At 42.3% G+C, this 144,179-nt stretch overlaps 2 protein-coding genes, 1 non-coding gene and 1 pseudogene across 3 annotated transcripts; 3 read left to right on the forward strand and 1 right to left on the reverse strand.

Annotated features, from left to right (window-relative positions):
* Positions 1-8,778: 8,778 nt before the first annotated feature.
* On the reverse strand, positions 8,779-95,931 carry LOC148015711 (keratin-associated protein, putative (DUF819)). The gene is made up of 6 exons (XM_087665355.1): positions 95,533-95,931; positions 94,864-95,090; positions 31,374-31,484; positions 12,929-13,087; positions 9,306-9,556; positions 8,779-9,137 (listed from the first exon to the last, which is right to left on the reverse strand). Exons 1-6 carry the CDS (start codon positions 95,838-95,840, stop codon positions 8,814-8,816), a joined length of 1,380 nt encoding a protein of 459 aa, XP_087521481.1. The 5' UTR covers positions 95,841-95,931; the 3' UTR covers positions 8,779-8,813.
* On the forward strand, positions 11,412-11,514 carry LOC148015712 (U6 spliceosomal RNA). The gene has a single exon (XR_015688550.1). It is a non-coding gene; the product is annotated as a U6 spliceosomal RNA (small nuclear RNA).
* Positions 68,941-69,838, forward strand: LOC148015713 (uncharacterized; annotated as a pseudogene).
* A 44,014-nt stretch (positions 95,932-139,945) lies between the features above and the next one.
* LOC148015714 (uncharacterized) lies at positions 139,946-142,790 on the forward strand. The gene is made up of 3 exons (XM_087665235.1): positions 139,946-141,553; positions 142,356-142,529; positions 142,647-142,790. The coding sequence occupies exons 1-3, from the start codon at positions 139,946-139,948 to the stop codon at positions 142,788-142,790; spliced, it is 1,926 nt and encodes a 641-aa protein (XP_087521361.1).
* The last annotated feature ends 1,389 nt before the right edge of the window (positions 142,791-144,179 follow it).

Below are 144,179 nucleotides of genomic sequence, written 5' to 3' on the forward strand. Positions count from 1 at the left end.
TGAATATCACAATGAAGCTTGAATTCTCGATCTTGCAAGAAACCTTGACTCCTTGCTCCAAGCATGAGCTCCTAGTAGCAGATGCTACTTTGATATAGTTAAGAGGAAGTGATGGTGGAATGTGGAGTCAATGGAGAGAGAGAGAGAGAGAGAGAGAGAGAGAGAGAGAGAGAGAGAGAGAGAGAGAGAGAGAGAGCACAAGAAGTTTTGGTGGGTACTCAGATGCCCTTATTCTTCACTTATATATAATTGTACCATGTGTATTAGTACAAGGGGTATCCACTTGGCCTTTGGCCATTTTCCTTTACCCTAACATCACTCACACATGGCTTCTCCTCATAATGAGAGCCACAAAGCTTGAGTTCCACAAATTACCAATGGTGCACTTATGAGGGTGTGACATTGAGCTATCACACTTCCTCCAACTAAAATTCGATTAGCTATCCACATATCCCTTTTCCCCAACCTATTTTCATACCCTACCCACCCAATTAAGAATTCGTCAAAGCCTAACAAACATAATAGCACAAACACTTTCTCCTCAAATAAACCAGTAGCCTCCATGCTCAATTCACCCTTGAACTATAAAGAAACCAATCTACAACACCCCAAAACTTAAAAAAATACTCATGAGGTAGTAGTACCAATATGAGAAGGTGTTATACAAGCTGATGCTCAAGCATTCAAAGTTGATTGGCAATAATCTAACCCTTGCCATACAAATCTAACTAGTTATGTGCAATGTCACCAACAAGTCCACCAACAATGTCACCAACTAGTTATGTGCAATGTCACCAACAAGTCCATCAATAAGCACAATGTATTTTTAGTGAAAAACATATCCAAGAAGCTTCAACTTGCATAACATTAAACTTTTCCCTTCTCTTCACTTATCTATATGTACATCTCTCAAAAGTAGTACATAAATAGAGATTGATTTGAACCAAGGTTAGATATATAACATGAACATACACTAACTATAATCAACTAGCTCGCTAGTATTTGCATATTTAGGCACTACATGGCATCATTTAAATATATCATTCAACCATTTATTTGCATTCCATATTGCATATAAGTTTCTTTTCCATATTAACCTCTTCACCAACAACCACTTCATTCCCACCAAATTCTATTATACCACAAGCATTGTCATAGCAAGAGGGTTAATGTTACCAAGTACCAAGGATCAATTAAAAATATATTATCCCAAATATAATAGCCAGAGTCCACAAATAAGATTGTCATTACAAAAATTGTCCCACCTCAAGGGTTGATTTTGGAGAAAAAACCATTGGTACAACATTGTAGGTTTACTGAATCCTATAAGCCACTCAAGGAAAATTCCATTTGTAATTATCTATGGCGTAAAGGCCATAATGCCTAGGGTGGATGCTACCCATTCCACACATGAATTGGTATTTTTTTAATGTCTTTCATACTAATTAAACTAGAAGAGTCATTCACCTCTATTGAATTCTCAATTTAGGTCACATAGTAGTAATGCAAGAGAGATGAGACTAAAATTCACTAGTAGACTCATTGAATCAAAAAAGTTATTTGAAATAACACTACTTAAAACTCATGCCCTACTTGTGAACAAGATACCAAAAAGCATAGGTATGGCATACATATCAAGGAGTGCAAGTTTGAGGAGCAACATTTAATCCCTCTCTAACCACTAAAAGGCCACAAATAGAAACTCAAAACTAATTGATTTGCACCTCAATAAAGTAGACAATATCTCCAAAATAGAAAATGTCAAAACTCTTAGAAGAGAGCTCATGGGATACTTCAATGCAAGCAAGCTAAAGTCGTACCACATACATAATCATCAAAAATAGCAAGGAAAATCTTCCCAATACTCAATGATTGTGGAAAAAATATGGGTAATAGTTTGCAATTGATTTGATGATGATAAACCACAAATTCCTCTACCTTATATCAAAGTTAAGATAAAGGAATCTTGACAAGAAACCACACATGCACTCATACATGAGGGAGCTAATATTGATCTTATGTCATACACAATTTGGAAACACATGGGTAAATCATAAATAAGGAGAGGGGTCCTCCCTTTCAACACTTCATCATTACATCCATTAGATGTTCATATGGGAGGAAAGAATACCAAAGAGACTAGTGAACCCTTTTTAAAGAATAAGGAACAAAACCCTAACCCTTTGCTTAAAACTAGGTGGGTGATTGCTCTCATATTGAGGTTTTTCATATACACATTTAGTTTTTTTTTTTAAATGTCAAATGTAACCTTGAAATAACATAGAGATCAATTACGAGAGCAATGTCATACAACCCATACCATTGAATTGGGCTATGAATGGGTGGTTGTACCCAAGGGATCACCACCAATTATATGCATAGTTTCAATGTACTCACCAAAACCTATTTATACAAAAATATGCTAAGTTAAGGGAGATCCATTTTTAGAAATGAAAGATTAGATTCTGAGGTCATGACAACTTTCCAAAGCCATGCCTTTTTGAATCCATTGTGAGAAAACCACAATAAAAGAGTCTTAGTTGAGAGGTTGCATAATGGGCATTGGTATTGGAGTATAGGATTGGTCCAATTAAACATCTAAGAGGATGCTGTGCAAGATAATGCTCAAGCATTCAAGGTTGATTGGTAGTAATCTAAACCTTGCCATACAAATATAACTACTTATATGCAATATCAACAGCGAGTCCATCAATAAGGACAAGATATTGTTAGTGCAAAATATGCCCAAATCTAACCCTTTTCTTAGAAGCAGATGGGTGATTGCTCTTGTATTGAGGTTGTCCATATGCATAGTTAGTTTCAAACAAGCAAAGTACTATTAGTTTGGTCCCATGAAAGTAAACTGGACGCATGTCAAATATAACCTTAAAATAATAGAGAGATCAATTATGAGAGTAACGCCATACTATTGATTGGGTTATGAATGGGTGGTGGTACCTAGGGAATCACCACCCATCATACATGTGGCCCCAAGGTACTCACCAAAAACCAATTTTTACAACAATGCATTAAGATAAGGGAGATCCAATTGTAGCAATGGAAGTTCAGATCCCAAGGAGGTCATGACAAGTTTCCAAAGGCATGCCTTCTTTAACCCATTGTTAGCAAACCACTATAGGAGTCTTATTTGAGAGGCTTCATAATGGGCATTGCTATTGGTGTATAAGATTGCCCCAATTAAACATGCGAAGTATGAGGAGATGTTATGCAAGCTAATGCTCAAGCATTCAAAGTTGATTGGCTATAATCTAAACCTTGCCATACAAATCTAACTACTTATATGCAATATTAATAGTGAGTCTATCAATGAGCACAAGATATTATTAGTGCAAGAAGACATATCCAAGAAGTGTCATCTTGCACCAACATCCTAATTATCCCATACAAATCTAACTGTGTATATGCAATATCAACAATGAGTCTATCAATAAGCACGAAATACTATTAGTGCAAAACATACACAATAAGCTTCAAAATTCCACCAACATTAAACATATCCCTTCTCTTTCACTTATCTATACATATGTCAATTGTAGTACATACCTAGGGACTCTTGATTTGCACTAGTGTTAGATATATAACATGAATATACACTAACTATAATCAACTAGCTCACTCGCATTCGCATATTTAGACACTACATGACATCAATTATATTATATCATTCAACCACATATTTTCATTCCATCTTGTATAAGCTAATTTTCCATAGTAACATCTTCATCGTCGACAACCACTTCATTCCTACCAAATTGTGTTATACCACAAGCATTGTAATACCAAAAGGGTTAATATTATCAAGTATCAAGGATCAACAAAATATCTCTTATCCCAAAGATAATAGCCAACTTCAATCGACAAATAAGGTCTTGTCATTAAAAAATTTGTCCCACCTCAAGGATTGATTTAGAGAAAAAAAAACACCTATTATGTGTTGTAGGCTAATTGAACTACCTATAAGCCTACCCATGCAAAATCTAGTCATAATCATCTATGGCATAAAGGTTAGAATGCCTATTGACTTTCTAAGTTTAGGTCACATGGTAGCCATGCAAGAGAGATGGGAAGAAAATTCACTGCTAGACTCATTGAATCAAAAAAGCTATTTGAAATGAGACAAGTTAAAAAGCATGCCCTGATTGCAAACAAGATAGCAAAAGGCATAGGTATGACATGCATATCAAGGAGTGGTAGTTTGAGGAGGGCTGTTCATTGCAACCCACAACATTGACTGAATCATGAATGGATGGTGGTACCCCAGGGATCACCACCCATCGTACATGTGTTCCCAAGAAGGTACTCAACAAACACCTATTTATACAACAATAATGTTACAATACAAGAATTGAATGATAAGGTTATGAAATGCATTTTTTTACAACTATTGATAGAAAAGGTTATAAATTTATACCATTTACAAAATAAGCATATGTTGGTTAAACTTGGTGGAAGATGTTATTTAATCTTTACTTTCATGTACCAAAGAGATAGTTATATACTCACAAGATGTCTATGGCACTTTGTTGTCTCTTTTGAGCAGTATAAAACCAAATGTAGCACCAAAAAATTTAGCTTTTTAGCTTACGCAAGTTTATCATGAATCCACATATCATTGTATTTTTTATGTAGATGCGAATGATACGTTTCTGGATGAGAGAGTAGAGGTTGGGCAATCCGAAACTATATCAAATGGCTTGTGCAGACATTACGAGCCAGTAAATTGGATGCACCTTTGTCTAGTTATACTTATTCTAGCTCTCACTGTGCCTCTTATGCATCAATTTGTGCATTGGTTATTTCTAGTTTGTGTGGTGAGGATGAGCTTGAAAAAGCACAAGTTCAAAAAATTAGGTAGCTTCTATAAGCAATCTGAATATGATGTTATTGTCAAAAAAAGAACTTGGTTCTTATGTGACTTGCCCCTTAGAAAAAAGGTCTTTGGTACTAAGTAGCCTTACAAGTTGAAGCATAATCCAAATGGTAGTGTTGATTGTTGTAAGGCTTGACTCATGGCAAAGGGCTATGCTAAGTAAAGGGGCATTGATTTTGATGAGACCTTTGCTCCCACTTGCCATATGACGACAATCAATCGCAATTTATGCATTAGAACCTCATAATGTTTGGATTGTACACCAGTTGGACATAAAACTGCATTTCCAAATGGTGATTTGCATGAGAAAGTATATATTTTTTAGCTTCATGATTTTGTTTAGAAGGGGCAAGAAAACAAAGTGTGTAGATTGAAGTCGGCATTGTACGGTCTAAAGCAAGCAACAAGAAGAAAACAAAGTGTACAGATGAAATTGGCATTGTATGGTCTAAAGCAAACAATTACAAGATACATTCATGCTTGATTGCACATGATTTTCAGAATAATCAAACTGATAGCACCTTATATGTCTGACATGAGGGTGATATGCCTCTAATCATTGTGATTTATGTCGATGGCATGCTACTTGTTACTAGTCCAAATGAGAAAAGGTTGAGTTGAATTCAACTTTTGACATGTCAAATGTGGGCCTATTGTATTTTTTGGGCCTAATGAGATCCAAGTTGTTGATTTTAAGACTAAGTTGACTTCAACTTTTGACATGTCAAAGATGGGCCTATTGCATCATTATTTGGGCATTCAATACAAGCAATGCGATAGAGAAATTTCTTTTTATCAAACAAAGTAATTTGAGATATTATTACAAATAATTGATCTTGAGGACTGCAAGTCTATTACTACTCTTATGGAGACACGTTTGAAGCTAAATCTTCATGATACTGGAGATTACTTTGATGTCATCTCTATCAACATGTTATTGGATGCTTATTTTATGTATACATTAGGAGGGCTGAAATTCAACCTATAGGCTCACAAATGAGCATGTTTATGCACAACCCATCCATCGAGCATTGGTAGGAGGTGAATCATATATTTCACTACTTGAGTGATACTTTGCACTTCGGTTGTTTTATCACTGCTGCCAAATTTACATGCTTTGAATTCTAACTACATTGTTGTTATGACACACATATTCACAAGTGATTTTTGCCTTATGTTTGGCGACTCATGCATATTGTGGTTGATCATGAAGTAGCCCATTATGGCCACTTCTAGTTGTGAAGCTAAATATAGGGTAGCTTTCACAGGTATGGTTGAGTGTGTTTTCTTGAACCCCTCTTGGATGATATGGCCTTGGATATCCATTCTCACACATGAGGAGGTTTATGCATAGTCCATCCATCAAGAATTGTTAGATAGCAAATCATATATTTCACTACTTGAGTGGTATCTTACACCTTGGGCCGTTTTCTCACAAGAGCACATCACTACCACAAAATTTACATGCTTTTTTGGTTTTTGGCAAGTTGTTATGGCACTGTGTATTCACAAGTGATTTTTACTTTATGCTTGGCAACTCATGCATATCGTAGTTGAGCATAAAGCAACCCACTATGGCCACTTCTAGTTGTGAAGCCGAGTGTAGGGTAGCTTTCATGGCTATGGTTGAGTACACCTTTTGGATAATATGGTATTGGACATCCATCAATCATCACCATCTTCATTGATGTCAAATCACATTGGTAGTTTCATGGAATCCAATGTTCCATGCTCTTACTAAGCACATCAAGGTTCATTGTCATTATGTTAAGGATAGGCACTCTACAAGAGAGATTAGCTTGGCTTGTGCACCAACATAGGATAACCTTGCATATATTTTCACAAAGGCTTTGCCTACTAAGAAATTCAAAGCTTATCGCAAAGCTTTGGGCTTACCCTCCTTTGTGGATTAATCGTAATTCATTGAGCTTGGCACTTTCCTATACATGAATGCCACCTCTTGTTCACTTTATCAAAGTATAGGGGAATTTATTACCATACTTCGATAGTGATGTGTGTGAATAGCCAGGACACTTTTTTCAATCTCTAAGAGGTTTTTCTCCTTGGATCTTATATAAATGCCTACTCATTTTGAGACATTACTTAGTCTTGTAAATCTTCTCTATTAATATCACTCAATAAACTTCGTGTTGTGCTCTCTCAAGCTTCTTCTTCTCTGAGTTGTGTGCACATTCCTACATCCTAAATTCAACAACCAATTCTCTTGATTTAAACATAGTAATTTTAAATATTAAATAATTAACTACATATAGGAGACCCTTCAAAGTTTACACTATCAAAAACTAGAGCCTAAAGGTAAATATTACAAATTCTTATGATCATTTTGCAATTTCTATCAACCATACTTTTAGCATAGCCTTGCCATACATTATCTTGTCTTGTATTTTAGAAAATGTGGGTAAAGTTCACCTTAATCTTTTTGCTTACCTTATTTAATTTATCTTCTTCATCTTTCAAAAAATAGATAAAGAGTGTCCTTTGTTTGCTTCAAAAAAGATCATGCTATTTTTGTAAGTTGAATTCTATTTAGTATACTTTGTTTTGTTTAACACACTTCTTTCAAGAATTCACTTTGATGGAAAAATGAATTATTGAGTATGTTTATGTACACTTCTTTATAAGAATAAAAATGAGTCTCCTTTCTCCTATGTGCATACATATGATCAACATACATCTACTTACACAAAAGAAAGTACTCTTGTAATTTTCTTTCCTTCTATCTTTTTGGCATAATCTATGAAGGTAACAAAAATTAATTATAAAAGAAAATAATGAAAAATTAAAATAACATATCAATTTTTTTTCATTGAGTGGCTTGCAAGCAAATATGCCATTTAGTTTTCTTAAACCATTTCTTCTTAATCTTTCTCATTGAGGAAAAATTGAATCATTTTTAGTGTCCAAATTACCACAAAAGCTACTTTTTTGCAATAAGACTAGTGCTAACTTGGTTTAAAGACCCAATTAAAAAAACTAAAAGATTACTATGAGATTCATAACCTTGATAGCTGGATAGCATGTTACATTATTATACTAAGTGAACTTATCTTAAAGATAAGTAAATAGTATGTTGCACTATTACAAGAGACTATACTTGAGTTTGAAAGAGTCTCTTGTTGAACTAAGGATTTTTTAGATTTGGACTAATTCTTTCTCAATGCTTTTTGTTAATTGTAACTAATGCAAGTGATTTTTGAATATGTATTTTGGCCTTCTCGAATAAATTGGAGTATTTTCTGAAACTTGAATCAGCTCTATTGTGAGGTCACCTCCTTTTATATATATTTAAAGAACCAATACTCTACCTCCCATGCGTAGGGTTGATTGGGTACTAGGATAAAGGGGCCAATAGAGTCATCTAGCTTTGTCCCGTTGACTTTTTTCAAGTCACATAAATAAATTTTTTTAATAGTCCGAGTACATACATCATAGGACACTCAAATATTTTAACATGGTTTATCAAGTAAACTCAATAATAATTAAAGGGTTCATAAAAGAGTGATAATGAGAGGCAAATAGAGTGACAAATTCCAAAATATTTATGTAAAAATTACACGCTCAATTGTTTGACTCAAATTAAGCTTACAATACATAAAGATTTGTGTTATAGCTTGAGTGGCTAAAAAGAATGCATTTTGTATGCAAAAAATTGTCACTAAATTGGGGTGGGATGCAATAAATTCTTTTCAAGTCAACTACAAGTATAAACGTACTAGGCTAGCACCTTCAGTGCTTGTTTTCACAAGCTCTTTGCAAACCAAAATAAAGACCATAACAGCATACAATCCTAGAAAATATAACATGATAGATTGCTTCAGATTCAAAGTCTAGAGAAACCCATACATGTGCACACGCAATTTCCACTGGCAACAAGTTGACTTCACATTAATCTCATCATTGTTCACCAGTGCTTCAAAACAGTGATGCCCAAGAAGATTGAAATGAATGTGGCAATGGCAACTCCAAATATACCAACAAGAATGCCAGGTATAATCAAAGACTTCCAACCCTTGGCAGTGGCCAGGCTAGCAGCGGTGGTAGGACCACCCACATTCGCATTCGACGCTAGCAATAGTTGCTTCTGGTCAAAACCCAAAAAGTTGCCAATGCTTAAAATCATGGCCAGATGAACTGCAATCTGCACCAAGCTAAATAGAAACAGATAGGGCGCTGTTCGAAAGACGGTCGATACACTTGCACTTGCACCTATCACTGCAAAAAAGATCTGAAACACAATCCAGGAATGATTAGCATTAGTGCAAGATTTTGCCCGACTTTGCTTATGTACTAACATAATTGCAAGGGTTTCTCCAGCAGGTGCTAGAGATCCTGCCCATGAAGGGCACAATGTTGCCAAAAAAACATACCACGTAAGGTCGAGGATTAGGATTACCTGTACTAACATAATTGCAAGGGTTTCTCCAGCAGGTGCTAGAGATCCTGCCCATGAAGGGCACAATGTTGCCAATAAAACAACCAAGACAGTGATGCAAGGAATATTTCCTCCAGGAATACCCAAGGACTCTGCAATATAGACCCCAACCGTACATATCGCAGCAGATAAGGCCAACGCACTTGCCATTTCATAAAGATAGGCACGTGGTCCTGGTTGACTCTCTGAATCTCCTTCGGTCAAAGCATCAACTGGAAGCAGAAGCTCTATTAGTCTCAGTAGTATCATATGAAGAGAAGAGACAGACAACAGAGAACACAAATAAAAAATGAAACAGCAAAGACAAAGAGATTGCAAGAATACAATTCACCAAGGGATTACAAAAGTGTCTATTTTAGATAATCAACTAGAGGAAATTATAGCAAGCTGATAATTTTTTTTGTTGTTGAAAAAAACACTTATTAGTGAACATGGCCAATGGTCTACAAAGTTCCATCACACTAACCTATCTTGAATAGTCTCTCAAGGTATGGATGATGCCAAGCCATATAAATTTGCTAGGGAACTCCTCTACTACCTCTCAGAGACTATTTGACCAAACCATGTTTCCACTATGCCAGTAATTACTAATGTTGCCAATTGTAATCTATCATCAGCAGCATTCTACCTTTAAAATCCTCCCAATATGCTAAATAGAATTCAAATGTTAGACCATCCCAGCTTGGAGATTTCAATTTTCCCAAAGCTTTTAAAGGACCATCTGATTTTATATCCATGCAAAGTTCCTCTGACTTGCTAGCTTTTGTAGAATCAATAATCCAGAAACTGTATTTCAACATTGACCCCAGCATCAAAAATGTTAGATATTGGAGTCCCTTGGTCTACTGGACCATCCATAGACTTTGGTCCAAAAGCCCATCTTGCATCCTTTGCGAGCCAATAGGATGAGAGCTTGGTCCATTTCTATGAGATGACTCCTGACAAGTCTCAGCAAGTTGAGACCCACCCCACCCTTCCACGTGGCCATGCAGCCAAGCGGATTATCAATAGTGGAGCTACCCATCATACAACACCAATTCAAGATGTCTTCATCTCGCAATAGCCTACAACTGGAGATGACCACTGCGTTAACAACTTCCAATGAGTCTCAGCAAGTTGAGACCCACCCCGCCCTTGCATTAACAACATCTTGCCAAGGTTTAAGGTGTTGGGACAATTCCATTTGACATTGAACAAGGCCAGAATCTCCCCAAAGTAGACAATGTTTTCCTTGTTCCCCTATTGGGCACGAGTCTTTTGTCTGTCCCCTAGCTTTGCCTCTTGGGGAGAGTTGTCTTTCTCACCAAGACCAAAGTTGAGCAATTGATGAGACTACAGATCTAGTGGCAGGCCTCTATTTTATGTCATAGCTCCTGTTTCAACCAACAGCTAAAGGCTCTAAGTTCCATAGGATTCATGGCTTAGCTCTGCCAAAGCTCCTTGCAATGAAGCACGTCTTTGGCATTATCAGTCAAGGCAAACTATAACTCTATGAGTTGTCGAGGCACCAATTGGCTGATGGCCTGCCATGCGCAAAACTAGTTCTTGATGTGTGTCACCTCGGTCCTCAATCTCAGTGGCAAATCTTCCATAATGTCTTCTTATTATGGATAATTACTCTTGCTATATGCAGGCCTATTTCTTAAAAGAAAAATCTAATGCTTTCTCATCTTTTGCTACGTGGGCTAGGCTAGGTTAGCTACGAATTAGATAGATGCCATACAAGGATAAGGAGTGACAATGGTGGTAAGTTTATGTCATAGGAATGTGAAACTTTTGAGATGCTTTAATCTTGTTAGTAACATTTGATTAATTTAATAATGAAATATGCAAGGTTATAAGGCACATGTGATGCACATGGCTGAAATTAGTTTTCAGAATTAATTTATTCTGAAATCTAATTTTATGGCTGGAAATTTCTGGAAATGGGAATTCGAAGGCTGCCACTTGGCAAACATACCCATACAACTTAGAAAAACGTTTTTGGGGCTGGTGGAGAGCCATTCAACATTGGCAAGCTGTGAGAGAGAGAGAGAGAGAAAGAGAGAGAGAGAGAGAGAGAGGGCAGTCTCTTCGGAGACATCTGATAAAATTGGAACGATACAGAGAAGATTAGCATGGCCCCTGCGCAAGGATGACATGCACAAATCGAGAGAGAGAGAGGGCAGCTTGTCCATTTCTCTGCACAGAAATTAGCATTTGCTACAAGGGACAACGTTTATGAGGCTCGGGACTGCAAGTAACTACATTTAATGCAGTCAGATCAGGGCAACAATCAGATTGAAGGCATTTCTCGCAAAGAATCTCTAATTTCTCTCTCATTTCAACATTTTCTCACCTCCTCCACCTTGTGCTCAATCATTTTCAACATTTCTCAGCAGATCTCAACCAAATTTGATGGCTAACAGGGAGAATTCTATTGTAAACCCTAAATCTCTGCAGAAATTAGGGTTTCGCGGCCAGCTTGAGACCTCTGCCATCAGTCACAAGCATCATACACCGAAATCAACACCTGAAATTCAAGGAATTGTCCACGATTTCAAATGTTAGCTCATCCATTGTGAATTGGGGTAACATTTTGGCCAATTGTGGATCCCATTTGTACAAGTCATGGGTGAAAATCAAGGGGCGATTGGCCCAAAGTGCTTGCTGATTATTTGTACAGCAAGGGGCTTTTGGATCAGCAAAGGAGATTGTGAAATCTCAGCTTGTACTCAATCCATTGGGAATTCAAATTAAAGAAATACCAAAAGGGGTGCCAATTTTGGGGCCAACAAGATATCCAATGTCCAAGATTGCTAAGGTAAAGTGTGCATTTCAATGTATGCTCTTTTATTAATTGTTGTAATTAAGTGCTTGATCAAGTTTTACCACCCTCTCTAAGAAGGAAGGCTAGTTTCAGCTTCTCTCCCAAGAATCTTCTGAGTTCTTCTATGAGCATGGTATCCAATGCTAGCTTACTCAACCAACTTTCCATTCCAAAACAGAGTAGTTCAGCATAGGAATCACACTCCACACCATGATGAAGATGGCATGACCCATATTTGTTGTAGCCGAGTTGCCAGAGCACTTGTGATAATTAGCAATAAACACCTTGGTGTACGTTTTGAAGCAACTCGACCCTTCAAGGCATTTTATGGCAATCGTCCCCTTCAATTTCCAACCTCAATGTGTTTGGCAATTGTGCATACATGCACTCAACATATCACAAACAAGGTAAGCTCGAGCCCCAATCTAGGATTCTAATTGTTGTAGGGTACTCCTTTGAAGTAAGGCTTCTTGTTTTACAAGATTTCATTTCATTCTCCCTTCGTCCACCCCCCCTCCCCCCCCCCCCCTCTCTCTCTCTCTCTCTCTCTCTCTCTCTCTCTCTCATTACTTCATTCATTACTTAAACCACCAGTGGAACCACCTAAGGAGATACTTTTGCTGAATAATCTAATATTTTAATGTGGTTGAAGTGGTTGTCAAATCACAAAAGTTTGTGCCTTTAATGGATGTAGACCTCCAAAAAGCTAGATTGGATGATCTTACACTCACAATTTTCACTATCACATACACACTTACAAGCTCCTATGCATTACCTTCACTATCATCTGAAGTTGTGTCCTTTGGCACTCGAGATGCAAGAGCAAAAACTGTTGTGAAATAGAGCGCACATATGAGATTATCTGCAGCCAAGCCTGCTGCTAATGCAGAGGAAGAAACTTTGAAAGCCTCTGATACTGCCACATAATTGACAGCTGCAGAGAGGGGAATCAAAAAATTAGACAAATAAGAAAGTAAGAGGATCCAAAAACATTTTTAAAACATATTCGTATTCATTTACACAGCTCCCATGAAGTAAACAATATGAAAAGATAATCAACAAAGATGTTCAAGCAGATATAAATCAGTTCAATGCAAGAAGTAAAGACAATAATGGGCATACAATGCAGTAGATTTTGTTGTCATGAGATTATGCAAAAGCATTTCATGGTCCACATGTCCCTTTAATCCTGTTATTCCATTAGCTGCCTATTTGTATTGCTTTTCAGACTATTTTGTAGTTTGATTCCTCAAAGGCTGCTATAAATGGATGTGTATACACTTGTTCTTATCACTGTAACCTTATAACATAATCAATCTTGCCAATGACATGGCATCTAGTCCCAATGCACTGTATTAAAAGCTTTTGCAATATCAACTTGCATCATCATGCATCCCGTTTTGTATATTTAGGCATAAGAATTTGCAATAGCATCTTCAATGCACCCCCTTACTAGAAACCCACGGATGCAGGCCACTATTTAACATGTTTTAATTTCATCACCAACATCTTAGCATAAGCTTATGTGAGTGTGCAAATAGAAACAATAAACACGTGTCAATGAATGCAAAAAAGAGGAATGAACCAAAATGATCTGAACAATCACAGCATACAAGGAGAAGCCTCTGCACGTGTGGAAGGATGTTCACAATAGTGAAGGTGTTGGACTGCTGCAGCAGGAGTGAGGAAGATGCAGTGATGAGGAGAAGAATGATGATGAAATAAGAGGGTGAATGCTGGACTGGTTGTGAGAGCAAGCAAAAGGCTGCTATATAAAGCAGATCCTCCTCCAAACCGGCTGCTGCCTAACAGGGCCAACATGCCTGAATAATGGGCCCACCTGCCATTGTCAAGTCACCCAGAAAATGGAGACTAAAATGCTGCACAAAATGCATTGCAGTACAACATAAACGCAGGCATGACAATGCTAGGCAAGGAATGCATGGATGTCAAAGCTCCAAATGTCCCCATCAGACTTTGACTAGGGTTCACGAAGCACACCAAATTGGCCCTCAACGTGAGCGCCCCTTACGATGGACCTAACCACTATGTCCTCAGTTTCTCTCACCAACCTTGACCAATGATCTTTGAATTTGTCTCAATCATACACTCAAACTAGTGTGTTTCAAGCATACAAAGCTGCAATCACTCCAATGTTAACCAACATGACATTGAGAAATGCATCCATGGTGTCTCACTACTACCACACCGCAATCAATGAGTGAGGATTCGTAGAAGACTATCAAATTTAAGTATTTCAAACACATGTAAACTTACTGTCCATAAACTCCAATCTCTGACATGCATTTACCCTAAGATTGGATGCTAAATTTAATGATGTTAGACCTATCCCTAACTTAACTCTGAAGGAATCGATTAGGCACGGAGATCGAGGTAGACAGTCATTACGCGCAGTGAGAGAGACAGGGAGAGTGCGAGAGAGCAAAGTATAGAGTGAACACGTTTTTCGGTACAATGACGAGTGTACCACTTTAGGTTTTAGATAGATATATGTATGAAAGTACAATGTGCTAAGGGTGTGTTCACACCCATGCACATATAAAAGGCACGATGGCCCTTTATTCCCAACAACCTCCCACCTAAAGACAATGTGCCTTAAGAGGAGAAAAGAATCAGCTAAGTCTAAGTATGTACAAAGCTGAAATAAATATATCTATCCAACTCCCATCATCTGTCAGCAATAAGCAAACCGCTCTGCTGGAAGACCCTTCGTGAGAAGGTCTGTAGGATTATCATCTGTATGCACTTTGACAAGCTCAATGCTCTTGCTGTCAAGTACATCTCTAATGAAGTGATACTTCACCTGTATGTGCTTTGTCTTCGCATGAAAGATAAGATTCTGTGCTAACATGATGGCACTCTGACTATCACAATGGAGAACAGGTAACTCTGTGATGCCAAGCTCTCCCACCATACGTGAAAGCCATAAAGCCTCCTTGCATACCTCAGTGGCAGCTACATACTCTGCCTCTGTAGTAGACAATGCAACACACTTTTGTAGCCTAGAGATCCAAGAGACCGCTCCTCCTATGAAAGCAAACACATACCCAGAAGTGGACTTCCTGCAGTCCACATGACCAGCATAGTCTGCATCCATAAAGCCAACAACAGATGCTTTCTGCTTTCCAAAGCAGATGCACAACTCCTTTGTGCCTTTGAGGTATCTCATGATACCTTTCACTGCATCCCAATGCTTCTTGCCAAGGGTTGCCATATATCTGCTAACCACTCCCACTGCAAAAGCAATGCGCTTTCAGGACGTGTAGCAACCATAGCATACATCAAACTGCCAACAGCTGAAGCATATGGTATCTTGGCCATTTCAGCCTTCTCATCATTAGATGTAGGGCTGCCCTCTACACTAAGTTTCACATATGGAGACAATGGAACCCCAATTTTTTTTTCCCCCTCCATATTGAAACACTACAAAACTTTGAAGATATACTCTTGCTGAGATAGATAGAGTAAGCCTTTAGATCTATCTCTGAGTATTTGCATGCCAAGAATGTGATTTGCATCACCCAGATCCTTCATATCAAAGCTGCCATGAAGACTTTGCTTCAATGAATCCAAGGCATGAGTATCCCTGCCAGCAATCAGCATGTCATCAGCATACAAAACCAAGATAATTAGGCTGTCATCTGCTACCTTCTTCGTGTACAAGCAATGATCCACTTGACTTCTATGAAAGCCTTGGGACTGCATGAATGTATCAAACTTATGATAGCATTCTCTTGGTACTTGTTTCAGCCCATACAAACTCCTTTTGAGTTTACATACCATTTGTTCTTTCCCTTGTTCAACAAACCCTTCAGGCTGCTGCATATATATGTCTTCATGCAGATCACCATGTAAAAACGCAGTCTTTACATCCATCTGTATGAACTCCATATCCTCAACTACAACCAAGCCCAAAATGGTTCTCAATGTAGTCATCTTGACTACAGGAGAGAAAATCTTACCAAAGTCAATTCCATGCTCCTGCTTGTATCTCTTTGCAACCAATCTTGCTTTGTACTTCAGTGAGGAACCAGAAGTGACCTTCATTTTGTAAACCCATTTACATGGAAGGGTTTTCTGCCCTTTAGGCAACTGCACCAAGTCCCAAGTGCCATTTTTTTCAAGAGATTCCATCTCTAACAGCATGGCTTTATACCATTTCTTGTTGTCCTGTCTGTCCATTGCTTCCTTGAAGCAAGACGGTTCACCACAGTCTATCAACATGACATACTCAGCCACATTAATTGCACCAGGAACAAATCTGTCAGGTTGTCTAGTAGCCCTAGACGATCTCCTAACCCAATGGTCATTGTTTGCCGGCTGTTCCTATAAATTTCCATTTTCAACATGCTGTCCTGGCATTTCAGCCTACAAATCAGCATTAACAACTTGTTGTCCTGGTTGTTTCTGCACATGTAATGGCTCATTTTCATGGGCAATAGCTGGCTGATCATTTCCTGCATTTACAGGTTCATTTACAGCAGGTATTTGTTGCTGTACAACAAGTATATTTTATTGTCCAAAATGTATTTCTTCCCGAAATACAACCCTACGGACCTCCTCAGTCTTTTCGGGTTGTTTGTGCATGCAATCTTCCCGGAAGATAACGTCATTGATGCGTACTATTTTCCTTTTCTCGGGATCCCACAATTTATACCCCATTTCACCCTCGTCACCATATCCTAGGAAAATGCATTTACAGGACTTTGGCTCAAGTTTGCTGCATTTCTTGGGGAACTCCCCCTCCCAAAGACATGTTTGGTGACCGATTAATCAAGTGAACGGCTGTCATAACAGCCTCTGCCCAAAAGCCATGGGGTAATGCAACATGAGACAGCATCGTACGGACCTTATCCTGTATGGTCCGATTCATATGCTCTACAACTCCATTTTGGGGTGGATTATGAGGGACAATGAGCTCCCTCTTTATCCCTTTGTTGTCACAAAATGCCTGAAAGGCTTTAGACACATATTCCCCACCATTGTCAAAGCAAACTTAAGTGTCTTATCTGTTTGATTTTCAACCAATGCTAAGAATTTTTTAAACTTGTCAAGCACTTCATCCTTGCTATGAATAGAGTAAACACATACTTTCCGTGTAGCATCATTGACAAAGGTGACAAAATATTTCTTTCCCTCTAAAGATAATCCTGGCATTTAACATACATCTGAATGTACTAACTCTAGAGGAGAAGATTTCAAAAAAAGAGACATTTTGTGAGAAGTTTGTGCATATTTGCCATAAATACAATGATCACAATGCTCAAAATCAGCATAACGAAGACAAGGCAAGTAACCCAAACGGGAAAGCACTTTCATTCCTATTTGACTCATGTGTCCCAACCAGCCATGCCACAAAGAAACACTTGGCTGCTCGGTCACGGCAACAACATGGTCACGCACACTAGATACATGAAGTGGATACAACATATCACTCTTGCAACCTCTGGCAATAAACCTAGATCCCTTATAAATCTTCCATTTTCCATCACCAAAGGTGGTATGAAAACCATCATCATCTAGCTGCCCTGTGCTGATCTAGCTCTTCTTGAGCTGAGGTACATGCCGTACATGCAGAAGTGTAAAGACGGAGCCATGCTGAAACTGTAACTGCATACTGCCAATACCTGCAATCTCACATACATAGTTGTCCCCAAGATGGACAGCACCATGTCGACCCCCTGTATATGCGAAAAACCACTCACGATGAGGGGTGACATGAAAAGAAACACCTGAATCAAGAATCCAGGTATGCATGTCATCATCTGTATCTGCAAGTAGAGCATGTGCACCAAAATGTGAAGAGACAGAGTACATCACTCCCACTGTCACTATCATGAGTGATTACATTCACCTCTTCAATTTTTACACTGCTCTTCTTAGGTTGACTGTCCTTCTTCTCTTCCTTGCAATCATCTGTCTTCTTGCCTTTTCCTTTCTCTTTCTTTCATTTGTAGCAGTCACGTTTAAAGTGACCCTTCTTGCCATAATGATGGCATTCGACATCTTTGCCACGTGATTTACTGCGTTCCTTGCCATCATATTTGCCCTTTTGTTGTGATCTGCCCCTAGTATGCAAAGCACTGGAAGACTTGCTGGATATATTGTTCTGCCGATTCATCTCTTCCATAAGTAGAGCACTCTCTACATCAGCATACAAAAGGATCACATTAGAATTGCTCGTGGCAGTCCTGAATGTATCCCAACTCTCTGGTAGAGTGCAAAGCAAGAAAGTAGCCTTAAATTCCTCATCAATCATGAACTTCAAGGCAACCAGCTAGCTGAAAATGGAGTTAAACTCACTCAAGTGAGTAGACATTGCTGTACCTTCTTTCATACACAAATCCATAAGCTTTTTCAGCCAATACACTTTACTTGCAGCACTCTTCTGTGCATACAGTTCTTCCAGTCTAGTCCATATAGCATATGTAGAATCCAAACCTTCAATGTTGAAGAGCAAGGCATCAGAAATCGATAGCTCTATGGTTGAGCGTGCAAGCTCATTCAACTCATTCCAATCATCCTGATCCATGTCCACAGACTTTGCCCCTTTAGTTTTGTTCGGCTTTGCCTGCTTCTTTTGTAACAGGATATTGTAGCATTGTTTTTGCCACACTGCAAAATTATGTGCGCCTTCAAACTTCTTTATATGCATCAAATTACTGCTGTCATTGCTGCTAGCCATGGTTTTCAGCTCAAAAGTGACCCAAAAACCAGTAAATGCAGGCCCAAATTGTCACCCAAGTGACCAAGATACAAACAAGTACCAATCAGCAATAAATGACCACGCAGAAGTACAAATTTCAGATCTGTAATTCAGTTTTCAGAAGCACCAAACCAAGTGCTACAGCATTATCCAACTGATTACAGCTGTTCCAAAGGGCATGTACATCACTTTACATGAGAAATCCCAAAATTTCAGCTGCAATTTCTATTGTACGTGTACCCACGGGCATAAAATTTGACAGGAACGATCAAAAGCCCCAAAATTTTGTGCTCAAAAGCGTCAAACACACATCTGCATTTCCTCTATCATGCATAGGGCTGTCCAATTTTGCCAAAATGAAGCAATTTCAGCAAAACCCCCAAATTTCACCAAGTGTTGATGTCCAAATTGCGCGGAATTCAACCTGCATATACATAAAATGACCAAATGCTGCATAAATTTTGCCCAAATCACAAAAGCCCCAAATTGCACGGGGTCCAATGTGCCTCAATGTCGAGAAATTGGGTTAATTTCAGCCCAATTTGTGCATATACATGAAAAGCCCCAAATGTCGGGGACAAAATGTCACAAATTCCTGCAATTTCTGAGACAAATATCACTGTTGCAAAATTTAACCACATGGCACGTTTGGGCTTGACTTCAGTCGCAAATGCCACCCTTGCCAATCGCAATGTGTTGATATCGTTTCGTACAGCCAGGAGGCTTTTCAAGATCCCTCGTGGATACAGGGATTTATGGGGACAGCTTTTGATGGTGCTCCAAAGCAGACAACCCTTTCCTACCCTTGCTTCGGATCGTCCCTGGCACGACTGGGACTTTGCAGGCCAGCTGAATTTAGAAAAGGCTTCAGCTAACCAGGTGTATCATCTTCTAATTAAAGATCATCAATGGCTGGTTACTAAAGCTAATACTCTATGGGGATTGTGTAAATCCCGGTCATGGTGGAGGGTAACTGTGATGGAGGGCTGGTTAAACAAGACACCCTTCAAATATAAGGTCTTTCTTTGGAGGGTGATGATTGGTGGTCTTCTGCTTGCTTCAGCTCTTTCCAAGCGTCGAATCTCCAACCGCAACTGTTTCTTTTGCACCACCAGTGTGGAATCGACCTGTCATCGATTTATTTCTTGCCCCCTCGCTAAGAAAATCTGGTCATTCTTGTCAGCCGTTTGGCGAGCGGTGGTCGGTTTCTCGCTACGCCCGTTTGATTGGGTTTTTGTGCAGCCCAAATACCCCACACCGACAAAGCCACATATGAAGATCTTGTTTCACTTTCTTAGATATTGGGGCTGTTGGCATAACTAGACCATTCGGAATACTTTTCTTTTTGATTCCACCTATAATGTTCAGCGCCATATTGCTAGGCTTAAAGGTCTCTTGCATTGGCAGATAGATCTTCTCCAACACTCTGACATGCTTCCTCGGGAGGACTTACGTCCCTGGCATATGGCAATTTCCTCTGCGTCTTTGCCATGACTTTGTAACTCTTTAGTCGTTTAGTTCTTGTAGAGAGACAAAGTATTTTTACACACGATGGGGTAGAGCCATCGTGTATCTTGTAATCATGTAAACTTGTACCTTTTTCGTAATTAATACAATTACCTTTTACGGAAAAAAAAATATCATTGTTGCATCTTGCGCGCATAAAATCTGGACAAATCCCCAATTTTTCCAAGTCATGCGTGCACTAATTTCAATTAAATTGAAAAAATTTCACTAAAAATGTGAAAAGCCCCAAAATTTCTACACAAATGTGCACCGACTTTGCAATTTCTGAGTCAGATTGTCCAATTCTATGTTGAGATCCCCACATTCGAGAAAAGCCCCAAATTTCTGAGCCGATTTTGCAAAGATCTAAAGTCCCATGCTTACGCGTGTGAAACCCCATCAGTGGGTGAAACAATTATCAGAAAAAAAAAGTTTGAATTTTAGAAAAGAAAAAAAATATGACGGGTCAACGGACCCGTCAGCCATGTGATGTGACGCCCGCTAGACACGGCACCTCTTCATTGTCCCGTGACCTCCGTCCCGTGACGCCTCGTCATTGGCGTGCCTGTTTGGTACCCGCGTGCCCTCCCGCCTGGTCGCTGTTCCCTGTCGCCTGTCGCGCAGCTCGACTGGTCACGCAGTAGCAGCCTCCTCGTTCGTCATCGCTACAGCCCATCGCACGCTTGGTCCACGCCTGCTGCAAAGTCACTGCTTGCAGCTTACACCTGTGACTCTCCTGCTCGCCTTTGAGCTCTCGTCACCATACTGGTCTTCTGCCTCAGCCTGACGACCGTCTGTAACACCTTACGCTCTGATACCAGTTTGAAGAAATCGATTAGGCACGGAGATCGAGGCAGACAGTCATTATGCGCAGTGAGAGAGACAGGGAGAGTGCGAGAGAGCAAAATATAGAGTGAACACGTTTTTCGATACAATGACGAGTGCACCACTTTAGGTTTTAGATAGATATATGTATAAAAGTACAATGTGCTAAGGGTGTATTCACACCCATGCACATATAAAAGGCACGATGGCCCTTTATTCCCAACAAACTCAAAAAAGTGCACTTTGGCAAACTACAACCAGATCTTTTTATACTTGTTCACCTAATTGCTTTTACTCTTTCACAATCTCAAATATATGTGGTTTGATTCTTTTGGGGAGCTCTTTCTCATACTAAGAAATCTATGATAGGTCTAAAGTAAGTTAGACCTATACCTAACTTGACTAAAACTAACTCTAAAAGTAGTGACATAACTTACAAACTTAGTTGTATCCACACCACAAACTAAAAAATTGGATACTACCCAAAATTGACCAATTCTAACACTTTATGCACCAATGTTCAAGGGAATACTAATGGTTCCCTATGTCGTAACTTCCAAATGAGCACTATAGCCTGCAGATCAAAGCCTTGTAAAGTGAGCAATCGACTGATTTGTTAGCCTATGCCCAAAAAGTTGTAACTAAATGAAGGTAGATAAATGTGGCCTAGATGCTAAAAAGTTGAGCTTTGGTTATGGAGATAAAGAGAATGCATTAGGCTTGAAAACAATGTCCAAAATGCTAGTGCTGATTAGGATCATTGACAAAGAGAGATGCTGCCTTGTGAGAAAGGAACCGTGAGAAAGAGATTGCAAATGTAGATACACATGTTATCTTGCATTGATGAGGATGCCTTTAAATAGGCACAAAGTACAATTTTCATGTTTGAGCTAGAACTCATAATGAATTACATCACTACTTTCATAATTGGCTTAGCATGCTACCATGCTTTGGGACTAAGGTTCTAGTGAAATGCAAATAAATGTAAAAAACTCTAACCTACCCTTGCATACTTAACATGTAGGAGCTTGAGTCTTGTGCGGCCCTATCTATAGGATAATGAAACTAACCTTCCTTTCATGGATAGGTGATAATTCCCTAATTACAACTTAGTTACAGCAATAACATTTATTATAAAACTGAGAAATGCAAAATAACTTACAATCTTGGACAATAGACACCATGTTGGCCCCAAAACCGGCGCCCCTTTCAGTATTTCTTTAACTTAATTGAAGAAAAAGTTGATATACAATGGGGTTCTCCCAATCCCTTTCGGTATTCCAACTCCCCTTGCTGTCCAAAATGACCAGCAAGTCTTAATCTAATTTGCCCTTGGATTTGGGCAATCAATTGGTCTTCACCCACTTTGATGGAAATGAAAAATCCTCCAAATTCATTGATTTACCGGTCCCTCCACTTGAATTTGACTAAAAACAACTTCAGCCCTCTTGAATCCAAGTCTTCAAGCTTTCAATTTCAGGCACGCTTCCCGAGGCTGCTACTAAACCTTAATTTCTGCCTGTAGATTAGGATTTACAATAAAGAAATATGACATTCCTCAACCTCGGATGATCTCAATGCTTTAATCTTCGGAGCAAGGTTATATAAAGACTAGGAGATAAGAGAGAATGCTGAGGAGAGAGCAAGTTCACACTTCCTTTGCAAAGAACTAAAGAAAATCTTTCATTTACTATTAATACCCTATCTCAACAGCCTGTAGATGTTGTCACCTACTGTTGATTGGTCTTGTCCTGCCCCTAGCTACCTCAAAAGATCTTCCAATGGTTGCAAATCAAACCGGCAACATCTCCTCCCTCTCTTGCAGACTGGATATACTAAAATGTCTCTCTCCAACCTCTAAAGACGTTTTTCAATCTTACATGGGCATTTTTGACAAGTGACAATCTTTCCAAATGGTTTTTTTAGCATTATCCATAATTAAATATTAATTTTCTGTCTTTAAATATTGAAAATTAATCTAATAATTATTTTGGTGCCCTGAAAAATAATGTGATTAGCCAATAATTTAATTGGCTAGACAACTTTCATTCCCAAGTGTCTGTGTCATCTTTGACCATCAAATTGATATTAGGTACCATTAAACACCACTTCTCTAATGTCACCAACTGACACTTATGGCCAAATGAATGACCTAAGCCAAAAATTGGTACCAGATACCACCAAGTACCTGTGAGACATAACTTATAGTAACTTTTGCCTTTGATATCTCGTGATTTCCTCAAGTCCCGAGCTCGTAAATTCACTCTAACCCCAGTTGCATCTACATGTGCAACATTTACTTAACCATGTGGTTAAAAATTAATCCACATGTTAAGTGAGGTTTCAAATATGCATGTCCTTATGACAGCCCTCCCCCTTAAAATCCTTGCAATCGTCCTCGATCGCAATGCCAAATGCATCAAAAGAAAAATAGTGGATTGGAATTTCCATAAGGCATCATGATTAACACAACATTGCGCACTGTCGCTTAACCATTCCATATACCCAACACATGCTGAAAATTACCATCCAATCATAACGTAGCATAAGACTCACAAAGAATCTTAAAAACATTGCCAGATTATCATGTGACATGTCTATTTCTCATGAGCTCAACTCATCTGGCAAAACCAAACCATAGCATAGCATAACCAGGCATAAACCACGGCTAAAACATCAATGGCATCATAACATATGGTGTTGTCCATGGAACCAGATATAAACCATTAAAAACTGAGCATAATCTGATCACTTGTTTATCTGAGAACTAATCACAAATGTAACCCCAAACTGACAACAAACTCATTGCAAAAAGTGACAACAATCAATGCAAAAACTAATACAAAACTTATCCCCAAAGTGACCATAAATGGTTCTCAAGCTAATCAAAAACTAAGCTGAAACTGATCAAAATATTTGTCTCAAAATTGAGGCAAAATTCATGCCAATTTGATCGTAAGCTGATGCAAAAGTATAGTTTTAGTGGCCAGGTGAGACTCATACTCATCTGCATATATCTCACACTGACTAGTACACTAAGTAGTGACCTCATGACAAACATGCTGTCATTGTAGTACCTTGAATCCACTACATACAAGAGCTATCCATAACTGGAGAAGTGAAAGTGCTACCTTCCCCTTGAGCATCAAGCAATACTTCAAACCCTTGCTTTGCTAAACCTAACGAAGCCTGTAACTAAAAGGTATCTAGGTAAAGTTGCAACAACTGAGGATGGTCTGTCAAGTCATCCTCTTCTATCCATTTGTGAATAATTCTGAAATTTCATCAAGTATCTCATGGAAACTTTACTTTTGATCTTTCTTTCCTTATGTGTCAAAATCTGCTTGGGTACTAAAATCTCATCCAACTTCTCAACCTCACGCTAAATTTTAGCAAACATCCTCAGGCACATCACCATGGAAAGACCTTAACAAATTGACATGAAAGACATTGTGTATCCATCAATGTGAAGGTAATTTCAGCCGATATACTACATCACTGATCTTCTCCAATACCTAGAAGGGCCCACGGTATCTCATACTCAACTTCAGATACAATCTTTCTTTTCCTTTCATCTTTTTCACCCTTGCCTTTTCAAAACGCAGCAATACATATTCGCTCCTACAAACTACAAAGTGTGGCTGTGGCAATCAGCTGTCCTTTTTTACTTTTTTTGTGATCTCTGAAGTGCATATTTTATATTTGCATAGACTACATCCAAGTTTTCCACATAACGATCAACCTTAAAAATCTTATCCTTAGTTTGCAAAATAGGTGGTATATTCTTGCCACCCTCAATCACCTCAAATGGAGCTTTGCTCATAAAACTATGCATTGTGTTGTTGTAAACAAACTCAACCAAGGGCAAATACTGCTCCCACTGTGTCTTGTGGTCTGAAACATAGCACCTCAAGAGATCTAACACACTGGAATTTGTTTCCTCAAATTGACTATCTGTCTGCAAATGGAAGGATGATGAGAATTTCAACGTGGTATCAATATTCTCAAACAACCCCTTCTAAAATAAACTGCTCATCCAAGGGTCTCGATCACTAATGATCGACACTGACATACCATGATACTTAAAGATGTGCTGCAAAAACAATCGTGCTATATGATCAGCCTTTATTTTCTTCCTCACCGGAATGAAATGGGCTTGTTTGCTAAACCTGCAAATGATAGTCAATATCGCATCATTCCCTGTACGTATCTTAGGAAGCTCAAAAATAAAGTCCATTGCAATGTTCTGCCAAGGCCTATCTGGAATAGGCAAGGGCTACAACAAACTCGACATCTTTTACATGTCATGCTTTATCTTCTAGCATACAATGCATGTCTTACAAACTGTTCTACATCATGCCTCAAAGCTCGCCAATAAAAAAAATGCTTCACTACCTTGATCATGGCATCAATACCTCTGTATCCTGCATACGGAGGAGCATTACTTTCATTGATAACTCTAGGTCTTAAACTACTTTGTGACACAGTCATCCATGCATCATCAAAAATCCATCTCTTAGCACAAAGTGTTCATGCCTTTGGCCATTGCAAAGCTGATTATAAACATTAGCAAAGTCCGAATCAGCAACATATTGCTCTTTCATTGCATCCAACTCAATGTGATAAACCATACTTACGGCTGAAATTTGTGGCTTACATGACCGTGTATCAGCCATAACATTCTTTTTACCATCAATATGTGCAATCTGAAAATGAAACACAGAGAAAATTTACCCATCTCATATGTTTCTCTGACAACTTTGTCTGCATTAGAAAATACCCCAAGTTTAATGGTCTGTCTACACTATAAAATCAGTCCCCCAACAAATAATGTTTCCACGTAGACAGTGCATGAATTAAGCCAAGTGCTCTTTCTCATAGACCTGCAAATTGGAGAATTCGGCTCTCATAAGCCACAGCTCGGCCATCCTGCATAAGAACAGTGCCATAAGCATTCGGGGATGCAGATGCAATACCAAACATGCTACATTGTGTCCCCGGCATCAAGCCAATGCTACCATACATATGGTTTTGCATATTTTCAGCCATACCCGAATACATTGGGTCTTGCACACCATCCATTGGTTGTTGCATACCATAGGGATTTGTGCCATACATTCCCATATGCGGTCCTTGTCCAACCATAGCATGAAAAATCATACTTCCACCAAAATATCTTGGTTGTTCCATCATAGCATGCATGCCCGGCTGTCCAAAATCCATTGGATTGGCACTTCCATGATGGCCTTGCATTTGCATTCCTTGCCCTATAGGTACCAACTATTTTATTTCATTAGTATCTTTGGGAGCTTCAAATGAAAGATTTGGCATTATCTTCGATGCATCTTGCTATCCCAAAAGGGGTAGAAGACGTCTTCTTCTTCTTGTCTTTTTTGTCCTTTGGCACATTCAAAAATTGGGTAAATTGAGGATCCTTTGCCAATTAAGCAAAGAGATTTGCTATTGTTCTCATCCGATTCTTAAACTAGTCATCAAATTCCTCTTCACTTTACTGGTCATCAGCCTCCTTAAGCCTTGAAAGCCGTGCATCTTGCACAACAACAGCATTTTCAGTTTGTTGTCCATATCTAAGCCTTGTCCAAGGTCAAGCATTGCATTTCCTTTAGTCCCATGTGAATGTTCATACTGAGAGGCATCATCACTGCTTGAATCCATTTCACTGTATAAAGACATATTGCTACGATTTCTCAGATAAGAGTACAAATCAGCACTAGCACAAAGCTTTGGCTTGCAATCAGATGCCTTGAGTCCACCAAATCAAGGGATTGAGTGGTAATCCCGGCAAGGAAACCATGAAACCAGTCTTCCTTTCATGGATGGGCAATAATTCCCTTATTACAACTTAGTTACAGCAATAACATTTATTATAAAACTGAGAAATGCAAAATAACTTACAATCTTGGACAATGGACACCATGTTGGCCCCAAAACTTGCGCCCCTTTTGGTATTTCTTTAACTTAATTGAAAAAAAAGTTGATGTACAATGGGATTCTCCCAATCTCTTTCGGTATTCCAACTCCCCTTGCTGTCCAAAATGACCAACAAGTCTTCAATCTAATTTGCCCCTTTGATTCAAGCAATCAATTGGCCTTCACCCGCTTTGATGGAGATGGAAAATTCCCCAAATTCATTGACTTGCTGGTCCCTCCACTTGAATTTGACTAAAAACAACTTCAGCCCTCTTGAATCCAAGACTTCGAGCTTCTAATTTCTAGCACGCTTCCCAAGGCTGCTACTAAACCTTAATTTCTACTGCAGATTAGGGTTTATAGCAAAGAAATATGACATTTCTCAACCTCTGGTAATCTCAATGTTGTAATCTTCGGAGCAAGGTTATATAAAGGCTGGAAGATGAGAGAGAATGCTGAGAAAAGAAAAAGTTCACACTTTCTTCGTAAAGAACTAAAGAAAATCTGTCATTTACTATTAATGCTCTATCTTAATAACATATAGATGTTGTCGCCTACTGTTGATTGGTCTTGTCCTGCCTCTGGCTACCTCAAAAGATCCTCCAATGGCTGCAAATCTGACCAACAGCACCTCCTCCCTCTCTCTTGCAAGTTGAATACACTAAAATGTCTCTCTCCAACATCTAAAGACATTTTTCTATCTTGCATGGGCATTTTTGACAAGTGGCAACTTTCCCAAATGGTTTTTCCAACGTTATCCATAATTAAAAATTAATTTTCAATCTTTAAATATTGAAAATTAATCTAATAATTATTTCGATACCTTGAAAAATAAATTGACTGACCAATAATTAATTTGGCTAGACAACTTCCATTCTCGAGAGTCTTTGCACCATCTTTAACCGTCAAATTGGCGTCAGGTGCCATTAAACGCCACTTCTCTAGTGTTACCAATTGGTACTTATGGCCAAATGAATGGCCTAGGTCAACAACTAGCATTAGATACCACCAAGTACATGTAAAGCATAACTTATAGCAACTTTTGCCTTTGACATCTCGTGATTTCCTGGAGTCCCAAGCTCATAAATATACTCTAACCCCAATTACACCTCACATGTGCAACATTTACTTAACCATGTGGTTAAGAAATAAATCCACATTTTAAGTGAGGTTTCAAAAATGTATGTCCTCATGACAGGTAATATGTACGATCTTCAAAGGCATGTTGAGAATGTTTCTCAAGGTATTCGTCAATGACTTCATGTGTCAATTCCAGTTGGACCGAGCAATTAGATAAACTAAGGTAATGTTTCACTACGCTTGACAATAGGAATTGAATGACTCTTATTCTTTCAAGAGTTTCAAACCTACCTACAATGGAAGCTCTCTCTCATATAGTCAGCTTATACTCTAGCTCTATACCGTCTATTCCTCTCCTCTAGGCTCTTACTCCTATGAAAGGAAGAAGCAAAGAAAGCTCATAAGGTTGTGGTGGGACCAAAGTTTTGTGCTAGTACACTTAATGCTTTGAATAATTAAAGTTAATTATTAATCTAATTACAGTGAACACAATAAAATGAAAGAAAAACAAAAGGAACATACGAAAGGCATGAAAACGCAACTTTTCTCCGTCAAGTGGCCATAGTTATCAAGGAACATCGGTCACCTACCATTGCTCATTGTGGAGTTTCTATTGTTGATCATGTTGTTTTCTCAGCTGATGAAGCTATTCCAAGGGAGTGCTGAGTTGTCTAGAGCCACCCTGGAACAACCTGAGTAGTCTCAGAATTATTTTGTGCTTAACTGGGTTGTTGGACACACTTTGGGAAAGATCTATCATGAGTAGATTGGCCTTCTTACATCTCCATGGAATTCTAGATGTTTTACATAGATATGGTGTTCTTGTCTTGGCTAGTGAGAGAAGCTAGAGACAGATACCTGACCACTACTGTAAGTAGTACTAGATTGGCTTACTGAGGACTGAGTTTGGAATGCCAATGTGTAGGGCTTTCTGAACATGTTTCAAGCAATTTAATGCTCATAAAGAAATATCACAAGGGGCGCAGGCTTTGGGGGCCACCATTGTGGTTCAAGGCATCCTAGAGAGATCTGCCAACAACTTTTGTCCGATGGGGTTTTCCATGCAAGATCTGGAGTCGCACACATTGACCTTCCTGTGCCTCTATCAAATTATAGTTGTGTTACTTGGATCTGTTGTTCTTGGTCTTGGTTGGAGAGTGCAGCTAGAGATAGGTATTTGAGCACTGCAAATCCGCAAGTGGTTGTACCAGTTTGGCCTACTAAAAGGCTGAGTTTGGAAAGCCAGTGAGCAGGGCTTTTTGAGCAGCAATCATGGTACTGCAAGGGATGCCAGGCTTTGAGGCCAATTTTCCTTTGTGTTTGGGGGTAGGAGCATCCTAGCTGCAGTATTTCATCTATTTTTCTGTTACTAAATTTCTGCTTTCAAGTTCAAGTGCTTTCATCTATTTTTCCTTTCTGTTTGGGGGTATGAGCCTCCTAGCACCAGTATTTCATATAGTTTTCCTTTGTGTTTGTAGGTAGGAGCATCCTAGCTCCAGTTTTCATCCATTTTTCTGTTATTAAATTTCTGTTTTTAAGATCAAGTGCTTGCAAGTAAATTTACTATATTTTGATTCACCAAAGGCCCATTTCACATAGACTTTGGGGATGGTGGTGTCATAGCTGAGCCCTGGCCTGTACCTACCATGTGATTTGTGGCCACATAAAGACGGCACTTGAGGCTCTGAAATGGCCTTCACTCACATTGGGATACATAGTTGTATCATCCACCAACTCTTAATGACTCTTAATCCAAAAGATCATCATATCTAAATCCTCTAATGCTAGTCAATCTATCCACTAGAAAGGAGCTCATGCCTCTGCAACAACAGGAAGAGGAAAAGAGCAAGAGGATATCCATGGCTTACTCATTCAATGAATAATCAATGCCTCTCCTCTGGCACCAACACTAGCAAGAACCTAGAGGAGTACAAAGTTGTGACCCCTCTAACCTGCTGCTTTGGGAATGATGTGGATCAATGGCTCAGACAGCATCTGAGGTGTCTCCTAATGCCATGATCTCTTGAAAAGCTGAGGCTGTGCTAGCAATATCCTATTAGTTTTCAAAGAATTTCTGTCTACATCATCTCCTAGGCACTCCTTGTACAACTGTGAGGACTATTGCTAGCTCCTCCTCCAAGAAAGGGGCCATAAGAGCTGCCTTCATGTTTGTCCCCATCAAAACTCAGTAGTCTAGTCATAGAACCATGAAGGAATGTGGCGTAGTTTGTAGCAACCTGTCCAACCTCCTATGGACAGTGAGACCATTAAAGACATGTATTTGGTTGTTGACCTATTGCTACCATCAAAAAGGGATTGACACAAAAACCTACTTAGTGATGACACGTGTAGTACAGAAGGCCTTATAGTCGTCACCAATCAACACTGTCCAGAGCAACCGCATGTCATGTTAGGAAGAGTGCAGATGCAGCCACGTTTCTGTTAACATTTCCATCAGTCACTTACTGGAAAAAAATTAATTCGTTAATTTCTATCTTCCTTTTCTCAAAGAGGAATACATAAAGGTGTGAACAGCCTCACTTTTTGTCCTCGGTCTTGTAGCAGATGATTGCAAGAAGTAATCAATGTTTTCCCATGAAAACAATAACAAGCAAATCTCTGACTGCTCAATCTAGACTGAACCCTTGCCAAAAATCACCTCATCAGTCAACAACCTAATTCAATGTCTGCTCCCACAAATTCAACAGGAATGAAATACCAAAACAATGATTAATTTTCCTCTTAAATCCACAGAAAAATCCAAACAAGTTGTTGAATGCATTTTCCTTGTGCGCACAGAGTCTGCAGCTTTGTTTATAAAATTATTGACGAGTATTGCAAGAAGCAAGGACTTGTACAGTATCTGAATTTTATAAACATGTACATTTCTTGTGAGAGTACACCAATGCACAACATCCTGTGTAGCAGACTAAATGAGGCAAGGTAGAGACAACATTCAGGACCACAATTTAAGAACACAAAATGTAAGCATAGCTGTGTGTTTTTATGGCATTGCTGGCACTGTTTTATTAAGTTAACAATCTGAGACATAAAAGCATAGCTCTGTGTTTTACTGCATTGCTGGCACTGTTTTATTAAGTTAACAATCCGAGACATAAAAGTAAAGTTTTCTAGGGATCAACAACAGTACCACCACCAATATGCCTGCTCATCAAGGCTGCTGCAATTTTCCACCCATCTGAACCCAATGAGCGCAATGGGACAATTTTCATGGCTACAAGTGTTCCCACCACTGTGCTCACTGCATTTAAGAAATACTCTTTCAGCTCACAATAACAAAGAGTTCAAACTGCTGTTACCAACACTTCTAAACTATAGATTCAAGCAACAGGAAAAAACCTGAATAATAACAGGAACCATTAGATCAAGATGGAACACATTTCAGACGTAAAAGTATGAGATCAACTAAGAATCACTTGAAGACTTGCATGGCACCTTTGAAATGTATATGCACAGATTCTCAAACCGTTTTATAGCTCTACAGAATACAGACATGATTGAGACCTGGTACAGCATACATTGTCGGCATGTGCAATCTGTTTCTCCTTCAATTAAACTCTACTTATGAGTTCCAACTATTAATATTGCATACATATTGTGCAGTGTCTGCCCTCTGCCCTTAACTTCCCACCTTGACACAATTTGTGGTTCGTGTCTGGCAGGGATCTTATGAATGGGGCTCAGCTATTGTTCTTAATTGGAGCTCTAGTGCTGCTATGTAGAGACTTCTACCTTGAGGGGGGAGTCTACTCCAAGGGCAGTGGAGAATATACCAGTCACCTATCATCTCCCCTCCCCGCTGATGTTTGTTCAAATTATAAGATCCCTAATTAAGCAGTAGTAATCAAAGTGTTACAGATTTCCCTGCATGTTTCCCACTTACAGCTGAAACTCCATGATGAAAGCTGCTTCATTGCAGGTGTGAAGATCTGCTTTGGCACCCCTAACAGCATGGATTCAGCTATGTATAACTATCGCCTGTCAGTGGCAACAAGTACAATGGCCCAGTCTGTCTTGAACATGGGGGATAAAAAGGGCACTCACCTGTGGCAGCAGGGACAGATCATCACACTTACCCGGAGTCTCTTTGGTCATCTAGAGCTCCTCTGCACTTCTGAGAGCCTATTCTTCTTCATTACCAATTGATCCCACCTCTCAGTTCTCGCTGCTAAGAAAATCTCCAAAATCAATCCATACAAATCTGAATCAGATCATTAGGTGCAAGAATCCATAAATTAAACATAATTCAAGTTATTACAAGAACTTGAATCAAAACCAACTTATGCATGTATGGATATGCCTGGGAGTTCAATCAGATATGCACATTAGATTGATACAGCTATATGCTTCCATGTGCCCTGGCTAGATTCCCCTGGCCCCTCAAAAGAATGGCTGATTGCTTGGTAAGATGTAAGAAAACCTACACATTTTCACATGTTATCACAGATGTATGCCATTTTGGACATCACCATGTCATCATACATGTAAGCATAAAAGATCAAAACCTCCAAGCTCTTGATGCACTTTATCTCAAGTGATTTATTGGCTAGCCCATCTACAAATAAATAAAAGAAAACAGACTAAAGTCAATGTACTAATATTGATTATGGTAAACCTAAGACTCCGATTTCTGGTATTGTCAGATCTTTATGATCCTGTTTGAGCCAAAAGCTTCTTATGAATCCAGGCCAAATAATCAGTTTACTTGCAGATTTTTCTACTAGGGAACTTTAAGCCCCAAAAGTGAGAGGAAAATACTCATCTGATTGCATTCCTTACAAGGATCCTTTTCAGGTTTATTCATCTAGAACTCTTCTGCCACTCATGCACAAAGAGCTGTGTATGATAAGATCCTTCTCACCACTAGGAGACATTGAGTTCCTGCACCAGAGAAGAAAAGACTATGCCATGCCTAGGAAGAACCCTGCATTTGATGTCCTGAAAGGCGCATGTATGATCCCAACCAAATGATTGCCAAAGCAGCATGAGCCAGAGCATACAACTGAACTGAAATCATTCAGATCCCATCTCCTTGGCCTCACGTAGACCCAGCAGTAAAGCTACAACAATCATGCTGTAGCAGTGTTCATTGTTGTTCCTCCATATAATCAGCTAGTCTCTTTGTTTTAAGCTCATCTTAGTAGTTGAATACCAAAAGGCTACAAACTTCCTCTTCTCTAAACAAATCATTGCAACATTATTTCCAACAGTACTGAGGCCTCAAAGACAGTGCTTCCTACTCTCTCTGGTGATTAGCGTGTTTTTAACTTTGTTGTCCACCCAACAACCCCTTTTCCTCTGCAACCTCCCTATGAGCTATTGGGAGCATCGTTAAACCCATGGCGGAATTCTCGGAGCATTTGCAAGTGTTGGGAAGTACATTCGGTTTTGCAAAGAAAACACTGAAAGTGTACGACACAACTAACACACTATGGATTCAAGCCTTGAACACAAATGCAAAACACAAAAGAAGGAGAAGAAGAATATGATGAATGAATAATGCAAGAGTGCAATGAATAATGGAGGAGTGAGATAGAAATGAAGAATGCTCAAGGAACAGAGGCTGTCCAACCTCTCTCTCTCGTGGGAGCAATATAAGGGAAACTGTTGAGTGTGCTGCAGCTAAAGGAGTGAGCAAGTGAGTGAGAGTGACAAAGAGAGAGAGTACAATATGATTTTGGGTGTACCAACAATGTGTTGGTACACAAAGAATAAAATGTATTTATACTTAGGGCACGTAAGGGTGCATTCACAATGTACAACTAAGTAATACACGTGTACAATACAAGGAGGTATGCTGCTTAGACTTTTAGTGAGAACATCTGCAGGGTTGTCCTGTGTTTTGATCTTAATCAATGAGATTAGACCATCTTCTAGAATCTGTCTGATAAAGTGATATTGCACATCTATATGCTTTGTGCGTGAATGATATATGGCATTCTTAGCCAAATACACAGCACTCTGGCTATCACACCCCAACACTCGAGTACTCATAGACATGCCAAGATCCTCTGCAAGTCTGCTCAATCATATAGCTTCCTTGGTAGCTTCAGTAACTGATATGTATTCAGCTTCAGTAGTACTCAGTACTACGACGTTTTGCAACCTGGAGCACCAAGAAACGGCCCCACCAGCAACTGTAAAGACATACCCCCTAGTGAACTTGCGAGTGTCCAAGACACCTGCCATGTCATCATCACAATAACCCTACAGACTAAGTGCACCCTATCCATGTGAAAATGCATGGAGCTAGAGCATGGCTATGGCGGATGAAACACAAAGACAACGTTCATGATGACATAGATTAGATAGACCAACTGTTACTCAAGTGAATTAGGTTCGAAAATAGAAGCTTGGACTCATAAACACAATCTTGAGTATGACACTGACTATGAATGAAAGGACAAAGTACAGTTGTATTCAATCATTGAATGATAAGAAGGTACCTCACTTTATAGGCTCATGATGGTTTCCTTTTTCTCCACTGTGCATATGGGATTCAGGATATCTCTTCTTGGAGTATACATCATTTGTCATTTCTCAACCACCCCCCTCAAATGATGAGTCCCTATAGTTGTTGGCTTCTTGGAGCATATATCATTTGTCATTTCTCAACACCCCCCCTCAAATGATAAGCCCCTACACTTGCTAGCTTTTGCCCCCCCCACTACATGGTGACATGGCCCGAGAGACTAGCACATAGGCAGCCTAGTCGAGTTAAAGCTTGAAACTTTACATATTTAGCAAGGGTTTTTACAAAGCAAATCCACTAAGGAAAAAACAGAGATCCACTATGGGAAAAATCATATGAAAGATACAATGAAAATTCTTTAGAACAATCTGTCAAAGTTGTTGATGAAAGCAGAAGCATCTTCTTCTTCTTCTTCTTCTTCTTCATCATTCATAAACTGCTTCTGGTAATGATCATTCTGCATCTACTGTGCTCTTTTCTTGTGGAAATATTCACTGGTTGTATGGCCAGTCTTGCCACAATAATGACATATAATCTGATCCTTGTTGTTGTTGGTGTTGAGTCCTCGACCATGGCCTTTTGCTCCATAAGTGCCATTGGTGTACAAGAGACTCTCTTTGGTGGTGTGTTTCTTTACATCCTTGCTTTTAACTTTGCTTTCTCCATCAAGTAGTGAGTGCTCAATAACTTTAAGTGAGAGACTTGAAACATTACTTAGGGTAGACACAAGATTCTCATATGGATCCTTATTTACACTTGCAAGCAGTACGGCTATTGCTTCATCTTCATAAATATTCTTCTTAAGAGTTGCAAGCTGGATTTTTAGACTATTGAACTTGTTAATGTGTATAGTCATGGAAGCACTATCTTTTATATCCAGTTTATAAAATAGCGTGAGTAATTTTACCTTTGAATTCTTTGCTTAGGTACCAAAGATCCTATCAAGTTCCTCCCAAGCAGTTCTAGCATCTCTGATGCCAAAGATATGATACAACACATCATCACTTAGTCCCCAAGCAATGATGCCTAGCGCCTTGTTATTCATCTCCTTCCATTCTTTGGTTTTTTATGGAAGGATCCCGCTTTCTGAATCTTCTTTCCCGCCATCTGTATCACCTTCATCATCTTCAAAGAGATCCCAGAGGTCTTTCCTCATGAGGTAGTACATGGCATTTTCCTTCAAGGCATGGAAGCCTTCTCCATTGAACTTTGCTATTTGTTCAAGCTTTGTCATTTTTTATCAACTTTAAATAGTTGAGATAATACCAGAAAGTGAGTTACCCAAGAACACAAGTAGATTAGTGCCAAATAATACTAGTTGAGTATCAATGGATACTATGCTTGAGCTTAGTGTTGAATATCGTTGATTTCTCATGAACTTTGTGGATGACTTCTGAGCTTATTCGGGCACTTCCAGATCTGTAGTGAGCTCCAGAGAGTGCGGCTCAGAGATTAAAATCACTGTAGATGATAATAGTAAGAGAAAGTCAAGCTTTCAGTTTTCTGGATATGGCTACCAACAAACAAACAGCTAGGGTTTTACTTTGTGTGAGTAGCAGAGAAAGAATTTTAGGAAACCCTCTTGGGTGAGATTAGCCCACTTGGGGGGCTACCAAGGCCCTATAGTGGCAGCAAAGATTGCGTCGTGTGCAGGTCAAGATGATGCACAAATTGCTGCTCAACACAAATTGCGCCAACTCTGGAGGAAACGTCAATGTTGGCCGCTGTCGCCAGTTATGTTAGGCTTTGAGGTTTGAAAGGGTGCGCCTTGACCTCCAGAGGAAGTCTCCAAAAGGATGCAAAGCCTAAAAAGACCTGGTTTGCTCACAATACCTTCTCCAAGGAGATAGGTATAACAATCTACAAGCACACATAGGGACAGCAAAAGTGACACAGAGATCCTTATTGAGTCAGGAAACACTTCTTCAGAAGGATGTTTGACAAAATTTGGCTTGTGAAGGAAGATCCAAGAGCTCAAAAGCAGGGTAGGTGTAGTCTAGCTATGGCAGCCATGAAGGTCAAGATGAAGTTGAAGTTGAAAAAACGGAGTCATAAGCTGGATGTAAACTGAACAAAGATCATCAGAGGTGAAGAGAGACTAGGGAAGCAGTGTATAGAGCTCTAATACCATATGAAAATGCATGGATCTAGAGCATGGCTATGGCGGATGGAACACAAAGACAATGTTCATGATGACATAGATTAGATAGACCAACTGTTACTCAAGTGAATTAGGTTCCAAGATGGAAGCTTGGACTCATAAACACAATCTTAAGTATAACACTAACTATGACTGAAAGGACAAAGTACAATTATATTCAATCATTGAATGATAAGAAGGTACATCACTTTATAGGCTCATGATGGTTCCCTTTTTCTCCATTGTGCATATGGGATTCATGATATCTCTTCTTGGAGCATTCATCATTTGTCATTTCTCAACAGCCCATTGCAAATACACTTTCTTTGTGTATCTTTAGGTATCAAAGAATACATTTGATAGCTTTCCAATGTGGTCTGCCAAGATTTAACATAAAACTACTAACAACTCCCACTGCATGAGCAATGTCTGGACGAGTAGCAACCATAGCATACATAAGAGAGTCACAAGCTGATGCATAAGGGACTCCCTTCATAGCATTTGCTTCCATGTCATGTTTTGGGCTATTGGCTTTACTAAGCTTAAGATATGGAGGTAAAGGCACCCCAAGAGGCTTAGCTTCCAGCCATGTTAAATCTGTCTAGTACCTTTTCAATGTACTTCTCTTGGGATAAGAAAAGCAATTTCTATGTTCTATCCCTGTGAATCTTCATGCCCAATATATACTCTACATTCCCCAAATCTTTCATAGAGATAGCTGATTTCAACTGATCTTTGATAGCATCCAAGCTAGTCTTTCTTTTCCCAGCTAGCAACATATCATCCACATACAAAACAAGTATGATGGGGTTGCCATTTATATCCTTTTTTATATACAAACAATGATCTGCATGGCTATATGTAAACTCATGAGAGAGCATAAAAGTGTTAAACTTTTTGTACAATTACCGTAGTGCTTGCTTCAGCCCATATAAGCTGTGTTTTAGTTTACATACCAACTATTCTTTTCCAAGAACTACAAAACCCTCAGGCTGTTTCATGTAGATTTCCTCATCAATGTCACCATGCAGAAAAGCTGTTTTCACATCCATTTGGTACAGCTCTAAGTCCAATACAGCAATGAAAGCAAAAAGCACACGTAGAATGGTCATCTTCACAACAAGTGATAAGACCTCTTGGAAGTCAATCCCTTTTAAATGTACATACCCTTTGGCAACCAATCTTGCTTGATTTACCATACCAAACCTCCTCAGGAATGCCATTACTTAAGGACCTGTTTGGAGAGCAGATGCAAATGTGAACCGCAATTTTAAGTGCCTCTCCCCAAAATTCATGAGGGAGATAGCAGTGGACAGCATGCACCGCACTCTCACATAAATTCCTATTGTATCTTTCAGCCATCCCATTTAAAGAAGGGTTGTAAGGAGCTGTAAGCTCCCTCTTGATTCCATGCAAGTCAGAAAAAGACTTAAACTCAGTAGATGTGAACTCACCCCCATTATCAGCTCTCAAGCATTTCAGCTTTCTACCTGTCTGAGAAGTCACAAATGCATGAAAAGTTTAAAAACAACAAACACTTCACTTTTCTTTTTCAATAGATAAGCCCAAATCTTCCTTGAAAAAGCATCAATAAAAGAGAAAATATGCAGCACCACCCAACGATTTCACGAGCATACTACATACATTAGAATGCACTAAGTCCAAGACATTGAACTTACGGGAGACACCAAAAGTAAAAGGAATTTTTCGTTTGCTTTCCAAACTCGCATTCATTACAAAAATCAAGTTTAGAGCCTTTTCCATCAACCCTCTTCAAAGAGGTAAGGACATCAAGTCCTTTCTCGCTCATATGGCCTAATCTCTTATGCCACAACTCCAAATGATAGCCAATTTCAGCAACTACAAGAAACTTGCCATTCAAAGCTATGGCTAAGTGCATTTCTTAGCACAAGAGTGCCTCTTTCCATGTAACTCCTTGCTTGGAGTGTTTTGCTATGATCAATGAAGGCAGTTATGGAAAAGTATATCTTGGAAATAACCATGCTTGTAGCATTGATGGGGTAGGCACTATACACTTGTCTTTGGATAATGGGCAAGAGCTTGTGTTCAAAGATGTCAGATATGTGCGTAGGATCAAGAAGAGTTTACTATCTATTGGTCAACTTGACTTGCATGGTTACACTACACTGTTTGGTGGTGGTTTGTGGAAATTGAAAAAAAGTGGGAGAGGATCTAGAACCCTAATTTTCTATAAATTGGCAGCCAGCCCTCCACTCTTTTACAATCTCGTTTTTGCAAGTTTCAAGTGTTACCAACTTGCTGCCCACACCCCAGTCACGGAGGACATCTCAGCCCTTGCTGTCCATCACTATTCCCTACGGCCTGGCGCTTGTTTCTAGCCCTCCACACACCAGCTTGCTGCGCACACCCCAGTCACGGAGGACATCTCAGCCCTTGCTGTCCATCACTATTCCCTACGGTCTGGCGCTTGTTTCTAGCCCTCCACACACTGATTGCTGTTTTTTCTGCCTAGCAATTGATTGTTGTTCATCTGCACTGCTATCATACAGCCTGCCACGCCAGCAAACTGCTGCGTTTGCAGGCTCCAGCTGTCGCCCTCGCAGTTTTCTCTCCTGCAGGCTGTCCTGCCTGTGTTTTCAGTCTTTCTCTCCTGTAGGCTCTATTTTTAGTCTTTCTCTCTCTTGCAAGCTGTCCTGCCTGCATTTTCAGTCTTTCTCTCACTTGCAGGCTTCAGATCTAGCTTCTCACTGCTACGTTTGTTGGTGTTCGACATCCAGAGGCTGCCTCGCTGCGATTCGGGATTCGTTTGGAGTACGACACTCTCCAGCTCATTACCCCTGCCTTGATCCTAGAGATACAGGAGTTCAAGGTTCAGTATTCATTCACTACATAGTGTGTTTGCTGCATGAGCATCGTATTATTAGTAGTCATATCATTTCATTTATTCATTGTGTTCATTGTCTTTGAGTTACTTTAACCCTAACCCTAACTATGTTCTTTTTTATCAATCTGTGCTTTGTCGTACAGTTTCTGTTTCTATTTCTGTGTTAGGGTATTTTTCTTTACATGGTATCAGAGCCTGGTACTCTCCGAGAAACCTAGGCCTTTGATCTAAAAGCTCTTCGCAAGAAGCAAGAACAATAATAGATTCAAATGACTTCGAACTCATCAACACCGATTCAATCTCCAGATCAGCCTATGCCGAGAACCGAGCGAGAGTGGGCCGATCAGCTTGCTCCACAAAGTTCCGACATGGTGGGAGAAACATCTGAGTACATGGAAGAAAAGATAGGCAATCTGACCTCTGAGGAATATAAACTGATCATAGCCTATCGACAAAAGAAGATTGAGGAGCTCGACCGAAGGATTGCCCTTCAAGAAAAGCTTCTAAATGAAGGTATGCATGGATTTCACTCTTCATATGTTGCGCCTAAGTCTGATGATGTTGCAGGGCTGTCGAGACCTCCATCAGGGATGGGCCCCCCTCTTGGAGAGCAAGATCCGGAGCATGTTCTATTTTTTCAGACTCTTCCGTCCTCTCCGGTGCAAGGTACTTTTGATTCGTCTTTTGTGCCTTCTTCTTTTACCTCTTCTGTTTTGCAATATACTGGTAGAGATCATGTGGACGAAAGAGTCCAGTCTGTTGACTACGGACAAGGTCCTCTAGAGGACTAATTCTTGTATGTTAATACACGTCGCGAGGATTATAAGAAAAAGCCAGGTAACTCTTCTTTTGTCCTTCCTTCTTTTCCGTCTACTTCACATAATCAGAATGAATTTGGTGTTCCTTTCACTTCATTACATGGTGTATCATCATCTTCACAGTTTCATTTTCAGTCTTTAAATGATAAAAATGAACAAAAAGAATCTACACCTCATACATCTCACTTTCAAAACCCACCTATCCCACCACATTCTTCCATTGCTTCACCACTTCCATTTACACCATTTACATTTCCATTTCAGACACCTCATATCGCACCGCACATCACACCAGGGGGTTATGGAAACATAGGCACATCCTTTAGGACCTCATCCTTCTCTCAGTCGGGTGGTGTTCCACCTACCTCATATACACTTTCGAGATCATTGCAGCCTGGGTATCCCACTTAGTCTCTTCCGAATGTGAATCAGTTGCCTCCACAGTTTGCCTCCATGGCATTGCCTAGTGGACCTTCTGGTCATAATGCTGTCCCAGCCTTACTTTGGACAAGGCTACTGTGTCCCAATGCCTCCACCTACACCGGCACCTTATGGAAACATTCACGTTTCAAAGCCTCCGCATCAATCGATACTCATTGGACACTCACAGCCCACTTCTGCCTACCCACCTCTTCCCCCTCCTTACTCTTATCAGACACTCTCACCTCCACCATCTTTCCCACCATCATCTTACTCCACCCACTCGACACCTCATGGTTCTAGCTCATCTTTTGCCAAGAATGCATTTAGTGATAAGACTCGTTTTAACGGGTAAAACTTTACTACTTAGTCGAATTTGATGAGACATGTCCTTGATTCACATAACCTATGGGATCTAGTGTAGGCGTTGGAACCCCAACCCCATCCCGCATTTGTTCCATACGAGGTTGTCTACTTATGGAAGGCTAGAAATGCCTCCGCTATTGTCGAGCAGATGCAGGGCTTATTGCCAAAGTTTCATTCTCAGGTTCAGCATTTTGACTTAGCGTCAGAGCGATTGGCACACTTGACTGACCACTATGCGGCTCGAGATAGGACCCGTCATATTAATCTTGACCATGAGCTTTAGCTTTTTAAAATCACTGACCGGGATGACTTGAAAGTCAAGTTGGTTGAGTATCGGCATCACCTCGCTAAATTCTCCACTACGGGAACTCCCAAGTCCTCTGACGATCAAGTCACATTGTTCCTAAATAAACTCCCCAAGAAATACTTCAATTTTGTGGAAGGAATAGTTTCAAAGCCTACCATGCCTACATTCTATGAATTTGAGTGTCAACTGTTGCGTTACGCACGGTTGTTCGATCAGTTTCATATGAATTCCTCTTCAGAGGGGGCTCTTCTTGCTCATTCTCAGAAAGGGCAACAAGGGAAGGGCAAACGAAACCAAGCCTTCACTCAAAATCAAAACCAAACTCAAAAGCTAAATCAATCTGGGGATTCTCAAGGAAACTCCCAGTCACAACTCAAACCTAGGTGGCAGAATGTACCTAAAAAGAATAGGTATTGTCAACATTGTCAAAAGGCTAGTCATTTTGACGATGAGTGTCGATCAAAGACACGAGGCACAGCACCAAAACCTAAGTCTCAGACCCCCCACCCCTCAGTCGGCGGGCAACCCCAGTAGGAGAGATAGGGTGATGGCAAGGGGCAGTTTAAAGGTCAAACTCACACTGCCACCGCACAGTCATCTCAGTCGACAACGTTCTCAACTCCAGAGGGCTTGTCTGACTGGTCTGCAGAGGCCCATATCGTTTCCATAGAGACATCAGATGCAAGTCTCGTCCACATCTGTGAGTTGCCTCCCAACGAGGTTACTGCAGAGGCCCACTCGTCACAACCGAGCACTTCAGGTCCAGTTTGGATTGTGGACAGTGAAGCTACACATCACATGACTCCTATAGAGGACATTTTCCGTACCAGACCCCCTTCAGTCGGGCAGGTCCGTGTAGAAAATAACTCCTCGGTTAAGATTTAGGCTCAAGGTTGCATCAATTTTTCCACTGACAAGGATCCAAATCTGACTTCACTGGACAATGTATATCATGTCCCTCAGCTTGGGATGAACTTGTTATATGTTCAACAGCTTTGCCGGTTGGAGCGAGCAATTTTCTTTACAACAACCTCAGTCGAGATCCTTTACTTTCTGACTGGTTTAGTAATTACTCGCGGTGAGGCACAGCCTAATGGCCTATATCACATGACACACTTTCTGATCGAGCCGACCGCCGAAGGCTCCGTGTTCCATAGCTTCCAGGCCTTAGCCATATCTCAGGAGCCTACGCACAATTGAGCGTCTTTGGCATTTTCGCTTAGGGCATCTTGGTTATGACTCACTTTATGAATTGCCACGCCGTGAGCTGGTTGAGGGTCTTCTATGCCTGAAGCTAGCTCGAGATGTCGGTGAAAGCCTGTCAACTCAGAAAGCAGCACCGTACCCCGTTTCCTCAGCAGTCTACACATAGAGTTGAGAAGCCTCTTAGATTGATTCACGTTGATCTTTGTGGACCGACATCCACTGCTGCTTTGAACAGCGCGCTGTACTTCTTTTTTATAGTGGATGATCATTCTCAATACATGTGGATGTACTTCCTCAAGCATAAGTTAGATGCTTTTACATATTTTTCTACTTGGGTACTGCTGGTTCATAACCAGACTGGTCGTCATGTTGGGTGCATAAGGAGTGATAGCGGTGGTGAGTTTATCTCCTACGAGTTTTCGGAGTTTCTACAGAAGCATGGCATTTCTCGCCAGCTCACCTCTATCAACTCCCCCTCTCAGAATGGAGTCGTAGAGCGTAGGAACCGCACAATCATGGAAATGGCGCGCTCTATGCTGTTCACAGCAGAGCTTCCTGAGCGCCTTTGGATTGAGGTTGTTAACACTTCGGTACGCATCCTCAACCAATGCCCGACTGCGGCTCTTCCTCAGAAGAACCCATATGAGGCATTTTTTGGCTCTCGGCCTGTTATTTCCCATTTCAAAGTCTTCGGGTGTCGTGCATACACACACGCGCCTAATGATAAGATAAAAAAGCTTACTCCCCGAGCTGATCTCCTTATTTTTGTGGAATATTCCTCTGAAGCGAAAGCCTATCGTTTGTTCAATCCTCGGACAAACAAAATGATCGTTAGGCGGGATGTCGTCTTTGACGAGAGGGATATTGTGCAATCTTCTGCATCGGATTCCGATCCGCTTCCTTCTTCCACATCATCAGAGATCGTGCCTACTGAGCCTGGTCTGCTTCCCACTCCTGACATTCCCACAGTTTATTCACCTCCTAGGCCCCCCTCGCGAGACCCGTTACCTCGCTGGTACCGGCAGACCATGCGGGATTCGAGGATCCTACCAACGAATTCCACTCCGGAGGAACCTAGAAGATCTGCCCGGCTTGCTCCTCAAGCATCATTTGCATCGTTGTTTACAACGGATTACATAGTGCATTCTGAGCCAAATACCTTGCAGGAGGCTCTTCAGCACCCTTTATGGCGAGAGGCCATGGAAAGGGAGCTAGAGAGTATTGACCGAAATGAGACTTGGACATTGGTGGATCGTCCAAGCCACAAGAAAGTCATCGGGACAGTGGATTTTTCGGACAAAGCTAAAAGCCGATGGGACTTTAGACAAGTACAAGGCTCGCCTTGTAGTACAAGGATTTCGACATAAGCACGCCATTGATTATGAAGAGACCTTTGCCCCTACTACACGGTTGACTTCGTTTCGGTTGCTACTCATGCTTGCCACTCACCACGGCTCGCCGATACATCAGATGGATGTCAAGAGTGCCTTCCTAAATGAATACTTAGAGAAGCAAGTCTATGTGGAGTAGCCACCAGGCTTTCCCTTAGAAAACCCTAGGGATATGGTATTCCGCTTGCAAAAAGCTCTTTATGGGCTGAAGCAAGCGTTGCAGTCTTGGTTCCATAGAATGGATGAGTTTTTACAAACTCATGGATACCATTCTATCCCTTATGACCCAAACTTATATGTTCGATCCACTCCAGAGGGGATTAGCTATATCCTGCTATATGTTGATGACTTACTCATCACAGGTTCAGATTCTGCTGCCATAGCAGAAATTAAGGCTAAGCTTAAAGCTACATTTGAAATGACAAACCTTGGTTTGTTGTCTTATTTTTTGGGGATGGAGGTAGTTTGTTCTAGAGGATGTATTTTTGTGTCACAGCAGAAGTACGCACTTCAGCTTTTGCAATAGTACACTTCGGATCAGACACGGCCAGTGGCCACGCCTATTGATCCTACTATCCACTTGTTGAAGGATACCCTAGGACAGCCCTTCGATGCACACACCTATCGTTCTCTTGTAGGAAAACTTCTTTGGTTAATTCACACTAGGCCAGATTTAGCTAACTCGGTTAGCATACTCAGTCAATATTTCACAGCACCTAGGATGTCACATTGGATTGCATGTCTTCATGTGTTGCGTTATTTGCAGTGTACTTTTTCTTATGGCTTGAGATATGATTCTGGTTTATGTTTGCAGGGCTACACTGATTCTGATTGGGCAGGAGATCCTGACACTCGGTGTTCCCATGGCGGCTACCTCCTTACCTTCGGCATGGCTCCCATTTCTTGGTCTAGCCGTAAGCAAGGGACAGTGGCGGCTTCCACGGCGGAGGCTGAGTACCGGGCTCTTTTCGATAGCACCACCGAGGCCATCTATTTGAGGAGTTTATTGGCGGTGCTTCATTTTTCATGTGACCCTCCCACAGTTGTCTACTGCGACGACCAGAGTGCCACTGCCCTTGCGGGCAATCCGATCATCACACCACGGACACGACATGTGAGAGTCCACTTTCACTTTTCCAGAGAGCAGGTTGAGCTAGGCACTATTCACCTAGAGTTTATGCCTTCATCAGATAATTTTGCAAATATGTTGACCAAAGTGGTCAACCCGCCAGTTCTTCAGTACCTGCTACCCAGGATCGGCTTGAGTACACCCTCCCCTACTTCTTCAACTTGACAGGGGAGAGGGTGCTTCTCTCTTGCTTTCCCTTCTAGTTTGAGAGGGGGCGACTCCTACTCTTTATCGTGACAGTGATGATGCTTACAGTTTTTTAGACATTACATTCACTTATTCTTTTGTATTGTATTATGGGCATTTGTAACTTTATCCGCACTATCAAGATGACCTGATTATAAAAGAACACTTGGACAAGTGAACACTTCCCCTGCAAGGGCACTGTCCCAGTGGCACCGTTGCATAGCATATTGCATGAGCATGACATCTTGCATCTCCCTTTGCATTACCCCATGTATTGGCATTCTGTTCATATAAACATGCATCTGCGCGCATTTATCCCTTTTTGGTCTTTTGGAGTAGTTGACTCTAGGATCCACCATATTCGTAGCATAACACATGGCAGTTCTCCTAAAGGCAGTTTCCCTACCCTTGCTTGCTTGCTTGCTTGCTTTGCTTGTCTTGCTAAGCCTACCGTTTTTTTTGCCTCTCATATATTCAACACATGATTGGCACATATACTCACTTTATCATCCTTAGGCACTTATCCTCATCAGTGTGAGGGATTGGCTTGCTAGTTTTGTGAATAACTTGGGTTTAAAACTCTCTTTATCTTTTCCTATCTGTCAGTTAATCGACCATTGTCTCTGTATTACTTATGTATTTTCAAAACACTTTTCAAAAAAAAAACAAACAAAAAACAAAACGAACAAGTCCATTGTTGATTCCATCCTCCTTTGTAGGCCTTGGTAGGCCCTTGGGCAGCCGACGAGCACCCTTGGTCCGATACCCTGACCTCTCTGGGGTGATCACTTGGGCTCCCTTGGTAAGATATCCATCACCTCTATAGTCTTGGTAGGCCACTGGGCAGCTAACGTGCAACTTTTGTCTGATGCCCTGGCTACTTTGGAGTGGAACGTCTTAGGGTAAATCAAAATTTAGATTGGCCTACTTTTCTCACCCTATTTTGGACTTGAGAGGGGGTGTTGTGCTAAGAAATGCACTTAGCCACTCAAACAGTCCCAGAACATGTTTATTTTAGGCTTATTTTAGCCAAAATCCTAAAACGGGGAGCAGATCGAGAAAGTTAAGTGGGAGAGGATCTAGAACCCTAATTTTTTATAAATTGCCAGCCAGCCCTCCACTCTTTTACAATCTCGTTTTTGCAGGTTTCAAGTGTTACCAGCTTGCTGCCCACACCCCGATCACAAAGGACATCTAAGCCCTTGCTGTCCATCACTGTTCCCTACAGTCTGGCGCCTGTTTCCAGCCCTCCACACGCTAATTGCTAATGTTTTTGCCTCGCAACTGACTGCTATTCATCTGCACTATTGTCATACACCCTGCCACACTAGCAAACTGCTGCGTTTGCAGGCTCCAGCTGCCACCCTGACAGTTTTCTCTCCTACAGGCTGTCCTACCTGCATTTTCAATCTTTCTCCTGTAGGCTCCGTTTTTTGTCTTTCTCTCTCTTGCAAGCTGTCCAGCCTGCGTTTTCAATTTTTCTCTCTTGCAAGCTCCGTTTTTAGTCTTTCTCTCTCTTGCAAACTGTTCTACTTGCGTTTTTAGTCTCTCTCCCCTACAGGCTCCTTTTTTAGTCTTTCTCTCTCCTCACTGCTGTCTGTATCAGATCCGGCTTCTCATTGCTATGTTTGCTGGTATTCAACATCCGGAGGCTGCCTTGCTGCAATTCGGGATCCGTTCGGAGTACGACACACTCTCCAGCTCATTACCCCTGCCCTGATCCTAGAGATACAGGAGTTCGAGGTTCAGTATTCATTCACTGCATAGTGTGTTTATTGCATGAGCATCGTATTATTAGTAGTCATATCATTTCATTTATTCACTGTGTTCATTGTCTCTGAGTTACTCTAACCCTAACCCTAACTGTGTTATTTTTATCAGTCTGTGCTTTGTCGTACGGTTTCTGTTTATGTTTCTCTGTTAGGGTATTGTTCTTTACAGGCACCAAAGTCTACAATCCAAGTCTAAGTGACACCAACATCAACTAACAAAAGTGCATCAATCACATCAGCCTTGGTAATCTACATATCCTGCATGTGACATACAAGGGCATCATAATCAGCTGCACATAATACATCAGCCTCTACATTCGCTCCTCTATGACTACACTCAAAGCCACATTGGCCTTTTCCTTGCCTTTGGCTGCCTCAGATACATCTGTCTTATCCTCTTTTTTCCTTTTGCCTCCTGCATTCTTCTTTCTCTCTCGTTCCTTCTTGTAGTACCTACAATTAGGCTTCTTGTGGTACTTTCGACCACACCAATAGCAAGTGATATCACTATTTTTCTTTCCTTTGCTCTTGCTTCTACTTCTCTGTCCAACATTTTAATTTTTCTTTTCAGCCCTGCCTCTAACATTGTAAGGTGAGTTGTTGCCTTCTCCACTACACTTACGTCTAATTTCTTCATTCAAGATTGAACCCCTCACACCATCATATGAAAGATTGGGGTTATTACTGAGAGAAACCACCAAGGTCTCCCAAGAACCAGGTAGTGTCATGATCAGAAAGATCGCCCTCAACTTATCATCAAAATCCAAATTAGCATCCTTGAGTTGATTTAAAATACCAGTAAATGCACTCAAGTGCTCAGCTATAGACTTGGACTCATCCAGTTGCATATTCACCAACTTGCGCATTAAATGCACCTAATTAATAGGTGTAGTGATCTCGTAGGTAGTTTTCAACTTCTCCCATATTGCATAACCAGTATCTAAGCCCTTAATATCTATCAAAATGTCATCAGTAACACCCATCCTTATATTAGCCACAACCTTTTTGTTGACTTTGGCCCAATCTGTGTCAAACATTTGTGCAGGTTTATCTTCCTACAAAGCATCCTCACAATCCTTTAAGAACAATATGCCCTGCATACAGTCTTTCCAAATATCAAAGCCCTAACCATCAAACTCTTAATGTCAGAACTAGAAGAAGTTGCAGCCATTTTTATCACAAACACGAGTGTAAATGCACTAAACTACAAGAGCACAAGCTGAACCCGCAAATACACTGCTGTTCTTGCCCAACCAAAAATAAATCTCTGTTGTTTTTACATAAACCAACCACCACATGGGCAAATACTACAAAAATTTACCAAAATCTGCAAAAAATCCCAAATTTCCAGATCCAACAATGCATAGATGTCAGCCACTTTGACCAAGCTAAGCAAAATTTCATCAATATATAAAAAGCCCCAATTTTTCTAGATCCAATATCAAGAAATTTTACTCGGATTAGCAAAATTCCTACAAATTTGGCAAAATCCGCAATTTAATTGACGTCAACACGCACAATGTCTGCAATTTCTCACACCAATATTCACTGTCAAGCATAAACATCTTCAAATCTAGGAAAAGCCCCAAATTTTCCGAACCAGATTTGCACAGATTTGAAAACTATGCAACGCAAACCTCGTCAGAGGAAGGAAATACGGAAGATTAAAAGAAATTTCTGATTAAAAATGGAGAAAGAAGGGGGGGAGGGGCTTGCTCCATCACATCTGATGGTCCGCTGGCATCGACTCGCTGGACTCCGTCCCGCTAGTCGCCACGACTTCGTCCCACGTGCAGTGCCTGCGCTTGGTCCCCGTCGCTGGTCCCTAGGTCAACCTGTCTACCCGTCTGCGCCCGCTAGACCTACCGCCTTCCCGTTGGTCGCCTGGTCGTCACTTGCACAACACTGGTCGCTCTTGTCGCCACACACAGCGTTCATTGGTCGCTCACTAGACCCCTGTTAGCACATGCTCGGTTGGACCCTTGCTGGTCTTCGGAACGACCTGTGCTACACAGGCCTTCTGCATGACGACCCGTTCGTTGTGTCTATCACCTACAACTATAGTCCTTACCTGCTCTTGTCACACCTAACCTCAACAACTCATTTGATCCATCAATCTCAATGACGACTACACTATGTGCAATGACTGTTGGATTATACCGTAAGCTCTGATATCAATTGTTGAGAGTGTATTGCAGCTGAAGGAGTGAGCAAGTGAGTGAGAGCGACAAAAAGAGAGAGTACGATACCATTTTGGGTATACCAACAATGTGTTGGTACACAAAGAATAAAATGTATTTATACTTAGGGCACGTAAGGGTGCATTCACATGTCCAACTAAGTAATACACATGTACAATACACAAAGGTAAATAAAGGACCTTTATCCCAATAGAAACTACCAAAGAGCATAGTGGTCAAGTACGAAAGAAATAATACGATATGATACAATAAAATACGATATTAAATGGTACCTTAAGATATTATAAGGTATGGTACGATATTAGTACGAAAAAAATTTAACTTGATTATTTTGGACTAACGATAATAGAATAGATGTTTCAAGTCTAAATAGCAATGCTATTAGAGTATATAATATGAATACTTGAGGGTAACATGCCAAACCCTGAATCTGCATGCACAACATGTGTTATTGCTACCTACAACTTACAACTACATAGATGAAAGTGGATACTCATACATGAATGATCATACAAATAAGACAAGTATGGGCTTGAGAGAGAGAGAGAGAGATGAGAGGCTTGAGAGAAAAAGAGGGTGTGAGAAGCTTGAGAGAGAGAGAGAGAGAGAGAGGCTTGGGGGAGAGAGAAATAAAAAAGAAATAAAGAACAAGAAAGAAAGGAGAAAGAAAAAAAGGAAAGTTGTAGGCTTGAAAGAGCGTGGGCCGTGGCCAAAAAGTGCCTATTTTTTCGTACTAATTCATATGAATGCGTACCATATCATACCGTACAAATAAGTCCGTACTATGTACGGAGACAACCCTGCCAAAGAGTGACATCCTCCATAAATGGATCCTGAGTGCAACAAACCACCAATGTCGAAGTGGAAACCCGATGCAGAGGGCTTAGCACAGTAGGGCAGCAGGCTGAGGATGACACAACAACACAGCAATGTACTACCTGGCAACAGGCTCTGAGTGACGAAGGAGGACAGCAGACCAGAAACATAACGGTCCAGGAGTATCCATTAGTCAAATGAGGCACCAAAAGCCTGAAAATACAGCAGATGATATTCACATGGCAAGCAGCAGTGTAAGTGGCTGCAGGCTGAGAAAATCGCAGCCATCTAAGGATACAATGGGGCAAAACCACCCAGAGGCTGGCAGTGGCATTAGCAGCAAGGGTGGAACCACCAGCAAATGGGCACAGCTGAGGTGGTAGCTCCAAGGGCAGGCAATAGCCTACAAAGTAAAGGGCCAGCTGGTGGAGAGGGAAGAATGATGATGCTGAAGGTAACGGATGGCTGGCACTGAATAAGGGAATTAGGGGTCGGGATGGATGCCCACAACATGTCCTTATATGGGGGATTTTTGGACATTTGTCTTACTGCCAAAGGCCAGGCAGGAACCTACAGAGTAAAGGGGCAGCAGATGGCGAGGAAGAATGATGATGACAAAGGTAATGGAAGGCTAACACAACACATCACAAAACGGACAAGCTATCCCAACCACCGGAGGGTGTCAATAATGAAGGAAGCTATGGGGGGATAAGTGGTAAGGAAAGCAAGAAGACTGCCCTAGGATACTGCTATGGGAGCTCCTGCAAATATGGTGGATCTAGAGTCAACAACTCTCTGACTGAAAAGGAATAAATGTGCACAAATGCATGTTTACAAGAACAAAATGCCAATGCATTGGGGTAATGCAAAACATCATGCTCATATAAAATGCTATGCAATGGTGTCACTTGAACAATGCCCTCGCGAGGGAATTGTTCACGTGCCCAAGCACCCTTTTACAATCATAGTCATCCTGATGATTCAATATACAAAAAATACTTAAGGTCATCTTGGTCTATGATCCTAAATTCTTGGAGCTCATGGTTGAGATTTATATGGCGGGTCCTATTCCAACTCACATAGCGGTCAAGTGTTCCCACCACACAAATGCAAGGTCAAACTGATGCAGATGAGAATGAAACTCTAGGAGTAATCCCTGCATCAACCCAACAATGGCAAAGGTATGTCTAGCCTTCCAAGAAAGGACAACCTCATATGGAACAAGGCAAGGGTCTAATGATTAGGGTTCTAATCCTTGTACAATGTCCTACAAGTTTTGTGAGTCTAGGACTATAACGTGTCCGCTTGTATCTTCCAGGACACGTCTTAGTAGTCCATCGAAAAGGATGTCTAGAAAGCTCCGCCCGGCACTCCCATGAAATGTTACGGGGTTTGCGATCTAGGGCTTTCCGCGTCTGCCACGTAGCGGAAGTATTCCGGCCGTTCCCACTTAGGATCGACCTGAATTAAGGTTTTCCTGACTAGTCATTTCCTAACAACAACTAGCGACGGACCCAAGAGAACTACTTTACGCAGAAACGCCAGGTCCGAAGCGGATTCACGCTACACTTGGTTCAAGGAGAATGGGAAACGAGGGATACAAAGCTCAACCTCTCTTCCATAAGGCATAGTCCCATTCCGTTCCCCTAAAACAACGTAAATCGGGTTCACTCTTAACTCTAGGTCAACGCTTCAGTTATTCATGTTCTTTGACGATCCTCCTGCTGTCCATCGCGATTTGAGAAAAGTTCCCGGCCAACCGGGACCACCCATCCGTAGGACGGACCTATGGCCCATCCTCCGCACTTTCCTCGGGTTGTTTTAGTTATTTAATTACCTAACACATTAGTTGGACAGGTATCAACCAGCTTCTTTAATTAACCCGTTAGGCACTGGTTCCTTCACGTAATCTTATTACTTGACATAGAAAAACAATATCAGACAAGTTCCTTATTAACAGGTTATTATATTTATCTTTGAAATAAAGAGTCTAGCCCGTAGGCTTATCCACAATCCGCCCGAAGGCTATCCAGCAATCCACAGGGATCACTAATCCAAATTTCCGCCCATAGACTAGTATGCAGGCCTCGAGATCCAATCCCGAGTCACGTTAGCCTCTTGTGCAAGACCCGAAAGGCGAGGGATTTACGGCCAGAGCCCCCCCGGCACCCAAGCGTCCTCCTGCTCCAAGTAGCGCTCAACGGAGAGACCTCTCACGGCTCGGCGGGTTCGGTCCACTATCCCAACGTGGTCAACAACCCCCTTAGTTAGGGTCAGGCAGGCAGCCGGAGGTAACTGAAACTGCCTCTCCCTTCAGGACTTCAACCTGAAGTATAGATATCCATTTATCTTTTAATTCATTGATCAAACAAAGCTAACTAGTGCTCTAGAATCTGTAGCAAGCACAAACATTTCCATTGATCGTTTTTGTTGGCAAACCACTAAGGAATGAATCTTTCCTTTCGAATGCGTCTAGCACTCGATCCCGGATAACTTGCAACTTGGCAAATTCCCCTATATCCTGGGTTAGGGCGTACCCTATTAACCCGACTTGGTCAAACCTTAAGTTTATCGATTGGTCATTAGTTTCCAAACAATCTTCCTTACTCAAGAAGGATACTAAATTAGGATGATTATTCATCCTCTCGCAAGATAACTTGCGTAAGGACATGCCAACTTCATTGCGAGAACTTGGCCATTCCCTTGTGATCCAATCACAAGATCATATGACTCCGCACTTGTTGCGCAAGTGCTGCATCGAACTATGAGAGTCATTAGACCTAGGGTTTCCAAGCTTTATCTTTGTAAGATTCTTAGGGAAAAACCCTAGTTCCTTTTATGATTACAATTCATTGTCCCTACATTCAGGGAATGTGGGCAAGTATTTAAGGTATAGGCATTTCTTGGAATTTAACTCATTCCCAACGAGTCTTTCGCAGCATAGGTGTTTTAAGTTTATGTCAATTTGATTAACTCTAGAAGATAATTTCGAGATTACTTCCACATGTCTCGTTGTCTATGCGTAAATTGATTTTTCAATCCTAAACTTTATCGATTTGAGGTTAGGTTAATTCCAAATAATCTTACTACACTTTGCGAACAAAATTCATGCTAAACAAGCAATCTTTTTCTTAATAATTTATGCTGTTGACAAACGATATTTTCCTAGAGTTTATGTATCACAAGAATCATTTTATGCTTACACTTTCCATGATGATTCATTGCAAAGAGGATATGGATTAATAATACGAGATGCAGTTTATAATTCTAGGCTTAATCGAAGTATACTATTTCAATGGATAATAATCTAATCTTATAATTCATTTCAATGCATAAGCTATTTGCTAGAAATGCTTTTATGCTTTCTTAATTCGCGTGTTTCATTTAAACGTGGGGGTTTTGGTGGTTCCAAGGAAAAGGGGGCTTAAGGATTTATAAAATATGGAAAAGGGGGTTAAGTGACTTTAAAAGCACGGGGTGGGGGGGGGGATGACTCTCCCAGGCGGTATCACGATGGCCAGGAGGTGGACTGTGGCGGCACGATGCAGAGACGACTTCTCCCGTCAAACTCTTCCGTCTGAATCCTCTGTAGCCTCTCCCAACTCACGGCGTTCTCCCCTTGCTTTCACGGCAACGGACGACGTCAGGTCTTCTGATCAGCGTCACCATTTCTGCCGTGCTTTTTCCATCTCCCTTGAGTGGGGTTTTTATAGGGAGAGGGAAGGGAATCCTCGGTGTGATGTGAGATGTCACTAGTGGTGTGTGCATAGGAAAGATGAATGGTGTGAAATGGTAATGCAATGGAAGAAGTGGGTAAGATGGGTGGGAAACTTAATTGTGCTGATGATTATGCGCGAGTGAATTCATTAAATTGGTTTTCTTAATTTATTCTTGGGAATTGAAATGTGGATGGAGATAAAAAAGAAGAATAAGATGCTTCACATACTTCCAATCGACCTTGAGAAGTAAAACTTGAAGAAAAAGTGGGAGAAGGAAAACATATAGAAGGGTTTACAAATTTTTTCTTATAAGCTCCTCTTCTTATGTTTACATTAAGATAAATGTCCTCTTCAAGACTAACACTATTAAGGATCGATTGAATAATTCCTTCTTTCTCTTGAGTATCACCAAAACCTTGCAAAGAAGTAGGGACGAGATAAGGTGAAGTGTAATTGGAAATACCTAGCATGGGAGCAAATGGATGTAAAAAATAGAGCCTTGTACTCCGTGCCGGTTTCTTTAGTGGAATGGCCTATCCCACATTGAGTGTCCATCCTCCTTGCAAAATCAATAGATTTGTGCACTAAATCCAAAGGGAATAACAAAGATTTACCGTCCAAGAGCTATTGAGCCCAATGCATAAGGATAAGATTATACTTGGCTCATGTAATCTCATATAGTTTGTGATTTAGTGGAGTCCGGACTCCATGGTAGTCCGAACACATCCTCATGGAGCAAGCTGTGAGGCACATGTTGGGTTCGACTCACACCTACGCTCACACAGGAGTGATGGTGATCTTCAATAGGACACTAGGACACTTTTCACTCTCTGTAGTACGAGAGGTTTTTTCCCCCCACATTCATTCATTTTATTTTATGTGCCTATGTTCCACAATTTAAGGCACTTATCATGTTTCACGCTCTTCGGGTGTGAACACCCTTCTTACAACCCTAAGGTTTAAGGGTTGTACTTTGTACACCTTCCACTTCAGATTATTGTACTGGGTGTCCTACTCTCGCACTCTACACTATCTACTCTACTCTCAGCTGAGCTTCAATCAATTCCTCTTTATATTTCATATCAGAGTGACACTCTGCTCAGCTTAGCTCCTGGCCACTGCCAGCTGAGCCGCCAGCTCGCAGCGCCACCTTCTTGGCATTCAACCACAGGCGCCACTAGCAACCAGTCTACCTCCAGTGCCTCCAGCGCTTCCAACTACAGCGGCCGCCCGCCTGACCAGGCAGGGCCCGACTGCGCCGCCCTCTGGCAGCACTCCCTGTCCGCCAAGTCCGCTGAGCAGTGCCTCTCTCCATCCACCAAGTCCATCAAGAAGCACCTCCTTGCACCCACCAAGTCCGCCTGTGTAGCACCTTCACCTGCTACGCTTCCACCACTACAGGCACTACCTGACAGCTCCTTGCAGCTATCTGTGCAGTCCTCTGCAACGCCCCAGTCTGCCAGACAATGCCAGCTCCCCAGCGCGTCACCTGCACAGCGCCCGCTACTTGGAGAACCGCCTGCCTAGTCCTGTGCGCCATCTGCACAGCCCACCCATCTCCAGCTCGAGCTCCAGCACTCGCCAATTTTTTCAATTTTTTAATTCAAAGTTCATCTCCTGGAAGGGGCTTATTACACGAGCAGGCATTCTCAGTTCCAATATGTGTCTGGGACACAATTACACCAGAGATTTTGTGCATTTTGGCCCAGACAATTGGGGCTTTTGTAGTCAGCTCAGCGATTGACACATGTACATCTGTGACAATCTGAAATAGACTGATTTTGTGCATTTTGGGACAAGAAATTTTGGGGCTTTTGCATTTCCAATGCTGCTGAGCATTTATTGCACCTTGGACAATGTGCCATTTAGACAGTTTTGAGAGAGTGTGCTTCAATTTGCTAATTACAGCTAAGTACTTGCCGTAATTTCTAGAAATTCTGAGATTTCCTAGTTGGTCCAACTTGAGACATTGCTCTTATGCTCTCTAATCAGCATTATTTATCATGGCAAATTAGGGAGGTGATGTATTTACTTACGTATCCAAGGAGGATAGGTTAGATGGTAACAACTATCCCCTCTAGTCCTTCATGATGAAGAATATGCTGATTGCGAAGAATCTTTGGGATTATGTCAACGGTGAAGAAGTTAGGCCCAGAGTTGTGGCTCCTGCTACTCCTCCTCCAGGAGGACGTGGACAACAAGTAACTCAACCTGTTCAGCCCGCTCTAGCTCAACCACTTCCCCAAAGATCAACAGCACAAAAGGCATAGGATACACGGGATGCACAGGCTTTTTCGTTGATTGCATTGGCAGTTCAACAACAGTCTATCATCCCTCACATTCGGTTTGCACCTTCTTCACGAGAAGCCGGGCTGAACTTAGCGCAGATGTTTGCTAGAAAGAATGAGACGCACATCTCTTTCTTGAAGAAAAAGCTTGAGACAATGAAGATGGATGAGGGTGATTCTATGCAGGATCATCTAAATTCAAGACTTGCATGAGCAGCTTATGAATGTAGATGAGTATTACTCAAATGCATAGTTGATATCTACTACCTTGAATTCATTGCCGCCCTCGTACTTGGCCTTTCTTCATACGGCCGTCAACCTCATCATGAGGATTTTCCCACAACCACTCACTTTCCTTCTATTGGGTCAATTTACTCTTAGAGGAAGAGCAGACACAAAAGAACAGTGATGTGGATATTATAGCCTCTGAGCAGGCTTTTATAGTAAGGCAGAAAGGCAAGGGTAGCCAAGCCAAGAATGCTCCACAAAGCTCTAGGACTTCAAGCACTTCACAGGGAAATAAGAAATAGGGGGGCATGCAAGCCAAGACGGGCAAGTGTCACTATTGCAAGAAGCCAAGACACTACATCATTGAGTGTAGAAAGCACATAGTCAAGGAGAAGAAGAAAGAGACAAGGATGTCTGTTTCTGATGCACCTTCTACTACTACTGAGTCCACGTCCTTTGTTGCAAAAAGAGACTATTGTTTTTACACATGCCGTTATGACTCTTCTTGGGCTAATAGAGCATTTAGCTCTACTGAGGATGCGGGCACATGGTTTTTTGATAGTGATGCTTCTAGACACACCACATCTCGTAGAAATTTGTTTGCTTCTGTTATTGCAGCCTCGATTGGCAAGTCTGAACAGTGTACCAACAATGCATCATACCTTGTTAGTGGTATTGGGGAGATTGTGTTGGCAGCTATTAATGGCTCTATTCTCCACTTGCAGGATGCCTTGTTTGAGCCACGTATAAAGAAGAATTTATTACCTATTTCTTCTTTGGCAAGGTGTGGATTGCAGGTCACCTTTGATGATGACACATGCATGGTGAGAGATAAGGAACACATGACTTTGGTTTTGACTAGCACTCTGTCATGGGTTAATGAGTAGGATGCTTTTTCAGTTGATCGGTCAATCTATCTAGCATCCACTCTTACTCCTACCATGTCACAAGCCGAGTTATAGCATGCTCGCATGGGGCATGTAAACTATGGTAGCTTGATGCTTATGCAGCATACACAGATGCTTGATGCTTTACCTCTCTCGAAGAGACCTCTTGAGCACTTATGCGAGGGATGTATTTTGGGAAAAATGCATCGTTTTTCGTTTCCCCGTGATGTTGCTTTTATCAGAGTGAAGCAATGTGGAAGCAAATGACCAAGACAAAGAGTGCACAGAGAGAGGAGAGAGAGAGAGAGAGAGAGAGACAGTGAAACGCAGAAAATCTGCAGTGAAGAATGTTGTATAAGGATGCAGAATTATACACAAGTGAAGAGAGAATATCTATATATGTCCACCTCGAAGATCTCGGTCTCCATCAGCCCTGAGGGTAGTCTCCACGGTCTGTAGCCTGAAAATTGTGGGACACAACTAACTGAGACTGTTAGAGACAAAGCTTATAAATAATGGCCAAAAAAATACAAGTCGGCTGTAATTAATGCAACCGACTGCTGCAGGCCACGTGGCACCTGGCCGACTGCCTGCCACATGGCATATGCCTGTCCGGGTGATGACTAGCTAACATCCCCTCGTAGATCCAAGACAAGGCATAAGATGGAGGGATCTGGGATGTCGGCGAAGTAGAGCCTGGGAAAGTGCCTTCATAAACAAATCTGCAAGATTGTCCTCGATCTTACAGTATTCCACATCGATGGTCTCATCCAAAAGCTTCTCCCTGATGAAGTGGTACTGGATCTCTATGTGCTTCATCCGAGCATGGGATACGGGATTTCGTGCCAAGGCAATGTAACTCTCATTGTTGCACCGCAGAATAGTAGGACGAGTCTGGGGGGCAGCCAAGCTCCTCCAACAATCTCTAAAGCCACACAGTCTCACATATGATAGAAGACGCGGCCCGATACTCCACCTCAGTTGAAGATAGGGCTACCATGGGCTACTTCTTGCTACTCCAAGAGATAACACCTACACCCGAGGTAAAACAATAGCCTGTAGTAGACCACCTATGGTCCACATCACCAAAAAAATTCGAATCACTCCAACCTGCAAGAACAAGACCGAAAGCACATGTACCTGCTAGATAGGAAATCCCTAGGGCAAAGGTCCCTCTCAAAAAACGTAGTATCCTCTGAGCAGCCTGCCAATACACCTGCTAAGGTGCACTCATGAGTCCAACCAAGAGACCTACAGCAAAACATAGATCAACCCATGTGTTGAGAAGCCAAATCAGTGATCCAATCAACTAACGATAGTATATAGCATCCACCAAAGGAGAATCTGAGTATGAAGTGGTCTTCCAATTCGAATCCATAGGAGTAGAAATGAACCGACAATCCTCCATTTAAAAGTCACCAAGAGCTCCTGTACATATCTTTGCTGAGAGATGAAAATCCCCCTTTGAGTCTAATAAATCTCGTGGCCCAAAAAGAAATGAAGAAGTCCTAAATCCGTCATCTCGAACTTTTGATGTAAGGCTGCCTTCGTCTTATTGACCTTTTGGGCATGGTCACTTGTAACAATCAAATCATCAACATACAAAACAAACAACACACGACCATCCTCGAAAGTGTACACATCAAGCTACGGATTGGCCCTAGAGCGCCAATGTCCCAACTTTGCCTAGAGAAACGAATCAATCTTCTCATTCCAAGCACGTGAAGCCTACTTCAAGCCATACAAGGTCTTCTTCAACATGTAAACCTTCCCATCAAAGGAACCAAAGCCAGAAAGCCGACTTCACATCCAACTGAAAGACAAGCCATCTCCTATGACCAACCAAGGCAAGAACAGCACGGATCGTCGCCATACGAGCAGTGGGAGCAAAAGTATCATGGAAATCAATACCTGGGTGCTAAGCAAAACCTTTAGCAACAAGGTAAGCCTTGTGCTTGTCCAAAGAGCCATCACTACGGTCCTTCGTCTTAAAGACCCATTTGACACCAATCCCCTTCTTATGAGAGGGATGAGGCACAAGATACCAAGTGCCATTCTGCTCAATAGCCTCCAACTCGGCTTCCATCACTTTCTGCCAATGATCAGACTATAAAGCCTCCTTCACAGAGGTAGACTCTATCCTGCATAACACGAGACATCAAACAGTAGTTAGAGCAAACGAGCTCCATAGAATGTGCATGGTGCCTCAGTGACCTACGCAGTCCATCCTACGGTTGCCACTCCTGAAGGACCCCCTCAATCCATGAATCTCGGAGCATGTCACGGGCCCAACAAGGAGGCCAACGGATTTCGCCTCCGCGCTCTCCATCTGCTGAAGTTTGGAAATTCCACCAACAACAAAGGAGCAATCAGTGAATTCGGTGGCTGGGAAATAGGCTCTTCATTCGAAGAAGAGTCCTCAAGAGACAGGCTTAAGAGGAACAATTGCTAGGGCCCAACTATCATCGAGATCTCCAAGAATAGGGTGGTCCTCATCTCCCTTTGGGGCAAGAACCTCCACGAACCGAACGTCACGGCTCGTGTAGACATCCCACTTAACAAGATCATACAATCGGTAGCCTTGAGACTGCGAGCTATAGCCCACAAACACTTGCCTTTTGGAAGCCGCTTCAAATTTGTCACGCTATGTCTACGAGATGTGAATATAGGCATCACACTCAAAAACCCTGAAATAAGACACATCTAGCTTTGACCCAAAGTAGGCCTCATAAGGAGTCACACCAACAGTGAAAGTAGAGGAACGATTAAGGATGTGAACTACAGTAGCCACAGCCTCAACCCATAGACACTAAAGTGTCTAACAATGCTCCATCGTGGTACGAGCCATCTCGATCATACTGCGATTCTTCCGCTCCAAGATGCCATTCTCTTGAGGGGTGTTTGTATTGGCAAACTCTCGGTGAATACCACAATGTACACAAAAACGAGTAAACTCGTTAGAAACAAATTCTCCACCCTTATCTAATCGTAAGGTCTTCAGGTTCCGCCCCGATCAGTTCTCCTCAAAGAGCAACCAATCCTTAAAGTTGGAGAAAGCCTCCGACTTCAACTTCAAGAAATAGGTCCATGTCATCCTACTATAATCATCCACAATTAGCATGAGATACAAGCTCCCTCTAAGGGACTCCATTTTCATCGGTCCACAAAGATCCGTAGAAACAAGCTCCAAGGGTGCTGAAGACCACCTCGAAGCCTTGTTGGGAACAACATCACAAGTCTGATTCCCATGGATGCAAGATACACAAGGCTGCTAGCTCACCACAATATCCGGTAAACCTTGAACAAACCGGTCCTTAGATGCCTTCCGAAGGTAATCATAATTGAGGTGGCCAAACCGGGCATGCCAAAGCTTGGACTGAGTTTGAGAGGTAAGAAGAAGAGAAGTCAAGGCAGAAGAAGACTGCAACTTGTAGACTCCATTCTCCTCATAACCTAAAGAAAAAACCTGTCTCAATCCTCAATCAAGAATCCAAAAAGAATGCACATCAAATTCGACCAAAAGGCCGAGGGCACAAATCTTGTGCACCGAGAGAAGATGATACCCCAAAGACAACACATAAAGTACCTCCCATGCATGGGCACCACCACGTGCATCGGGAATAAGATGCATGTTGCCCCATCCCTGAATAGACGAACTATCCCAAATGAGAATCTGACCATGGGAAGGCCGCAAATGAGTAACATCTGCAGAAGAAGGATTCATGTGCTAGGAGGCACCACTGTCAAAAAAACACTTCTGAGTGAATGGAGCTGTCGACGCAGCATCAAAAGCCATCAAGGTCGAATCCTCAACCACCTCCAAACGGAGAAAAGTAGCTAATGAGAAAGCAGCCACCGCTCCGAAATCCTTTGAAGATTTCTCCTTCTTCTCCTTGTCGGGTAATCCTTCTTCTAGTAACCTGTTTTGCCACAAATGTGACAAGTAGACTCCTTATATTTGTCCTCCTTAGATTTGTCCTCCTCCTTCTTTTGGTCTTTCCCCTTCTTCTGAGAGGATAAACCAACCAAAGCCTCAGATTTCAAAACATTGGTTCCTTTCAATTACTCCTCTTAGTCCAAAGCCATAGAAACCAACTCTTCCCACCAAAGAGTCTCAAACCACCCTGAAGCAATCAAGCCGGAATAAAAACCATTGAAGCGAGGCGGTAACTATGAAAGGAGAGTTATCACCATGTCTTCAAAAGTGATCACCTTCCCTACGTTTTGAACATGCATCTGAAGCTGCCTTAGCTTATTGATGTGCTCCCGCATGGATGATGACTTGTTGACACTCATGGTCCGTATCTGCACTTCCAAAGAGACTTGCTTCATGACGGTCATCTGATTATACATCTGATCCAACTCCAACATATCTCCCTAGTCACCATCAAATGCTCTAAATGAGAGATAACAGCTATAGTACATGAGAGAAATAAAAACGAGCGAATGCGAGCATTGAGTTTATCCCAATGTGCCTGAGCCTTTGCCAACTTCATCTTCTCACTAGAAGAGAGTCAAACTCGTCACCCAAAGAAGGACGATGAATAGCCTCCGTAACAAGCTCCGCCAAATCATAGGACTCCAATATGGCAAGCATCATGACCCGCCAAATGAGGTAGTTCTCACCATCAAGCTTTTGATTTGAAGAAAGAGCCAATAGGACAATCACCTCTTCCGGTCCATGATCGCTTGAAACTCTGTCTCGGCCTGAGAAGACATCTTCACCTACAATGCCTGCATAAAATACAAGAGCAGCCCCCTCTAACTATGAAAATACAATCTGCCACGGCTATGGTTCGCTTGTTCTGCTTCTTCTTCACCCATCAGAGGCGATGAAAAGGTAAAATCTACACTTGAACGCCCAAAATGCAGCCTTTTTCTTTCTCTAACAGTAAAAAACAGCAACAATTTCAGTAAATCTTCTCTTTTCTCACACGCCCACGCTCACCTCATCCTTGTTATGATGCACAACCCACCTACTCACACTTGAACACTGAAAATGCAGTCTTGTGTCGCACTGAAATCTCCTCTTCAGATGGATCCACCCTAGGTCAGTCCTTCAGTATTCTGATACCATGTCAAAGTAAAGCAATGCGGAAGCAAATGTGAATGACCAAGACAAAGTGAATAGAGAGAGAAGAGAGTGAGTGAGTGAAATGCAAAAAACCTGCAGTGAAGAATATTGTATAAGGATGCAAAATTATACATTGGTGCAGAGAGAATATCTGCATATGTCTCCATCATCCCCAAGGACAGTCTCCATCATCCCCGAGGATAGTCTCCACAATCTACAGCCTGAAACCTGTGGGACACAACTAACTGAGACTGTTGGAGAGACAGCCTATAAATAATGGCCAAAAAAATATAGGTTGCAGTCGACTACTACAGTTCGACTACAGGCCACGTGGCACCTAGCCAACTGCCTGCCACGTGGTGTCTGCCTGTCCGGGTAATGACTAGCTAACAACTTTTAGAGCAACTGTCAAGTTACAGATTGTGCACTCAAATGTATGTGGCCCTACACAGATAAAATCATTGGGTGGCTCTTACTATTTTGTCACTTTCATGATGACTTCACTCGTTTCTACTAGGTCTACTCTTTGGTGAAAAAAGTCAAAAATGTATGATGCATTTTTGGCTTTTGTAGCACTTGCTTAAAATCAATCTGGTTGCAGGGTAAAGAGTCTCTGTTCGGACTGAGGGGGGGAATACATGTCCTCTATGATGAATTCTTTTTTAAAGAAAAAGAGCATTGTTCATTGGTACACTGCTGCTTATACTCAACAGCAAAATGGGATTGCAAAGAGGAAGAATCGGTCACTCATGGAGATAGCCAGATGTATTCTAAAAGCAAAGAGCTTGCCACACAATTTTTGGATGGAAGCAATTATGTGTTCTTGCCATGTCTTGAATAGGTGTCCCACCAAGGCATTGAATGTCACGCCTTTTGAGACTTGAAACAATCGTAAACCTTCTATTGGGAATTTTCGTATTTTTAGGTGTCTTGCATACGCACACATTCCCAATGTACTCAAGAAGAAGTTGAATAACAAGGCTGTTAAATGCATTATTGTGGGGTACAGCAGTGAGAGCAAAGGATATACATGATCTTGCCTCTAAAAAGGTATTTGTCAGTAGGGATGTGGTTTTCGATGAAAAATCAAAATTATCCCTTGCTGGTTTTGACACAAATCAAGCTGCCAATAATATATTTGAAGGGTCGTTGCCCATTTCTTTTGATGATACAGCTAGAGCTTCAGCAAGTGCACTTAATGTTCAACCAGCTGCTCCATTGGGTAATGCAAAAAATCAGCCCATGGCTGATTTGAATATTCAGCAAGGTGCTGAATTTGAAATTCAACAAGAGCTTATACACAGTCAGGAAGCTAGACAAATGCCTAGATGGTATTTGTAGACTATGAAAGATAGTCATTTGGATGCTCCTGTTGCTGGTCGTACTAGAAGGCTATAAAGAAAATACCCTAACACAGAAGCATAAACAAAAACCATATGACAAAGCACAGACTGATAAAAGAACACAGTTAGGGTTAGGGTTAGGGTTAGGGTTAGGGTAACTCAGAGACAATGAACACAGTGAATAAATGAAATGATATGACTACTAATAATACGATGCTCATGCAGCAAACACTCTATGCAGTGAATGAATACTAAACCTCAAACTCCTGTATCTCAAGGATCAGGGCAAGGGTAATGAGCTGGAGAGTGTGCCGTACTCCAAACGGATCCCGAATCGCAACAACGCAACCTCCGGATGTCGAACACCAGCAAACGCAACAGTGAGAAGCTCGATCTAATGCAAACAGCAATGAGGAGAGAGAAATACTAAAAACGCAAGCAGCACAGCCTATAGGAGAGAGAATGACTAAAAACGCAGGCAACAAGTGAGAGAAAAACTAAAAACGCAGGCAGGACAGCTTACAAGAGAGAGAAATACTAAAAACATAGGCAAGACAACCTGCAGGAGAGAGAAAAACTGCAACAACTGCAGCACGAGAGAGAAATTTGTCAGGGCGGCAACCGGGGCCTGCAAACGTAGCAGTTTCCTGCCGTGGCAGGTTGTACGACAGCAGTGCAAATGATCAGCAGTCAGTTGCCAGGTAGAAACAGCAGAATCAGCGTGTGGAGGGCTGGAAACAGGCACCAGACTGTAGGGAACAGTGATGGACAGCAAGGGCTGAGATATTCTCCGCGAACGGGGTGTGGGCAGCAAGCTGATAACACCTAAAACCTGTAAAAACGAGATTGGAGGAAGAGTGGAGAGCTGGCTACCTGTGACAACTATTACCTTTTTGTTGATTTCTTTATTACATATTTTATTTGGTTTTTCTTTTTGGAAGGATCCCTCTTGAAATCTAAACGCCTGAGTTGCATGACCAGTATGTGAAATGGACAAGAAAGTCAGGTGAGTCAAGACTGGACAATTAAGGTCCAGTACAAGTCTGGAAGAGACTGTTGGCACTGTAGATTTACAAGCCTGGAAGAGACTTGTGAAAGTGTATATGGACAAGTGTGTTGAAGAACTAGCCTGGAAGAGACTAGTTCAAAGTGAAGATGGACAAATCTGCAAGAGATTAGTCCATGTGGGGTCATCAGTGGAAATTCACTTTCAGTTGAGCTACATTGTAAATTTGGATGTAGCCATAGTCTGCAAAGATGGTCAGAAGACTAGTAGGCATGCAATGGAAGCAACTCCTAAAATTTAGGGAGTTACTATTTTTGGATCCCAGAATCTGTTCGCGTCATTATCTTCATTTTTGCACAAGGATCAATCCTCTAGCCTATGCCGAGGTCAAATTCTGCACCGAGCATGGAGAATTTTAGACCGAAAGGTTTAAACAGGAAAATTGTTACATGTATGCCATGTGTCACAATTTGAGCATTAATTCCCAAAAGAGAGAGAGAGAGAGCGGCACAAAAAACGAGTTTCAATGCATGAGGGACTAAAAGGGGCTCATTTGAGAGGGATTGCTGCAGATGGAGAGCTCTTGAGGGCTGGTCTTCCTTGTCAATGTTGCACAGAGGGCTGAGCTTGCTTCCTACTCTCTCTTTCTCTCCCTGACAGTTTGGTTATGCTTCAGAATCAAGGGCCTTTCTTCTGATTCAGGTACAGCTGTGTGGGAATATGTTGTTTTTGCATGAGGAAACTTTACAAAACCTTCTAAGGTCCGGAAAGCTGCCACTTTTCTTAAGGACAATGCTAGTCAGTGGTGGAGTACACTGTTGATGCAAGGACAGGCTCCTGCCACTTGGACTTACTTCAAGCAAGTGTTTGCTTCTGCTTGGTTGACCAATGAATTTGAGATCGATGTTATGTCAGCTTGGCACAATTTGGATGCATCTAAATGCAAGGATCTGGAAGACTATAACAAGAAGTTTTGGGAGGCTTTACTTCCAGTCACTTCTTACAGGGTTGCGCCATTGACTCAGCAGATAGAGAAATATTGCTGCGGGCTGCCCAAGGAACTCCGGAATTATTGTACAAAGACAAAGGTCACCACTTTGACTCAGTTAATTGAGAATGCCACTACAAGAAATGCACTATTGTTGGGACAGTCAAGTGGTTTTGGGGGCAGCATTAAACAAGATAAATCTGAAAATTTTTCAGTAAAGAAGCCATTTGGTAAACAGGTTTCTCAGATTTCTCAAAGCACAAGTAAACCTTGGCAGTTCAAGAAGAAGCCAGCCAAGTTCTTTGGACAGCAATCAAAGGACGAGAAGAAGCCTTTTGTGTGCAAGTCTCTTGAAGAGAGAAAGGCTTTAATGGCTGAGAGGAAGTGCTTTATCTATGAGCAGACTGGTCATATTGCGTCTAACTGTCCGGACAAGAATAAGAGATCAGCTGATGATGATAAAGAGGACAGGAAAGGAAAGAAGCCCAAACCTTCAGCAGGTTTAGTGCCAGATATGCTGGGAGACAAGCCACACTCGGATGCTAATGAGCTCTGCAAAGCTTGGGGTAAAGTTAGGGATCAACGTGTACTCATTTTCTTTGATCGTGGAGCTAAGGCAAACTTTATCTCACCAAAGTTGGCTTCTGCTTTGGGCATCAGAGCAGATGAGATGGGCTACACAGCAGAGGCAGGGTTAACATGTCCTGGCCACTCAGAGTCTGTGACACCCATTCTTGGAAAGCTGCGTCTTCATGTACAGTCTTATGTTGATGCAGAAGAATTTTATATCATGCCACTTGAAGGCTGTGATGTCTTGTTGGGAATGCCATGGATGTTCAGAAAGCATGGTGTGATGGATGCCTTTAACAAGACACTGACTTTGGAACATAGGGGAAAGACTCATGTGCTTGATGTGAAGCTTAAAGGAGAGTCTATACCTGTTGTATCGGCTTCTGCCATTACATCTGTAATAAAGAATCATCTTTCTGCGTACTTGATTTTTGCACGTGATGTCAAGGATAATGATGAGTCAAATTTTTCTATGTTAGATAGAGACAGGTTTGCTTTCTTGTCTCAGTTCAGTGATTGTTTTTCTGACTCATTACCGTCACAATTACCACCAGAGAGGTCTAAGGATCATGCAATAGATTTGATGCCAGGCAGTAGCCCACCAAATAGATCTCCGTATAGGGTTAATGCAGCCCAACAGAAAGAGATATTGAGCCAGGTGAATGAGCTGCTAGAAAAAGGGCTGATTCAGCCAAGTTCATCTCCTTTTTGCTCACCAGTGCTCTTAGTGCACAAGAAGGATGGCTCTTAGCGCATGTGCATAGACTATCGAGCATTGAACAAGAGTACCATCAAGAACAGGTTTCCCATTCCGAGAATTGACGACATTCTTGACCGTTTGGAAGGAGCGTCAATTTTCAGCAGGATAGATTTGAAGAGTGGATACCATCAGATCAGGATTAAGCAAGAGGATGTGCATAAGACTGCATTTAGGACCACGTTTGGTCTCTATGAGTCCTTGGTAATGCCATTTGGACTTACTAATGCTCCTGCTACGTTTAATCGAATGATGGACAGGATTTTTCATCCATACAAGCAGTTTGTTGGTACATTCTTTGATGACATGATTGTCTTTTCAAAGAATGAACAGGAGCATAGAGAACACTTGAAAGCAGTCTTTAATGAGCTTATCAATGGCAAGAAGAGTGAGTTCTTCTTGGAAGAAATCCAGTTCTTGGGGCACATAGTGTCAAAGGATGGTATCCGAATGGATCCTGCTAAGGTTGAAGCCATTAGAACATGGCCAAATTTGAAGATCGTCCATGATGTTAGAAGCTTCTTGGGTTTGTGTTCTTACTACAGGAGGTTCATTCGCAATTTTGCAGAGATTGCTTCACCTTTGCATGCTTTACAAAAGAAAGGAGTCTCTTTCTAGTGGACACAGAAAGAGATTTCAGCTTTTAATCTTCTTAAAGAAAAGATGACTTCTAGTCCAGTGATCATCCTGCCAGATCTTAGGAAGTCATTTGTTGTCCAGTGTGATGCCTGTGGCAATAGCATTGGTGCAGCGCTAATGCAAGATGGCCGGGTAGTGGCTTATGAAAGCAGAATCTTGCGAGGGCCAGAGAAGACTATGCAGGTCTATGAGAAAGAATTGCTGGCTGTGATTCACGCGCTTTCTTGTTGGAAACACTACCTACTTGGGGCAGATTTTGTTGTCCAAACAGATCATCAGACATTGTGTTATTTCTTAACTCAAACTAAGCTGTCAAAAAAGCATATGCGTTGGGCAAACTTTTTGTCAATGTTCCATTTTCAGATTGTGCATGTGGAAGGCAAAAAGAATGTTGTGGCTGATGCTTTGTCAAGGAAGCCACAAATTTCAGTTGTGTCAATTCCTTATCATCATGAGCTTGATGATATGAAGGAACAATATGCTGATGATGAAGATTTTGCAAGGATCTTTGATCAGCTTGTCAATGGACAACATCATGAGCATTATCTTCTCAAGGATGGTTTCATGTTGATGCATGGTAGACTATGTGTGACTATGCCATTGAGACGGAAAGTTATGACAGAGAGTCATTCTCCACCGTATGCAGGGCATCGTAGTATTGATGCAGCAGTCAAAACAGTAGAGACATTCTTTTATTGGCCTACTTTGAGAAGAGACGTGGATGCTTTTGTGCGGCAATGTTTGATTTGCCAGAAGATCAAGTTTGACAGGCAAAAAGCACCAGGGCTTTTACAGCCATTGCCTATTTCAGATAAACCATGGGAAAGCATAGCTATGGATTTTATCTTTGATCTTCCAAGGACACAGACAGGAAATGATGGGATATGGACTATTATTTGCAGGTTTAGCAAACACGCCCATTTCATTCCTATTAGGAAGAAGATAAAACCAGATCAGATGGCACGTTTGTTTATGTGCAATGTCTTCAAGTATCATGGTATGCCACAATCTATTGTCAGTGACCGTGATCCACGGATGACAAGTCTATTCTGAACAGGCATATTTGAGAACATGGGTACAACACTTAAGTTCTCATCGTCATTTCATCCACAGACTGATGGACAGTCAAAAGAGGCAAATTCTACTGTCTTGGATCTGCTTAAGTGCTATGTGTCAGAGCATAAGTCAAAGTGGAAGCAGTATTTGCCTTTGGTCGAGTATACATACAATAATACTGTGCATTCGTCAACAGGCAAAGCCCCTTTTGAAATTGTTGAAGGTGGTAAAAAGGTTCCTCCCATTTTGCATACAAAGGATAAGATCTTTCAAGCAGATCAGTATGTGCAGAGTATGGATGAAATGTATCAGAAAGTTAAGCATGCCCTTGAAAAGACTCAGGCAAAGCAAAAGAAAGCTGTTGATCATCACCGTCATGAATTGATATTTTCACTTGGTGATTGGGTACTGTTGCGGTTTGAAAAGGCATGCTTAAAGAAGCGGAAAGGCAAGGAAAGTCTTTTCACTAAGCTTAGTATGCGATACTATGGGCCTTTTCAAGTAACAGAGAAGATTAGTGATGTCAGTTATAGGCTGAAATTGCCTGACAATTGGAAGATTCATAATGCTTTCCATGTAAGTCTTCTTAGACCTTATGTGGGTGATTGCCAGAAGATATGCCAACTGAGGAACAACCCGAAGTTGAGGAACTTGATGAAATTCTTATTCCAGAACAGGTATTGGCACACAAGGAAAGGAAAGTGAAAGGCAAAGTTGCTAGAAGGTATTTGGTTAAGTTCAAGAACTATCCAGCAACAGATGCTAAGTGGATGGATGAAGGTGAACTTGCAAAGTCACCTAATGTGTTGGAACTTTACCTTGAAGCATTTCGCTTGCAACCTACCTTGACCCCTTGTATCTCTAAGCTGAAATAGATTGTCAAAGTGACAATTGCTTAAGAAAGAAATTATGTACAGAAACAGATTTTGTACAGGTTAACACTTATTGTGTTCATATGGTTTTCTCAGTGCTAAAGAAGTGAGTATTGCTTGCAAGAATACAGTTTTTACTTCTATTGAATTGAATACATGTTGTAACAATGGTTACTCGATCGGACATGTATTTTGTGAATTGACTCAGTGGGGATATCATTTTGATGTACCGGCCACTAGATCTCTAGTCAGGGTAATGTGGAGTCATCAAATGAGAATCTGCCACTATGGGGATATCATTGTGGTGTATCGGCCACTATATCTGGAAACAGTGATGTGGAGTCACATGATGATAGTCTGCCATGTTTCACAGTTAGAACATACATGTGTTAACAATGTGTTCAGTTCACAATGTTGACTGATAGCATGTATGTGTATGTGTTGTACATGTACTGCCAAGTGTAAGTTCACTGGGTTAGCTGGAAGCATGTATGACATTCATGCAAACGAGGACGTTTGCGATTTCGAGAGGGAGATATGTCACAAGACTCTGACAACTATTACCTTTTTGTTGATTTCTTTATTACATATTTTATTTGGTTTTTCTTTTTGGAAGGATCCCTCTTGAAATCTAAACGCCTGAGTTGCATGACCAGTATGTGAAATGGACAGGAAAGTCTGGTGAGTCAAGACTGGACAATTAAGGTCTAGTACAAGTCTGGAAGAGACTGTTGGCACTGTAGATTTACAAGCCTGGAAGAGACTTGTGAAAGTGTATATGGACAAGTGTGTTGAAGAACTAGCCTGGAAGAGACTAGTTCAAAGTGAAGATGGACAAATCTGCAAGAGATTAGTCCATGTGGGGTCATCAGTGGAAATTCACTTTCAGTTGAGCTACATTGTAAATTTGGATGTAGCCATAGTCTGCAAAGATGGTCAGAAGACTAGTGGGGATGCAATGGAAGCAACTCCTAAAATTTAGGGAGTTACTATTTTTGGATCCCAGAATCTGTTCGCGTCATTATCTTCATTTTTGCACAAGGATCAATCCTCTAGCCTATGCCGAGGTCAAATTCTGCACCGAGCATGGAGAATTTTAGACCGAAAGGTTTAAACAGGAAAATTGTTACATGTATGCCATATGTCACAATTTGAGCATTAATTACCAAAAGAGAGAGAGAGGGCAACACAAAAAACGAGTTTCAATGCATAAGGGGCTAAAAGGGGCTCATTTGAGAGGGATTGCTACAGATGGAGAGCTCTTGAGGGCTGGTCTTCCTTGTCAATGTTGCACAGAGGGCTGAGCTTGCTTCCTACTCTCTCTTTCTCTCCCTGACAGTTTGGTTATGCTTCAAAATCAAGGGCCTTTCTTCTGATTCAGGTACAGCTGTGTGGGAATATGCTGTTTTTGCATGAGGCAAGAGCCTCCTTTCTCCAAGAACAGGAGCAGTTGTATGCTGTCCCAGCAGGGACAGGTGAGGGTGGTAACCTCACCAAGCAAGTGTCTAAAACAGCGTTAAATCAGTTCTGATTCTGGATTGTTCAGAGGTCATTTCAGAGCCCAATTGATGTCAGAATCAAGGGGCACTTGGCCCAGATGATGCAGGACAGTGCAGGGAACAATATGAGCTGAGAACAGGTGTCAGAACAGGTCTGAACCAGTAATTACAGTGGGCTCAACAGTACAAGGAACAGTATGAGTTGTAAACAGGTTTCAGAACAGGTCTGAACCAGTAAATACAGCAGGTTGAAATGGTCAATTCTGCACTCCAACCAGAAGATTCAGACTTGGGCAAAGTTTCCCCTCCTGGTCAACTTGATTTGGGTCAATAATTGTACTGTTATGCTGTCAAATTTCACCCAGGATAGGTGAAAGACAGCCCATTGTACTTTCTCTTTTTAAAAATAAAGAAATACCGCAAGGGGCGCCTAACTTAGGGGCCAACAGGGTGTATGTGTTGCAACAGGAGCATTCTAGCTTCCTGTATGTCTTCTTGATTCTGTGTCTTTAAGTTCAGGTAAAGTGGGCCACTGTTAAATTGGGTGAAAGCATTTATGTATTTTTGGTTGTACACTACCGCCCTTCCCAATGAACAGGCCGGTTACACTGCCAATTTATAGAAAATTAGGGTTCTAGATCCTCTCCCACTTAACTCTCTCGATCCACTCCCCGTTTTAGGGTTTTGGCTAAAATAAGCCTAAAATAAGCATGTTTTGGGGCTATTTAAGTGGTTTAAGTGGCTAAGAGCAATTCTTAGCACAACACCCTCTCTCAAGCCCAAAATAGGGCGAGAAAAGTAGGCCAGCCTAAATTTCAATTTACCCCACCCCAAAGCAGTCAGGGCATCGGACAAAGGGTACGGTGCACGTCAGCTGCCCAGTGGCCTACCAAGACTACAGAGGTGATAGTTATCTTACCAAGGGATCCCAAGTGATCACCCCAGAGAGCCAAGGCATCGGACCAAGGGTGCTCGGCGACTGCCCAAGGGCCTACCAAGTCCTACGAAGGCGGATAGAATCAATGGACTTTTTTTTTAATGTTTTGAAAATACATAAGTAATATAGGGGCAGCGGCCGATTAAGTGACTGATGGGAAAAGATAAAGAGAGTTTTAAACCCAAGTCAAGCACAAAACTAGCAAATCAATCCCTCACATTGACTAGAATAAGTGCCTAAGGCTGAGAATAAGTGTGTGTATGTGCCAATCATGTGGTGAATATGTGGAAAGGCGAAAAAAAAGAATGGTGGGCTTAGCTAGACAAGCAAAACAAGCAAGCGAGCAAGGGTAGGAAAATTACCGTTAGGAGAATTGCCATGTGTTATGCTACGAATATGGTGGATCCTAGAGTCGACCACTCCAAAAGACCGAAAAGCGATAAATGCGCACAGATGCATGTTTACATGAACAGAATGCCAATACTGGGGTAATGCAAAGGGAGATGCAAGATGTCATGCTCATGCAATATGCTATGCAACGGTGCCACTAGGACAGTGCCCTCGCAGGGGAAGTGTTCACTTGTCCAAGTGCCCTTTTATAATCAGGCCATCTTGATAGTGCGGATAAAGTTACAAATGCCCATAATACAATACAAAAGAATAAGTGAATGTAATGTCTAAAAAACTATAAACATCATCACTCTCACGATCAAGAGTAAGAGCCGCCCCCTCTCAAACTGGAAGGGAAAGCAAGAGGGAAGCACCCTCTCCCCCGTCAAGCTGAAGAAGTAGGGGAGGGTGTACCCAAGCCGATCCTGGGTAGCAGGTACTGAAGAACCGACCGGTTGACCGCTTTGGTCAACATATTTGCAAAATTATCTGATGAAGGCACAAACTCTAGGCGAATAGTGCCTAGCCCAACCTGCTCTCTGGAAAAGTGAAAGTGGACTCCCACATGTCGTGTCCGTGGTGTGATGATCGGATTGCCCGCAAGGGCAGTGGCACTCTGGTCGTCGCAGTAGACAACTGTGGGAGAGTCACATGAAAAATGAAGCACTGCCAATAAACTCCTCAGATAGATGGCCTCGGTGGTACTATCGAAAAGAGCCCGGTACTCAGCCTCGGCCGTGGAAGCCACCACTATCCCTTGCTTACGTCTAGACCAAGAAATGGGAGTCATACCCAAGGTAAGGAGGTAGCCACCATAGGAACGCCGAGTATCAGGATCTCCTGTCCAATCAGAATCAGTGTATCCCTGCAAACATAAACCAGAACCATATGTCAAGCCATAAGAAAAAGTACACCGCAAATAACGCAACACACGAAGACATGCAATCCAATGTGACCTCCTAGGTGCTATGAAATATTGACTAAGTATGCTAATTGAGTAAACTAAATCTGGCCTAGTGTGAATTAACCAAATAAGTTTTTCTACAACAGAATGATAGGTGTGTGCATCGAATGGCTATTTTAAGGTATCCTTTGTCAAGTGGACAGCAGGATCAAGAGATGTGGCCACTAGCCATGTCTAATCCGAAGTGTACTATTCCACAAGCTGAAGTGCGTACTTCTGCTATGACACAAAAATACATCCTCCACAATGAACTACCTCCATCCCCAAAAAATAGGACAACAAACCAAGGTTGTCATTTCAAATGTAGCTTTAAGCTTAGCCTTAATTTCCGCTATGGCAGCAGAATCTGGACCTGTGATAAGTAAGTCATCATCGTATAGCAGGATATGGCTAACCCCCTTTGGTGTGGATCGAACATATAAGTTCGGGTCATAAGAGGTAGAATGGAATCCATGAGTCTGTAAGAACTCATCCATTCTATGAAACCAAGACCACGGCGCTTGTTTCAGCCCATAAAGAGCTTTTTTGCAAGTGGAATACCTTATCCCTAGAGTTCCTTCAAGGAAAGCCCGGTGACTACTCCACATAGACTTCCTCCTCCAAGTATCCATTCAGGAAGACACTCTTAGCATCCATCTGATGTATCGGCCAACCATGGTGAGCGGCGAGCGCGAGTAGCAACCGAAAGGAAGTCAAATGTGTAGTAGGGGCAAAGGTCTCTTCATAATCAATGCCATGCTTCTGTCGAAACCCTTGCACTACAAGGCGAGCCTTGTACTTGTCTAAAGTTCCATCAGCTTTTAGCTTTGTTCTAAAAATCCACTTTGTCCCAATGACTTTCTTGTGACTCGGGCGATCCACCAATATCCAAGTCTCATTTCGGTCAATACTCTCTAGCTCCTTTTCCATGGCCTCTCACCATTGAGGATGCTGAAGAGCCTCCTGCCATGTATCTAGCTTAGAATGCGCTATGTAATCAGTTGTAAACAGCGTTGCAAATGATGCCTGAGGAGCAAGCCGGGTAGATCTTCTAGGTCTCTCCCAAGAGGAATCCGATGGTAGGATCCCCAAATTCCGCATGGTCTGCTGGTACCAACGAGGTAATGGGTCTCGGGAAGGGGGACTCGGAGCTGAAGAAACTGCAGAAATGTCAGGAGCGGGACGTAGACCAGGCTCTGTAGGCACGATCTCGTATGATGTGGAAGAAGAAAACCGATCGGAATCTGGTAAAGAAAACTACACTATATCCCTCTCGTCAAAAACGACATCCCGCCTAACGATCACCTTGTTTGTCCGAGGATCGAACAAACAATAGGCTTTCACTTCAGAGCAATATCCCATAAAAATAAGGAGATCATCTCGGGGATTAAGCTTACCTATCTTGTCATCAAGCGTGTGTGTGTACGCACGACACCCGAAGACTCTGAAATGGGAAATAACAGGCCGAGAGCAAAAAAATGTCGCATACAGGTTCTTCTGAGGAAGAGCTGCAGTTGGGCACCGGTTGAGGATGTACGCCGAAGTGTTAACAGCCTCGACCCAAAGGGACTCAGGAAGCTCTGTTGTGAACAACATAGAGCGTGTCATTTCCATGATGTGCGGTTCCTACGTTCTACGACTCCATTCTAAGAGGGGAAGTTGGTAGAGGTGAGCTGGCGAGAAATGCCATGCTTTTGTAGAAACTCGGAAAACTCATGGGAGATAAATTCACCACCGCTATCACTCCTCATGCACCCGACACGATGACCAATCTGGTTATAAACCAGCAACACCCAAGCAGAAAAATATGTGAAAGCATCTGACTTATGCTTGACGAAGTACACCCACATGTATCGAGAATGATCATCTACTATCAAAAAGAAGTACAACGCGCCGCCATTCAAAGCGGCAGTGGATGTTGGCCCGCAAAGATCAACGTGAATAAATCTAAGGGGCTCCTCAACTCTATGTGTAGACTGTTGAGGAAATGGGATACGGTGCTACTTCCCAAGCTGACAGGCTTTATAGACATCTTGAGCTAGCTTCAGGCATGGAAGGCCCTCAACCAGCTCACGGAGTGACAACTCATAAAGTGAGTCATAACCAAGATGTCCTAAGCAAAAATGCCAAAGACGCTCATTGTACATAGACTCCCGAGATGTGACTAAGGCCTGGAAGCTATGAAAGTCGGCTCGGTGAGAAAATGAGTCATGTGGTATAGGCCATTAGGCTATGCCTCACCGCAAGCAATTAGTAAACCAATCTGAGAGTCAAGGACCTCGACTGTGGTCGCTGTAAAGAAAACTACTCGCCCCAACCGGCAAAGCTACTGAACAAATAACAAGTTTACCCCAAGCTAAGAGACATGATATACATTGTCCAGCAAAGCCAGATCCAGATCCTTGTCAGTGGCAAAACTGACGCAACCTTGAGCTTGAATCTTGACCGGGAAGTTGTTTTCCGCACAGACCTGCCCGACTGTAGAGGCTCGAGTACGGAAAATGTCCTCTATAGGAGTCATGTGATGTGTAGCTCCACTGTCCATAATCCAAACTGGAGCTAAAGTGCTTGGCTGTGACGAGTGGGCCTCTGCAGTAACCTTGTCAGGAGGCAACTCACAGATGTGAACGAGACTTGCATCGGATGTCCCTACGAAGACAATGTGGATCTCTGCAGACCAGTCAGACAAGCCCTCTGGAGTTGAGAACGTTGTCGACTAAGATGGTTGTGCGGTGGCAATGTGAGTCTCGCCTTTAAACTGCCCCTTGCCATCACCTTGCCTCCCCTGCTGGGGGTTGCCCGACTGAGGGGCAGGGGTCTGAGACTTAGGTTTTAGTGTTGTGCCTCGTGCCTTTGATCGACACTCGTCATTAAAATGGCCAGCCTTTTGACAATGTTGACAATACCTATTCTTTTTAGCTACATTCTGCCACCCTCATTTAAGTTGTGACTGGGAGTTTCCTTGAGAATCCCCAGATTGATTTAGCTTTTGAGTTTGATTTTCATTTTGAGTGGAGGTTTGGTTTCGTTTGTCCTTTCCTTGTTGCCCTTTCTGAGAATGAGCAAGAAGAGCCCCCTCTGAAAAGGAATTCATATGAAACTGATCGAACAACCATCCGTAACGCAACAGCTGACACTTAAATTCATAGAATGAAAGCATGGTAGGCTTTGAAACTATTCCTTCCACAAAATTGAAGTATTTCTTGGAGAGTTTATTTAGGAACAATGTGACCTGATGGAGAATTCAGCGAGGAAACGCCAATACTCAGCCAACTTGACTTTCAAGTCATCCCGGTCAGTGATTTTGAAAAGCTGAAGCTCATGGTCAAGATTAATACGACGCGTCCTATCCCAAGCCGCATAGTGGTCAATCAAGTATTCCCACTGCTCTAACACTAAGTCAAAATACTGAAGCTGAGAATGAAACTCAGGTAATAAGCCCTACATCAACTCGACAATAGCGGAGGCATTCCTAGCCTTTCATGAGTGAAGTCTTGTCATTAAATGCATTCTTGGCAGAAGATGAGCTAGAACCATGAGCTATCGGGTAGGTGGTGTAAGATGATGGTGGGAAAGATGATGGAGATAGGGGTGTCTGATAAGAGAAAGAGAAAGGGAAAAGAGGTGGGTAGACAGAAGGAGGTTGTGAGTGTCCAATGAGTACCGATTGATACGGAGGCACTGGAACATGAATGTTTCCATAAGGTGCCGGTGTAGATGGAGACACTGGGACATGGTAGCCTTGTGCGAAGTGAGGCTAGGACACAACAGGATGACCAGAAGGTCCACTAGGCAATGCCATGGAGGCAAACTGTGGAGGCAACTAATCCACACTCGAGAGAGACTGAGTGGGATACCCAGCCTGCAATGATCCCGAAAGTGTATATGAGGTAGATGGAACACCACCCGACTGAGAGAAGGATGTGCCTATGTTTCCGTGACCCCCCGGTGTGATGTGCGGTGCGACATGAGGTGTTTGAAATGAAAATGTAAATGGTGTAAATGGAAGTGGTGAAGCAACGGAAGAATGTGGTGGGATGGGTAGGTTTTGAAAGTGAGATGTATGAGGTGCAAATTCTTTTTATTCATTTTTATCATTTAAAGATTGAAAATGAAATTGTGAAGATGATGATGCACCATGTAATGAAGTGAAAGGAACACCAAAGTCATTCTGATTATGTGAAGTAGACGGAAAAAAAGGACAGAAAAAGAGGTACCTGAACGCATTATTTGCTGACGTGGCAGACTGTACGACAGTAGTGCAGATGATCCGCAGTCAGTCGCCAGGCAAAAATAGCAGCAATCAGCATGTGGAGGGCTGGAAACAGGCGCCAAACTGTAGGGAACAATGATAGACAGCAAGGGTTGAGATGTCCTCCGTGAACGGGGTGTGGGCAACAAGCTGATAACACCTGAAACCTGCAAAAACGAAATTGAAGGAAAAGTAGAGGACTGGCTGCCAATTTATAGAAAATTAGGGTTCTAGATCCTCTCCCACTTAACTCTCTCGATCCGCTCCCCGTTTTAGTGTTTTGGCTCAAATAAGCCTAAAATAAGCATGTTTTTGGGCTGTTTAAGTGGGCAAGAGCAATTCTTAGCACAACAAGCTCGTATGCATGATGGTGCGCATACCATCACCCTCTTACAACCCTAAGGTTTAAGGGTTGCATAGTAGCCAAAAACGTCAAAAACGTTTAGAAACAAAACATCATAAATGTGTTTCGTAAGTTTCTTTCAAGAGGGGGTAAAATAAGAACCACATGTTTTTTTATATGCAGATTTTTAATAGTTTTGACTAGGGAAAGAGATTCTAAACCTCTATTAAACTCTCTCCTAAACAAAGAATGGCCAATTGAGCTTGAGTGATAATAGAGTCAATTGAGAATAATACATTATACATTACATATCCATTATCCATTATTGGCATGTCACTTATGTCAAAGTTAGTCTTTTGACAAGCTATACTATGGTTTAAAACTCAAACATTATAATTCATACATATCATACAAAGAAAATTGAAATTAACATGTAAATAGCCTATCTATAATATGGACTGAGTCAACTTACAACATCATGATTCTCATTTCAAAACAAACTGATAAAATGTCAAAATCAAGAATGAGTCATAATATGTCATAAATAAATCATACATGAGACTAAAGTCGTATAATATTCAACTCTCAAGACAAGAATAGACACTAGATTTACAAAGTCCAATAACTAAACAAAATCACCAAAAAAATCACTCTCTCGTTCAAAATCTTGAGCCCTCATGAGTCATTACACATCATCATTGTGTTTAACATTGCCCAATAGTTTTTGTCCAAAAAACCATGTTTTGGGTACCAACTCACACAAAAAAAAACACCCACATTTTTTACTCTTAGAAACGTTTCGTACTTTAAGAAACGTTTTGTAAATTTCAAATTCAAAGAAACATGTTTCTTAGCTACTATGAAGAGTTGTACCTTGTACTTGTACCTTAAACTTCAGATTATTGTATTGGGTGTCGTGCTCTCACACTCTACACTATCTACTCTACTCTCAACTAAGCTTTAATGAGTTCCTTCTCTTACAGCACACTTCTTCTCGGGTCTCTGCATGGAGGGTTCTAGAGCTGAAGTGGTATAGAAGTGTTCGAAGTCATCTTCCCTCTGTGAACTCAATTCTGATGATGAGCTCTCCAATCAAAAGCATAGGTTTCTTCAATGAGTGTCTAGCTCTGATACCATGTAAATGAATATTCATCTATGCTCAATGCAGCAAACACACTATGCAAAGGTGAAATACTAACCCCAAACTTATGTGTCTCAAGGACCCAAACAAAGAGCGTGAACCAGAGAGTGTCATACTTTGACAGATTCCAAAACACAGTAGACAACCTCTTCTATGTCCAGCAGTAGCAAACGCAATAGTATCATGCTCGACCAATGACGGGGATGGGCAACAAACAGTTGAGTCCTGTTAGGAAAACATCAAGCAACAATTATAGCACCAAAATGCAACAACAGATAATGACATGGCAATTGTATAGCAGGGCAAAACAGCAAAACACAGCAGATAATGATGTCGCCAGCAATAGGCAACTACTAGAGGTGAAACACACACTGATTAGGCTCCCACAGCAGTAAACACAGCCATGCACATTTTGGACAGTGGAAATGGCTAGAGAAGGTGGACAGCAACAAAACACTACCAATTGGTAGGTAGACGCAGACTGATCGGCAGTCACCAACAGATGTAGAGGGCTAGACAGCATGCACTAGATGTAGATAACAATGAGCAATAGCTCAAACTAAGATATCCCCCATGAGCGGGGTGTGGACAGCAAATGCACTAACAATCTGCAAAATAGGATAGGGGCCGAGTGGTGGGCAGCCTATCTATTTATAGATGGATGGGTCTTTCCAAATTAGGATTTGGCTTATGGGACACAAACACTCTCTAGGATTGCATTTCTTTTAAATGAAAGTTTGGTAATTTTGAGTTTTGGGACTGTAACTAAGAGCTAATTAAGTAATAATGCATTTTTTAGCTCAACACATGAACCCTACACAAGGTCATAGATGGAGAGCTGCAGAGCAAACGCATGTGCACCATAAAATGGTGAGCGAGACACAATCTGCAAACCAAGGATGGCAAGCCACTAGGTGGTGACTGTTGAAGATGCCATGGCTGAGATGGTTGGAGTGACGGTAGCTGCAAGCAGTATGCAGTAAGGGACTCCACATGTTGGAGCCAATGGTGGAATTGATGAGGCAGTTGTGGCGAGGCTGGCCTCTGATACCACTCTTGGATCGAATGTGCAACTCAACAAACACAAACTGGAGTAGAGAGTGAGAGTAAGAGTGAGAGTGAGAACAAACACACACAAAAGTGTGCAATAATACCTTCTCAATAATTAATCACAAGAATGAAAGTACAAAATACAACCCTAAGGTCATATAGACCTACACACTAACATGTGTTCACACAAGGAAGAAAACCTCTCCTACACAAGAGGGTAAAAAAAGACTATGGATAAGGTGCATTCACACCAAAACAACTCAAAGGAAAATATAAGGTGTATTTAATACTTCCATCTTCTTCTGAGACTTTCAAAGCCACTAATGGGCTGCTGCTACCTTTCAGGATCCATCTCAATTGTGACACACTCATCACTCTCGGACACCTCTGCACGAGTCCCAGAAATATGTAGGTTCAAGACCCCGTATTTGTATCATTTATACTTTGATTCCTTCGTTCTCATTCAACATTCTGCAAAGTGTGTTTCTATGTGTTGTCGTACACTTTGCCTTTCTCTATGTTTGATATGCCATTTCTTTATGAGTTAAGGCTATATGCTTTGCACGCATCATCTAGGATAGCCTTGCTTTGCACACGAGATGTAGGCTACCATGCAAGACAGTGCTAATTGGACAAAGGGTGCTCGTTGGCATACCAAGATCTGCAAAGGCAATGAAACGGCTTTGAACTATCTTTTTCATTTTTGTTTTTTCTTCTTCTTTTTTTGGTATAAAACAATACCAAAGAAACCGCCCACACAATCCCTCCCCTCCCCCCAGTTGCAAGATAACCTTCCACACTGGAGGCATGATGGTGGCAACCAACCAAATCAAGGGCATTGGAGATCTCACAATCACACTACCATTGGTCAACCATCATAGTTTACACCATTCTCAACTTGCAAGGGGATGTCAAACCGGTTGTTTGTGGACCTTTGATGAACTTCAATCCTCAAGCCCAACTCAACTTTGTAGAGACATCAAAGATTGAGAGCTTGGTCCACCTTCATAAGTTTCCCACTAATGAGGCAACCACCAAGGCCCACCCTACACAACCTTATGGCCATACAACTGTTTGGATTGTGGATAGAGGGGCCATACATCATATGACCCCACTCAAAGCCATATTTATCACCGACAACTCTAAGGCTAGGAATGTCTAATGCGGAAACAACTTCTTTGCCAAGTTTTAGGGCATTGATTGCATCAAGTTTGATACTAACAAAGACTCAAATCTCGCTTCATTGGACTATGTGTACAATGTCTCCCAAATGGGAGTGAACTTTGAAACTGTCCATTAGCTTTGTCACTTGGGGAGAGCAGTGTTTTTTACAGCAACAATCAAGGTGTTAGAGAATATTGTTAGTCCATGTGTGAGTTTGTGCAATACTTGTGGGTTGTGTACCAATCGTGATGTGGGCTCCATTATTTGCGCCTGCTTTTATGTGGCCAGCCTACAAAGTGTGTGAACTCTTGACAACTACATTTTGGGCTGAGTTTTGGGCCGTGCTCTCACTCTGCATCTCTTCTTTTCTTCATCTTCTCTTCATATCTTGTACAAGGGCACCTCCCTATTGTTCCACTGATGATAAGCTTCATGGTTTTGACTATCTCACTTAGAGTGCCATGAAGAAAGCATGGTTTTTGCAAAAGCACCTATGGTATGTTACGTCAAGAGCTAATATGCATCCCAAAATGCTAGATTCCATTCCATCATATTGCGACCAAGACAAGTACGAGGAACCAGTTTTTACTTGGGAGTTAAAAGATGCTTGAGCTTATTCTACTCTTCTCAAGTGCATTTCTAAAGAGGTCCTTCGTTGCATCCTTTGACGTTCGAATGGGTACTAATAGGATTGATCACAGTGGTCATCAAGTAACTCAGTGCAAATACACTAAGGGTACTTCGGGATTAGGGCAACCAAGTCCTATTTCTAGAACTCAAGGCCCTATTGTGCATTTTCATTGTGTGATCACCACTCTTAGACTCTTGGCCCATTGGCCAGTCCGGGATGGTATAGCCTGGTGGTATGGGACACCAATCCTTGGGATGTGGTCGTGACCCATAATGTTGCTAGCTCCCAAGCTCGAGGATGAGCCCTCTTGGCTCTATGGCTAGGGGATGAGTATGATGTCCAATCCCTTTTATTTGTGGATATAGCTTGTGTCGTGTCTTGTGTGCAGGTTGGATCCTAGGGGGATGTTTCAGTGGTATCAAAGCATCAACCTACAATTGGATGCGAGATTCATTTATGTGCACAAAACCACTTTTGCTCACGGAACTGTGATGGTTCAAGTTGTGGCTTATGAGAGTCGAATTTTCCACGGTGCAAAGAAGAATTTGCAAGTCTATGAGAAAGAGCTTTGGGCTGTAATTCATACACTATTTACTTGGAAACATTACTTGTTGGGGGCTGATTTTACAATGTAGACAAACCATCAAACTTTGAGGTACTTTCTAACGCAAACAAAGTTATTAAAGAAGCATATAAGATGGGTAAATTTTCTCTCAATGTTTCATTTTTAGATTGTACATATTAATGATAAAAAGAATGTTGTGGCTGATGCACTTTCACGTAAGCCGCAAATTTCAGCCGTCAACATGATTTATCACACTGAGTTGCATGCCATGAAGGAACACTATGCTGCTGATTTGGATTTTGCTAATGTATATGATCAACTTTGCAATGGCCCACAGACATGAGCACTGTGTGCTGAGAGATGGATGTCTGATGATATGCATGGACAATGATGTGTTACAAAGTAGTTGAGGCCTAGAGTTATCACTAAAAGTCATGCTCCTCTGTATGCAAGACACAAAGGTATTGATGCCACATTCAAGGCAGTAGAGCATTTCATTTATTGGCCAATTTTGAGGCATTAAGTAGAGCAATTTGTCAAGACATGCATCATATGTCAGAAGGTAAAGCATGATAGGCAAAAGATGCCAAGCTTGTTGCAGTCCTTGCCTATTCCACATAGCCCTTGGCAGAGCATTGCAATGGATTTTATTTTTGAGCTTCCTAAGACACCTAAAGGGAATGATGGATATGGATTATCATTTGCAAATTTAGCAAACAGGCCCATTTTACTCCTATGAGGAATAAAATAAAGGTTGATCATATGACACAATTATTTGTGCAGCACATCTTTAAGTATCATGGTATGCCAAAGTTGATCATCAATGATCGAGACCCTCGAATGACCAATTTATTTTAGAAATGATTCTTTGAGAATATGGGTACCACACTAAAATTCTCATCATCCTTCCATCTACATACAAATGGTCAGTCTGAGGAAGCAAAATCCACAGTGTTAGATCTTTTGAGATGCTATATTTCAAACCACAAGATATAATGGGAGCAATATTTACCATTGGTTGAGTTTGCTTACAACACCACAAAGCATAGTTTCACTAGCAAAGCTCCATTTGAGATAGTTAAGAATGGCAAGAAGATACCGTAATGAAAGAAGCTGAGAGGAGAGAGAAGAAGAGCTGAGGAGAGAGAAAGAGAGCAAGAAGAAGAAGGAAGAAGACTAGAAGAAGAGAGAGAAAGAGAGAAAAGAGGAGAGAAGGAAGGAGGAAGCCATGGAAGTTGGAAATGAAGGTGAAGAGTATGATCTTGATAATAATTAGTTGCCCTAATCTGGGGCTCTTACACCTTATATACCCCGGTCAGTGTGACAAGGTGTCTAAACCCTAGTTGATGTGTATCCCGCTTGTTACAATCCATGCCCACTCAGAAGATTTTAGCCCTCAAAAATAGGGAGAAATAGAGGGGAGTGATGGGTGGGCTAAGGGAGGGTTGCAAAGTACTACTTCGAGCCCTTTGACAATGAAAATTGGGAGAATAGAGACTAGGGACAGCATGCAGTCCGGGACCGGTCTGCTGAAGTAAATAGGTCATAACTTTTGATAGGCTACTCCAAATAGGGCGTACCACATGTCGAAACTGAGCTTATGACAAGTACTTTCAGTCTATGTAGAATGCACATGCCTGAGATTTGAGTAAGCACAAAACTGTTCTAAAACAGTGTGCAGTCTGTGGGTAGAGGGTGGTCAAAAGGGGCATGACCAGCTAGTCTTCCAGCCGTTGGGCCTCACGGAGATGGGGAAATTCATTGATGATGGTTACTGGGCACCAAGAGGCTTCTTCCAAGGGTAGGCCTTGCCATTTGATGAGGTATTCTTTAATGGATCGGAACCGTAAGTGCTTACAACATCTGGGGAGATGAACCGTTCGTTATTGGATCCATGGTATAGTGATGCAATAGACTGTTTATTTTCAGCATACTTATTCTCAGCATTAGAGCCCGATGCTGTCCCAAAAGTGCCCATTTTTCTTTCAGCATGGAAGGCGGGGTAAGTGGGTACATTGGGGCTGTTATTAGGCATAGAAGTGCCTCGAAATCCACCTCCGTATGGGGCTGATTGTGAAGAATGCGGGGCTGCCCAACATCTTGCTGAAAATGCTCATTCTTACAATACTTTCTTGCATATCTCTCAGCCAATTCAATTGCATCAAACAGTGTGGTAGGTTTTTGGGTCATAATATCTGCTGAGAGGCTCGGTTCCAACCCATAGATGTACTTGTGCAATTTAGCATCGTCGCTAATGCTCTCCACATACATGGTCAAGTTCATGAACTGATTTGTGTATTCATGTACAGTGAGGTTACGTTAGTCAAGAGTGTACCATCGTCTTGCCAACCATTCTTTTTCCACAGGGGACACAAAAACTTGGACCATATGCATTTTAAAATCTTCCCAATCAATGAACTGCTGATTCTCTCGATTGATATAGCGCCACCATGTGTGGGTAAACCCTTCCAAATGGAGAGAAGCAAAAAGTATTTTCTAATTGTCAGTGCGGAGGTAGATATTGAAGTAGAACTCCAACTTGGACGTCCATTCCTCCAAGTCAGATGGTGAGGGGGATTACCCATTGTACTTTGTTAGGATGACCTTGTCACACAGATCATTGGGGCCATGCTGCCCATGAAATCCCTTGTTGTCCATACATCCTATGGTGGCCATACATGCATTGCTGTCCATACATCCCTTGTGGTGCATTAAGCCCATGTTGTCCATTATAGCCATGTTGTCCATGATTGCCAGGCTGGCCATTTGTACCATATTGTCCTTGATGGGGTTGATTCATATGGGGTGCATGGGGGCTCCTAGGGAGAGTGGGGGAAAACTGACCCGCAGTGGGAGAAGGCCTCAAATGGATGTTGGCTGCATGGTGGACGGGAGAATTCAATAGGGGCTCATCATGCGTATGAGAGGGTTCCCCGATCTCATAGGTAGAAGAGGAAATTCCCTTAGTGCCAAGTATACCCTGTGGACCATGCAACGGTTCCTTATGTGGAGGACGTCTAGACTCATGCCTAGAGTCATTGGTCTTCTCTTGGGATGAAGCAGTCGCTAATTGAGCAACAAGAGTAGTGAGCTGCTCCAAGGTCTCTTGAGTCTTCGAGTTTGAGATAGCCATGTGCTCGATCGCTTCATCAAACTTGGACATCATTTGGTGGTGGTTGGTGACCATATCATTATGTTGTTCCATATGACGGAGCTCATGTTGGCAGAGGGTGTGATTGAGAAGGGTGTACAGGTCCATTTCAGACATTTCCTCCTATATGTCACCATGGTAATCTTGCACCAAGCTTGGTTCCTCATTCATGGAGGTCCGGGAGTCTCTAATCTCCCTCTGGAGTTCCTCTCGGGCCTTGCTTTTGCCTTTCTAGCTAGCCATCTGGATGCAGTCCACAGGACCTGCTGTCAGTAAAAGGGGCGTAACTCTTTGTTGGAAACTCCGATTGATGAGATTTTGGGCTCAAGTCGAAGGGAACAAAGTCCTCTTCGAGATGAGATATTAACCTTTGTGTCAGAAAATGATCAGAATTTTCTGTAATGGGTTTACTATGCCTATCCTGGAGTGGTCTGCACCTTGTCCACAGTGACCCTAGTGCACAAAAATGGGCATAACTTTCAAACCGTAGCTCCGATTGGGGAGGTTTTTGATTCAAACCGGAGGGGACGAAGCCCTCTTCGAGGTGAGCTATAGGTTTCACTCCCAGATTCAAAACAGAATTTTCTGCAATGGGATCTTCTGGACTGTCCTGCAGGACTGTGACCAAAAACACTGCCTGTCCCTTAGTACCAAGGTCTTACATGGATAGAGCATAGTTCAAGGGGCCTGATCAGCCACATCAATAGCATACTGAGCATAATCCCAAGCATCATTGCATACCCATCGGCTCTACCATTAATGCATAAGTACATTCACTGCCATACATCTCCTTTGACTGCATGCACTTGAAGTGTCATACATAGGTGCCATGAGTATTGTGGGGTATCCAAGGGGGATCATTGGGATAGGGGAGTGGAGCTCATGGAAGTACATGCACCTGCATACAAGTATCGCGCTCCGGATCACCAAGAGGTGGGCAAAGTTCCCCCCGGGCCGGGTTGTGCACCCCTTCAAGGTCTTAAGTGGTAAGGGAGGGTCACCTCTCTTTTGTCTTACCACCTCGCCTGGCATCGGCCTTTTTCCTCAGCCGGAGTATACATGACAGACATTTTTATTAAGCAATCAGCATGAAATGCATTGGAAAGAAAACATTTGGCCTTTTCATGAGATGCAAGGAATGACAAAGGTTGGGGTAGGGGTTACCCTAGCAGTCCAGTGACTCGCTGGCTGCTACTTACCCAATTTACAATGGCTATTAATCATTTTGGGTTCATCCAAGATCACAAGACCAAATGGAGGTTAATGTCAGCCATTACAATAAATTTCAAGAAGAGGTATGATGCATGCACATGAAGAGGATTAAACTATTAAACCTATGCAATCTTAAATCTCTCCAACAATGGATTAAGCTCAGCAAGTGGCTAACTTGAGAGATTAAGATCAAATTGACATACCTCTTTAATACTAGGGAAGATCGTTGAAGCATTAATCATCGATCAAGTCCGGTTAGTTAGGACATCCGTGGAAGAATACTTCAACATTCGAATGCTCCTACTGATGAGGAAGGCTCGCGTGCTTGTTCCCAAGCTTGAGCTTCAAGAATGGGAAGCTTCAAGTAAAGCTTTCATAGCTGCCCACAAAGCTTCCATACATGCTGAACTCCATGTCTTCATCCGGGTGAGAGGATTCATTTACGGGCTGAAGGACTTGTGGGATTTGAGCTCTCAGGGTCACTGATGGTTCGGTTCAGCTTGAAGAATCCATGGCTGCCCCAAACTGTTCTAAATAGTCCAACTCCTGTCCACCTTGGGGGCAGAATCCTGGGAGCAAGAGTATCAAGGAGAAGATCAATGTGCTGATAAGGAGCCTAGAGTGGCAAAGGGCAGCAGGGAAGGAAGGCTGGGGTAGAGGGGGGAGACAGGAGGAGCAGGGAACAACATCGCAAAATGTGTCGCAAATTGCGAGCTATTCCCTGGGGTCTCTCCTGACCTATGACCCTTCTCAAGGGTATGGCCTATGGTCAAGGGCAAGTGGGGAAGGCTCCTGGGGCTTCAGTTTTACACTCCGATGGCTGCTACAGGGAAAAAGAGTGCTCTCTGTTGTATGGCTATAGCAGCTTGCCTGGAAGTAGAGAGAAAGGGACTGAAGCAAAAAGTAACTGAGGTTTTGTCCTCTTCCAACTCCTGGGACTCTAAACTTGGCCTGGAACCCTTAAAATTTGCATGAAAAGAAGTGACAACCTGTTATTTTAACCGGTTTACCTCCAAATATATCTGACTTGTACCTGTAAGCTGAGTAACTAGGGTTTTTGGAATTTGAAAATGAAGAAAGGGGAAAGAAAAAAAGACCAAAGACTAAAGCTCTGATACCACTTGTAATAAAAGAAGCTGAGAGGAGAGAGAAGAAGAGCTGAGGAGAGAGAAAGAGAGCAAGAAGAAGAAGAAAGAAGACTAGAATAAGAGAGAGAAAGAGAGAAAAGAGGAGAGAAGAAAGGAGGAAGCCATGAAAGCTAGAGATGAAGGTGAAGAGTATGATCTTGATAATAACTGGTTGCCCTAATCTGGAGCTCTTGCACCTTATATACCCTAGTCAGTGTAACAGGGTGTTTAAACCCTAGTCGGTGTGTATCCCGCTTGTTACAAGTACCACCTATCTTGCAAACTAAGTATAAGATCTTTGAGGCTAATCATTGTGTGGAAAATTTAGATGCAACTTATGCAAAGATAAAATATGCACTTCAAAGATCACATGAAAAGCAAAAGAAAGCAGCTAATCGCCATAGACATGCTTTGTAGTTTGCAAAGTGCAATTATGTATTGCTGCATTTTGAAAAGGCAAGGCTGAAAAAGATTTAAAAAAATAAGAGATTGTATCCAAAGTTAAGTATAAGATACTATGGACCCTTCTAGGTGTTGAAAGATATCAGCGATATGACATATCGGCTGAAGTTGCCTCCACATTGGCGGATATACAATGCCTCACATGTCAGTTTGTTGAGGCCTTTTCGTAGAGATGTGCCAAAGGATGTATCTGCTAAAATTCAACCTGAGGTTGAGGAGTTGGATGAGATCTTGGTACCTGAATGACTTGGCAAACCATCCTCAATTGCAACTTAACCCAGATGCGTTTTACTTAGAGCTGACTTCAGTTTGGGCTCAGCCAGGTTTAGCGAAGCAAGGGTCCAGAGCATTGCCTAAAGCTCAAGGAAAAGGTAGCACTTCCACTCCACCAGTTTTAAATAGCTCTCATGTATAGTGGATCTCAAATGTATTCGGCATGCATCCAAGGTACTATGTTGACAGTATGTCTGCCATGAGGTCACTATTTTGGTGTGCTAACCACTATGAGATGTATGTTGATGACTATAGTTGTTACCGCAACTCTAAGACTATACTTTTGCATCAATTTGGGATTAGTTCGTGATCAGTTGGACATGAACTTTTGCCTCAGTTTTGAGATCAAATTCTAATCAGTTTCAACTTAGTTTTTATTGAGTTTAAGAACCATTTACAGTCACTTTTGGGATCAGTTTTACATTAGTTTTTGCGTCAATTTTTACAATCAATTTGTGATCACTTCAAGGTCACATTTGCAAGAATTTGTGATCGATTCTCAGATCAGCAAGTGATCAGTTTATGCTCAGTTTTCAATGGTTTACAGCTAGTTCCATGGATAGCAACATGCTAGTGAATGCCACTGACAGTTTCAGCCATGGTTTATGCTAAGAATATGCTTTACTATGGTTGTGAAGTTAGAACAGTTGAGAAATATGAGTTATGGATACATCCAACAGGTTTCTAGTAACACTTCTAGACTCTTTTTCAATGTTTACGCTGGCTGGAAATTTTCAGCAACGTTTGAAGCATGCAGCCTAGTTAGACAACAATGCCCAATGTTGTGATTATGATGCCTTGTGGAAATTCCAATGCAATATGCTTTTCCTTTGGCACAATGCAGTGCAATCACTGGGGGAGGCCTAAGTGATAGGGACATGAAATTTTGAGATGACTTAATCTTTTTGATAACATTTAATTAAGTTACTAATCAAATGTGCAAGGTTATTTAGCACATGTGATGCACATGGCAGTGATTTCATGGTAACAAGCAAGAATTACGAGCATGCAATGGGTGTCAAACGTAAAAGTTGTGATAAGTTATGCCAGCTTAACTTTGGTGGTCAATTGGTGCCAGTTTGGACCCTAGGACAATTGTTTAGTCACTAAGTGTCAGTGGGGTGGCACTAAGGACTCGGCACTAATTAATTAATGAATGCCAATCTAAGGGTCAACAAAGGTTGGGAACCACTCCAAGTTGCAAATGGCCTCGCCAATTTAATTATGGATGGGCACATTTAATTTTGGCCAAGGTCAAAAGGGTTGAAATTAATTTTCAAAGCCATTCAATTTTGAAAATTAATTTAATGGTTGGATAATGGTGAAAATTGGATTTAGAAAGTTGCTACTTGGCAAAAATGCCCATGCAAACTAAGAAAACGTTTTTGGGGGCTCGCTTTCAGTCGTTTAGGCAATTTTCAGCCGGTGGGAGAGAGAGAGAGAGAGAGAGAGAGAGAGAGAAGGCTATTGATTATTTTTTTAGAACAAAAACAGCGATTGGCTACAAGTAACAGCCATCTGGGACCTTCCAAGGGCACGCGACAGCAAGGAGACAACTTTTAGGAGCTAGCAATAGCATTGTTGATCAAGTGACAGCATTTTGGGGGTGCCTAGCAGTAGGTGACTGCATTTTTCTTGCAAAGAAAATCAGATTTCTCTCTCATCTTGACTTTCTCTCACCTTCTCCAATCCATTCTCAAAAGATCTCAGCTTATCTTAACCATTTGGAACAAATCTCAACCAAATTTGGTGAAAAGCAAAGAGAATTCTGCTATAAACCCTAAATTTCTACAGAAATTTGAGATTAGCAGCCACCTCTAGACCCATGCCATCAGTAGAAGGCATCCCACACTAAAATCAGCACTTGCAATTTGTGGTATTGTCAGGGATTTCAAATGCCTGCCTATCCATTGTGAATTCGGGGTAGCATTTGGTTAGTTGGGGTTCCTTTAGAGCCAGTCCTAAGTGAAAATCAAGGGGCAATTTGTCCAGTTGGTTTATTGATTATATCTACAACAAGGGGCTTTTGGATCAACCAAGGAGATTGTGGAATCTCAGCTTGTACCCAATCCATTAGTCAATAAAGTTAAAGAAATACCAAAAGGGGTGCCAATTTTGGGGCCATCAAGATGTCTACTGTCCAAGATTATGAAGGTAAAATGTGTATTTCAATTTATGTTTATTTATTGATTGTTGTAATTAAATGCTTGACCAAGAATTACCACCCTATCCAAGAAGGAAGGCTGGTTTCAACTACTCTATTTATAGGTGCAGATCCTCCCAAAAGTTTGGGTGTTTGATTATGAGACACAAAAAGTTTGGTATAAACTGAAATTTGGGGCTGTTTTAAAAAAGCTAATAAAGATCTAATTGATAATTCACCCTGTTTAACTAGTAATAACTTTCTTTTAGCTTAACATCCTTCATGTACAAAGCTACTTTCCTAGAACTAGGCCTTCACATTGGATGCAAGAGGATGGACAAGCTGCAATTTATGATGATCATGAGGATAATGCACAACCAATCAGCAACGCCAAACAAGATCATGTGAGCAAAGCTAGCTAATGCCACCATGCTACTTGAGGATCTCTTCCAAGTTGTAATCACATCCATAGACTATAGGAGCTCACACTAGACAGACAGTTACCCCTAGTTGGCAATAAGCTCCTCATAGCAACTCACAACAAGAAACACAAGATGTTGGATTGCACAAACTAGTACGTGGTTGAGAGATCCATAGGCTTCATGTTAGAATTTGCCAATTTTTGGCAATGCCCAATGTAATGTGTGGTGTGGACACTTGTTAAAGTGTCAATGTAGGGTGTGTACACCTAGTGTCTTAGGACATTAAAGTAGTGACACTAGGCTCTAGAGTAAATAAACCGAACTCTAGTTAGTTGGTGGAAGATTGGTTAGGTCAACACCCTTGACCTAAATATTGGTTGTACTTTCACTCTATCTTTCAGTTCAACAAGTACACTCTACTCTCTTGCTTCAACTCACACACTATCACTGTCTCATTTCTCTCTCCTCCATAGCTGGTGCAATTTCTCACATTTTATTACAGCAAACTATTGCTACACCATATGCTTCTAAATAGTAGGCACTTGATCTTGGATTGCCTCATGCAATGGAAGATGCAGTGCAGCATGAAACGGCTGCTGTAAATTCAGCTAAAACAGTCCCTAGATGGTGTTACAGACTCTCCAAGAGAGTAAAATCGATACTCCCTTGCCTCAACACACTAGAAGGGCTGCCAAACATGTAGCACATCATGTGGGGGGGCACATTTGGCTGATTTTATGGAAGTAGATGAAGTTTATATGAGCATGTGTTCATGAGCTCGTTGTTAGATGATAATGAGCCTACTTCCTTGGACGAAGCTCAGTAAGATGTACATTGGATACAGGCCATGCAAGAAGAGTTAAGACTCTATTGCCACTAATTCTACAAGGGATCTTGTGGATTTACCACCTAGTAAAAAGGCTATTGGCACAAAATGGGTTTTTAAACTCAAATGTAAGGCTGATGGCACTATTGACAGGTATAAGGCGATGAGGCATGCTTGGTAGCAAAAGGCTATGCATAGAAGAAGGGCATGGATTATGAGGAAAACTTTGCTCCCACATCCCGTATGAGTACAATGAGATGTGTCATTGCTATGGCTACAAACTATGGATGGAAAGTACATTGATTTGATATAAAGACAACATTTTTTAATGGAAATCAACATGAGGATGTTTATGTTTCACAACCTCTAGGGTTTGTGGTGAAGGGAAGAGCACATGGTTTGCAAGTTGCATAAGGCTCTTTATGGTCTCAAACAAGCTCCTCGTGCATAGTACTCTAAAATAGTCTAGCTACTCCCACTCTCTACATTAAGAATAAAGGGGTGGACTTATTGGTTATCATTATTTATGTAGATGATATGCTGCTCACTAGACCTAAAGAGGATAAAATTGCATATTTCAAGGTTGAATTGAAACATGCATTTGCTATGTCAGATATGGGCTATTTACACTACTATTTGGGAATTCAATTCATCCAATATCAACATGGCATCATCATGTCATTGTCACAATACATGCACAAGCTGTTACATAGGTCTAATATGCAAGATTATGTACATATGTGGACTCCTATGGAGCCAAGCCTAAAGTTGTCATGCAAGATGGTAAAGAGATGTCTGATGTTGCAATTTACAGCCAAGCAATTGGCTATCTAATTTATATTTGCAACACACACCCTAACATTCGATATGTACTATCTCAAAGGAGCACGTTTATGCACAATCCACAAATCGTACATTGACAAGTTGTTAAGTGGATCTTCAGATATTTACAAGGTACTAGATCACATGCATTATTACTTCCCAAGAGGGAAAACTTGCATCTACACTCTTACAGTGATCTAAACACTAGGCAGTCTACTAGTGGACACTGTTTCTTTCTCAGTCATTCATGCATTCCATGGCTAAGTAAGAAACAACCCATAGTGGCTACCTTGTCTTGTGAGGCTGAGTACAGCCTTTACAACAACAATGGAATATGTATGGCTCCATAGATTGTTAGTTGATCTCCATATATCATTGGAGGGTCCTATGCCCATTCTTTCTGACAGTCAAAATACTATTGTAGTGGCACGAAATTCTATGTTTCATACTCACATGAAACACATTGAGATGCATTGCCATTATGTCAAAGAGAGATGATGCGCAAGAGAGATCAACTAGATGTATGTTCCCACATAGAAAAATGTTGTAGACATTTTCACCAAAGAGTTACCACGTCAGCAATTTAAGGCTTTTTGAAAGTCCTTGAACTTATTACCCTTTGGTGTTGGATCATCCTTGTATTTCATCACATTGACACTGCAAGGGGGTGTTAGAATTTGCCAATTCTAGGTAGTCCCCAATGTAATTCATGCGGTATGGACACTAAAGTGTCAATGTAGGGTGTATACACCTAGTGCCTTAGGACATTAAAGTAGTAGCAATGGGCTCTAGAGTAAATAAGCCTAACTCTAGTTAGTTGGTGGAAGACTGGTTAGGTCAACCCTTGACCTAAACATTGGTTGTACTTTCATTGTATATTTTAGTTCAACAAGTACACTCTACTCTCTTGCTTACCTCACATACCATCATTCTCTCATTTCTCTCTCCTCCATAGTTGATGCTATTTCTCACGCTCCAAATAAATGCAACACGTTTAGTCTAATTGCTCAACCACCATCAAGCTAAACCAAGCCATCAAAACACACATCAAGAGGACATGAATCTCATGAGCATATCTACTTGACTCAAAGATGGCCCTCTAAAAGACCATCTTTTCCAACTTTCTCGGGATGGCTCCACCATCAAACAAGGATACATGGTCTTGTACATGACATTTGGGATGACATGAGCGATAGCCTAAAATTGGAACTCTTCAAGCCAACTCCAAATTTAGATAAGGAGATACTCTAGAGAGACGTGAGAGGATAGGATCTATCAAGATACCTGATGTAGAAGATGGAGCATCAGGTATGTAGATGCCCTACCTATTGCAAGATATAAGGCCAAGTAATGAATACTTTTTCCATGAGAGACTTGGTCCCCTATGTTAGGTTATGGCATTCGTTTACCAAATATACCTAAGGCTATAACTTTTTGGATTAGCAGATACCAAGATTGCTACAAGGTCTGCAAATCGTGAGAAAGTAGACACTCGCTGACTTCTTATAGGCCGTGCCAATGCAAGCACAAAATCAACCACTAGGACCAGCTCCACCCATAGAACAACTCATAAACTTAAGATAGCAATATACCATGGCCAATGTGTTCCATTAACTCATAAAGTTTGGATAACAATATCATGACCAACATGTTAAATTACCTAATTGAATTGATCATTGCACATCACAAGTTCGAGCTTCCCTATGCATTCATGTGTACATTGGACAAGAAAATAGAATTGATGACTTACCAGAGCCCAAGCAGAAAGCGAGTAGAAGACGGCCTGTGGAAGCTACCACCACCCTAAGATCTGCAGAGAGAAGGAGCAAAGGAACAGAGAGCGGCAGCAAATATTGGTTGACGATAGTGAAGGCAGGTGCATGAGATGCAATGAGCCCAGTATTACTAGCTGCAAGTCCCACTAAGGTGCTCACAAGAGCCCCACTCAAGGTACTGCCCCAATCCGTCTTCTCAGACCTGCATCACAAAAACATTTAACTCCCTTTTTCTTTTTCTTTTTGCACCAAGGAAACACCTCACACAATAAGTTTTAAACAAATTCCGACTATAAGGCCCACATTTTGAATTATAACATCATGAGCTTTTGGAGGGTTGCACCTAGCTAGATGTGCAGTGCTTCCCGAGCAGAAAGTTCATGAATTCTTAGCAAAAAGCAAGAGAAAAGAGCCCCTTTCCCCACATGGGAAAATGTCAAAACTTCTTGCGTTCCAGTCAAGGAAGCATTCCAAGTAGTACACAATGAAGGAGCATATCGAGATCGATTCTTTACGCGCACTAATACCATTGGGCAAGGAGCTGATAACAAATGGTTCTTTCTTAAACCACTGCATTTGCCAAAACCATTTGACTCTTAGCTCGATGACAATGTATTTGAGTGTGAAAGATATCAAGTAGTTACCAGATGCCGAAGGCTGCAATAGAGAGCAGGACGCTCCACATGCCCCAGTGGTTGGACGGAGGAACGAGGGGCAGGCTCATCGCCGCATCAATCGACATTCCAATCCTCTTCCTACTCCTCGTCATCATGATTCCGCTGCTCAACGAGCTGGAAAACGAGGGGTCGGGCCGCAGAACAATACTGCCGCTCCTTGCAGTTCTCCTGCTGTTATTAGTACGGGAAGCATGAACATGTGGCACCGATGAGCCTGATACGACATCTTGCACAGGGGCAGCGGCGATGGCGCCTTGCGCTAGCAGAAGCGCCATCCTTCCCGCCGTCCGGACGAGACAACCAGTGGCGAGAGAGGCAGCTCGCCGAGATCCGTCACGTGATCAATGGCAATTTGCAATTCGTTTAATAATAACGTTTCTAGTATCAGGCGTACAACCAGTGACAGCTTGCAAGACAATTCGAAGAAAATATTGATTTTGTAATAAAACGGTTTTTTTAGTTTCTTCGGAAGTGCTTGTTCTTGGACATTTTTATAGCTGGTAAAATGAGATGTTCAAGTTTGCAGCTTGAAAGACAATTCGAATAAAATATTGATTTTGTAATAAAATGGTTTTTTTTTCTTCGAAGTGCTTGTTCTTGGGTATTTTTATAACTGGTAAAATGAGATGTTCAAGTTTGTTACTCGCTGAATGTTCATGTGTGGTCTTTATAACACTAGCAATGTTGGATGATATGTGTCTAAAAGAGGATGGTGTACTCAATGAGGCAATGTTTTCGCAAAAAGTCTAGATTGAACTCCTTTGTTATGGGTTCCAATATGTTGATCTCGGCCCACCTTGAACTAGTCATGTCATTTGCACAGAATGTATTAAATAAGTTACATATGCTACATACATTGACCATTACAATAAGGTTCTTCAAAATATGTTGGTGCCATGATAGAGATCCCAATATTGATGGAAGTACACTGTAGTGAAGTATGTGCCTGGCCACCTCCTCATTGAGCTATTCTTGTTTGGCCACCTATAATTGTCAATGTCCCTTAGTAAGCACATTATGGTTATGTTGTTTGTAATCAAGATAGCTTGTTTTAGCTTGTATAGGATAGAGATCATGATATTGATGTGTGTACAAGGTAGTGAAGTACATGTCTAGCTACCTCCTTATTTGAGTTTTTCATATTCACTTACCTATAATTGTCGATGTCTCTTTGCAAGCACATTGTGGTCGTGTTGTTTGCAATCAAGATAGCTTGTTTTAGTTGGTATAGAATTAGGATGTAAGGCTTGCACATGGTGTAGACAAAGAACAAGGTTGACATGCTCACATTGATGTATTCATTGAGACACTTATTACTATCATACATGCCACAACTGAATGGGAAGAAAAACACAAACAATACATTGTCTAAGGTGATATCTAGGCAACATGAGCCCATTGTAAGCAAACCATTTATTGTAAACATTGTCATTCTTTCTAGAAGTTGGTTGCCATTCTATAAGATGATGCACACAAACTCATGTTGATCAACTCTCTAAAATGCATGTCATCAAATTGCCTCAACTATGTTGTCAAGCAAACTATAGCATGCTGCATTTTTTGTTTCTAGAATTGTGTTGAACAAAGAGTTTTTATGGTGTACTTCTAGAAACCTTCCAACTGATTACTTGCTAAGCACATAAAGGCTTGTATTTGCATGTGTATGTTTATTTATTATCACATGTAATTTTGCATCATTAGGTTATGTAGCATATTGAATATGGACACATCACCATTGTTAAATATCGTCAAGTTAAGTCTATTAGATGGCTCAAGGGATGGTGCATTATTTCAAGTTACTTAAGGATTGTCAAGAATTGATCATTGATTCAATATTCTATTCGTGATCACCCTAGTTGTTCTGCATGGCAAAATAGACATGTGGATGATGCTTAGAAGCTATAGTAGACAATCCTTTTTGTATAGTCTAGAGATAATGAAATTAAATGATTGTTCTAGTCTTCTTTATACAACACAATCCACATCTCCTTATCATGATGTCCTAGTATTTTGTGAGACCATGGTCTGATGTTGCATTATGACTACTCTACAAGTAGCACATTTTTATAGTGCATCAATGATGCTTGCGCATTCGGTTGCCCAAGCTAATTTCAATTTGTATAGATAATACTGGCTTGTTGTGCATAGTTTTAGTGATGCTTTTTTGAAATCACAGTGATGCTTTTTCCTATAAGATTTGAACGAGGTCCACTGATTTGGCATTAGCATAGAGCATATCACTGTGATATGTTTTGTTAAGCATAAGAATATATATTTATTGATGCCACCATATTCTAGATTAAATATGGTTTCAAATCTTAATCTCTGTTTAAAAAAAGTAATCGGTTTACAATGTTTTCACTAAGTTTAGTCTCTATTGTCAAATATAACTACTACATACTTAGACTGCAATAATGCATGCAAAATCCTAATCCAATAAATGTAACTATTTGCATTCATATCAAACTTGTCGATTTGAAGCTACTTTTATCTATAACAAGGCAATTTGAATGTGTCTTTCAAATTGAAGCTACTTTCATCATCATATTGATGGCCTTATAATCAAACTTAAACATGAAGTAGTTGTTTAGGCATAGAAAATTAGAATATACACTAAAGCATGGTGGGTTGGGAGGGTGATCACCCATCCATAGAACTATTTGAATATCTCAAAATCAAGAATGATTTTTAAAGGGATTTTTAACCTTAAAATTTCAAGAGCAATTATTGTAGGTACAAAAGTTGTGCTGATAGAGAGCACATAAACATATGTATGCCAATTTGTTACTTATTATTCCCAGATAATTAAATCATTGAAAGGCATGCAATAAGGCATATCAATATTGATTTTATCATGGTAATACATCTCCTTAGGAATTTATGTTAGCATAGTGCTAGATCGTGATGTAGAAGTTAATGTGGATTATACCATCCATTTGCAATGCATGCACTATATTCTTTCAAATGTTAACTTTGTTTGGTGGTAGGAATAGATTTGTATTGTATGATCAAAGAATGTCAAGACTCGATAGCAAGACTTTTGATGGAGACATTAAATTGATACCAGTACAAACAATCTATACAAATCTGCAAGGTGAGGGGAACAAGTTCATTGAGTTGAGTGGCTTGAATATTGATATTACAAGAGTGATCAATCCAGCCAATGGATCATATGTGGAATTAACTTTTTTTCAAATAATCATCCATCTTCATGGTGATATTCTGCCCCTGATCTTTGAGATTCATAGATACACCATCCAAGATACTTGGATATAGCAATATTTACTAATTTCATGTTAAGGCTATTTATTTTACATTAAGAGAAAGGATTGCAAGAAGGTAGCAATTATTTAGACTTACAAGTAAAATGTGGTGCAATTTCATAAGCGCAAGGCCATTTGTGAGGGGATTGCGCATGGTGCTTAACAAAGCATATTCAAGGCAAACCAAACAAGCATCATCTAACATAGCATGTACTCTTGTAAAAAATAAAAGCAAAAAAGTGAAACCAACTCTTCAACATCTTACTACTATATTATTTTCGTTGTAGGTTCGGAAAGCCCTGTACCACCAGAGGGCTTCTCGAACCTACTCCCTTTTCCAAACCTCCATTTTTCAATCAAAACCCCTCCCCTCTCCTCTTTCTCATGTGTAATTTCTCATTTTCTCTTTCCCCTTACTTTTTTCATTAAAGTCCCCCCTCACCCCCCTTTTTAAAATTAAAATCCCCTCCCCGCTCTCTCACTTATAATCTCTCTATTTCTTTTCCCCCTCCCCTTTTTAATTAAATTCCTCCCCTGTCCCCCCTCCCCTCTCTTTTGTCTCATGTGTAGGGCCTAGGCTCTCTCTCTCTCTCTCTCTCTCTCTCTCTCTCTCTCTCTCTCTGTTAGATTAAACTTTTAATTTAATTTTTACTTTCACGTAAAAAATTTAAAAGATTTTTTAAAATTTAAAGTTTTTCGAACATAGTTTTTCACACACTTTGAGAGAGAGAGAGAGAGAGAGAGAGAGAGAGAGAGAGAGAGAGAGAGAGAGAGAAGAAGAAGAAGAAGAACAGAGAGAGGAGGGGGAAAGAGGAAATAGAATAGTGTTTTTAAAATTAAACATTTTTCTTCTTTTCCTCCCCCCTCTCTCTCATGTGTAGGGCCTAGGCTCTCTCTCTCTCTCTCTGATTAAACTTTTTAATTTAATTTTTTAAAAAATTAATTTAAAGTTTTTTGGACATAATTCCTCCCCCCTCTCTCTCTCATATATGTAGGGCCTAGTCTTTCTCTCTCTCTCTCTCTCTCTCTCTCTCTCTCCTTTAATTAAATCAAACTTCTTTTTTAATCAAATGTTTCTCTCTCTCTCTCTCTCTCTCTCTCTCTCTCTCTCTCTCTCTCTCTCTCTCTCTCTCTCTCTCTCTCTCTCTCTCTCTCTCTCTCTCTCTCTCTCTCTCTCTCTCTCTCTCAATAGTACATCATCCCCTCACTACAATACTCAAGAATGGCACTCAATAATCCTTCTTAGGTCGTGGATACACCTCCCAAAAGGTATGTCTGATGCGAAGAGACACCAGAGACATCATAGTGTCCTGTGAGATTTGGCTTCTGTCACTGTTCTTCTGTAACCTTCTGTGAATCTTCATCAACTACTTCTTCACTTCAATTAGCTTGAATAGAGCTTCCATTCATCATTTTCCTAAGACAAAAACACTTCCCAAAACATCCATACATCCAACATAATACTCAACAGAAACAAACAAAACAGACCACAAAGCAACAGGATAATAGAAGAACATGACTATAGAACCTTACAGAAGATCAACAGAAACCATAAAAACCAAACCAAAACTAATTCAATCTTTCATAAACCTTTTAACACAACCTTAACCATCTCTCAAAACATCCATTCAACCACCTCAACTACCAAAACAGAAACAAAATAGAACAAAACATAAGAAAATCAGACCTTACAGAACCAAACAGAGAGAATCACAGATTCCTTCAGAAAATCATATCCTCATCAAAAACCAACATGAACCCTTCAAACATACTCAAACCATTCCAAACACTTCAAAACATCTTCAAATTCAAACAATCCATAACAAAAAACAACCATTCAACAACAAAAACAACAAAAAGCAGCCTAAAAAAACATATCATTTCAGCACTTAACATATATCTCCACACTTAGAAAGGAAGCGTCCTCGCAACCTCAGAAAAAATGAATAAAAGCTCTAATATCTGGTAAAAAGAATCTTCAATCCAACTCAAATCACCAGCTACTATCACGATCCCAATATATCAGCTTCATAGAATTTGTATCTAAAACACATATGAAAGGAAAACCAATAATACCAAAAACCATTCCAATACCATAAAACCAAAATAATTCAAATTATTAAAGGATATAAGAGTTCAACATCCAAATCTTCAATTGCAACCATGATATAACCATCATCAACAATCTTCATAGCATCATCTTCATCAACTCCCCACAATTAAAAAAAAAACAAACAAAATCCAACACAAAAAATACCCATATACAAATATAGTATGAATGGCAGAAATCCCAAAAAAATGGAGAGAAAGAGGTTTCCATTAAGAAAGAGAGGATACAATCATGAAAACCCTCCTACAAAGTAGGATGAAGGTATTTCTTCTTAAATTGCATACTAAATTTAAGATGGTCTAAGGCTTTGTTCTCATCTACAAAGTACTAAGATACATTTTGAAGGAACTGTAGACAACATATCCTTTCCAATAAAATTATGAACCTGGTAGGGAAGGCTTGCGCAAAGTAATAGAGAACATCCATGTGAGCAACAACTACATCCTCATTTGGATTAATAAGCAACTATGGGATACTCTTTCGAGTATTCAAGGTGGACTGTTGATGCATGAAAGCAAGATATCAGCAAAAATGAGCTGCAAGGCGAACAGTGGTATCCCCAGAAGTAACATGTACTCTAGCAAAGTGGAGGTAAGAGTTCGAACATGTTGCAGAGGTATCCCAGGACCTTGGAACAAAAGGCCAATTAAACACCGGTCCTGTCACAAAATCATGTAGTGTTCATTGTCGTCAACGGAGTATATCATTGACATGCCCTGGTGTATCCAACACTGTTTGGGGAGGAAGGTTAATGTAATCGGATGGAGAGGGCAATGGAATAAAAGGAGAACATTGTAATGGAGGATAGGATAAATCATAAAAGGAAAGTAAATGAAGGGATAAAGAAGGTGGAAAAGACGGAGAATACAACAAAAAGGTATGAAGGGATTTTGCTCGAAAAACATAAGGAATAAGAGGAATAAGAAGTGGGGGTTCAGAAGGAGTAGGAGATAATGTAGGATCAGCAATGAGAGGACATGTAGTAAAAACAGGAATATGAGGAAATCCTGAAGGGGTAAAGGATAAAAGAGGAACGGTGTTAGGACTAGATAAAAGAAGAGAAACATAAAGAGGGAAATGATAAGACATGAGGGAATAAGAAAGAAGATCTGCAGGATCTAAGGGATAAATAGAACAACGAAAATTAAGGTCTTGAAAAAAAGACTCTGTAAATAACGGGTGATCAATAAAGCTCAATAACTGAGATTGTAGAGGCTGGATATCAGATTTATGGAATACACTCCGAAGACGACAAGGTTCCAAAGCAACATCCTCCAAAGGTGGATGCCAAGTATGTCCCTTACACTAAGACATCTGCTCATGATAATGCTTCAAACTATCTGCTAGCAGGAGCTCAACTAAGTGCACATACATCACTACTTGCAAGATCACATCCCCCACATAAACTTTCAAGTCCTCCTCATCAAGAAGTTGCAGATGGCCTGTAAGATACATGAAAGATAGTAACTGGACCTCATGGGAAATCAACTCATCCACAAATCTATCAAAAACAACTCTCTACAGATCCCCAGGCCAGAGACTTGACCATCCATCCTCTGGAGGCTCCAAATCCACCTTACTTAAGGAGATATATAAATCAAATCTTTGCTGGTTATATTTCACCCAAAAGGAAGGAGGAGGTGACACCAATTCAGTATAACAAACAAAATCATTCTGCATGCAATCCATACGCTGCTGAAGGCATTCAACCTTGGTTGAGAACCCATCACATAGTTTAGCTTTTTGGTGCAACTGATCAATCTCCTCTTTGGAAGACAAAGCAGAAGATACAGGAGTGGGAGGAGAAACTGAAAGAACGTCCACTCTTTGGGTAAGCTCATCAATAGGTTTCTTGTGGGACTCTACAGTTGCCTAAGAGTGCTACAACTGTTTCTCACTAGTAGTAAGTTTACTAGCCAAAGTGACCATTTCCTCAAGGATTGAATTTTTCTCAATCATCAAAGACGTATTCTCCTCCTCCAATTTAGTAGTTTTAGATTTCAACTCTTGAATAATTACCTTCTGTGAATCCATTAAAGTTGTAGCAATAGTCATTTGGTTATGGATATTACTGAGTGTAGCCCTTTCAGAAGATAGATCCTCCAGTGCCTTACTTAACTGACTGGTTAAGGAATCCACATTGTCTTTCATGGAAGTGTAAACACTTGTGTACATTGTCTGAAGGCAAGAGGTAAGGGAGGTTTCTAGAGTAGACTGGACACTTGAAACCATATGGGGAACCATGGGTCTAGATAATATGGTTTGTAAGGATGAAGGAATCTCCAAATCTAATTGGCCTTCCTTTTGGGCTGCAAATAGATTGATACATGAGAGGAATGAAGGAAGGGCACTACCAGAAACAACAGGAGTGGATGTTTGTACTAGGGAATCTAGTATAGGAGGAATGGAAGGACCCTTCATGCGAAGGTGCTTCTTGCGAGAAAACACAACAGGGGACTCTTCATCTTCTGAATTAGGTTGCATAGGGCAAGGAGAAGGAACTGAAGATGTAGGCTACATTGGTAAAGGAGCAGGATCGGGCATTGGAACACCACCAAGAGGAGGTGCAAAAGTGAGGATTCTTTGTAATAAGGCACCATAGGAGACATTACTATTTTGACCCTTCTGTACTTGCTGGAAATGTTGATCCATCTTGGATAAGAGGAAGCCTGCCCAATTGAACTTAGCACCCTCTAGAATCTTCACAGAAGCTGTGAATAATTCTTTGGATAAATACTTGGATATAGACGTGCTTGACGTAAACCGGTCCTGGAGGAAATGACATAGTTGCTTCCATATGGGAGAAGAGATATGGGCAATAGATACCCTTGAACTATTAATGAGATGGTTAAGGAGCAAGGGGGTAGAAGTTTCCTTCTTCATCAACGTAACAATCTCTTTAGCAGTGAGTAACTGGTTATCGCTGGGTACAAATGAAGCAGAAATGGGCAAGCACAGTGGTTCACTGATATTAGGACCAAACTACTCCAAGCAAACCGTATTCTACAGAAAATTTGATATAACCTACGCACATATGCGACCGAAAGCTTCATGCTATGCAACAAACAGACACCCTATATCCCTGTAGACAAACACTCAAAAAGAATAAAACTTAACCACACCATATCCCAGACACGAACTAAAAAAATCATGACCGAACCAAAGACTCTGACTGAAAAGATAATGAGCACCAATCAAACCAATGTCAGACTGATAATCCCAAATCCCACGTAACGTTCAACGTCCTACAGTGCGGTGAAGTGGATGGGTGAAACTAACGACTCATTTTGATTAGATGATCAATTAAGTATAGCTTATTGTTAATTCAATTCGTTAATGCATGGTGAGTTGGAAGCGTAGCCCAGTCCCTCTCAAACTTGACATGACTTGACTGGATTGGGTTTCTATTGATGTAATTCATTGTTACAATTACATGATGTGTGGCACTTGAGTGCATGCATGCGTGACTTTGGGGGGGTTTATTTTAATTACAATTTGATGTGCCCGTAACACGTGTATGTGTGCATGTGTGAATTAATTTTAGAAAATTAGATGGGTTATTGTGTCAAAGTGCTCATGCAACGACGGGATTCCTTTTTACAATGAATGTCTGGTTCATTTTATTTACAATGTTATGATGTGCATTCTGTTAATTTGGTGTGTGCAACGGTCAGTTGATTTTTATTACAATAAAATGTGTGTTATGGTGCAACGTGAGAGAGGGAAAAATAGAAAAAACTGGCAATATGTGGGTCTGCCTACAAAGTCTGAGATGATGTTCTCGAAAAAGTAAAGGCGCAAACCACAAATATTCCACACAACGGACAAAAGGTCGACTAAAACTAGTCGTCCTGTTGTACAGAAAAACGAAAAAAACAACAATTGACACATTGACCAAAACAAATAAAACAAATGCGATGCATGACCAAAATAAAATAAAAGGATGGATATGTTGAGATTTTGTTTTGGCTGGGTTTTATTGTTATGGTTTTTGTATTTGTTTGTTTGTTTTTTTCTTTTTTTAATTTTTATTTATTGTTATTTAAAGGATAAAAATGCAAAAAAAAGAAGAACAATATGGTGGTTCATGTTGATGTGTATGGAAACAACAAACCAAATGAGAAAACATGTCGGAGTTGAAATATCAATGTGCGAAAAGTTTGTGGTTTTGTTTTGTTTTGTTTTTTATTTTTTTAGTGTGTTTTGATTTTTTAATTAAAAATATAAAAATGAGATTTTAGCAATCAAACATGATCATCAAGTGTCAATAAGATAATCATATTTAATTCATATTTTTCAGCTCATTGTTGAGATTTAAAATAAATTTTGCATGAATTTTGGCAAAAAATTAGGGTTTTGTGTCTTCAAATAAAATGTTTGCTAATTAAAGAAGCATTTTCAATTAAAAATTTATTGGCAAAAGAGACAAAGAAGTTTGTAGAATTTTTTGAAATTATATCGATATTTTTATTAATTGTTAATGAATTTTGTTTATTTTTGCAAATTTTTGTATTTTTTTCCTAAGATTTTTAGTTTGAAAAAATGTTTGAATTGTTGGCAAAAATATTTCATAAGTTGTTTTTAAATTTTTTGGATTTTAATTGAATTTTAATAACTTTTTGAAAAACTTAATGTGTTTTTAGAGTTTTTCGGGATTTGAAGTACTCGTGACCGAATACGAACGGCTGTGAATGATTGCATATGAACAGTTGCTAAACTTCCCATGGCACGAACAAGGCGAACACGTGTCCCTGCGCGTAAACACATGCGAACAACACGAACATACACGAGAAAATACAGCAAGGGAATGCCCCGAGGCGACACAAGAATCATAGCTACGAGGGGTGTTGGCGGGTGGGCAACGTGTGGGGGCTGTATGTAGTAGGTTTGGTTGTTTTCTGGAAAACTGCGAGGGCGGGGGAATAAGAGCTATGAGGGAGGAGGGGGAAAGGCTGCGGGTTTTGATTTTGGTGGGGGGTGAGTGTGGGAAGGGGGGGCACCCTCAAAGCTAGAGCCCTCAAAATTGCGCATGGGATGGGATTCGAACCCAGTGAACTGGGGCACACACATTGCATATTAGGGGTGATGATCGTTTTTGTCAAGTGTTGTGCAAATTGAAGAAAATTTCCTAAGGGGTACTAGTGATGTTGATTCGCACTTCCTTATTTCCACATGGCTAGTCAAAACTCATGTCTTACGCTTTGGAGCAATGCCACTAGACCTTGTTTGCACCCTTTTTCCATGATAATGTGCTTGCTACTTGACTTCTCATCGCAAATCCTATAAGGATAAAATTTTCATGTTCTTTGATACTAGATGTCCAACGATAACTTTCGTTGTGAGGTGTTTGCGTGAAAACTCTTGTGGTTCAGTTGGTCATTTGTCCAGCGTGGTGGTGGGGGACCGGTGGGAGCTGGTTTTGGGGGAGATCATAAGGTCTATCAAAAGCACAAGGAGAAGGACAGTGTGACACCCAAAAGATAGAGGATAGGTCGATTGTGATTGTCAAGATCCCCAAGGAGGGAAGTACTTCTTCAGACGATAGCCATTGATAAGAAAAGAATCATCAGAGGCATCAATGGCTTGCACTTGGATAGAGCCATTAGGATTGACAGCAAGTACCTTGTAAGGGCTATTCACCATTGTTGAAGCTTGCCAGGAAACTTGCTAAATCTCGAATCATAGGCTAAGACAAGATCACATTTTTTAAACTCCTTGTGCTTGATGAAGCTGTTATGATAGGCTTTGCGTCGCACTTGAGTGATTTCCATGCACTGTAGGACCATCCATCGAATCTCATCAAAACATTCCAAGTGCAGGAGGCGGCGTTGCAGGGACTCATCATCTCCCAAGTGTTCTTTAACTGCCACTCGCAAAGAGGACAATTCCAGCTCAACATGGAAGACAACTTATGTACCATACACTAACTGGAAAGGGGTCTGTCCTGTAGTTGCCTTATGGGAGGTTTTGTATGCCCAGAGGGCCTCTATAAGTCGATCGTCCCAGTCCCGACGATGTGCGGTAATCGTTCTTGTCAGGATCGAGCAAAGGATGCCATTGGTGACTTCAACTTGGCCGTTGGCACTGGGTTTGTAAGGAGTGGACTTGTGATGGTGGATCTTACACAGCTATGTCAGCTCCTCCATGATTTTGTTAAGAAAATGAGTATCTTTGTCAGTTACCAGCTCGAGGGGGATTGCCAAAACGGGTGATAATATTCTCGTATATGAACATGGCTATGTTGTTACCATCATCTCGCTTCAGAGCTTTAGCTTCACACCACTTTATGATATAATCCGTACATACCAAGATGTATCTATTCTGCTTCTGTCTGGTAGGCAGATCAATGGGACCCACGAAATCAATCCCCCACTTCTCGAACGGCTTTAGGGGAAGAATAGGTTGCAGTGGCATGACACTTGTTTTGGTGGGTTTCCCCATTCGCTGACAAGCATCACATCTCTTGCAGTAGTCATATACATCCTTGTGGAGGGTCAGCCACCAATATCCTGTGAGGAGAGCCTTTCTGGTTGTTGCTTCTCCTGCGAAGTGTCCACCACATGGTTCATCATGGCATGCTTTCAATACTATGCCGATTTCGTCTCGTGCAACACATCTTCACAACACTTCATCTTTACCTCTCTTATACAGTGCACCACCTAGCAAGGTGTAGGGAGCTAATTCTAACACAAGATTTTTTTTCTCACGATTTGAGATGCCAAGAGGATACTGCTGAGTTTCCAGGAGGTTGGCTATGTTTGCATACCAGGGGGTAATTGTTTCAACTAGAAACAAGGAAGCATCAAGAAGGTCTGGATCATCTTGTTCCTCTCCTGCAGTTTGAGGGATCTGTGACAGATGATAGGCTAGGACATGGGAACGGCGAGGCTTAGTGACCACTTCAAAATCAAACTCCTGGAATAGGAGCAACCATCTCATCAATTGTCCTTTAACATCTGCTTTGTTCATTAGGAAGGACAGGGCTTCATGATCCATGTAGAACTTGAAATGCATTGATAGTAGATAGTGTCAAAACTTTTCCAGTGTAAACACCATTGCTAAGCACTCAAGCTCTGTCTGTGTAGTTCTGCTTGTAGTCGGTTACTTTCCGAATTGCATAATAGATTGGTTGATCTAATTTAGAGGGGCCCTTTTGACATAGGACAACACCTAGCCCTTCAACTAATGCATCTGTGTGCACATGGAACTTTTTCGTTCAGTCAGGAGGCTACAAGATAGGTGCTTGGATGAGGCACTGTTTTAGAGTACTAAAGGCTTCTTCGCAATCATCAGTCCAAAGGAAATCCCCATCTTTCCTTAGGAGCTTGTGCAGAGGGGCTGCCTTGGTTGCAAAATGTGCAATAAATCTTATGTAGTAGCCCACATGGCCAAGAAATCATCTCAATTGCTTGAGGTTTGTTGGTGCTGTCAAGGCAGCAATCTTCTCAATCTTGTTGGGGGTAAAGGCACCTCCGCCTAGCCGGCTGTGTATTACTACACTGACATCACCGCCACTGCACACTGCAGGCGACAGGCACCCATCACCGTCACTTTATTCTTTATCCTTTTAGTGATAGTTTGAATAAAGAAAGGCCCGGTCACACATTGTGACTGTTGGAGTTCCCATTTCTTGTCTCTCTCTTTCTTGCTCTTGCTCTCCCGCCATAGCTCTCGAGTGCAAGCTTCAATCCTTCTCACCTTTCAACTGGTAACAGAGCTCAGCTTCCTGACTCTTGAGCTCGGTTCATGGCATTCTCAGTTTCCCACCTTCCCGGTAGTCATATCCAACTCCTTCGAGCTCCCATCACTCCTCGGCTTCCCGAGCTTCTTCCCGACATTGTTGGGCATCTTCAGGGCATTACATTAGAGGTATTGCTTCATTCTCCACATGGTTTTGTATTGTTTTCAGGTCACACAGGTTGTGAATAGTTTGGGGCAGCCACCATTGAAGCTCCCTTGCTTCATATCTACATTGCCCTTGATCAAGACCTCTTGAGGCTTGTTGTGTGCCCCCTTGGGCACCTACTTGAGCCCCTCCTCAACCCCATTTATGCCATGTGGGCTGCAAGTCACCCACAACATCAACATGCTGTTTGCACCTGATTTCTAGGTTGGTCTCCATCTGCATCACAGGGTACTACTCAAGCTCCAAGCCATTGGGCACTTAAAGCATTTGCACATGCTTTGATGCTTGGTATCGAAGGTTTGAGCATTGACATTGCTTATGGTCTGATTTAGCATTGTTTAGGGATTGTCATAGCAGTCCATAGGTAGTTTATAACAATGCTACAGTAACATTTGATGTTTATGCTTGCCCAACATTGTCATTTGATGCCCGGTTGGTCCCGTATGATGACTACATGTTAGGGGAATGTATGCCTATTGTTTGGCAACCATTTGGAGCTGATTTTGGTGCTGAAATTTCTCAGTTTTGACAGTCATTCTTGGGTGTCATAAAAGCGGGCTGAAGCTATTACACATGCCTTGGGTTATGCCTATTGGTTTCGGCCTATGTCTTGGATATATGCCATGAAGTATTGATCTTCGGGGTACGACTTTGAGCTTGGATTTCATTTCGGATGCTTTTGGAAGAGCTTTGACATTACACACTCATTGACATGGTTCATGCTTGATAGTGGTATATGCTTTGACAGTGATGCTCCTTGGGTTTATGCATACCCGTTGCCTACGGCTTGATGCTCATGTCCCGGTTGATTACCCTATGCATACGTTGAGCTTGAGTATTCATTGAAGCTCTACCTTGGATGCACTTTGGATTATCTGGAGTTGTCTTGGATGTTACTTGGCTTGTCAAAGTTTGGATTGGGATGTACTTGATATCTTACATGCTTATAGATGCTACATACGGATGCTCTACCACCTACATGTTCGTGATGTACTATTGATGTATTGTCTTGGACTTATGTCGTTGGCACTATGTTTTGCCTTGGTTTGAGCTCTTGAATGCTTATCAGACATTGGGAGCATTCTTGAATGCTTATCAGACATTGAGCAAGCGGTGCTTTTATGTATTGAGTAGTTATAGACACTTGAGACTTTGGGATTTCTTACCCTTTGGGATGATACATTATATGTCTTGATTCATTGTATGCTTATGAGCTGAGTCTCAGATTTGGATCTGTATCTTTGTGAGCTGACACCTACCTGTGTCAAGTTTTGGTAGTGGCAGGAACACTTTGCCCCATTGACTGGGGGGTGCCTACTCACTGGCAGATGTTTGTATAACATGTTTGGGTGTTGGATTCATGCTTATCAACTATCATATGCCTATGTTATGCCCGCATGATGTCGGCTTTGGTCTTGGTAGTATCTGATTGACATGGGATCCGATTTTAGCACTATTAGCTCTCATTTACTGAAATATGTAATTTATTACGGCAAGCATATATGTATGGACTGACATGGATTTTTCATACTGAAATATTCTGAAATGATGTACTTTCCCTAGTACTTGGTGGGCAACAACTTTGGTTACACTTTTCTTGCCATTTTCTCTCGATTTTGGTGATTTTTTGGTCATTTTCTGCAATAAACAACATGCAATTTTGAACTGTCTACACTCTTCCAACTTGCATTATGACGAGTTCGTCCACTGATCATGCTATTTTCAACATCACTAAGCTTGATGGTACGAATTACTCTTATTGGAAGAGCTAGATTTGGCAGGTGTTGGTGTAGAAATCGCAGATTAAGCCTTTGAGGTTGAGCGGGTATCCGCTTGCAACTATGCCAGATGAGAAATGGCTTGAGCTTGATGAGTTATGCAAGTCCACTATTGTATTCTCTCTCACAGAACATGTTCATTACAATGTCTTTGAGGAAGAACAGAGTGCATGGCAGTTGTGGGATAAAATCAAGAATCTCTATGACAAGAAAAGTCCAGCGAATTAGATGTATTTGCTGAAGCAGCTTATGGATCTGCGTATGAAGGAGAATGTGACCATGTTTGCTCACTTAAGCCAGTTCCATGCTATACTCAAGAACTTGACTTTGTAGGATATTACTTTTGTAGAGGATGTCACTCCTATTTTCTTGCTTGGTACTCTTAATGAGTCATGGGATGTATTCCGCACTGCATTATGTGCCTCTACTGCTACCTTGAAATTATTTGATGTTGAGAGTTCTCTTCTGCAGGAAGAGGTTAACCGTAAGAATTTGGATGCCTCTCGTGTGCCACATGCTATGACAATTAGAGGCAGGAATGATGGATATGAAAAGCATGGCAGTGGCAGTGGTCGTGGACGGGATTCTCAGAAATCTCAGTTCAAGTCTTGTGGGAAGTCACATAGTAAATCCCGTGGTAGGAATGCAGATGTTACTTGTCACCATTGTGGGAAAAAGGGCCATATTAGGCCACAATGCCATGAGCTGCGCAATGAAAGGTGCAAAGATAAAGGGAAAGATAAAGTGCATGATAAGTCTTCTGATCGCAGCATAGTGCCTGCAAAGTCCAGTGTTGAAATTGAAGAGATCAATGTTATGCAGCCTGAGGATGTTGATGATGATGATTATATCCTTGCAGCTTCTTCTAGTGCTTCGCATATATTAGAGATACACTCTATGTATGCACAGTGTTGGCTCTTGGACTTAGGTGCGTCCTTTAATGTGACACCTTGTCAAGAGTGGTTTCATTCATACCGTACTGTTTCGGGTTCTGTGTGCTTGGTGTGAGAAATGCGGGATCTAGAGCATGGCAAAAAAACGGAAGCTATGGAGGATGAAGAAATAAGTGTAGACTCATGATGGAATGGACACTGTTTGTTACACAAGTGAATTAGGTTCCAAGATTGAGACTTGGACTCATAAACACAATCTTGTGTATGTGGACAATGACATTGACACTTTACTGAAATGAAAAGAGTACTATCATTGCATTAAGAAAGGAAGCAAGTACAATGCTTTATAGGAAAGTAGGAAATTGCAGTAAGCACCATTGTGCATATGGGATAAGTTAGCCTGCATGTCCTTGACCCTGAGACTCCATACAAAGAGGCTATTTGAGTGTGATTGCTGATTCTCAACACCCCTCCTCAATCACAACTAGGAAAGGCACAGAGTGTGTAGAGGCTGTAATGAGAACCACCTGCAAAGTGTGGGCATACCACAGACATGGCAAAACACCAGAGGCTGCTGCAGAAAAAAAAGCTAAGTGTGGGTACCATAAACATGGTGGACATCCAGAGGCTATAACAGGGGCCTCACAAAGTGTACAGGGACTATAATGCCAAGTTACATAAGGAGTTTACAAAGCTTATGGCAGGAAACATTAGGGCAAGGAAAATACAAGGCTATTAAAACAGTCTATCAGAATTATGAGAGTACAAGGACTGATGAGTCTTGTCCTTCCGATCCTGGTGGTCTTCATCTTCATCTTCTTCCTTTGCTCCATTTTCTTCTTCTTCTTTGACTGCGACTAGATAGGCCTTTTGGGATCTCTTTCTTGCGTGGCAGAACTTCTCGGTGTGTTCGGTCCTTTTGCAGAAGTCACAAAAGAGCTGATCCTTCTTGCCTTTGTACCTGTTGCCAACATATAATGCATGCTCATCTCTAGAGGTACTTGGTTCTTCTTTGGTTTTTAGCTTCTTTTCTTCTTCTAATAGTGATGCCTGGATATCAACAAGTTCAGGATTTGGCATGTTGATTAAAGTTGTTGATACGTTATTATATTCAGGAGGCAAGCTCTTAAGTAGAACACCGATGCAAACATCTTCATCCATTTTAATGTTTATTCCTGCAAGTTGAGTTAGGAGTCCTTCCATGTAATTAAGATGTGTGGCAAGTGATGTGCTGGACTTCATTTCAAGCCTGAAGAACTCAATCAGGAGACCATACTTTGATGATTTAGATTGTGCACCGAACAGGGTGTCAAGTCTTTTCCATGTATCCTGTGAGGTCTCACAGTTATCCACATGGTGGATATAACTGTCGTCTAGCTCCAGTTTGATAATGGCCTGAGCTCTGTCATCATTCTTTTGCCAAGAAGTTGCAAGGTCCGCGTCCCGAGGTTTCTTCTCTTTGCCATTTGTGATGGCCCAGAGACCCTTCTTCATCAGAATAAGCTTGATGCGGGTTTGCCAAGTGTGGAACCCGACTCCTTTGAATCGAGCATTTGGAGAGTCTTTGCCCATGTTAGATTTACGGGAACAGTAGCAAATCAACTTCAGACTTTATTAGATTTGAGCAACAGAAGAATTGATTGAGAGACACAAGTGCTAAAAAGCACTAACTGAGTGTCAATGAATACCAAATCTGCAAAAGTCTTTTTACTCCAAGTAACTCCAAGTAATCTTCCCCTTCTTGATTTGATGCTGATGCCTTCAGATCTGAGTGACAGTACTTTAACGAACTTCAGAGAGTATTGCTCAGTGATTAAAATCACTGTTGATAACTTCAGTGAGAGAAACAGTGAAAAATGTCAAGATTTTGAAGCTTTTGGCTATGGTGGAATTAGGGTTTCTGAGACAGGGGCCTGGTTTTTTCAACATTGCAGGAGCTATACTTGATCATTTTAAAAAATTTTTACATGCCTAGGAAGCTGACTTCATGGGCTATCAAAGCCCCATGGAAATCGTGTAGATCGCGGACAGCACGGCGCACGCAGGGAGCTCGAACAGACACGGCGCAGATCTGGACAGCGACAGCGAATTTCTGCAATGTTGGAGCTGTAGATCACCAATGTTGGTGTTTAAAGTGACAGGAAGCTGCGCCCTGAGCCAAGGAACATTTCTCCAGAAGAAATCGTGTTGAAATTCTGCCTGGTTGAAGAGTTATGGAAGCTCCAAGCAAGGTAGGTCCTGTCTGGCTATGGCAGACACAGAGCAGAGATTGGGGATTTTCACAATGCTAGGCTCCAGATGGTCCAATGTCCTGGATTGATGTGATACAGGGAAGCTTTGTGAGTTGGGGAATACTTTTCCAGAAGGAAGCTCTAAGAGATTTGACCTGTGGAGTGAGATATAAGCAGTTCAATCTGACAGGGTGCTGCTGGCTATGGCTGCCATGGAAGCTTCAGTGAGAGTAGAGTTGGGAGATGAAGTCATGAGCTGACATTGAGCTAGACTGAGGTTGAAAGGAATCAAGAGAGGCTAGACAAGCAGTGCCATGCCCAACTGGGCTCTGATACCATGTGAGAAATGCGGGATCTAGAGCATGGCAAAAAAACGGAAGCTATGGAGGATGAAGAAATAAGTGTAGACTCATGATGGAATGGACACTGTTTGTTACACAAGTGAATTAGGTTCCAAGATTGAGACTTGGACTCATAAACACAATCTTGTGTATGTGGACAATGACATTGACACTTTACTGAAATGAAAAGAGTACTATCAATGCATTAAGAAAGGAAGCAAGTACAATGCTTTATAGGAAAGTAGGAAACTGCAGTAAGCACCATTGTGCATATGGGATAAGTTAGCCTGCATGTCCTTGACCCCGAGACTCCATACAAAGAGGCTGTTTGAGTGTGATTGCTGATTCTCAACACTTGGGTGATGATAGCTCTCTTGATATTGTGGGCATTGGTGATGTTAGGCTGCAATTTCCTTCTGGTAATAGTTTTGTTATGTAGGATGTACGCCATGTACGTGCTTTGACACGCAATCTCATGTCAGTTGGATAGCTTGATGATGCAGGTTATCATGTATCTTTTGGAGACTCTGCATGGAAGATCACTCGTGGTGGCAGAGTTGTGATTGCGAGAGGTGCCAAGGCTGGCAGCCTCTATCCCTTGATTGTATCAGCTTCTTCCCTTGATCATGTTTTTTCAGTGGGTTCTGTCCCACGTGTATCTCTTTGGCATGCCCGTTTGGGCCATATGTCTTTGAAGGGAATGAAAATGCTTTCTGGTTTTTGTAGTACTTACCGCCCCTTGATTATGCATGTTTTGATTCATGTGAGCATTGTCTTTATGGCAGACAGACTAGATCCACGCATAAGAAGTCTGGTAGGCCACACATGAGTGAGCCCTTGGCATTGGTACATTCGGATGTCTGTGGGCCCATACCTTGTCAGTCTATGGGTGGTGCCAAGTATTTTGTTACTTTCATATATGATTTTTCATGAAAAGTTTGGGCTTATCCCATTAAGCTGAAATCCGATGTCTTAGCTGTGTTTCAAAGATGGCTTGCATTGGTTGAGAACCAGTCTGGGTATAGGCTAAAATGCCTAAGGACAGATAATGGGGGTGAGTATGTCTCACGTGCTTTTGAGCAGTTATGTGATGAGGGGTATTAAGCGTCAGTTGACCGCCCCCTACACCCCCCCTAGAATGGTTTGGCTGAGCGGATGAATAGAACCATCTAGGAGCATGTACATAGTATGCTTAGCCATACAAGCCTACCATAGAGCTTTTGGACTGAGGCAGTTAGTACTTCTATACATGTCATAAATAGATCACCTTCTAGTGGTTTGAACTTCCAGGTTACAGAGGAGGTATGGACTGGAAAACCTCCCTTTTATGCGCATCTCCGTGTCTTTGGATGTGAGGCATTTTGCCTTGTGCCCAAGGACAAGAGAAGTAAGCTGGATCCTAAGAGTGTCAAATGCATTTTCCTTAGTTATGGGGATGCATGCGAGATGGGATTACCATCTCTGGGATTCGCAAGCACGGAAAGTCATCCGCAGTCATGATGTAGTCTTCCATGAAGACAAGATGCATAGGTAGCCCGAGAGGGTTGTTGAGATTCGCAAGGTCATATTTCAAGAGGAGCTGAGAGCTTCCACACAGCCAGTTGGACAGCCTACAGCTACAGTAGATGCTCATGGTCAGGGTGTTGGATAGGTAGCTGGGCAAGCAGCAGAGCCTACCGTGAGATGGTCTACTAGAGACAGATGTCCACCTGATAAATTTCAGCCCCCTTGATGCATTATGTCTTGGTTACAGATGCAGGAGAGCCTTTCACTTATGATGAGGCTATGCGCAGGGGTGACACTCACTCCTGGGAGAGGGCTATGCAATTTGAGATAGACTCCTTGCATAAGAATGTGTAACGTGCACGTTCATCCAATTGCGGGACACACCTTAGCAGCCCATCGGGAGGAGGGTCTAGAAGGCTCCGCCTGGCACTCGTAGGGAATGACACAGGGTTTGCGATCTAGGTCTTCTCGAGTCTGCCCCGAGCGAAAGAGTCCAGCCATTCCCACTTGGGATCGACCTGAGGTCAGGGTTCCTTTCCTACCGGCAAGTCTCTAGGTCCTAATTGTCTTATCATCTCATCATTTGAGAAAAGTTCCCAGCTAACCGGGACCACCCTTCCGTAGGACAGACCCGAGTCACGTCCACCGCACTTTTCTCAGTTTTCTTTAGTTATCTAATTACCTAACACATTACGTTTTGACATGCAAAATTAGCTCCCTTAATTAAAACCAATTAATCACAGGTTCCTTCACGTAACTTAAGCACAGACACAAAAACAATGCCAAGCAAGTTCCTTTTCCTCAAGCATTTGTTCTTTATTGATCATAATTTCGGATTACATCCAACCTCATGCCTGAAGGCCATTCCAGCAATCTATAAGATTGCTATTCCAAGTTCCGCCCGTAGACTAGTACACGGGCCTTGAGATCCCATCTTGAGTCACATCGGTCTCTTATATGGGATCTGGAGGCAAGGGATTTACAGCCAGAGCCTCCCTTGGCACCCAAGCATCCTTCCACTCCAAGTAGTACCCATGGAGAGACCTCTCGTGGTGGGTTAGGTCCATATACCCAGCGCGGCTAACAACCCCCTTGGATAGGGCCAGGTGGACAGTTGGAGGTAACTGTTCCTGCCTCTCCCTCCAGGCTTTCAGCCTAAAGCATTAAAGTGTTTTCCTTGAATTAGTTCCTTGAGCAGAGAAATCAAATACTGTATCTAAGTACAAGCACGAACATTTCGGAGGTCGTTTGTGCGACCCACTACTAAGGTGTGACTCCTTTTTCCCAGATGTCTAGCACTTGATCTTGGGTCTTTTGGCAAAATTTCAATAATTTCAACAAGAGCAAATGGTCTTAGTAAGTTGACTTATACTTTCTTAGGGTATCCTAGTCCCTAACTCAAGCACTAGCTGGTCTGTCAAGGCAATGGATATGCCTTATTTGCAACCCAACCAAGGGTCTTATAATTTCTAATTCTAACCAAGCTCAGTTTACACACATGGCAACACATGAATCCTCATTTAAACTTTCTAGGTATGGTTTAGATGCATGCGATCCTTCCAATTCTCTTAGTGCGGTTCAATGCAGGAGTTTCCAACCATCATGCATGTTGTGCATTTAGTATAGTTGTCCCCTAAACAGCTTTTATCTCCTTTGTTCTTGGTAATGAGTACTTATTTCCAATGCACCAGATCACATGTGTCTTGAGTCTATGGAAGTCTAGGGTTTTATTTTCCAATTATGCGAGTGTATCCTATGTCAGAAGTTAACATTTCATGTGTTTTTTTAAACCATAATTGCGCAACGTGAATTCTAAAAAACTATTTATGCACTGAACTGGTTAAAAAGCTATCATTTTATGTGAAATAAGGCGATAGCCCTATCATTTTATGTGTGTAGAAGTTATCATTTCATGTGAGGTAAGATGATAACCTTATCATTTTAGACGAGTAAAACTTATGCGAGTTCAACCCTATTGTTGCATGCAACTTAGTATAAACAAAACCTTATGCACGACATTATCCCTCCATGAGAACTAAGTCCTAAATGAATTTTTTTAATGCTTGAACCTGGGCTTGATTCACTACAAGGATTTGAGCTAGTAGCGACGTTGATTAGCGACGGCGGGTAGCAGCGTCGCTATTGGTGTCGCTATTTGCATCGCTTTTAGGGCCAATAGCGACGCCAATAGCGACGCTCCATAGGGAAAAAAGGCGGGCCAAAACCGAGCGTGGTTTCATTTCGCGTTTGCACGTTTCGTGTTTTGAGAGTGAGAGCGAGGGAGAGAACGACCGTCGTAAGAGAAGGAGAGGAAGAAGACTTGCCACCGCCGCCGCCGCCGCCGTTGTTCGCGAAGGAGAGGAGGAGCCTTCATCGCAAAGAGGAGCCGCCCCACACTCGCCATATCTCATCGGTGAGTCTCCCTCTCTCTTTCTTTTGCTTGTTTAAGGTTTAAATCACTTTCTCTTTTGCTTGTTTAGGAGAGAAAATGAGAGAGAAAGAGAGGGAGAGGGAGAGAGAGGGAGAGAAAGATAAAGATAAAGAGAGGGAGAGGGAGAGGGAGAGGGAGAGGGAGGGAGAGTGCATTCTCTCTCTCCCTCTTCCTTTTGCTTGTTTATGGTTTAAATCACTTTCTTTTTTGCTTGTTTAGAAGAGGAAATGTGAGAGAAAGAGAGGAAGAGGGAGATAAATAGAAAGAGAGAGAGAGGGAGGGGGAGGAAATGAGAGAGGGAGAGGGAGGGAGAGTGCATTCTCTCTCTCCCTCTTCCTTTTGCTTATTTAATATTTAAATCACTTTCTTTTTTGCTTGTTTAGGAGAGGAAATGAGAGAGAAAGAGAGAAAGAGAGGGAGAGGGAGAGAGAGGGAGAGAAAGAGAGGGAGAGGGAGAGGGAGGGGGAGGAAATGAGAGAGGGAGAGGGAGAGGGAGGGAGAGTGCATTCTCTCTCTCCCTCTCCCTTTTGCTTGTTAAAGGTTTAAATCACTTTCTTTTTTGCTTGTTTAGGAGAGGAAATGAGAGAGAAGGAGAGAAAGAGAGGGAGAGGGAGAGGGAGAGGGAGGAAATGAGAGAGGGAGAGAAAGAGAAAGAGAGGGAGAGGGAGAGGGAGGGAGAGTGCATTCTCTCTCTCCCTCTCCCTTTTGCTTTTGGAGTGTTAAGATATAATGTGACAGGGAGAGGAAATGCGAGAGAAAGAGAAAGAGAGGGAGGGAGAGGGAGAGAGAGGGAGAGAGAGAAAGATAACATATATTGGAATGATAGCATATCCACGATTATGGTAATGGTATCCACTTTGCTTTTTTTATGGGTACCATTACATCGACTCCTTAAGAGGGCTAAAAATTAGTCATACACTTTATAAAGTCTAATTAGGAGATTTAAGATGTACGATAATAGACTTATCGATAATGGTATGCAATGTGCTTTGCCATGGGCCACATACATTGGTGACTCTTTAAGATGGCTTAAAATTGGTCATGTCCTTCATAATGTCCAAGTAGGGGATCTAATTGTGATATGCATAATTCATTGTTTTTGTATTAACTTTATAGGCATAGTCAATGGAAGGACTAAAAGAAAATGATACCCTAGCTAATGGTCATTACAGTACTTCATCAAAATGAACCCAAAAGTATTGTTATAGAAGAAGAATCCCGGTCTTATAACTATGAGTAGAATTGATTGAAACAAATTTTATTACTATAGTTGATAAATTTTATAGATGGCATTAATTTTAATACATGATCTTAGGACAAAAAAACAACATTTCTAAGATGCTTTTTGTTGAGACTGATTTATTATTAGACTAAGAGATCCTCAATGATGCTCATAAATGGATTACTTATACTCAAAGCCCTCTAGTGCAGTTGTATAAGTAATCCTAGTAGAGCCCCTCTAAGATACTCAAAGTACATAACCTAGAGACAAAAGCTAGGTATATAAGGTATAATGGTTGTACAAGAAGACATCTCAATAATTGACTTATCACCATTAAATCCCAAAGAAGAATCGTGTTCCATCCCCTTCAACTCTATATTCACCTCGTGAAGAACTTCATTAATCATAGCATCCTTGTCACCAATCTTTTTGTTGCAATGATGAAGTAACATATTCATCACTTTTCCTTTTAGCATCTAAGCCATTATCCAATCTTTTAATCAAGTCCAAACATTTAGTCTTCGACTCATGAACCTTATGAACCAATGCTTTTTTTTTTAACAATAATGAATAATTATCTACCGGGACAAACAAATCCTTGAGCATGATATAGGGCCGAGATATAACATCAATAAATATCTCAACTACTATGTACAATGCAAGAGCTTATGGTCAACTTGCAACTTGACATACATCTCCATAAAGCTATCCATTTGAGCCTCGTTTGCTGTAATGTAGATAAGATGGAAAACGAAAAAGGTCTTATTGTTTAAGATCGCGAGGCATATCTTAATCAGCGTGTCCCATGTCCTTGCTCTCAATGCAAGTTGGCAATTAGACGAAAACGCCGATTGTCTATAGAACACGTACGACGATTTGGCGAGTTTCAATTTGAGATCATTGATCAGGCGATTGCGGATTTTCAGCAAATGATAATTTGAAGTTAATATTAATCATGCATTGTACTCACAAGCTAATTGAAAACCATACACAATAAGATTGGGACTTCTTGGCAAATTTTCTATCCAAGGGGGTGATGTCTCGTCCCAAGGGGGAGTGCACCCTTTGCGACCAATTAGAAGAGTTTGTGGACATGCGATGGATGGATTGCAGGAGCCAATCCACCACTCGCAAGGCCCATCTATACCGTCAATGCCAGAGGAGACAGACAACCTTTCCGACCTACCTACAATCTTGGAGCCTGAGATGGAGGCAATGATCGATGCATTGATTCCCATGGATGTCGAGACATTTGATCCGCTTAGAGAGGAAGCATCCATACCATTATATGATGGGTGCCGAGTATCTCGGTTGAAGACATTGCTTGCACTCTTAAGTGTGTAAGCAAAATACGGGTGGAGCGATACAAGTGTGATCGAGTTATTCAGGTACCTTACACATAGGCTTCATTGTTTATTTTTTTTGACACTATTATTACAAACATTTGTGCTTTTTCAAGGTATTTTATGATTTTTTTCAAGTTATTGAAATATCATATATTACCACCTGCAAATACCATGCCTGAGTCTCGTGATGATGCATGACATGTCTTACGGAAGCTTGGCATGGACTACAATAACATCCATGCATGTATCAACGACTGCATACTGTTTCGAGATGAATACGAGACTATGGAGACATGTCCAAAGTGTGGTGCTCACAGGTATCGACAGGACTTGCAAGGGCAAACCATCCCTCCAAAAGTTCTCAGACACTTTCCGCTCATCCCCCGCATAAACCACATGTTTCGCACGTCCGGCATGGCAAGCTTGACAATGTGGCATGTGCAGAATAGGTCCACGGATGGAGTTCAACGAATATCAGTGGATTCACGCGCATGGAGCCACATTGACTCTACCTCCCCAGGCTTTGTGCGAGAGCCAAGGAATCTTCGGCTCGGTCTCGCAATGGATGGTGTGAATCCATTCGGTCTACGCTCAACTTCTTACAGTGTGTGGCCTATAGTGCTTGTCAACTACAACATCCCTCCATGGCTTTCTACGAAGAAAGGACATCTCATCCTTAGCTTGCTCGTCCCAGGCCGCTACAAAGTAAAAAATATGGACATGTATCTTCGTCCATTAGTCGATGAGCTTAAGATTTTATGGGAGGAGGGGGTCACTGTGCAAGATATGAGCAGGCGCGATGGTCGGCGGTCAGTCAACATTCGAGCCATTCTCATGTGGACAATGCATGACTTTCCAGGATTGGGAGAGTGCTCAGGTGAGCAGACCTCCGTTCTCGCTGGTAATATCTATATTTTATCTCATTCAATCAAGTATTCACTAGGTCGTGGCTCGCCTTACAGGTCTGGTTACCTCAGGTTATCATGCATGTCCATTGTGTAGGCCATAGTTAGACTCCCGAAGGTCACGAACCATGAAGAAGATGGTATATCAAGGACACGCCGCTTTCTTGCCAAAGGATCATGAACTCAGGGAAGGACATGCCAGAAGGTAGCATGGCCGAAGGTTGGTTGGTGTTAGAGGCGTTAGTGCATATCTCACAATGGCTACCAACGGTGGAACCAGACAATGAAATGCTATGGACGCTGAAGGACGATGATAGACTGACTGGAGATGTGGTGGTTGGAAATGGGGTAGAAAAAAGAATGGATGCCTCAATGGAAAAGAAGGTGAATCGCTTTTGTATGTTGCACCATGCCTCCATGGAGACGTGGCTCGCCAAGTACCAGATTGCAAGGCAAGATCGAGAGGAAGCGCAAGCTGAATTCCGATGTAGTACGCATCATCGACCGATTTGATATCCCGAAGGCATGGAGGAGATGCCACGGTTTATGTCAACACGATGGTTGCATGGAGCCTTGACCGCAGCATCCAGCGAAGGGACAGAGGTCTCAATGGAGGAGTGGGAATTCTCGAGGGGATGTAGTCCAAAGGTGATGAGGGGTTTAGAATATGTCGTATCTAAATTTTATATGTGACATCTAATTTAAGTGTTTCAATGTACAGTACAAAATATATAGTGCAGCGTGGTCGCGCGGACGGCATTTTCGTGTGAAGCGTATTGACAAAATGCGCTCCACAATGGACTATGGTGTCATGGCAAGGTTTGAGCAAGAGAGCCAGCGACGAGCAACGGATCCAAACACGGTTGTGGATGAGATGGAGTATTTTGGGAACTTGCAAAGTATTATTACGGTGGATTACCATAGCTTCTCCATGATACTATTCGATGTGTAGTGGTTCAAAGTGGTACTTGGAGGAGCTGGAGCAACAGTTCGACGAGGTCCATCTGGATTTCTCAAAATAGATTCCGAAAAAAAATGGACGGATTTGCGCGACACCTTTGTGTTGCTAGCCCATTATGAACAGGTGCATAGAGTCATTTGCTTGCTAATTGTAACACGACATGGTTTATGTCACAATGGTTTGAACTCGCTTTGTATGTGTTTGTGAACAGGTAATCTTCTATCCAAACCCTCGACAACCTCGATGGTGGTATGTTATACCTTCAACTCCCCGAAGTGCGAGAGTATATGATCAAAGCGATGTTCCGGGCATAGATGAAGATAATATGCAAATAGAGGAGTCGATATTACAAGGGGTGGAGGCCGCCACAAGCTTGGAGCCCGCATCGGCTAACAATGATGGAAATACAAGAGTCCAAGAATTTTTTGAGAAAGAGGCAGACTCATTCTTTTGTGGTGACATGTCTATCGACCTTCTAGTGTATGCGGAGTTATGTCAAGAGATTAACATGGGACCATAGGATACTTCATTCTTGGAGCATCCACTTACTCAATTCGTTGTTTAGATCTCTTATAAAGGTACATAAGATATGCATTTTAAGAGGGATTTTTTAAAAATGATTTATATTACTGTGCTTTGTATAATTTAAATTGATTATTCTAACACCATTTTTTATCTGTGCAAGTGACATTTTCAGGATGAGTCGAGGGATGAGTGATGAGGAGTTTTAGGACATCTTCACACGCATGTCTCCAGACCAGCTCACGAGATTCAGAGAGATGGCAGACCAGGAGCTGTCTCGTTCTTCATCAGGGCGCTCTACTAGATCTGCTTCAGCGCGATCAGATGCTTCAGCTTCGAGCAGATGATCTCGACGCTCACGACTTGGGCCAGAGGGAGGGACTGCATCGGGATCAAGGAGATGCTACTGTGGAGACACGGATGTGGTGTCTCTGTCTCGTCGTTTAGCTGGAGCTGCGTCATCTCCAGGATTTGTCACACTTGTGGGGACGTCTACTCCAGTTACTCCGCTTTTGCTCAGCCGTCAGCTGGCACCCCTTTGGGTGCCACTCCGAGAGAGGTTACCCCCGTAGATACACCGAATGTAGAGGGGTCTCCTGGATATGCCCAAGAGCATGGACGGAGATGGGAGAGGACCCATCTTAGACAGACTCCTAGGGGTTATGGATATCTGGTTGATAGTAGGTTAGGAGCCATCATCATGAATGATGAGGGGAGGAGGGTGATGGCTCGCATGAGAGAGTTGTGCCAACAAGTTTTTCGGCACAATGTCCTGGATTATTGGAAGAACATATCGGAGGGGAGCAAGGACTACATAGTAGCATCCTTGCACGAGGAGTTTCCAGTGCCAGCCACAGAGGTAGATTCTCTACGGGCTGGATGATGGATTGCATGCGTGCATACATGTCACATAGACGATCCGATGCATGCAAGGCAATCAAGAGTGGGGCTGTAAAGCCCGAGTGGTTAGATGCAGACGACTGGCGCCGACTGAGGGAGGAGGCTACAAATTCGCTAGGACGTTGGAGTCAGCAGTGTGAGGCAGCGAGGGCACGACTCGAGGCTGGAGTGGTCCATCATCCTAGGAGTGGCGGCCACAGGACATATTTGGAGGACTTTTTTGTTTTTTTGAAATATTCTTTGTACTGACAATCATGTTTCTAACCGTTAGCATTTTGTTTTCTTTGCAGCATTCCATTACAAATTGTGAGCCGCAAGGCCTTGAGACTCGATATGTAGAGAGGCACGGTCTCAATGCATTGATCGACCGATTGTATAGATGCGGCGGCCCTGTAAGTCACTCATCTTTCTTGTCCATAGTTACCATGAGATATTTGAATGCATTATTGTATGGTGGATTGATGTGTTGTTTATTTTTCTGTAGAATCCGTTCGATGCTCCTTTGCGGCTGGACGAGCTTTCGGGGGACGAGGATTTCTAGCTCGCCCTTGGATCCTTGGAGCTCACACACCTTTATTTTTTAGTCGCCTGATCTATGTAGACATTTTCTATGTATTAATGATATCCTGTCATGATTGTACCAATCACTTTTTATGCGATCATGTATTTATTTCATGTATCAGTTTTATGATTTCAGTATACATTCTTTTTGTTTGCAAGCACTTTGTATAGAGTAGTGCAGAAACTATTTTGTATGGCTCTCATACAGCACACAGTGCTATATGTGGTAGGGCAGCTTGTTGCCCCGCCACAAATTTTTTTTCCCTGTTACCGTCGCTATTTGCATCGCAAATTTACTGCTCGCGTCGCTATTGGCGTCGCTATGTGCATCGCAAAATTACTGGTAGCGTCGCTATATGCGTTGCAAATGCGACGCATATGGCGACGCATATAGCGACGTTTCTATGGCATCGTCAATAACGACGCTTTTTGCAACGACGGGGGTAAATTTTGTTGTTTGTATTTTCATCGCTTTAAACGTCGGTATAAGGTCTATATCTTGTAGTGATTCGTGTGCACTGCATTGGTTGTTCCGCTCGTCCCTCTAGCATTTCCGGTGGCTTGAGCGCCTATGCATCCGGCGACTTTCTTTTTGGGAGCCATTCCCTTGCGGAGATTGGGCAGTCCAGACCTTAACGGCTTCGGTTAGACACGATCGATTTGGAAGATTGCTGGCCGTGGTTCGTTGCCAGGAGAGTGGTTTGGGTGACTCCTTCCTCTTATTCTTCCCTTACCACTTCTCACCTCTCTTCCTCTACCTCTCTCCTTTCCCTTCTTCTTCTCCTCTCCTCCTTCTCTCCTTTTTTCTTGCTCTTCCTCTACCTCTCTCCTACTCCTTCCCTTCCTCTACTACTCTCCCTCTACTTCTTCACTCCTCCTTCTCTTCTCTCCTCTCCTCCCTTCGTATCTCTTACTCCTTCTTTTCTTCCTCTTCCCTTCTCTCTTCTCACTCCTTCTTTTCTTCTTCACTCCCTCTTCCCTTCTTTCTCTTCTCTCTTCCTCCTTCCTTCTTATCTCTTACTCCTTCTTTTATTCCTCTTCCCTTCTCTCTTCTTACTCCTTTTTTTCTTCACTCCCTCTTCCCTTCTTTCTCTTCTCTCTCCCTCCTCCCTTCTCTTACTCTTCTTTTTACCTCCTCCTTCTTCTCTCCCTCTTCCCTTCTTTCTCTTCTCTCTCTCTCTCCTCCCTTCTTATCTCTTACTCCTTCTTTCCACCTCCTCCTTCTTCTTTCTCTCCTCCCTTCTCTCTCTCACCTTCTTTCTCTTCTCTATCTTTCTTATCCTCTTCTTTTTCTCTTTTTACCCATGGTAAAAAGCATCTAGGAAAAAAAACGGATGCCTGGGCCCAGCGGCGGGAGGTCGTTTAAATGGAGGCCCGCCAGAGGGGGGGGAGGGTCCTGCGACTGCAGTGAATAAAGGGGGGGTTTGACTAGGTCCAAAGGCCTAGATGACCTGCGTCGAAACCATGTGGGAGAGAAAGATTTCGGGTGGCGGAGTGGGTCGTCGGCAGCATTCTGCTTCTACTGACACAGAGTGTCACACCGGGGGGGAGAAAGCCCGTTTAGGAGACTGCAGGAGGGTGGCGATGCTTGGAGTCTTGGCAGGAGGGGGATGACATGCGGACGAGGGGGGTTGTGCAACAGCTGTGCGGCGTAGTCCTCTTCTCTAGGGAGGGGAGGAGCCCTGCCCTATATAGGTATTCTGTCAAGGTCCTTGACCTCAAATGCCTCTCCCTGACATCCAGGACTCTATTAGGCCATAGCTTAAGGACTCCTTGGCTAGGCATTACAACTTGCTGATCATCAAGTACATGATTTTGATGAGGTAGATACTTTTTCAATAGGCTAACGTGGAATACATTATGAACTTTTAGGGTTTCGGGCAACTGTAGTCTATAAGCATTAGGTCCTAGGCACTTAGTGATTTTATAAGGTTCGCAATACCTTAGACTCAGCTTCTTGTACTCACCCAAGGATTGTGAACTCTTTTTAGGGTGTACACGGATGAAGTCCATATCACCTTCAACGAAGGATCTGTCTTGTCGTTTCAACTTTGCATAAGCCTTTTGTCTATCCTTGGCGGCTTGGATGTCTTGTCTTATTGATTTGGTTTGGTCATCCATGTCATCCAGCATCTCCTTCGAAGCTCAAAGGAGTACGATAATCGTGCCCATTCAATGCTTGGAAAGGGGTCATCTGAATACTTTGTTGGTAAGAAGCATTATATGCAAACTCAACCAGTAGCAAATATTGAATCCACTTTTTGGGTTCACGACAGTAGTGTGCCCTGAGTATATCTTCAATGACAGCAGTGTGCATTTAGCAATTCAATATCGAGTGGTCCTTCGTCTAGTTAACTCTGCTCTTCCTAGTGTTCTTGAAGGACTTTCGCTAGATCCTAAGGATAAAGCACAGAACATAATCATGAAAACATATGCTACTACTGAAAGGCTGACTCCTCAGGTCATCAATTGGTTTGAGCTCCAGCTCCCTGAACAATGGGATATGGATGTTAGTATTACACAGAAAAATGAGATGTTGCCTCCAACTCCTGTATCAATCAAAGAAATTGCTACTAACAACTATGCTATGGCTCGATCCTCAAAGGGAAAACAACAACAAATTCTACCAAGGGCTCCAGTTCCAGCGATGCAGAAGCTTCATACTAGGCTTTCTATCTGCACACATGAAGATCTCCAAAAGACCACAAATGGCTTACAATGCCTTCATTGCCGAAAGCTAGTAGAGTCTGCGTCTACCTCATCTACTCTAAATGTCCTCCAGACGCAACCGACTTCTTTCTATGCTCAAGACACAGAAGTAATTGGGGCCCCCTTCATCATTCCATCTTCGGGTAATTATTATCAGCAAGACATGGCCATAAATTGGCAGAGCCATTCCCTCTACAATCTTAGTGAACAACTAGCTCAGGTTAGTCAGCAACTCACTAATATATAACTACTTATTGATCTTCAACAAAAACAAAAAAATGTTATTTCTCATACTGCATCTAGCTCCTCTCTTGATCTTTTGAAAACCCAACAAAATATCAAAAAATTTATAGCCTGGTTTTCATTAAAATCTGTCCAAGGAAATCCTTCCCAAGATGTTCTCTATGCTATGCATAGTAAGGGCAAAGGCCAAGATATCATTGGATGTAGCAACCAGATGACATCAAATCATCATGAAATGGATGATTGGGTCCATGATCAACAACATTTGGCCACATCCTTTCAAGATCCCCCTGGAATGCTTCCTCAATTATCCTATGAAGCTGATACTGAAGCAGAAGATGTTCCTCCACCTACCCCGCATCACCAAATGGTATCCTGATCAACTCCAAGATTGGGTTATCCACTTAGAAGAAGAACTGACTACCTGCTTGCATGAAGAACAGAGCTATACTACTGCAAAGAGCCATTGGCACTGGGAAGACTCTCGGATTTCCGAAGAAATCATTGCTGATCCAGAAGAATGTTCTTGGAAATCCCAAAGGCCCAAACTCACCTCTCGTCCCGACAAAAGGGATCTCTACTTCTAAGATCATCCCCATGATCAAACTGAAGTTCATCGACTTGACCTCATCCATTGGCAAGATATGGAATATGATTAGGATACTGCGTGCTTCCTTGTAGATATGCCTAGTTCTACTTCTTATGCAGAAATTACTGATCCTGATACCCCCAAAAGTGCTCATGAAATCACGCATTATCTTAAAGGGCTTCATATCAATTATAATTCTGATGGATGGCATTCTTCCCCACCAATGCTAGCCCCTGGATGGGATGCTCTTGATGAACCCATAGACTAGCCCGACTTGTCTGATTGGGATGAAGTAGCAATACAATAAACAGAGGACCAAATGGACCAGTACGACAAAGGGACTAAATTCTATGGTATAATTCGAGGTATTGATCCTACTCATCTTCCTTCTGTTCAAAAGGAACTCAAGATAAGAAAACAATTAGTACGCCCAGAAAAGGGCACTGAACCTCCTGTCTTAGATCTTACACAAAATGAAGGTTGTCCTCCCACAATCAACATGATGAAAAGCGACCCAAACAAGCAAGAGGACAACCCCAAGCAACACAAAGTTGGAAATCTTCCCTTATGGAATATTGATAAACTTTCACAAGTAGAAATTGAAGATGTTTTCCATGAAATGTTTGGATATTTTTGCTCATTATATAGAAATCAAGGAGTTGCCCAGATAAATGCAGTTAATCATATTACCCATGGCTTCACCGGTGATCTCCGCTATTAGTGGGAATCCCTTGACTGTGATGCCAAGTTTACCATTCAAAAGGACCCTAATCCTGGCGGAAATTTCTTTGAAATTTTGGTCTCAGAATGGGTGGGCATTAGGTATGATGAGGCACGAGATGCTATGTAGGCCTTTCACCAGGCTCGCTTGTGTAACATTAACAAAATAGAAGATTATATCATCTATATGGGGCATCTCTTATATCTCTTCAATGGAGAACATGAAGCCAATAACAAGAGTTTCTTTGTGAATTCCCTTCTTAATCCTATTCCCCAGATGGTAGCAGATAAAATGGAGCAACAACAGATCACTTATGAACACTCTTTTGGCATGATCACCCAGCTAGTTCGCAAGGTAATAGATGATCTCTGTACCCAGCTCAAGGGAAAGAAGCTCTTAAAAACAACCCAGTCCCCCTCTATGGAATTTTGTACAAAAAATATATATACTAAATATTTTGGCTGCCTCCACCAAAGCTGCAATTGCAAAAAATTCAACCCTCGTACAAAATATAAGCCCAAGAAAATATTCTCGTTTAGGGTTTCGGGTTTAGGTTTTAGGGTTTTAGGGGTTTCAGGGTTTAGGGTTAGGGTTCAGGGTTTAGGATTTAGGGTTAGGGGTTTAGGGTTAGGGGTTAGGGTTGGGTTTAGGGTTTTCGATTTTGGGCTTCGGGTTTCGGGCTTAGGGCTTCGGGCTTAGGATTAGGGTTTAGGGTTTCGTGTTTAGGGTTGAGGGTTTAGGGTTGAGGGTTGAGGGTTGAGGGTTTAGGATTTAGGGTTTAGGGTTTAAGGTTTAGGGTCAAGGGTTTAGGGTCTAGGATTTAGGGTTGAGGGTCTAGGATTTAGGGTTTAGGGTCTAGGGTCTAGGGTCTAGGGTCTAGGGTCTAGGGTCTAGGGGCTAGGGTCTAGGGTTTAGGGTCTAGTGGAATTGCACAGAAAGTTCCAATCTGAACCAACAGGATTCCGTTCGCCACAAAGAATGATTGCTTCTGGATCCATGCGCTTGGCAATAATAGTGTCTCCTAACATGCCAAAACTTGCAGTCGCACCACCTGTGGTGGGATAAGTAAGAACTGAAATATATAACAACTTATTTTGGATTTGATGAATTTGTAGAGCAGAAGATATCTTAGCCATTTGCATTGGACTCAACGTTCCTTCTTGCATGCATGCCCCTCCAGAGGCACATACAACCACGAGGGGTAGGGATCTATTCGTAGCATATTCAACTAAATGAGTAGAGTTTCCATCTATCTTTTCTATAGTAAACGTTACGATTTTTTTACTAAAATTTCCATTGAGCCCATGCATAGTATGAATGTCAAACATGCTATGCAAAGGCATACTAACTATACGTATACTACCTTCTAGACATTACAAAGAACATATTGACTCACGCGATGTAACTTATTTTTTGTTATTGATCCAATTCAATCTTTTTCATTTCTAAAATAGTCAATAAATCTATCTATCTATTGACTATTGATCTCAACACACACCACACCATGTCACGACGCGCCCCCCCCCCCCCCCCCCCCCCCCAATGGCACGACGTGACGTGCCCGCCCCCATCCCTAACATAACATGACATCCCTCCCTCGCCCCCAATGACACGACGTGACACGCGGCGCCCACCTCCCCCTCCCCAACATAACATGACATCCCCCCTCCCCCCCTGACATGACATGACACGACGCGATGCGTCCCCCTCCCCCTTCCCCTCTCGAACATGACATGACATCCCCCCCCCCTCGCCCCATGACATGACACGATGCGATGTGCCCCCCTCCCCTTAACACACACACCCACCCACCATGATGCCCCCCCTCAACACACACCACACCATGTCGCGATGCGCCCTCCCTCCCTCCAAAATTCGCCCCCCCCTTCCCCCCTCAACACACACCACACCATGCTACAAGTGAGACTCCTTCCTTCTCTCCCACAATCTTGACATGGTATCAGAGCCTTGTTCGTGGTAAGGAGCTCAAGAAAGCAAGCCAAGCTCGCGGTGTTCTGGTAAGAGGAGCATTGTTGCTTTCATTTTCTGTTTTGGGAGCAAATCTCTGCAAGTAGCACAGCCGGAAATTGCAAGAGTGCATTGTCTCAGGTTGAGATGCTCTTCGCGGTGAAGCAAGAGGGCAGTACATGCTGCGGGAGAAGGCTTTAGCCCCTGGCAACCCTGTTTTTTTGATTTGAGGCCATTTCGGGGCCTGTTTTGGAGGCGGAAGTTTTCTGCACGCACTCAGGAAAAGGCCCAGTTTTATGCTGTGCGACCACTGTTCTACAGGTCAGTGAAAAGTTACCACAGAAATTGCATCGTATGCTTGTGTGCAGAGACATTGGGAGTTACAGAATCATCCTTGGTTCCTGTTTATGCAAAATCGTCACTAGGAAGTGACTGTGTGGTCAAATACCACTTTCGCCAGTTTTGCAGATTTGCCCTTGTGAGGGTAAAGCTGTGTTTTTTGCAGTGACAGAATTTTTTGCAGTGTTCTGTAATGGCGTTTGATTCACTTTCACAAATTGTAACTGAAAAGCTTGACAAGAACAACTTCCAAGCATGGAAGTTTAGAATGACGAATTTCCTTATGGGAAAAGGATATTGGGAATTTGTTGTAGGAAATGAAGAAGAACCAGTTCTTCCTAATGTTCCCAATCAACAACAAATGCAAGCATTTAAAGCATGGCATGAGAGAGCCAGGAAAGTTATGTACTGGCTGTCTATCAGCATTTCAGACTCTATGATTGTGCATATTCAAGATGCAAGTATGCCAAAGGAGGGATGGGATACTTTGTCAAAAATGTATAGCACAAATACGCAAGCTAGGAAAATGCAGCTCAAGCAAGAGTTGGATAATGTGCAAAGAGAAAATATGAGCATCAATGACTACCACATGAAGGTGAAGAAGATCGCAGATGCACTTGCTTCCATTGGGTCGCCAGTGGAAGATGATGATTTAGTTTCTGTGACGTTGAATGGTCTAGGAAAGGATTATGCACAGTTTTGGACATCCATTTCAGTTTGTGAAAGATTTCCTGATTTTGAGGAGTTAATTGCTCTTCTAATTTCTGAGGAGCAGAGAAATGGTGGTGCATCTTCTTCAGGAGGAACTTCAAAAGAAACTGTCTTCTACTCAAATGCTGAAAGAGGTAGAGGCAGAGGTAGAGGAGGCTGATTTGGAGGCCGTGGTAGAAATCAGAATATGCAGCAAACTCAAGAAAACCAGTCCTATGGAGGAGGACGTGGTAACTCTAGAGGCAGGGGGAGCCAAAGAGGTCGTGGTGGATGGCAAAGAGGCCAAAATGCAAACATCAATGTTGAATGCTACTACTGTGGTAAAATGGGTAATATGGCTAAAGATTGCTATAAAAAGCAGAATGACATCATGAATGGAAAACTGCAACAAGGGAATTATGCATCTTCTAGTAGACAGGGTGATGACAGAAATGAGCATTTGTTTATGGTGCAGCACATGAACAATTCTGTGACAAGTGCAGAAGAAAGCAACGATGTATGGTATGTTGACTCAGGTGCATCAAACCACATGACAGGTCATGCAGAATGGATGGAGGATGCAAGGAAAATGAAAAAACCAGGATTTGTGGAGACTGGTGATGATACTGCACATCTTATTGTGCAGATTGGAAAAATTCCTTTGTCTATGCAGGATGGGAAAAAGAAATACCTGTCCGATGTATTTCATGTCCCGAATATCACCAAGAATCTGGTTTCTGATAGTCAAATGGTTGAGCAGGGCTTGCAGGTCAGATTTAATCCTCATGGATGCTTTGTTGAGGATATGAAAAATAAAGGTCGCTTGATAGCAAAAGGAAAGAAGAAGGGCAGAATGTTTACATTGGATGCAGACATGCCTGAATTGAGTGCAGCAATGTTTGCACATGGGACCGGTGTAGTTGCAGATATTGATATCTGGCATAAATGCATTGGTCATGTTAATGTACAACGACTTAAATCAATGCAGGCCCAAAATATTGTTGCAGGATTGCCTAAATTCAAGGTTGCAGAAATGCATAAGGTATGTGAAGCATGTCAGTTTTGAAAACAGGCAAGGAAACCATTTCCTAGACATGTTCAAGAGAGTAAGAAGCCATTGGAATTAATCCACTCTGATGTGTGGACTACTAAAGCTGCATCTCTTGGAGGCTATCATTATTTTGTCACTTTTATTGATGACTATAGCAGAAAAGTTTGGGTGTATTTTATGAAAAAGAAAAGTGAAGTGTTTGGGCATTTCAAAACTCTTAAAGCTATGGTTGAAAAAGAAACAGGCCTACAAATAAAATGCCTAAGGTCAGATGGAGGGGGAGAGTACCTCTCAAATGAGTTTGCAAGGTTCTTGTAGGAGTATGGCATAAAGTAGCAATATTCATGCAGTCATAACCCACAACAAAATGGAATTGCAGAAAGGAAAAATAGGCATATTGGAGAGGTATCTCGTGCCATGCTCAATGAAAAAGACCTGCCAGATTTTTATTGGGTTGAGGCAGTTGCTACAGCAGTCTACATAATGAACAGGACTCCCACTGCAGCAATACATGGGATGACTCCAGAGGAGAGGTATACTGGTAGGAAACCAGATATTTCTCATTTAAAATTTTTTGGTTGCATTGCCTATGTACATGTGCCAGATGAGTTGAGATCCAAGTTGGATCCAAAAGCTGAGAAGTGCATCTTTATTGGTTAATCTCTGCAGCAAAAAGGGTATAGATGCTATAACCCTTCTACTCGTAAGTTTAAAGTGAGCAGTGATGTTGTTTTTGATGAGATGAGTAGCTGGTATAAACCAGTAAATGTGATTGATGATGTAGATGCACAAAATGGTAATGTTGCACAAAATTCACAGCAGCAGTCACAAAATATTAGTGGACCTGGAGCGTCCTCTAGCAGTGGTTCACATTCTTCGCCATGGACAGGCAGATTGAGATCAGGAGAATCTTCTCAAAGCAATGCAGATAGTGGTATGCAGGTATCACGAAAAGGAAAAGAGAAGGTAGATCAACCCATGTTTGATGTGAATGCAGGTCACTCTTATGTGGATGGTGAATCCAGTGGCTCAGAACAGAGCATTGATGATGAGTTGGGTATTCCTTCTATTGTTACACCTGGAGTAAGGAAGACTAGGGATGTTTTGAGAGCACCTGGGAGTGAACCTACTTTGCGCAAGTCTACGAGAGCTAGGTATCCTGTGGATCGGTTGAAATATGATGGATTTACAGCCATTCACTATGCATATATGGTCAAAGTGATACAGGAACCAGAACCCACTTCTTTTGAGCAAGCCATGGGAAAAGAAAAATGGGAGAAAGCCATGGATGAAGAAATGGATGCCTTGGAAGCAAATCCTACATGGGAGTTGGTATCCTTGCCTAAAGGTAAAAATGCAATTGGCTGTAAGTGGGTTTATAAGGTGAAGCACAATGCAGATGGTTCTGTGAATAGATACAAGGCAAGATTAGTAGTCAAGGGGTATGCACAAACATATGGCATTGATTATGAAGAAACATTCAGTCCGGTTGCAAGGATGGCAACAGTAAGAGCAGTCATTGCTATGGCTGCATCAAAGGGATGGTCTTTACATTAGATGGATGTAAAGAATACCTTCTTGCATGGTGATTTGCAAGAAGAGGTCTATATGGAGCAGCCATCAGGTTATGTGCATGCTGTTCATCTTGAGTTTGTTTGCAGGTTGAAGAAAGCTTTGTATGGCTTGAAGCAAGCACCTAGAGCATGGTCTAACAAGATAGGACAGTATCTTGTCACTATTGGCTTTCAGATTTCCAATGCAGATTTCTCACTTTAGGTGAGAAAAACAGAGAAAGGTATTATGCTACTTGTCATTTACGTTGATGATTTGATTATGACAGGGGACAGTGATGAAGATATCCTTCATGTGAAAATGCTATTGAAGCAGAAGTTTGAGATGAAGGATTTGGGAGAGCTACGTTATTTCTTGGGCATTGAGGTGATTAGATCACCAAGTGGGTACAGCTCTTGCAGAGGCAGTATGGATTGGACATGCTGTCCAAATATGGGATGACAGGCTGTAAGCCTATTTCAGTTCCTTTGGAGCAGAATATGAAGCTGAGCGCAGATGCAGGTGAGCTTCTGGAAGACCCTACTATGTATAGACGCATAGTAGGAAGCTTGATTTATATGACTATTACCAGACCAGATTTGAGCTATGCTGTTGGATTGGTAAGTCAGTTTATGCAGGCTCCAAGGAAACCTCATTTGGATGCGGCTAGATGCATACTCAGGTATGTGAAGTCCACATTGCAGTATGGATTACTTTATGAGACTGGGGTTTAGATACAGTTGCATGGATACACTGATGCTGATTGGGCTGGTAGTATTTCTGATAGACGATCTACCAGTGGATATGTGTTCTCTTTTGGGAGTGCTGCAGTCACTTGGAGCAGCAAGAAACAGCCTACAGTTGCCTTGTCGAGCACAGAGGCTGAGTACAGGGGCGTAGAAATGGCTGCATGTGAGGTAGCTTGGTTGCATAAGCTACTTTATGATATGCACCAGCTTACAGATGGGCCAGTTGTCATTTATTGTGACAACATGAGTAGTATATACTTGGCAAATAACCCAGTCTATCATGCTAGAACAAAGCACATTGAGGTGCATTATCACTATGTGTGGGAGAGGGTCTTACTAGGTCTTATTGATCTAGTTTATGTCAGCACAGAGGATCAGGTAGCTGACATATTTACGAAGGCATTGGGCGCAGAGAAGCTGTGCAAGTTCAGAGACCTGCTTGATGTGCAGGAATTGGGATTGAGCTCGAGGGGGAGAGTTGAGATATCGAGCTCCACTCGTGATATGCCAAGGTGACCGTTGTGCATTTATGTCACCGACGTGTCAGTTGCAGATGCGGTTGGTACACCGCCCATGAATAATAGCTACATGACAGCTATCCTTATCTACTCTAGTTCGTGGCTCAGTTAGTATGCCACCGTAGTTAGTTGAGTTTGGTTTGAGATACATATATAGGGTTCTTCTATTTCTTTGTACTAGAGTTCTTTTGGCTTACACAACTAAGAAGAGGAAAATTGTTTTCAGCCTCCACCTCTGTGTGTATTCTCCCATTGTGCAAGCAAGAAAGCTACAAGTGAGACTCCTTCCTTCTCTCCCACAATCTTGACAACCCTCCCCCTCCCCAACATAACATGACATTCCCCCCCCCCCCCCCATGACATCCCCCTCCCCCCGCCCCATGACATGACACGACGCGACGTGCCCCCTCCCCTTAACACACACACCCACCCACCATGATGCCCTCCCCTCCCAACACACACCACACCATGTCGCGACGCGCCCTCCCCTCCCCCTCCAAAATTCGCCCCCCCCTCCCATGACATCCCCCCCCTCCTTGGCCCCCCTATGACATGACAGGACGCGACGTGCCCCCCTCCCCTTAACACACCCACCATGACGCCCCTCCCCCCCAAACACACACCACACCATGTCGCGACGCGCCCTCCCCCCCACCTCCAAAATTCAGCCCCCCTCTTCCCCCCTCAACACACCACACCATGTCGCGACACCCCCCCCGCCCCATGACATGACACGACGCGACGCGCCCCCTCTCTCTCCCCAACATAACATGACATCCCCCCCTCCAAAATTCGGCCCCTCCCCCTTCCCCCCTCAACACAAACCACACTATGTTGCGACATGCCCTCCCCCCCCCCCCACTCGTGATATGCCAAGGTGACCGTTGTGCATTTATGTCACCGATGTGTCAGTTGCAGATGCGGTTGGTACACCGCCCATGAATAATAGCTACATGACATCTATCCTTATCTACTCTAGTTCGTGGCTCAGTTAGTATGCCACCGTAGTTAGTTGAGTTTGGTTTGAGATCCATATATAGGGTTCTTCTATTTCTTTGTACTAGAGTTCTTTTGGCTTACACAACTAAGAAGAGGAAAATTGTTTTCAACCTCCACCTTTGTGTGTATTCCCCCATTGTGCAAGCAAGAAAGCTACAAGTGAGACTCCTTCCTTCTCTCCCACAATCTTGACAACCCTCCCCCTCCCCAACATAACATGATCTCCCCCCCCATGACATCCCCCTCCCCCCGCCCCATGACATGACACGATGCGACGTGCCCCCTCCCCTTAACACACACACACCCACCCACCATGATGCCCTCCCCTCCCAACACACACCACACCATGTCGTGACGCGCTCTCCCCTCCCCCTTCAAAATTTGCCCCCCCCTTCCCTCCTCAACACACACCACACCATGTCGCGATGCCCCCCCCTCCCATGACATCCCCCCCCCCCCCCCCCCCAATGGCATCCCCCCCCTCCTTGGCCCCCCCACGACATGACAGGACGCGATGTGCCCCCCTCCCCTTAACACACACACCCACCCACCATGACGCCCCTCCCCCCCCCCCGCAACACACACCACACCATGTCGCGACGCGCCCTCCCCCCCACCTCCAAAATTCAGCCCCCCCCTTCCCCCCTCAACACACCACACCATGTCGCGACACGCCCTCCCCCCACCTCCAAAATTCAGCCCCTCCCCTTCCCCCCTCAACACACCACACCATGTCGCGATGCCCCCCCCTCCCCCCACCCCATGACATGATACGACACGACGCGCCCCCCTCCCTCTCCCCAACATAACATGACATCCCCCCCTCCAAAATTCGGCCCCTCCCCCTTCCCCCCTCAACACAAACCACACTATGTCGCGACGTGCCCCCCCCCCCCCCCCCCCCCGCCCCATGACATGACACGACGCGACGTGCCCCCTCCCCTTAACACACACACCCACCCACCATGACGCCCCCCTCCCCCCCCTCCCAACACACACCACACCATGTCGTGACGCGCCCTCCCCTCCCCCTCCAAAATTCGGCCCCCCCCCTTCCCCCCTCAACACACACCACACCATGTCCCCCACCCCCCCCCCCATGACACGACACGATGCGACGCGCCCCCCTCACCCAACCCAACATAACATGACATCCCCCCCATGACACGACGCGACGTGCCCGCCCCCTCCTCAACATGACATGACATCCCCCCTCCCCCCCCATGACACGACATGACACGATGCGACGCGTACCCCTCCCCCTCCCCAACATGACATGACATTGCCCCCCTATGACACGACGTGACGCGACGCGCCCCCTCCCCAACATAACATCACATCCCCCCCTTCCCGCCCCTCAACACGACACGACACGTCGCGATGCGACGCGACGCGCCCCCCCTCCCCCTCCCCAACATAACATGACATCCCCCCCTCCAAAATTCGGCCCCCCTTCCCCCCTCAACACACACCACACCATGTCCCCCCCCCCCCCCCCCCCCATGACATGACATGATGTGACGACACAACACGTCGCGATGCGACGCGACGCGACGCGCCCCCCCTCCCCCTCCCCAACATAACATGACATCCCCCCCTCCAAAATTCGGCCCCCCTTCCCCCCTCAACACACACCACACCATGTCGCGACCCTCCCCCCCCCCCCCCCCCCCCCCCCCCACCCCCCATGACATGACACGACGTGACGTGCCCCCCTCCCCTCAACACACACACCCAGCTACCATGACACGATGCCTCCCCTCAAAAATTCCCCCTCCCCGCCTTTCAACACACACCACGCCATGTCGCAATGCGGCCTCCCCTCCCCCCCTCCCTTTGCCCCCCCCCCCACCCGCCCTCCAAAATTTCGGGCTTTGTAGGTATGCCTTGCCATTGGAGCCGAAAACACCTATGAGGGGGGATAAGCGCACAAACCATTGTAACCAACATTTTCTTCTCACATTGCCTGGGTGTTCCCTCTCCACCCGGGCCTTGCGCCAACTTAACACGAGTGTTATTTCTTGCAATCGCAAAGTCTTCTTGCAATCTACTTTCTTTCTAAGCAAAGTGCCTTCTTGTAAGCTAAAGGTGGGAAAGACTGTGGGGGATCACGGTGAGAACCGTGGGTGACGAACACAAAGTTGGGAATTGCATGCTACGCACGCATTGTGAGTCACACTTGGTATCAAAGCCCAACTCATGCGAGGGCTAATCCTTCAACAGGCGTGAGGACGATTTTGGAAAGCTAGCAAAGTTGCGGTTCATCAACATGGGTGGACGCAACAAGAACAAGAGTGGAATTCAAGATGACCGAGATGAAATCTCGGTGGCCCTTGGAATCGGAGCAAGCAGACCTCAACTGGTGATTGGGGAAGGATACACAACCGAGCATGAGAATGAAATAGATGCTACTATGCACGAAGAAGAGGAGCCGCGGCACGAACCTGACCCAATGGATGCCATGCGAGAAATGATGAAGGACTTGCTGGCTACCATGCTACCCAAAGCACTAGGGAAGGCTCAAGCTGAGACGAACAATGATGGTGAGATTCATCGGAGACGCAGAAGGAAAGAAAAGAAGGAACGGGATGACTCCTTATCCGATGATATGGGAAAGTACAAGCCTCAAGCACTAGAGAAATACAAAGGTGAGAGGGACTCAGTCAGCCTAAACTGATGGATAAGAGAGGTGGACCACTACATGAAGTTACTCAAGGTGTCAAGCAAAAGAAGAGGATTGGTGGCAGCACAGTTACTAGAGAGTGATGCCTCGAAGTGGCTGATGTATGAGGAAGAGCAGTTTGGCAGGAAGCTGACATGGGAGGAGTTGCAGAGAAGCATGAAGGAATACTTCGTGCCAAAGAATGAACCATTCAAAGTCAAAGACGAATGGAGAAACTTGAGGCAGAATGCAGGCCGAATGAGAGACTATGTGCAAAAATATAGGTCTCTAATGCTGCAGCTACCCGACATGGACGTAACCACCAAACTGCATGGTTTTCTGTATGGAATGCAACCATGGGCTAGAAGAGAAATAGAAAAGCAGGAATCAGGAAGTGTGCTGGAGGCTATGACAATGGCTAAAAGGCTCACTGATTTCGACGGCAGACAAGGAGGGGCAGGGCGTGGGGCTTCGCAAGGAGGCAACACCGCTCAGTCCAACTCAACATGGGAAAATAGGCAAAACTAGGGATCTTACCAGAACAACACACAAGGGAACAGTGGATGGAGTGGCAAGCAACCCCTCCGACTGGGAGTACACGGAGACTCGGTCTGAGACAACCCCAGCCAATAGTTCTACTAGTTCCAGACCAACCACGTCTAGGGTCGGCCGAGGGAACAACTCAAATAGAGGAGGATATGGAGGAGGAGATAGAATGGGACAAGGAAGAGGAGGCCCTTTAGCTTGTCATAATTGTGGAGGTCCTCACTTCACAAGGGATTGTCCGAGGGGAGCAGCTTCTTCAAGTGGCTCCAGATTCACGTATGCTCAAGCGGAAGCAGAAGGATCAAGATCGACAGTCCAGATAACTGAGATAGAAGATGAAGAGAAGGAGTGGGAATCTAATGCAAAGGCAGGAGCAGTGGGGGCCAAGCCTCCAGCAACTATGCCAACCTTTATTCCTAGCATCTGCAACATGTTTGTTCAGGCTGAGTTGGGGAACCACCCCCAGGTGATGATGGTGGACACAGGGGCCACTCATAACTTCATATCTCCTCAAGTAGCATCCCGGCTAGGTGTGAAGCCAGTAAGAGCCAAAGGTCTTGAGGTATCATTTGTACAAGGAAAATACAAGTACTGCGAGTTAGCCAAAGGTGTCCCAGTTCAAATTGGGCAATGGCAGGCAAATCTGGATTTTATAGTGGTTCCTATGGACGACTTTGAAGGGATCTTAGGCATGGATTGGATAGACAACCATGTCGTGCAAATACTAGGCATGAAAAAGAATAAAATTTACTTGCAAGCACCGCAGTCGGTGGTCTGGGTGCCATACTTTTGCACTAAAAGCAAGAGTCACAACAAGTCACCGGCTCGCAACACAGTGGACGCTAGATTGGTGGTGACGAAGGTGCAGAATGTGAACAGTTCAGAGAAAGAGAGTCTTGCAAAGGTGTGGGTGCAAAAAGGAACAACAAAGGAGCAACCAGAAGAAGTACAATCGGAGAGAGAAAAGGGGATGAAAACAGTGGCGGAACAGGCCACAGAAAAGAGTCAAGGAACACAAGTGGGAGCCCCAGGACCTATGGAAATTACGGCCAAGCAGCTAGAAAAAGAATTGAAGCATGGGGGACAGTTGAGGCTATGTATGATGAGGCTCATTGAAGAAGAACCAGTGATTCAACAAATCATCTGGACAATAGGTGACGAAAGGGTCAAGGAAGTTCTGGACAAGTTCCAAGATGTCATGCCTGACAAGCTGCCTACCGGGTTGCCGCCTCGCAGGAGTGTTGATCATCGAATCGAGCTCTTACCAGGAGTGCAACCACCAGCCAGGCCAGCTTACAGGATGATGGGAACGGAGCTAGTGGAATTGAAGAAACAACTAGGAGAAATGGAGGCGTCAGGCCACATTCAGCCTAGTAGATCACCCTATGGAGCTCCAGTCCTATTTGTTAAGAAAAAGGATGGGTCTCTTCGTCTGTGTACAGATTACAGAGCTCTCAATAAAGCTACAGTGAGAAACAGGTACCCTGTGTTAGTGGTAGATGAACTGCTGGATCGGTTGCAAGGAGCACGTTACTTCAGCATAATCGACTTGAGGTCAGGGTATCACCAAATTAGAATAGCAGAAGGGGACGAGGTGAAGACGGCTTTCAGAAGCCGATACGGGAGCTATGAATGGTTGGTCATGCCAGAAGGGCTCACTAACACACCAGCTATCTTTTGTGAGCTCGTGAACAAGATCTTCATTGACTATCTTGATGATTTTGTGATCATCTATATTGATGATGTGCTCATTTACAACAGAACCCTGGAAGATCATGTACAACACCCAGGGGACGGTAGCCCACCTTGTCGCAGTCCCTGGGCTTATGATGAAGTGGAGATCTAGTATCTTGTCCGCTGCTGGATTGACATGGATTCAAACTAAGAGGCTACCTCTCGGTCCCGTTCGTCCCTATCGGTCCCGTTGGTCCCTATCGGTCCCGTGTGTCCCACTCGGAGAGACAACCCATTGGTGGCGGGTTAAGTTGCTATAAGTAGCAAATTTGCCAGTGCTCTTAACAATCACATGGCGGATGGTCCGTTGAGCCTAACTCTCACCCGCTGACTTATGGTCCAATGGCATAAGGAAGTTGAGAATTTTCAGATTTGTCCGAGACTCAAGAATGACGAAATTCTCCAAATGCTAAACAAAGGTGAGCAAATTTGGATTTAAGTGGTGAAGTGGACTCATCGGATTCTAGAGGCGAATGGGGAGATGTTGGAGGCTCTCTCAATAACCTCTGTCCCTCGGCCCCACCTACGAGCCGACGCTCATGATGAGTATGGCAAACCCTGTGCGGGTACCCGTCGGGGTATGAGGCTTTTTATCGGGTGAGGATTAGGGTTAGCCTCTTCCAAGTCCCGGATACTCTGGGTCCTCTATTTAGGATGCCAGGTACCTATCCCAACCGAGCTAGCTCGGTCCTCCCAGTGCTTTCACTAGAAGGAGGCGGTAATAAGCAGGCTTGCCTGACGAAACCGTGGGCTTAAGGGTTTGGCCTTGCTAAAGCTGGGTAATAGGTAGGTTCGTCCTATCTATTGCACCCCTGACTTGCAAAACAAAACAAAATCATGTACAGCACCTGGAGAAGGTCTTTACCTGGCTCCGGGAGAATCAATTGTTCGTGAAGCCAGAAAAGTGTGAGTTTGCTGTAAAAGAGATAGAATTTTTGGGCTATTTAGTAAAAGAAAATGGTATTGCTATAGACCCGAAGAAGGTTCAGGCAGTGAAGAATTGGGAGGCTCCTCGCAAGGTAAGTCAGGTGCGGGAATTTTTGGGATTTACAGTTTTTTGCCGAAGGTTCATTCAAGGATATAGTAAGATTACGGCCCCACTAACAGATCTCACCTCTAACACAACTACTTTTTAGTGGACGGATCGGGAACAACAAGCCTTTGAGCAGCTAAAGAGCATGATGATCCAGGCCCCAGTTTTAAAGATGGCAGATTTCTCACGCCCTTTTGAGGTCCATACTGATGCGTCAAGTTATGCCATAGGTGGTGTGCTCATGTAGGACGGTCATCCAGTATGTTATGAATCAAAGAAGTTGGTCCCAACGGAGAGAAGGTGGGCTACTCATGAGAAAGAGATGTATGCAGTAGTGCATTGCTTGAGGAAGTGGTGGCACTATGTGTAGGACAAGCCAACAAAAGTCTATACAGATAATATTTCCCTCAAGTATTTCCAAATTCAACCAAAGCTATCACCAAAGCAGGACCGATGGCAGGATTTTTTTGGCAGAATTTGACATAGAGATTATCCACAAGCCCGGCTCTTCCAATAAAATGCCGGATGCTTTGAGTCGACAAGCTGAACTACAAGCTATCACCGTCGCCGAAGGCAGATTTGGGGCCCAGGTGCGGGAGAAGATGGATGGGAATGAAGAAGCTCAGCAACTTCTGAAGGACATTGAAGTAGGCTCCACTCCATGGGGAATGTATGAAGTCAGAAATGGGATCATCTACTACCAAGGAGCCATGTATGTACCCAAGAATGATGAACTCAAGAATCAGATCCTATGGGAGTGCCATGATAGTCCCATTGGGGGGCAGTCGGGTCAGATAAGGACTTTTGGTCGCCTGAAAAGATTTTTCTACTGGCCAAAGATGCGGGAGGACGTCACCGAATATGTACGCACCTGCCCGACATGTCAAATGGTGAAGGCACAGAGGATGAAGCCTGCAGGAGAGCTGCAACAGATGCCGATTCCATCCCGACCCTAGGATGTGGTAAGTATGGACTTCATCATCGACTTGCCCAAGTCGCATGGCTGCACGTCCATCTTTGTGGTGGTGGACTACCTCTCCAAACAAGCTCACTTCATTGCCACCGAGCCGCCAATCACTGCTCAGAAAGTGGCAAAATTATTCTTTTCCAGGGTCTTCAAGTATCATGGTTTCCCTCTAGCCATCATGTCTGATCGAGATCCCCGATTCCTTAGCAACATGTGGCGGGAGCTTTTCAAGTTGATGGATACTCAGCTCCGCTTCTCGTTAGCTTTTCATCCACAGACAGATGGACAAACCGAAAGACTCAACCAAGGCATCGAAGATTACATCTGTAGCTATGTCCGAGCTGATCAAAAGGATTGGGCTCAATACCTCGACATCCTGGAGTTTCATTACAATGCGACCCTGCACAGTTCTATGGGTTTCACCCCCCTTCGAGGTAGCAACAGGCAAAGAAGTCATCACCCCTCTGGCCTTGGCAGTAGGTAAGCAGTACGTCGAAGATCTAGATGCCGAAGAGTTCCTGCTGAAGTGGAAACAACGAATGCTGGTGGCCCAGGAAAGCCTCCGTAACAACAAGATACTCATCGCCAAAAGATACAATGCAAAAAGGAAGAAACATGTGGAGTTCTTTCCTGGAGATTTGGTGCTGGTCAGCTCCAAGAACATTGACT

This window comes from Lygodium microphyllum, chromosome 24, assembly GCF_053477565.2.
Source record: "Lygodium microphyllum isolate KBCC chromosome 24, Lygodium_microphyllum_v1.1.10, whole genome shotgun sequence".
In the NCBI taxonomy this organism is placed as follows: domain Eukaryota; kingdom Viridiplantae; phylum Streptophyta; class Polypodiopsida; order Schizaeales; family Lygodiaceae; genus Lygodium; species Lygodium microphyllum.

Coding starts and splice junctions, on each gene's coding strand:
- LOC148015711 (XM_087665355.1), bottom strand. CDS start 95,840: ATGGCGCTTCTGCTAGCGCAAGGCGCCATCGCCGCTGCCCCTGTGCAA. Junction 13,088..31,373: donor GAGCAGGCATATTGGTGGTG/GTACTGTTGTTG, acceptor CCCTCTCTGCAG/CTGTCAATTATGTGGCAGTA. Junction 9,138..9,305: donor TTGCAATTATGTTAGTACAG/GTAATCCTAATC, acceptor ATTGTGTTTCAG/ATCTTTTTTGCAGTGATAGG.
- LOC148015714 (XM_087665235.1), top strand. CDS start 139,946: ATGGGACAAGGAAGAGGAGGCCCTTTAGCTTGTCATAATTGTGGAGGT. Junction 141,554..142,355: donor ACAGAACCCTGGAAGATCAT/GTACAACACCCA, acceptor AATCATGTACAG/CACCTGGAGAAGGTCTTTAC. Junction 142,530..142,646: donor ATTGGGAGGCTCCTCGCAAG/GTAAGTCAGGTG, acceptor ACTACTTTTTAG/TGGACGGATCGGGAACAACA.